Here is a 144179-nt window from a genome sequence, read left to right on the forward strand (position 1 = left end):
ATATATATATATATATATATATATGTATATAGGCCTTGCCACTGAAATCCTTGGAAATTAGATGGTGGAGCCTGGCAGAGTACTTAAGTAATCTCTGGGTGCCTCATCTGCCTCCTCGTGGCAAAGTGCGGGCAACGGTTGGGCGCAACGGCTAAATGGTCAGAGAAACAACAGAACATAACACTACAAAACAAACCACTCCCTACACACTTTTTAAATCTCTGGGCTCCACAGAGTTCTGTGTCATTTACGAAGAATACAACGCTGAGATGGGGGAAACCCCTGGTGCCGTCAGACAACTAACTTTACTTAAGTATTAACTAACATTTATTTATATTGTATTTATTTGTAGAAGAATAAGAGAAATTTACCTCGATATAATACGTAGAACACTTCCGTATGATACTCTCCAGAAATTAAAACGAATAAACGATCTCCACTTTGTACTCTGTTATGGTGCAGCAACTCTGCATAATGGGCCTGAGAAAGTATAAATATTAATGTGTGTTGTTTTGTTTGAGTCAGGCTACTATGCCACCAGGGTGCAGCCAACACATGGGCAGCTGCTGCCTGGTACCCATCCCTAGCACCGAGCCTGGGTCAACAGTCATCTCGTACCGGTGTAATTACCACCGAAAATCTCACACCCGCCAGAGGTAGTGCAATACTGGCGAGCACAGAAATTCCCCCCTCAAACAAAAAGTTGAAATTAAATTACAAAAAAAAGAACGCAGGAGGCCATCTAAAAAAAAAACTCAAAAACCTGGTCGCCATTCCACCCTTACAATGATACCTGGATACGCCACTGGACTGGAGCGTGTTCAACTGGCACACGTTGGGACCTCTGGCACGTCTGAACGCATCTCTGCACGGTCAGGTTACGCGTACATTCTTGCAGGCCAACAGCTTCCCTTCATAGTCATCGTGCACCCACAGGGCAATGGACTTTTACAGCAGGATAGTGCGCCTCCCCATAGAGCCGTGGTGACTAGAACATGGTTCTAAAAGCGTTCCGCAGATTTTACCACCATGGAATAGCCTTCCCGTTCATCAGACATTGAACCCTGTGGAGTATCTTTGGGATGCTGTGGAAAGATCCGTTCGGGCTTATGATCCTCCACACAGGAATTCGACTGAATTAGGGACAGCGGTGCAGCAAGCATGGATGGAACGCTTTCGTGAACTAGTGGACTCATGCCTCGTCGTGTTGAAATTAAAAGTTGAAATTAACAAAAAGTTGAAATTAAATTACAAAAAAAAGAACGCAGGAGGCCATCTAAAAAAAAAACTCAAAAACCTGGTCGCCATTCCACCCTTACAATGATACCTGGATACGCCACTGGACTGGAGCGTGTTCAACTGGCACACGTTGGGACCTCTGGCACGTCTGAACGCATCTCTGCACGGTCAGGTTACGCGTACATTCTTGCAGGCCAACAGCTTCCCTTCATAGTCATCGTGCACCCACAGGGCAATGGACTTTTACAGCAGGATAGTGCGCCTCCCCATAGAGCCGTGGTGACTAGAACATGGTTCTAAAAGCGTTCCGCAGATTTTACCACCATGGAATAGCCTTCCCGTTCATCAGACATTGAACCCTGTGGAGTATCTTTGGGATGCTGTGGAAAGATCCGTTCGGGCTTATGATCCTCCACACAGGAATTCGACTGAATTAGGGACAGCGGTGCAGCAAGCATGGATGGAACGCTTTCGTGAACTAGTGGACTCATGCCTCGTCGTGTTGAAATTAAAAGTTGAAATTAACAAAAAGTTGAAATTAAATTACAAAAAAAAGAACGCAGGAGGCCATCTAAAAAAAAAACTCAAAAACCTGGTCGCCATTCCACCCTTACAATGATACCTGGATACGCCACTGGACTGGAGCGTGTTCAACTGGCACACGTTGGGACCTCTGGCACGTCTGAACGCATCTCTGCACGGTCAGGTTACGCGTACATTCTTGCAGGCCAACAGCTTCCCTTCATAGTCATCGTGCACCCACAGGGCAATGGACTTTTACAGCAGGATAGTGCGCCTCCCCATAGAGCCGTGGTGACTAGAACATGGTTCTAAAAGCGTTCCGCAGATTTTACCACCATGGAATAGCCTTCCCGTTCATCAGACATTGAACCCTGTGGAGTATCTTTGGGATGCTGTGGAAAGATCCGTTCGGGCTTATGATCCTCCACACAGGAATTCGACTGAATTAGGGACAGCGGTGCAGCAAGCATGGATGGAACGCTTTCGTGAACTAGTGGACTCATGCCTCGTCGTGTTACTGCCTTTCTCCGGGCGAAAGATGGGCCTACCCGTTACTGTGTAGGCATCCCGTGATTTCTGTCCGCTCAGTGTATTTCACTTAATATTTAAGAAAGTACTACGGATATAAGATATTTAACAAATATCTCAAACATCTCGTTGGTGACTCCAAAATAAATAATTACAGATTATTTTCCTTTCGCTTTTTTAGTTTTTAGTCAAATATTTATCAGCTAATTATACTGATTTTGCCGTGCATTTATTTCTAATGCCCTAGAATTTATCGTGTTCTGAGAAAACTAAATCAAAGCCAAATTGTTCGACCTACCATAGGTCGGACAGTTTGGCTTTGATTTAGTTTTCGAACTGAAGTCACGTGATTTCTCCATAAATGTAACTTCTAGTCGACGAAAGGATGTCATGTGCTGGTGTTTACAAAAATTTTCTTTGTAACTAATGTACTGCACTTGGCGAACTGTAGCCATATTTCCCTCCACAGGTAGCTGTTCGTAATTAGTGTTTCACTGAAATACTCTTTAATTGCAGCTCCAACTGAGGGAGAAACTGGGTGTTTACAGTAGTTATTCACTGACGAGTCCTGTGTTTACAAAAATTGCTAGGCAACTGAATATTGAATAGATCGAAGCGAAAATAAGCCAATTTTAACTATTTTCTCGTCTTAGTAATATGGATGTACAGTAGATATGAATCCCAGAAACGCTTTGTGTTGTGAGTTTGTGCTGGAGCGACGTGGTGGGTTTTCTGCGTAAACATTTTTAATTTTTATTTCACAACGTCCGATCAATCATGGATAAATTTTTAGTAAGAGAGAGAGATTCTATGGCAAGAACAGAAATCGTGAAAAAAAAAATGCAAAGACAAGTGGAGAGAGAACACCTCAATATGACTAACCAAATGGCGAGTCTGATCATGACCATTCACCAAGTCCGTCTACGAACAAACTTCCAGTTAAGATAAGAAGAAGAAAAGAAAAAAATAAACGAAGACATTATCAAAAAATGAGTATTTGACATGTGGTTTCTATTATTGTGGCAACGAGCAGAATCAAATCCATCTAGTGTTTAATATGTGAACAGAAACAACAACTGTATGAAACCGTCTGTTGATGAGACATTTTGAAGCAATCAATGAGACTTGAACGGTAAGTCCATTGCTTATTTCGAAGAGGAAAAGTATTACATAAAAAAAAAGACTTCGTTGGTGAAATCTATATTTGTGAGTCGTAAAAAAAGAATTATTAGAAGCCTCATTGAAAATGAGCTATCACATTTCTTGTCAAGAAGAAGCCTACACTACTGGTGAAAATTTGATAGTACCATGCACTATTGACCTGTGTGAGACAATATTCGGGCTCAACGAATCAGTAAAAATAAAACACGTGCCGCTCTCTAATGACACTGTAAAAAGAAGAGTTTTGCTTTGCCCAGCTGATCTTCTCAATGACCAGGTCCAGGAATCATCGTAATATGTGGGATTTACTTAAAGATATAACACCCATCAAGGGTAAAGGGAAGGGTTTTCGTAAAGATGACTACAGTGGTCTCAGACAGTTTTTAAATTCAATACAGTGGGATCAACTGATGATGTTACCAACGCTGAACTCTAAATGGGAAACCTTCAGGGACTTAATCTTGGAGGCTACTAGGCTTTTCATACCAACTAAGAAATACTGTTCAAGGTTCAGGCCTAAATGAATGTCGGATGAATTAATGAGGCTCGTGGCAGAAAATAAAAATGCATGGGATCCATATAAATTATCAGGCGACACAGAAGCCTACGGCAGATATAAGCTAGTCTGTAATCAAGTAACAAAGCAGGTTAGGCAGGCGAAGGCAGATTACGAGAAATCTTTGGCAAAGGATGCAAAGAAAAACTGCAAAGGGTTCTTCACTTACGTAAACTCTAGAAGGAAGGGGAGGAATCAGATTGGTCCACTTAACATAGATGGTTCGACTATTGATGATTCTGCACAAAGAGCTGATAAACTGAATGAGTATTTTGCATCTACATTCACACACGAGGAGTTATTCAAGGAGGGGAATGCCAGAAGTTTATCAAACTCTAACAGGGAGATAAGTGATTTGGTAATAACTGAGAGTAAAGTGGAGGAGAAATTGTTGAAGTTAAACATAAAAAGGCAGATGGAATCTATCCAGTTATATTGTAGTGCTGTATAAAGGTCCGGAGGCCTAATTTTAGGAAGGATGTAGAGTTACTAGGACGAGTACAGAGAAGGGCAACAAGATTGGTAAGAGAAAGAAAGGGGTGCGCTTACTAAGAAAGGCTTAATTCTGCAAGTGGCAGCAGCTGGAGAGTAGGTACCTGCGAGGTGATGTGATCGAGGTGTATAAGGCCTTGAATGGTTTGAACAGGCTCAATGCCGACGGGATACTTCCGCTTGCTCAGATTAAGAACCTGAGGGGGATAGATTCAAATTGAGGAAAGACAGTTGTGGAATAGATGTACTGAAGTTTCCCTTTAGCCAGCGGCTGGTTGATTGCTGGAACAGACTTCCATCTGTTGTTGAGGAAGTTGATAGCTTAAATAAATTTAAGGCCGAACTAGCAAACATTTAGATTGACCAGATAGGTGAAATGGGAAGATTTTTTTTTTTTTTTTTTTTGGCTGATGCTCTATAAGCTTGCTTTCTTGCATCATATGCCCCAACTAATGCTAAAGGGGGGCAAGGCAACCAGGCGTTTGAGTTTTTTTTAGAACGGCTCCTGCGTTCTTTAATTTAAAATTTTTGGTTAAGGAGGGGTATATGCCCCCTCTGCCCACCCCTGAATACGCCCATACCTGTATATGTAATTGTTAGCTGTGCGATGACATTGTTATCTCTGACGATTTGAAAACTACCACAACACACAGGAGCTGATATTTTTTGAAAAATTGACAGCTTTTTGTGCTCATAAACTCAACTATAAGTGTATGTACTGACGGTACCAAGGCTATGCAGGGTCCCATTTCAGGTGTTTTTACAAGAATCAAAGCAGTAGCACACTCTGTGTTCAAGTAATCACTGTGTACTCCATAGGGAAAATTTAGCTGTGAAAACTTTCCAGCAAAACTGAAATATTTTTTTAGACCCTAATAGAAATCGTCAATTATGCGAAATCTAGTGGCTTAAATACAAGGCTTTTCCGGTAGATTTGCGACGAAATGGGCAGCGACTACGACTACTTACCGAATACGCACTACTTACACCGAAACACACTGGCTGAATCGAGGTAAAGTGCTGATGAGAGTCTCTGAATTACGCCCTAAAATTGTGATGTCTCTTACTTATCGTAAAGCTGAAGCCAGAAGAAAAACAACTCGAGATAAACTGCAAAGATTCATCGACTTTGTCTAGTGATTATAATTCACAAGCGGTTGCATAACTTTCCGATACATTCGACAAACTGAACTACTGAATCTATTACTACAAGGTAAAACCGACACTTTTCACGACTAATGATAGAATCTATGCATTCAAAGATAAGATTATTCTTTGGAGAAAGAGAGCTGAAGTAGGACAATATGATACCCTCGATACTTTTTCTACATGTCTTGTTGAAAAAATATCTCCGCCGAGATATTTAATTTCTGACCTGCAGAAAGCAGTAATTGACCACCTTACACAGCTGTTAATCTGTGAAGAATATTTTCCTGTTAATACAGACATTAAAATTACAGGTGGACAGCTAAGTGTCTGAAATTGTGATATAACCCTTTCCTCTGTCTTATCCACAAAGGAAGAACTGATATCTCTTGTGACACGCCATCCCCCTCTCCCCATACTTCTCCTTCAACCCATGCATGGTACTAAGTACTATGGGTTTTGATACCTTTCGTGTTTGGGGTTTTCATAAAAAAAAAAAAAAAAAAACTCTAAGAAAAGTTTTTTTAGTGGTCCGCTGTCTTCGTTCTGGGCTAGTTTGTTGGATTCTTTCTCTAATGTAGCAGACAAAGCGGTTCGTAAACTTTTACCATTTTGTGAACATGGGTTTGCTAGATATTTTAACAAAATCGAGAGAAACAGTCGACGCTTTAGCAGATATTCGTTGTCAATTATCAGTTGATCAATTCGATATCAATTATCAGATGATCCAACTGATCATCGACCTTCAGATATAAGAGTAAATTCATTAGTAATAAAGAGAAATATTAAATGTTGTGATACTCGATGATCGTCTATCTTCCATACCACATATAAAGTACATTGCAGACGGCCAAGAAATATATCGCAGTGATTTCCAGGGTCACAACGTGATTGGGGTCTGGAGGGAGATATCCTGCAATTACTTTATAAGGCTTTTTCATACTGATCGTCTCATGGTTCCACCTGGTAATATCGTCACACACGACGCGTTTAGAGGAAATGCAGCACCTTGTCTTATTGTAGATGCCTCATGCCTGCAGAACCACTTCTGTTTGCAGTCCTTCAAGTTTACTTGGCAAACTTCGTTCGGATGTCCATGTTGCATACCTGGCCTCCCATGCAATAAAGAAAAATATCTCCGCTGAATGCCTTTGGAGTGGCTCCAAACCTAGACATATCACAAAAGAAAAGAATTTGGGATGAATTGGGATGCAAATGGCAAAACAGGTGGGAGGAAAGTGAAACTGGAAAAGTTAGGAGAGGGTTCACTCCTCAAAAACTCGAGGGAATTGGTTCTCCTCTAATTTATACATAACATTCCTAATTATCGTTTACGGTTCTGTTAAAAAAAGTTAGCAAACATAAGCTTTTCTTATTTTTTATTTTTTATTTTTTGTACTTGCGGTGTAGAAGACGAACCACATTCTTTATCAATCTCTATTTTACAAGGATCTGCGAAGCCAATTACTTCTGCAGCTTGGTGCATCAATAGTTTCACCAGAACAAGAACATGCCAATAGCAAGGAAACGTTAGAAACCATTACAATTTACTCAAACGTTGTTTTTTTCAAAGAAAATATAACATATTAAGAAACTACAAACTAACAGGTTGAGTACAATAGGGTGTTAGGTATATCAGCAACTTAGGCCATATTGTGCCGTATATAATATGTCTGAGACCGGTTAACTCAGCCATGTTGTGAAAAGACCCATGAAAATTTTTCGTATCATTAACGGAATTCGAATTCAAGTCTTTTCTACCCAGTGTAGGATAGGACTATCAACTGTGCTACTGCGAGGGTCAACATAACAGAGTTTTTACCCCCCCACCCATTTCAGGAGCCATTAAACTCGGCCAGTCTTACTTTTACTGGTGTAAACTGACCGCTACAACCAGTTCTTGCACTATAGGAACAATGGCAATATACCCTCATCAAGCCTTGCAACAACTGCAGCTAGTTCTACTTAATGCTCCTCTCAAGGACGGCAGTTCTCAGCCCCCTAGGCCGACTCATGTTCATGCACTCTTCGATGACCCATCTACACCCATACTGAAATGGGACATACTGATACAAGGCGACCATCTGCAGTGAATCTGCTGAAGTGGAAGACCTCGATTTCCATGAGTCCATTTTTCTTATATTGATTCCTCTTTGGTGTGAAATTCGACGGCACGCTCCACGATGAATATAGAGACTTTCCTGTTTTCATATGTCTCCCTGTCGTTTGCCCTGGATCTGATGGAGTGGAATACCTCGGTTTCCATGAGTCCATTTTCCTGACGTCGGTTCCTATTAGGGGTGAGATTCGACGGCATGCTTCACGACTAATATAGAGGCTTTCCTGTTTTCAGATGTCTCCCTGTCGTTTGCCCTCGTAGGTAGTACAGTTGGTATATTCACAATCCTCCCCACTGAGTAGCAAATGCTCACCTCAGTCTAGGAGGCATCTGCTGACAGTAGTGTTTCTTGCCAACCCACTGTGGAATCTTGCAGATACAGCATACCCTTGACCTGCATAAGATTTGCAGAATCTCCATCTAGAGGGTGGGACTTTGTGGTCGTCCGTATTATCAATAACTTCGTGACTACACCAACAAAGCGGAAACTGTGTTTCCCACTGTGGAACCCTGGGGATGCCTCCTTCTTCCATCTACAGTGTTCCAATCCCTTTGTGAGATAATTACATTGAAGGAATAAATGATTTTAAATTGTTATTCACCACCTAAAAAAATATTTTTCGTCTTTTCCTGTAAATGAATATAGTGCAGATTATTATTATTATTATTATTATTATTATTAATATTAGCCATATGGTACAAGGAAGCCTGAGGCTTATGCTGCACCAGCCAAAAAAAAAATAATAAAATTCCCGAGTTACCCCCTGTGTGTGTGTGTGTGTGTGTGTGTGAGAGAGAGAGAGAGAGAGAGAGAGAGAGAGAGAGAGAGAGTTTCATAGCTTGAGTTCGTTGATATGAGCGTGCCAGACCTTCAGTTGGTTGGATGATTGTTATAGGCCTTTAGGCGCATAAGCAACCTAGTCCATATTGCACCGTATATAATATGTCTGTAAAGTGCGCGTGTTCTGTGGTCGATTTGCTGTTTGATGGATGAAAACCCGAGTCTCCGGGAAAAAAAAAAAAAAAAAAACCGCGCTACACTCGCCTAAGACAGAGAGATATTCAAACATTAACAATCATTTGTACTCAAATGTACAACGTTCGTCTTAATTACACACTTAATGTGAAAGGCATTAAGTGGAAACTAATAACTGAAATTCTAAAGGTAAAAAAAAACAGATTTTGCGTGTATTTGCAAGCTTTAATTACAGCTCTTTTCAGAAGAGTTCAGTCGCATCTTCATTTCTGTTTTAAGAATTGAATCCCAGAACGGATGCGAAAAGTGGATGCCAGTTGCAATTTTATTTATTTAATTGAATGCATGTTTGTGTAGGCCATCTGCTTTCCCCTCTGGATAACAATCAAGAAACCATTTAATTTACAAATATAAGCGAAGTCTGCGTTTTTACTTTTTTAAAATAATTGCTAAAACCAATACTACAAACGTTATAAGTCAGTAATTGTCATTGTGTTTTTGAGTAATACGCTCCTAGGATTGGAACTTTTGTTTCCGCGTTTAATTTGGCCTCATGATAGTGCTGCCATCTAGCGTGTAAAGTTTTCACTTAATGTAATTTGTCGTCTGCGCGAGTAGTAAAATATTTATTAAACAACATTAGAACAGTCCCGAAATCCAATTCAACTCTTTTTTTTTTTTTTTCTAAATAATCCCTCCTGAAAAATCTCTTTTTCTGCCTTCAAGTGTTTCCTATGATAAACGAAAAATGAGTTACGAATTTTTTCCAAACTATGACACGATGTCTTAAAGTAAGTAAATAAATAAATATTGGCGTGAAACAAGTTTTAGTGAAAATAAATTCATAGGAGTATACACTAGATTGCACGAATAAAATTGCGAAGCATCATGAAGTAAAGAATAATGTAACTGTACCAGGTACGTAATGACTAATGTCATCTCTGGCCAACACTTCTGAAGAAAAGTACACAAGGAACTTTTACACAAGGAACTAATACACAAGGAACCTGATATGGGTGCTATTCACAAATTGCACAACACAGTTTATAAAAAAAAAAAAAAATTTGAACATTTCTCTTCCCTTAACACAATACAGTACATAACTTCCTGTAACTTGTCCAACAACTTTGAACCTCCTTTTCCATTATTTATTATGAAAATCATTTTGTGTAACATTGTGTGACTCCACCCCCCTGCCATAAAGTTTCATAACATTTTATTGACTCCTTTCCTCGTCTCTTCCTTGGTAATTTGTAAACACTGAAGGGTACAGCAATTATATTTTATTAGTACAATCCAGGTATTTTTTTGTCGCAATAACATCAGTACAAATTTGCGTATAGGGAAGGGGAAAATGATTTATCCCTCAGACAGCTTATAGTGAAAGAAAGTAATAGTGTTCTTATTACTTTCGTTAGTTATAATTTATTTCAGCAGCCTTTTAAACGAGTAGGCAGGTCCTTGTCAAGACTTAGGAACGATGTAGATTTACTTGAGCGTGTACAGAGAAGGGCAACAAGATTGGTGAGGGGAATGAAGGGATCCTCTTACCAAGAGAGGCTTAAGTTCTGCAAATTGCAGTGGCTGGAGACTAGGCACCTGCGCGGTGATCTGATTGAGGTGTATAAGGCCTTGAATGGGTTGAGCACGCTGAATTTTGATGGCATCCTTCCACTTGTTCAGATTACGAACCTAAGGGGGCATAAATTCAAATTAAGAAAAGACAGATGTAGATTAGATGTGCGGAAATTTGCCTTTAGCCAGCGGGTGGTTAATTGCTGGAACAAATTTCCATCTGTCGTTATGGAAGTTGATAAGTTGAATAAATTTAAGGAGGAACTGGACAGGCATTTGGAGGGAATGGTGTGATTTTTTTTTTTTTTTTTTTTTTTGCTGATGCTGCATAAGCTCATACACTTGCTTTCTTGCATCAAATGCCACTGCTACTACTACTACTACTACTTTTAGTCTCGATAGGAACAAAAGAAAAGTCCTTTTTCACTACACGAAAATATCAGGTGTTTATTCGATAGCACAGCGCTATGAAAGTGGGCGCTTGGTTGCGGTCACTTCCAACTTCCATCTTAATACGGCTCTCTCTCTCTCTGAGTGATGGGACCAGTTCGATTCCTGATTCAGAAAGAGTAGTTTTTTTTTTCATAATTGTTCACCTTTCGAGTTACGAGTTTATAATCAAGGAAGAATGAAATATTAGAAAATAATATGACTCATGTAAACTATACTGAAATGTTGAATACTTACACAAAACTATATTTTGTTACAAAAAATCTACCTCACCATTGTGTTTAAAATTTTGTTTTATATTTCTTTTTACGATATGTCAAAAATGTATACGTTGTCCAGTCAAAACACGACCACCTACCTAGGGTACGGCCTCCTCGTGCCGCCAGTTTCGCCGTTCACGATCTCTATACGGTCTCTGAATATTGCAGTAGGTATGTTGTACCATGTCGCCAGGATTGCATCCCTTAGTTCTGCGATACTCCATATTGGAGGATCCAAACGTCGGATCTGCCGATCTTCTTAATTCCTGGGATGTCCTATGTGATTTATATTCGGCGACCAAATAGTACTACCTAAAAGTTACTTTCGTGTTTGGCGAATCACTTTCGAACAATACTAGCAACGTGGCAGGGCGTATTATCCTACTGGAACACATCTGTGCTATTCAGGAGGACAGTCACCACGAGGAATGTACATGATAAGCCACAATGGATAGGTAGTTTTTAGCATTCAGGGTACTGTCTAGGGGTATGAGGGCTCTAAGTGATTCATAAGAAAACATCTCCTATACCAAAACACTGCCGCCATCTGCCTGTTTCTGTTGGACAGGGACATTAGAGTGATTCCTCCCCACAGTTTCGCCGTACACCCTCCATCTACCGTTCATAAGGCATAGTAGGAAATGTGATTCATCGGAAAAGGCAACGTTTTTCCCGAGTAGTAAATGGTCCAAAAATACCGTTCAGATGCAAACTGAAGGCATCGTTGGCGATGGGTGGCTGTAAGCATGGGTGCCTTGACCGAGCGCCTACTGCAGTGGCCCATACGGTTGGATCGTAGTCTTGGAAACATTGCTGGTTGTCTCATAGTTAAAGTCCGTGGTTAAAAAAAACAAACAAACAAACACAAAGGCCACACGAGAGCCAACTCATCTGCCCATGTGTAATATGGCCATAAAGTGCATGTGATTTTTGGTCGATTGCCTGTTTTACTGGATGAAAAACATGATTTTCCGAGGGGAAAATCTTTCTGTCCACGCCTGATATCGACTAACTCATCCAGGAAGCGAAAAAAAGCCCACAAAAGTAAGTTCCTTGCGTCATTGACGGGGATTTGAACCGCGCCTTTTCCGCCCGGTGTGGAAAGGATGGTGATTATAAACACTGTGCTACCGCCTAGAATGCCCATGGTCATTTTTTCATTTTTTTTTTTATTTACACACCCAAATATTATGTACAATTTCAAGAAACAAACAATAATCTATATACAATTTTATGTACATTTTCATTCTCATATATATAATTACCCTAGCATATATATATATATATTTTGTTCACAATACAGTTGAGGAAACAGTACAAAACACGTGTGTGTGTGTCCTGGTATCAAGGGTGGCCCCTAGGCATAGCCCATCTCCACCTAGTGGATCCGTATTGAATGTAGGACCTCTGCAAAGGAGCAGCCAACACCTGTGCAGCTGCTGTCTGGTGCCTGTCCCCAGGCGCGAGTAGCCAGGCCTGGTTTTTTTTTTTTTTTTTAAACCTTTTACATGCCAAAGTGCACGAAATCCCGCACCCACTGGAGGTAGTGCAATACCAGTGGGTGCCCGCTATCCCGCTCACAGGCTGCCCAGGCCTGGGAGCCCGCAAAAAAAAAAAAAAAAAAACAAGGCTGGAGCTTCAAAAACCCATTGAAGTCACACAGCCAAGACAATCATTTTTAAAGAGACCTGCAGTTATCAGTAGCATTGTGTATCAGTTATCCTATTAAGTTTAGCATTAACAAGGAAATAAACTGTTAACATTGATTACACTATTTACATTACAGTGAGATTTACCACTCTCTCTCTCTGATCAGTACTAGCAACAGGATTTGAAAATTATTTACAGTCGTTTTTACAGCAACATTAGTTGTTACTTACCAATAGTTACATGTATTTCTGTTTTATACAATTGTAAAGACTGTCCAGTAGTCTAACTGTTCGGGAAATATAGTCTAACTGTTCAGGAAATATATAATCTGATTTAATTTCTTCCCCGGTAGAATCTGAGCTTGTAGAGTATTGGGCAATAGAAGTTCCTCAAGGCGATTTCCATGTAGATAGTTCACATAGTACTCCTGAGCTTTAGGCAGGAGAGGAAGTTCCCAGCATGCTTAAAGCACTTGCAGTAACACTAGCGTTCTTGCAGAAGGTTTTTCTATACGTGTAGCTATAAATTTTCTATACGTGTAGCTATAAATTTTCTATACGTGTAGCATTACATCAGTCAGAGAGCAGAAATTGGAGTTTTTTGTGTTCAATTGGCTTGATGGCATTTCCGATTATTGCAGGATTCATCCTATGGGGAGAAGATCTTATTTTATTTATTTATTTATTTATTCTTTTTAAATAAGATTTCATGAGAGAGAAGCGTGTTGGGGTGCGCAGGAGTATGGGTATTCTTAACTGTACGTTAAGCAATTATTTACAATTCTTCGAGGTTAGCTTCCTAATAATTTATGCCCGTTTATACACAAAGCTTCTCAGTGAGCCGTCCAGCATCACTTAGAGGAGAAAGGGATCTACCTGTCATTTCCTGTTGCGTTGATGGCTATCTTCCTATATGTTCTTCCCAAAAGTGAGTTAATCTGGATCATTATGACACCACAGTAGAGTTTCTAGCCGCAAGTCTTTTCTTGAAAACTGCCGCAGAGAACTGTTGAAATGTAGTGAAGACATCAGAATTTTCGATGAGCAAATGTGCATTATTTTCTGAGAGATTATTTATTTTACTCAGCAGTACCTGTCTTTCATTCGAATAATCATTACATTCAAAGAGAACGTGCTGCCATGTCTCAGATGCTCCGCAGTGACAGAAAGGATCAGGCTCAAGGCTCCTTTCGAAGAGTTTAGCCCTGAGCGATCCGTGGCCAGTCATTAAATATGATGTAGTCATGCTAGGCACAAACCATTTTGAGACTGTGGGTAATGATGCGAATTCAACATTTGAACTGTATCTTCGTGTAACCCCACCGTGTTCACTTTCAGCCCATCTTTGCTGCCAAACAGCGGTGAGTTCCTTCCAGAGTCTTCGTTTTTCCTCTTTTATTCTGTTCGTAGGGTCTGTTACAATGTTAAAAATATTTACAGAAATTCCTTTTTTCAGATTGTAGATCATACCCCTGTAGGAGATATAAAGGTCCAGAGGCCGGGTTCCTGCTAGAACTTGTAGGGCATTATTCGACACCGTCCGAGGAGCTTGTAGAAGTGTGAGCAACACCGAACGCTGTAATGAAAGAAGTTTAGTCCTGGTCTTAGTTTTTGAGACCCTCCAGAACCAAACACCTACTGCGTACGCAGCAATTGGTAGGAAGATAGTCTTATATAGTATAAAGACAACGTCTTTTTGCTGAGGCCCCATTCTTTTCTGGAAATCCTTGCAATTCCAGCCGTGAAGTTTTTAATTTTCTCAGAAATTTTGGATACGTGAGTATGAAAGTTTAGTTTGTCATCGATTGTAAGTCCCAAGTACTTGGTGCTGGATACGTAGGGGATTTGTGAGCCATTTAGGATAACTCTGGGAGGTCTGCCATAATTGAATTGCTTTCGAAAAACCATGAAATTAGTTTTTGTAGGGGAAATTTTGAGCTTGTTTAGATTGGCCCAGTTGGATAAATCATCCAATATTGTTTGGATCTTTTGTTCTAAGATTGTTCTCGACATTCCAGTAACGCCAACCGCCAAGTCGTCTGCATATGCAATTTTTTTGCAATCTCCATTTTTCTTTGTCAGCCATTGGTCTAAGACTGCATTCCAGAGGAGAGGCCCCAGTACTGAACCCTGCGGGCACCCTCTAGAAGCAGTTGTGCTGTAAGTCAGGTGTTGGGCACAAACCTTGATTTGTCTGTCTTGAAAGTATGATCTCATAATTTGGTAGATATGATTATCACACATGGCTGAACGTAGCGACCCGAGGGCGCTCTCCCACCAGAGGGAGTCGAATGCGCCCTCGAAGTCCACGAACACCACCAAGACATACTTGCTGTGAGAATCCTGGATGTATTTCAGAAGAGAAATTATAGCATCTTCGGTCGAGTGACCCTTTTTGAATCCGTGTTGATGATCTGAGCACAATTGCTGGTCCGATAACATGCTTGCAATTCTGGGAGAAATTAATCTCTCAAAAAGTTTCCCTAAGTTAGCCAGGAGGGATATTGGTCTGTACGCCCTTGGGTTTGTTTTGACTTTTCCAGGTTTGCCCATGGTCAACCGTTCCACCATTTTCCGTCTATTGGCTCGCACAAGACGGGACAGCATACGTTCACTATGACCATCAGTGAGGTGTGCATGACCGCCATTGACTCGACGATTGCTGCTCTGTCCACTGTCCTTCCACTCTTGGAACACCTTAACTACAGCACTCCGCGAACAGCCCACAAGATTCTCAGTTTCTGTAATACTACCACACCTTCAACAGGCAGTCGATAATCATTTCTTTATCGAAGTCCGTCTGATCACATCCTTTGCCCATGTCGATCAAATACTTCGTATGGAATGCATGCGACGAATCGGCAATATCAAATTTACCGGTTCTCACCGCGACATGTGTGCCACCAGATGGAGAGGAACAAGGCCGGTTGCTAAAACACGGGGGTGGTTATAATGATATATTATGTCCACTCCTGTGATGAACACCTTATAATGGTGTGTGTATATCAGAAATTCTTTGCATAACGATCTCAACAGGAAAGCTAATTTCTGTCCTATTAAGTCTGTTGAATAAAAAAAAATTAAAACTTGTTCTTCTCAGCATAATTATTGCTCAAAAATAACTTTGAATATTATTAATTAATAAATAAAATGAAAATAAAAACTGAGTTCTGAAGTTGGCATTCCTCATATTTAAAGTACGCTTGAGTACAAATAACAGTAGCGGAACTAATAATGGATTTAAATTGTTATTATTCGTGTCAGTAAAATTTTTCAACGTTATGGGTCAGTGATTTTCGCTTGTTTGGGGAAAAACATACTTCAGTTCAGCAGAAATGAAGGTTATAATTTTCGAATAATATATTAAATTAATTTAGATATTAATTTCTGGTTAATTAAAATCTTTAAATATTAAACATAAATTAAAAATCATAAATAATAAGTCATAATTGTTGTTCTTTATTTGTAGATATTTCCTGCCGATTTTCGATCTGTTAGGTAAAAGATAACGATTCCAATTTATTCGTATTTTTTTTTTATCTCGTTATTAGCCCAATTTACGCTCATTTCAATAAATATAATTTTTATATTTCTCCATTCCCCCCTTTTTTATGTATCTCTAGGTGTCGTTGTTGTTGTTGGGCGTCTCATAATAAAGTCGTTTGTACCAGTAAGATATAGTGGATATTCTTATTAATAGCTTAATTTAAGTTTTCTAGAAATTGCTGATAAATTCTTTAAAGTCGGTACTTAAAAATGCATTTCGGTAATCTTTGAATGTATTTATTGCTTTTTAAGCCACCCAGTGCCATTTAGAAGTGTTATCAGGTATTTAAAATTGTTTCAGAGAGGAAGTTAAAACTGTTTAATAATTAAGTTTATTGCTGACATTATTGGTTGCGTTATATAATTTTCGAGTTATATAATTTTGATAATGTGAAGTGGTATCGCTTTAAAACAATTTAAAACATATTTATTAGATAATTCTTTGATTTTATTACAATTTGTAAATCAGTAGTTAACATTTCATTTCAGTACTTTCCGATCATATTTATTTCTTTATTTTCTCTATACAGCCATTTGGGAGCGTTAGTAAGTATTTATTAACAAGAGTGTTTCAGTGGGGAAGTAAAAACTATCCAATAATAATAATGTGCTATTTATTGGTTTGATATGAACGAGTAATTTCCATTCATATCTAATCAAATTATTTTAATGGCACCTTGGTTAATATCAAAGTTAATTTAAAATATCTCGATTACTCACAATTCTCCATTTATGCTGTTCTACTGCTTTGCCTAAAAAATTAAAACCTTTAATACAATAAAAGTTGGTGTTTCCATGAGTTAATTCCATTTTTGCATTGGTTACATTCATTATTGCCAGAGACTTAAGTGGTATGCCATTGTGGGTAGCACAGTTGGTATAATTCCCCCCCCCCCCCCCCCCCACACACACACGCACCAGCTAGAGAGATGTGAGCTCGAATCCTGTCAATGATAGGAGGAATTTTTCTAGGTTTTTTCAAAACGTGGCTGTATTAATCGATCTCAGGGAAGAGTGGCAGGACCCCCGGAAACATGGATTTTCGGAAAAACAATTTTTTTTTTTTTTTTTAATTTGTTTCATAAGCGTAAATTACAAAAGTGCAGTAGTTTGTAAAATAATTGATATAAGTCGAAGAAATTTGGTATGTTTGTTTTTTGGGGATTCTTCAGCACATCGATAACCTTTGATCGTGGTATGGCGCTTCATATAGTATGCTTGTTCATATCGCATTTACTGTGTGTATTATACATGTGCAAGTGTGTGTGTTCACGGGCCCTGCGTGTAAGCTTAGTAGGCACGATACCATAGCCCTCCTTGGAAGGTCTGGGTTCGCTCCCCGCTGATGACTGGAGAAATTTCTAAAATCCTACTCATTTCGCGTTGTGGTTATTTGATCTTAAGCGGAGGGAGTAGGGTTTTTCCTGCCGATTTTTAATTTTGGACAACATGCAAATCAGCCGTGAACACACTTCTACAGACAAACACGTGATATGGGTATGAGTGGGAAGCTTCGGTGTTGTTAAAATAATAATTTGAATTTTTTTGTATGTTCAAGAGGAAGATTACGGGTTATTCAGGTTGAAAAATCCCAAATAAATTCAGAGGGAGAACTTTACTCCCTCCATCTGAGATCGGTTAAATCTTTGATTGATTAAAGAGGCCTTTATGAATTTGAATCCAGTGGAAGAGTGGATTCGAACCAGGGGTCTGTGAAAGTGGCGAATCCTCTATGCTATTAGAAGACTGAAACCCAGTATGTAAACATATCTTATGATGCAACATTACTAAGTGTGACTCTATGGATAAAATACATTATTTCCAAAATATGAAGATTAATTCATGCTTACTCAAAAATCCAGAAGAGGAGGGTGTACATTACCCCTGACAACCAGGCAATACTCATAAAAGGATTTCTTGTGTTTTTGGTTGAAGAGACCTAGTTGTACTGAAGTCCACTCGTCCAGGAGAGAAGTTCGTGACTCATGTAAGGCTGTAAGGGGGAGGACTGCAACTCGAAATTTGTCTCCCCCAGAGAGTTCAAATGCATACTCATTGAGATTCAACGTCTGGAGATCCTTATGGCTATTTCATTCGGGAAATATCGGAGCTCTGAAGAAATTTTTCTATCTGTTGTGAACTGGGGGAAGAACATTATCATTCATTAGAAACTCTGGAGAACCTTTTGCGCTCTGAAAAGTGATATTTCATCCTTGTACCTCATAGCAGTTAGTTTCCTCCCTCAAAGGTGGACATTTCCTTCATGCATCGCACATCGTGGCTGCATAGACCATCAGTTACCTTCTTCATAGTGTTCCCCCCCCCCCCGACTACAGACTGAATCCAGATTTTCATGAACATCACGTTGGATCATTGTTCTTGGGTTAAATTGATATGTTCGCGATACCAATTGAAGCTGGCTCATCTTTCCAATGTAGTGAGAGGGACATAATAATGTGGCGTGATACGCCACATTATTATGTCCCACATTATTATCGCGTTTTTGCAAAGGAGTTCTTTTCGGGAGCTTAGGTACAATTCGGCAAGAGATATTCTATCACTAGGCGGCTGAAAACTTGGAAAAGAGTTGCTGTGCGGCCATCTCCATAGTCGTCTCGCAGTTAGGACCAGATATCGGTCATCTGCTGTTGTTGTACCGCTTAGTAGACTTTGTACAGACCTTGAAATTGCCAATCTTATGTTTTGGAACTTTCTTTACAGTCGGGACACCACATTCTGGTGAACATGCAGATCCTTGGTTCCACCACAAGGATCCTGATGGATGCCCACGTCGTTCTGCCGACTGCTCTCCACCGCAGTGAATCAGTCATGTTGTTTCTGTGCCGCTGGTCCATTCAACGTTACTCAGATGAGCTTGTATCTATGCACAATCGAAGTGAGCGATGCACGCTAAGACCAGTCTATTTAAAAACGCCTATATTTGCATACAAGAACGATGGCTACTTTGCTAATTTGCATCAATTACTTGATACACTTATATGTGTGTGCAAGTGGATAAAGTAATTGACATTCAATTAGAAAGGACAGGTATGCACATTTGAGTATGCACTTTGTCGTTTAGATTAAGAGCCAAGGCCGCTAAGGTAAAGCCGCGAAGCGTCATATACAGTATATAAATTTGTAAATTACATATATTCCGTGGTTGGCTTGCTTGTTTATTGGATGAAAATCTCGAGTTTCCGGAAGGAAAAGCCATGCGACACTCGTCCGAACCCAATAACTCCCGGTGCGAAAAAAATCCCATCATTTCCTGTGTCGACGGGAATTAAACTCAGACCTTTTCCACACAGCGTGGAAGAACGGCTATGCTATTTTCGAGAGTCCTGAAATTAGAACAGGCCTGAAAATCTGAGTTTTTCATAGCGTATTATGCTATTTACAGAGGTGATATACAGTGGGCCTCGACTTACGATGACATCGATATCCGATATACCTTCCATACGATCGTTTATTTTAAGGATCGATGATATTTTCAGGTACCGATAGCTTTTCGATATAGCTGGAACGATACATAGGTGAACATTTTCAGACGCATGGCGCACGGAACATCACTTGTACTCAACCAATTAGCATCTTTTTTTATTGTTCAACAACGTTATTGTTGAACGTGTGACAAGCGGAGCATCACTCGTTCGATTATTTCAGATCTATGACGATCTGAATCTTAAATTTCCATCATCTGATTTGAGCGCTTCAAGAAAAGGGCAATGTCAAAAGTATTGAAAGGCATGGGGAGCATCCAGTACTAATAAAAAAGCAGCTGAGGCCTGCTTTTTTTTTTTAGCTGAGAATTGAATTCCAAGAGTTTGATCAGGGGGATTATCTTACCCACCAGGTTTTTAACATTGACGAAACCGGCCTCTTCTGGAAGTGAATGCCTAGGAGAACGTGCATCACTGAGGATGAGGCCAGTTTACTTGGGAATAAGCCTATGAAAGCTAGACTCACTCTCCTGTTGGGTGCCAGTGCTTATTGGATTTTATGCTGAACCCTTTGCTTGTGTATCATTCTAATACTCCCAGAGTATTTAAACAACAAAAGGTCGACAAAGGCATGTTGGGAGTATTTTGGTGCAGTAACAAGAGAGCCTGGGTTACGGGATATGTCTTCGAACATCTTTCCAAACTCAAGAATACTGTTCTGCTGATAGAAAAAAAGGAACCAGATGCAAACGAGTCTCTACGCCAAAACAGGACCGCGTTTTGAAGCGCTTATGCTTTAAAAACCGTAAAGCTTCTTCGTCGGGGCTGAAAAGAGAATGGGAAGAACATACAGGAGTGGTAGCAGGTGCAGTAACAGTCAGAAAACGCCTCTTCAAAAATGGATTTATAGCCCGTCATCTTAAGAAGAAGCTCCTCCTCACAAAAAATGAAAAAGGCCCAATTAATTTTGTCTAAGGAGCATGTAAAATATGTATGTATGTATTTAACTGTCAAAGGGTGGCACCCGGACATGTATCCATCTCCACCAATTTAGCATATAATACCATGTTCTCATAATGGCCTGTTAGTGTAAGTGTGTGTGTAATGTGTTGTAAAGTGAAACAGGCTACTCTGCCACCAGGTGATAGTCCATTGGGCAATTACCACCTGGTGCCCATCCCTGGCACGGGGAGTTAAGCCTGGGTATACTAACTCTGGCGGTGCATATTGCACCTAGATCCTGCACCCACCAGTAAGTGTGCAAGACTGGTGGGTGCCAGCAGTCCTGCTCCTGGGGTGCCCACATCCAAGAGCCGGCAAAAAAAAAAAGAAAAAAAAAGGGTACAGGTCTTTAGTCAGTAAAGTAACCACAGGTATACTCCTCCTTTTCCGTTGAAATTCTACAAAATTCCTTTCATTAGACAGCCAAATTAATTCAGAACCCCTAATAAAATTAGGTACCAAATTAAATAAGTCTAATCTATATTCATCATACAAATTACATTCATATAAGATATGATCCCATGTTTTCAACCTTCCACAAACACAGTAAGGATCTTCAACTAAACCAAATTGATACAACTTACTTTTTAAGGAACCGTGCCCCGTAATCAAATATGAGCATTCCATACTTGGATAAAACCAGCAATGCAATTTATTATTAAAATTAAATTCGACACTAGGTATAAATAAATAAGTTACCCTACCAGTACTACTGGAATCCCAATGGTCCTGCCATAATTTAATTAATTTCACCAAAATTTCTTTCTTCTGTTTGCTAATTGCAGAAGCAACTTCATTAGTAATCCCCATAAATATAATTTGTTTTCCCTTACGTATAAAATAACAAAAAGCTCTATACATGACTGCTAAATCCAAAGGCAATACCCCCACAATCACCTGTAGAGCATTAGTCGAAATGGTCTTACAAACACGCAAAATAGTTAACAACATTATTCTTTGTACAGTATTGATAATAGTTTTTGTTTAAATTTTACATTGATAGTACGAACATACCAGATTGAAAATGCGTTTACCTAATCCCCAATCTTTTCTGGTAACCCTAACTATAGAAGCAGTGTAATTTTTTATTTTCCTATTTAAATAATTCAAATGTTGTAAAAACAATAACTTATCATCTAAGATAACCCCTAAATATTTTACTTGGGAAACAAGAGGAATTTGTTTACTATTTACTAATAATCGAGGTGGTCTGTTGTAGTCTAATTTTCCTTTTAATAACATTATGACAGTTTTAGTAGATGAAATTTTTAGCTTGTTTAATGTAGCCCAATCAGTCAAATCCTGAACAATAACCTCCATTCTACTTTCTAAGACTGCTTTAGATCATCCTGTCACGCACAAAACCAAATCATCAGCATAAGCCACCTTATAACAATTAGGGATTGTTCTACTTAACCACTGGTTTAAGATCAGATTCCATAAAATAGATCCCAACACAGATTCCTGTGGACAACCGCGATCAATAACTCTATTAAATGTTAGATGTTGGGATCTTATAATAATCTACCTATCCATTAAATAACTTTTAATAATTTGGTATAACAAATCGGGACAATTTAATTCTCTTAATGAAAAAATAACACTTTGATACCATACAGTATCAAATGCTCCTTCGAAATATATGAATAATGCTAGCACATATTTCTCACCAGAATTTACAATAAAATTAATCAAATCGCGTAGGGCATCCTCTGTTGAGCTATTTCTCTTAAAACCATACTGATATTTAAAATGAAGATTTTCTTCATTCAACAATTTCTCTAGCCTTAACAACAACAATCTTTCCAATATTTTGCCCAAATTTGCTAACAAAGAAATGGGTCTATAACCCCTACGATCAGCAGCAATTTTCCAGGTTTTTGTAATAATTTTAACAGAGCAATTTTCCAGGTTTTTGTAATAATTTTAACAGAGCAATTTTCCAAAATCCTGGAAAAACTCCTTTCAATAAACACTTTTATACATTTATCCATTATTTCTAGACACAACCCAACAAACGTTTTAACACAATTATTTTCAATCAAGTCTAAACCTGGTGTTTTATTATCCCCAACCTTGGAACATACAAATTTCACTTCATCAATATTAAACAATTCCATCTCAGATGATCCAGTATATTGTTCATTCCCCTGTCTAATTTGTTTGCTGCTGTACACTATCTTCCCCACAATTGTCATTCAGAAATAAAGTACTAGTAATAGGAGAAATTGTAGAGTACCAATCAATAGACTCAGTATCATTTGAATACACAGTATTAATTAAATTATAAACATTCAACTTGTTTCTGGTTAGCTTAAACAACAATCCCCATGGCTCACTATTTCCAGTAGTACAAACCAATTCTTTCCATGCATTAAATTTGTGTTGAGAGGTTGCTTTATGATATGATATTCTCTCCTCTTAATTTTATACATTTCTTTATACCTTAATGTTTCATTATTACTTCTACCCCTAACCCTCTGAATAAGCTTCCTCATTCTAAACACTTCCGTCCATAATACTGATAGCTCCAAAGACCACCAAGGTACTTTATAACCTCTCTGTTTCCTTCTCTTAGCAGCCAAATTTAAAGCGCATTAAAAATAGAAGATTGAACAAAAAATGCATATTCAGAAGCAGTTAATGAATTTAAATTGTCCCTAGTATAAATTGAAAAACTATGTAACACAGCACATTTAAATTTATCCCACTTAATATTCTTATAATTAAGTCTCAAAGTATCATCTGCTGACATATCTGTATTGCTAATTTCTGATAAATTTATAATTATTACAATAGCTCTGTGATCACTGTTAGTCATATTTGTAACAACATCCCAAGAACTGACTCTTCTATTTAATTGATTATTTACTAAGGTGATATCAATATTGGAAACACCATGAATGTTATCAAAAGTATATGGTTTAAAAGGTTCATTCAAAACACTTAAATTATGACATTCTTCTAATTGAACACCCATAATCAACCATATCACTATACCACAAATATGATTTTGCATTAGCATCCATTGCTAAAATAAGATTACTAGAAGCTACAAAATTCATTACATTTTCTAAGTATTGCACTGAAATATCAATATTAAATGAAGGTGGACAGTATAGAGATACTAATGGTATCACATTAGTTGAAACATGTATACAAGTAGCATGTTCAGAGCAAAGACTAGATATAACAGTGATATTAAAACTCCTATTAAAAACTACAATAGCAGTTTTAGGTTTAACTACAGTAGTGTGTATAACATGAGCAGTTATTGGAAATCCAGTGACCTTAAAAGAGTTTGCAAATGTGCCTACATAAGGTTCTTGGAGACACAGAATATCATAACCTCCTTCAATCATACCAACTTTAATTTCATCCATGACATTTCTTGATTTTTGACCATTCAATTGAACAATTCTTAAATAATTTACTCTATGATCATACGTACTAGCATTATTCATCATAATTAATTTGCATCCTTGCAATTTCCAATGCCCAGATATATTCAGGGCAGTTAACATCTCTTATAGAATGATCATGAATCCTTCCCTTCCTTTTACAATTAACACATTTTGGGGTACCATCCTTATCTTGACAATCACTATATTTATTCCCCCCCTGGGCACAATGCCCACAAGACACAGTCCTATGTGTACAGTTACCAGCTGAATGTCCATATCCTAAACATTTAAAGCATTTGGATATTATTACAAACTTTTTGAATTTAAAAGAGGCAAACCCAATGTATAACTTATCACAAGCTAAGATACACCTGTATAATTTTGGATTCATACTTATAACCCATTTATAATACCTGGCTTTAGATCCAGTACAGAATCTAAATAATACACCCTCTTTAACTTCCAATTCAGTAAAACCAAAATCCTTAAAGTTCTTATAAAACTCCTCCTTTTCCACATCATATACTAAAATTGAAGGGTCTGAAAGTTTAATGTTGTCAAGTTTTAAACCGTCATTTACTAAATGTTCAGAATTGATAATTTTATTCAAATCCTCCCTTTAACTGTTTCAATTAACACCCCTTATTTCTTTTATCATTTTTAAATTTCTAATTTTAATGTCTTTAAAGCCTTCTTTCAGGGATTGAGCCACAACATCCTTCAGCTCTTGACTAGAAGTAAATTGAGTATTGTCTTCTGCTTGCAATATAAGAGTATTGCCCTGTTTTTGCTGAATGTTTTTAGTTTGATGCCAATTACTTCCATCTGACACACCTTCATGATCCTCTAAATCAACTTGAGCACTCAATTGCCCCTTTAAAACACCTGATTTCAATTTATCTGCATAAGAAACTGTCTGTTGTTCTCCAATTGTTGACAGCTCTGGCTGATCTTTAATGAGATCACTGAATAGATTGGCTTTTAATTGTAGCTCATTAACCCTAGCCTTCAAATGCTCATTATCAATGAGCAAAGCTGTAGTGATTATCTCCATGTCAGCCCATTTATCTAGTATAAAATTTGATGCTGTCTTTATAACCTTATTGGCTTTGTTCGTGGTGTAATCAACCACAATATTCTTTAACTTTGTAAGTTAAAGAAGATTGTGGTTGATTACACCTCTTGTACAAATGGACCCACTAACCTTCTACTAACCAGACATAACACAACCACCATGTGTACTTGGTAACAGTATCTGTCACAGTGGGATCCCCCAATTAAGGAGAAAGAATATAAGGGCAACAATAATAATAATAATAAATTAAAATGGCCCAGTGGTTATGACGCCGGACCACCAAATTCATGGACCCAGTTTCAAAACCTGCTGCGAAGGGGAGAAAATCATGTCAAATAGACCCCCAAGCAGTGGAAGTCAGTTATTTTCTAGGATGAGAAGAAATTCAACCTGCATGGCTCTGATGGGAGACAAACGATTTGCCATAGACGTGGTGAAGAATACCATCCAGACTGTATGGTGTCTACAGTGAAATTCTCTACCAGCCAAATGATATGGGAGTGCATTTTGTATCGCGGAGTAGGTCACCCGCAGTTTATAAAAGGTTCCGTAAATGCCAATGGATACCTGGCTGTATTGGAAAGCAAATTATTGCCAACCATTAGAGACCATTTCAACCTGCCAAGTAACTGCATCTTTCAGGACAACTCTGCTCCTTGTCATCGGGGGGCAAAAAGTGTAAGTAGGCATTTCTGTAGTTACTTTAGCTTCATTTCTGCATTAGAGGTTCGACAGTAATGTGTTTAAATTTGTTACAGGTGAAAAAATGGTTGGAAGAACGATCCATTACAACTCTTAGCTGGCCAGGAAACAGCCCGGACTTGAATCCTATAGAGAACTGTTGGCATCGTGTGAAATCTGCAGTTGCCAGAAAGAAACCAAAGACCCTTTGTGAACTTCAGGAAGCCATAATTTGTGTTTGGAATCACGAACTATCAGTTGATTATATTCAGAAATTGACCTTGTCAATGCCTCGAAGGTGTGCTGCTGTCATCAGGGCCAGAGGCGGTTCAACTAAATATTAGTTTGCACTTGGTGAACTTTTCATTTTGTTTTCCATTTAAAATGATAAACTGAAGCAAATTGAGCTCTTCTGATAACATTCAGTCATAATTGTTATGTTTACCAAAACCGTTGTATAAAGGTTGCAAATGCTCATTTTGGAATATTTTGCGAGCACCTGTTAAATATTACTTAGCTTTGCCTTAACTATTAATAAATATCTTTTGTTTATATTTCTATTTGTGATGTTAGTCATTAATGTAACATACCATAGGTCTCCGTAGTCGAGTGGTCAGGAGCGGGTGTACAGTAGCACACGCTCTTTGAATAGACCGGGGTTTAAGCCCCTGATTGCTAAATACGGTCGATCTACCAACCCGCACTGGACCAGTGTGGCAGATTATGGTCCATTACCCTCAACTTGAATTGTTGAGGAGGCTTCCATCCTGCAGTGGATTGATAATGGCTGCAGTTTACCTTATTTTATTATTTTTTTTATCATCGCGAAAAAGGGTTAGAATTGTGAAATTCGTAGGTGATGCACTTTCTTTGAACACCAGTGTATTTAAAGTGTGGCTGAAAGGATAAGTTACTGGATAAGTTCTATGAGAATACCTAAATATTTGAGCTGTATTGCAAGTTTTATCCTGGTTCCATCAATTTTAATTTGGGGTTGTCTACTCAGATCGAGAGAGTCTTTAAGGTGAATGGATGAGATTTTCGCCGATGATATCGTGAGGAAATTCTTTGCTGCCCAAGCTTGAAGCAGTTGAAGGGCGTGGTTGGCCAAGGTCTCAAGCTCGGCTCCGGAGTTTGCTTCCACTGTAAGGATGAGGTCGTCAGCAAAAGCCTGAGATTTGACTTCCCCCAGGTCCATTCTTAAGAACTCATCGAAGACGACTTTCCAGAGCAATGGGCCCAGCACGGTTCCTGCGGACAGCCTCTGTAGATCTGTTTTACTAGATTCTTGTACGGGGAAATCGATCTCGACCTTTCTCTGTGATAAGTAATGGCGCTGAATAGATTTATTGGCACCCTGGCCAACCTCAGCCTGCCGAAGACGCTAGGCCACCAAATTGAGTCGAATGCCCCGGCGAAGTCGATGGAGATCACGAGGAAGTATTTCCTGCTGCATGCCCTCGCTGCAATGAGCAGGTTTTTCAATGCATTTATCCTGGAGGAACCTGGTTTGAACCCGTATTGGGTCGCCGCTGGTAGTCCTGCTGCTTCGTAGTGCTGAGAAATTCTTTTATGTAGTAATCTTTCGTACAGTTTGCTCACCACTGACAGAAGAGCAATGGGTCTATACGAGTCTGGATTCTCTTGCTTGGCTGTTTGGTCGGGTTCTTCAAAATTAACTTAATATTTGCTGTCTTCCATGCAGTAGGGTATTTTCCTGCTTCCATACAGCGGTTAAACAGATTCAGCAGAAGGTTCAGTGCATACTCAGCTACCTTTTTGACAATTTTCGGCTCGATCAGATCTAAGTCTGGACATTTCTTGATTTTAATCTGTGCGACGGCTACCAGGAGCTCCTAGCTTGAGAAAGGCGGCTCCTTCTGCAATGTGTCATAGTTCTGATTTTTTTGGCACAATTGGTGCTGTTCTTGTTGGGTCGGTATAGCTGGGTCCTTGAAAATAACTCCGAGAATATTTTACATGGATTGTTCCCAAGTTGTGGTGAGTGCACCTTGAGGTGTCCGGGTGGATGTTAAAACTTCGCCCCTGGGACAAGCCCTCCCAAGATCTTTTTTCACTTTTCCTGATAGTTTCTGTATAACGATTCCTGGCATCTCTGTAGTGTTGCCTAAGCACCTCGGCTTCTTCAGCCGGCCAGGTCCTCCGTGCTCTTTGGAAGTCTTTCCTTCTTTTTATTACTTCTCTCCTTTGTTGTTGAATCTCAGGTGTTCACCAGGGAACGGCACGAGGCAGAGGAACTTTTTCTTTTTTTATAGCTGTTGCACTGGCACTTGTAATAATTTCTGTTACCCTGCGTTGTTATGAGTCAGGATCACTCCTTTGGTCCAGCATCTGTTGGTTATTTTCTACCGTTGCAGTCAAGGAGTTCCTGAAAAGCTCCCAGTTTGCTTTAGTTATTGCAAATCTGTTATGGAGTTGCTTGATTGGCAGTGTTCTTGTTAGAATTCTGGTAATTTGAAAGGTTATAGCACGGTGATCTGATGTTGCCGATGAGTCTTGGACCCACGAGGGCTGTCCACAACATATTCCAACACAACTGGTTAGAGATGGAGGGAAAAAAATCAAAGAATTTAAATAGTTCCTTAAAGTACAGCGCCGAAATAGGTAGCTTAATCAGAAATGTTTTCTTTAAAAGAAGAGAACTCTATAAAAAAAATGTCTTAGATGTAAGCGACTGTATAGTGAATATTGAATTGCACGTAATCATCATAGTATTAGGTATAAGCTCAAATAAAAATATAAAACTACATAAAAGTTACAAAAATATTAAATTTCACTCTCGTTCTTTTTTTTTTTGTGAAAGATAGGTGGCGTTACTACCGACTAAAACCAGCCTTTAACGTTTATTGGCCAATAAACGCCCATCATAAAACATTCTACTAGGTTATCTTCCCTTACATCTAAATCTTTGCCATTCAACTGGTCTTTTGTGATATTCTATGATCTTCAATTCACACTAAAATATCCTCTGCACATTTTTCCTCATTAAAATTAGATTGGGTAGCAGGATTATTGGACTGGTTTGTTTATTGTTTGCACTGAAAAAACTAAGGACATGAGACGTTAGCATATCGTATCTGTAGATTGAGTGATTCTATGGTCGTGACTATTGCGTTGTAGGAAATACCCGAGTTTTTACAATAAAGCCATGCGCTCTCACCCAGGATCGTCTTACTTGATCACGATGCGATAAAAGTTGATAAAAGTTACTCGATTCCCTACAGGAAGTACTTCCGTAATTTGACGGCGTGAGGAAGCAGTAACGCTGTTTGCTGCTTTACCACGATTACCAAAAAATGGGAGAGGAGTGGGAGGTCTTTGCATATAGGGATGTCCGACCCTATTTTGGTAGTGTAATTTTGATACGGGCTATAGGGGAATTCTTACGTACCGTCTAAACAGAGTACACTGTAATTTTGTTAGAGTAGTGTACGAAGCAAACTTGAAAATTTCACTTGTCTTTTGGAGTTAATAATAAACTTATGCTAATCAGAATGTTCTTTATTTGGAGAAAAAGTGCGTCCTTCAAGTGTCTTAGCCACTTCTGTTAACTTAATAGAAAATTTCTTCTCCCTAGACACATTATGCACTATTATACAATATGACATCTATAGAATAGCCTTGAAGCCTTATGTTAGAGTTCAAAGCCATTCTTTTTTAGAGCTCCTTCCGTTTATCGCTTTCAGTCTTATTAAGAGACTGCGAATTTATCTGTCGCTGATCCAATTAGTTTAATAGAATATTTCTTCTGTTGTGCAATGGGCAAGTGAATTGTACGTGTTAATTTTTGTTTAGGAGGTTACTCAAAGAGAAAGTGAAAATTCATTTCCTTAAATTAAAAGAAATCTCATCAATATAAAAGTTAATCATTTAATATATTATATAGCTGATTATTATAAGAAATAAATGCAATTTAAGAAGTTTGATTGTAGAACTAGGCATTATTGTTTTACCGGAATTGCATAATTAGCAGTTAAAATTAATACTGAAATTACGAAAAAAAAAAAAAAAAAAAGAAAGAAAGAAAGAAAAAAAGTAAACTTTTTATAACGAAGGAAAGGAAGCCTTTAATGCAAATATAACGTAGTTTAGTTTTGAGGCTGTATTAGAATACCAAATACTAGGAAGTCAATGAATCGATAAGTAAAATTTTTTCTTGACATTCCTGTTAGGAATGGATGAATATAAATTTCTTTCTCTCTTTTTCCTGTTGAATTAAATATCAGAATCACTATTTCGTGAGACATCGAAATGCAAAACTGGTATAATTTCCCAAACAACCAATATTTATGAAGTTAATAAATATATGGTTATTGTTCCATATTTTAAAGAAATTTATGATTAATCAACTATAAACTGAATATACCCAGTTTATTTATTTTTCTTTCTTTCTTTTTTTTTTTTTTTTTTGCCTTAGCTCTTTAATATTGTTACCTAATTGTCTAGACTGTTTATTATTGCATCGAGTTCAAGTTATCTGAATAATCCATGGAGTGAGCAATAGTTGATATCTACGATGCTCTGACGTCACGTGCTAGTTCTGCGTGGTTGCTTACCCACAGTGCTTACCGGCATTGTTCTGGTAGGGTATAATACCACAAAACTATGAGTCGTATTGTTCCAATCATTTTAAAAAAATATGAAGGTCATTTCCGGTTCTGTTAGAGTAATTAGTATCACTAGCCTTTTCTCCTTTACACTCTACTTGTGACATGTGAGGCAGATCATTAAATGGATACAATCCCGGCGTCTGTCACATGTTCGGCCACTTAGCCTTAAAACTGCCCTCTGTACTGTATCCAAGGGACAATCTTTACATAGATTATTATTTTATTTTTTTATTATTATTTGGTAGGATTATTATGAAAGTCTATATCACTATAAAAAGCTGAAGTATGCCTTTAATTTGTTAATTGAGAGTTACATAATTTGCTTTACAAATCGACAAGGATAATTAGCTATTCTCATTTCTTTTTAGAAATGTAATGGTTGGCAATCATAGTAGTTATTTTATTTGATTGTTTCAAAGGTGACTGTAAATTAGACGAAGGGTCAGTTTTTGCAAAACTTCAGAACCATTTTTTGAAGTTTTTCAAACACTGGCAAATATTTGAGCAGTTTTCAAAAACTTCCTGCCAAGTGATAATAATTTTGCCAGCATGCCGAATGCTGTAGGTTTTCTTTTGAACAACTTAGGGCGAAGGTGCTGATACACGGATTACCCATTAAGGCAATGAGGCACGTGCCTAGGGGCCCCAGGCTTTGGGGGGCCCGAAGCCAAGACATTTTCCTATAGTGTTCTAAAATAGATTAATGTTTTCAGTAAACATCATAAAAATCTTGATTATTTTAAGCGAAAATTTAAGCAAAAAATGCAAAAGTACAAAATTTCATTTATTTGCCACCTAACTTTTATTTATTTTTTATTCTTTTTTTTATTATTATTTTTTGGGGGGACCCCCAAATATAATTTGCCTAGGTGCCCCAACTATCCTTAATCCGCCGCTGGATACACGAACAAACATAAACAGTTGTTGTAGGGTTTTAGAAGCATCGGCGACTAAGGCCATATTGGTCCGTGTATACTGTCTATAAATTGCTTGTGTTCTGTGGTTGATTTTCTCTTTGCTGGACGAAAAATTCGAGTTTCAGGGAGAAAAAACCGCACTATACTCGTCTGAGACTGACTAATTCAGCCACTTAATGAAAAAAGCCCATAAATTCCTCACGTTATCGACGGTACTCGAATTCAGGTCTTTTCCGCCCGGTGTGGGGAAGACAGCGATTCTACCAATTGTGCTATCCACGAGGGCAACATGAACAGGTGGTAAGTCAGCATATAAGTATGGAGGCAGGTGTGTGTGTGCCCGAGTCGTGGAAGATTGTAGTCTGATCAATGAGAAGTCCATCGCTTGATTTTTCACTGGCTAACTGCAAACTTACTTTGCAAGCATGAATGTGTATGGTCATGTGAAGACCACATGACCATATTAGCATCTTCCGACATTAGCACGTCGTCAATAAGATTGCAAGCTTAATTTTTGTGAGTATTTCTACTGATTAGATTATTCATTGTTTCGTTCAGAAATGAAGATACAGTACATTCTTCTCAGGGAAAACCCTTTTACGCACCACTAATAAATGCTGAACTTTTCCTTAGATACCGCTTGTGTAATAATGAAACTACCCAGTGTTCCAATCCGTGTCCTCTGCACTTTCTAAAAATATTCCAATCCATTTCCGATGATAACGTGTGCGCTGTTGCCATAGTTACTTCAGTATACCTCTTTGCTGCGCAATAAATGGATAGCTTTGTATTAGGTATATGAGAAGTGTTGTAACCTTGTGATATGGTTGTAACCTCCGTTATTCCTACCTCAACCTCACCCTGTAAACTCTTCACATAATTCCCGTTCTCACCACATAATCCTGCTCCTCCATCATTCAATTTTTTTCATTCAGTTTTTGAATTTTTTGTTTTTAACTCTTTATTCTTACCGCCGCAGCCTCCATCCCGTTTCCTCATCCCCATAATCTTTTACGTCCATTATTTGATTTTTCTAATTTATTTTCACTCTCCATGTCACTGCTTCAATTCCATCGTCTCATACTGTGTATTGTAGGTTATTGACGCCTTCGATTTCGTACTGAAAATTGTATCGGCTGTAATAATAATAATAACTATTATTATTATTATTATCCATGTAGTGCAAGGAAGCCTGAGGCGTATGCTGCACCAGCTAAAAAAAAATTCCAAGTTACCCTGAGAGACAGAGAGAGAGAGAGAGAGAGAGAGAGAGAGAGAGAGAGAGAGAGAGAGAGAGAGAGAGAGAGAGAGAGAGAGTCGGAAGTAGAAGGGAATCACCAAGTAAGAGAAGAATGATGATATCCAGCTCAGGACCCTGAGTGTGCCAAGCTCATACTCACCAGATATGAGCCCCTGGGGTTGTTTAACCATTACCTCAATTGCTGTTTGAGGGAACGCAACGTAAATACAGTACATACGCATTAACCACGGCTTTGGAGTTTGTGGAGCCAATTGAAAAATATTTGTGCGGGGCCAGAGATAAATTTCCAAACATTTTCAAAACATAAACCAACACGAAATTTTTCATGGCAAGTCTCTTGTGTTTTACGTTTAAGTCTAAAAACCTAATTGAACTCTATGCGTTCATTGAAGCGTGGGCCCGAACCAAGTATGGGGTTGGGCGCAGTGCAATGACATTTACCTGTCCCGTCGTGTTTTTTGTAACAAAGATGGAAGGAGGTTTTCAATCTTATTTCTAGAATTACCATTAAATGCCTTAATTTCATCCCAACGATTTAAAATCTCTTTTATCTTCGTTATTTTTCAGCTTTGATTTTCTACAGCTTCATAGAACCTCTCAACCTTTCTTTAGAATACATTTCTCTTTCTATTGGTATTAACAAAAGGGTTATTTCAGTTAAAAAAAAAAAAAAGATCAAAGGAAGAAAGTGTCCATTTAAATACATTATTCTGTATTAAAATTTGTACAGACTGTCTCAACTATTTTGTGAGTCTAACCCTATCGTAGATCATATTCTTGGATTTATATATCTGAATCACGCTTCTCATTTCCTTATGACTGCAGTGAGGCTCAGGAAATCTGAGTTTGTCATTCAGACATTCGTTCAAGAACAGTGCAGGAAAGTGTTTAGCACTTGACATCAACTTAAGAAAGAGGTCAACAAAGAGCATTGCTAATGGGCATAATTGCCAACGGTTTACATACACTTCTATTGCTTCTGTATTGTTCCACTGTCTCTTTAAACTTCTGCATAAAATATATTTTTATTTTTCTTATATGTCGATGTACGGCGTCACGTTCTATTTCCCAGTACTTTGCAAGGAACGAAATGAATGCTCATGTCACTGTCTTTTGTTTTTATATCCCACCTATAGTAGACGTAATTTTGTTGTGACATGTGTGGACTATATTCGGTGTTTTTGAGGTCACACCAGGTGGGCACAGAACTGCCTGCTCCAGATAATACTTTCTACTCTGTCAGTAAGCTGGTCGTTAGTCTAACGGTAATTAGTTTTCAAAACTTTTAGAATTTTAAATGAAACAGATTGTTAATTGATATTAATGAGATACAATGCCTGATATAGAGATAGTTTCGGGTCACTTGTAACTGTGAAATAAAATTATGGTGCAGCTGTTTTGTTGAGCAATAGTAAAGTATAAGTAAAAATATTTCGAATTACCAGCGTGTTTTGACGTAATAGTTTGTGTTTCTCCCCAGTTGGATTCTTGTATTATTGCCTCTCCTAAACATTGATGTTGCTTTCGTAATATAATGATTTTTTTTTATAAAAATAATTGCATTTAATTTAACTCTGTTTAATGAAATCTAAGTTTAGCCTACTTGCTTAATTTTAATAGTTTATAAAAGGCAAAGAGTGCTGTAATTAATTTAATCCCGTTAGTGTTTGTCTTCTTTCTAAATTAACAAGAAAAGCATTTTAATAAAGAATCTGATTTTTAAAATATTTTAGAAAACTCTTTCAAAATAATGTTTTTTTTTTTTTTTTTTTTTTAAGTAAACCCCAAACACGAGAGGTATTAGAACCTATAGTACTTAGTACCGTGCTTGGGTTGGAGGTTGAGAAGACGAAAGAAGATATTTGTTGACATTGGACTTGAACTTCTGTAGACTGTAATTTTCAGGAAGTACGTATGAAGGAAGGCTGTTCCAGAAAACGGCAGTTTAATGAATAAACGAGGAAGATGAAAAGTTGGTTCTGTGAGTTTGAAGTTGGGCAGTAAATGGATGTTGACTGGTGGCGGCATGTGTTCGGACTGTTTTGAAAGAGAGAGCGGGAATTATAGAAGCCAATTCAGAAGAACATTGCCCATGGAAGTATCTGTAGAAGAGGCACGCAGCAGAAACAGTACGTCTATGAAACAGAGAGTGGAGAGATTCTGTTAGAGATGAATCATTAATTAACCTAACTGTCCTCTTCTGAATGGAATCAAGAAGCCTGGGAAAGGTTTTGGGAGCACCACCCCAGATGTGGGAACAATATTCCATGGCAGGGCGGATTTGCAATTTATACAGAGTGAGCAGCTGTTTGAAATAAAAGTAACGCCGAGAGCGAAAGAGAAAACAAAGTTTTTTTAGATGTAGAGGAAGCAATATTTGTAATGTGCTTGTGCCAAGAGAGATTAGAAGTCAGGGTAATCCCCAAAAGAGATATATCATTTTGCCTAGAAATTGGAGTGTCACTAAAGATAAGCATCGGAGCAGAAGAATCCTTTTTGCGAGATGTAACACAAGACTGAGTTTTAGAAGGATTGAAATCAACTAAGTTGTCTTTGCCCCACTGGAGAATTACCTGTAAATCGGCATTTAAGGAATTGGTAGCAGATTTTCGAGAAATTGAAGCTGATTGAGCAGGACAAGGTTTCTCAAAATGGAAAGTGGAATGCAATGTGCTATCATCGGGAAAACTCTGGATAGGATTTCCAGTCAATGGAAGAAGGTCATTAATATACAAGAGGAAAAGAGTGGGGGAAAGAACTGAACCTTGGGGGACACCGGCATTAGTGGAGAAGTTAGAAGACAGAGAGCCATTTACCATCACCCTCAGTGAGCGATCAGAGAGAAAACTGGATAGCCAATTACTAAAAACAGTTGGCAAACCATAAGATGGAAACTTGTTTAGAAGACCTTTATGCCAAACACGATCGAAAGCCTTTGAGATGTCAAGAGCAACTACTTGTGTTTCACCGCACCTTTCCATTGAATTAGTCCATAAATGGGTAACATAAGCCAGAATATCACCAGTGGATCGACACTGACGGAATCCATACTGACGATCGTTGATCAGACGGAAGGTTTCTAGGTACTTTAAGAGTTGGCGGTTAATTGATTTCTCCATTACTTTAGAAAGAGTAGAAGTAATTGCAATGGGACGATAATTGGATGGGAGGGATTTGTCACCCTTTTTAGTTACTGGCTGGATATGAGGAAATTTCCAAGCAGAAGGAAAAACACCTTTGGAATAAGAAAGTGAAAAAAGGCGGCAAAGAATAGGAGTAAGTTCAGGAGCACAAGTTTTGAGAACAAGTGGAGAAATACCATCGGGACCTGGAGCTTTCTTAGCATCAAGATTCTTCAAAATCCTTCTAACATCCTTTTGACGGAAGACCACAGGAGGCATTGAATGGAGTGTGTTGGGAATGGTGCGAGGTGTTTTACCAAGATCATTAATACATGAGTTGGAAGAAAAATGGGATGCTAGCAGGTCAGCTTTTTCCTTGGCTAAAGTGACAACAGAACCATCTGGTTTGGACAGAGGTTGGAGCAGAGATGGGTAAAAGTTGCGACCAATAGCTTTGGCAAGAGAACAGAATGCTCGGCTACCATTAGGGCAAGAAGCAAGTTTTCTACTCTTAGCCTGTTCAATCTCTAGTTTGGACGGATTAATAACTGCTTTACAATTGTTGCAAGCTTTGGTGTAGGCAGAAAACGTAACTGGAGAATTAGAAACAAGCCAATTACGATATGCAACATTCTTCTCTTGAACAGCCTTAGCACACCTTTTACCATGATAATTTTCTTGTTATGAAGTAATTTTACTTCTTTGTATATGATGTGAGTGTAATGTTATGAGAAATATTCTATTTCCAAGTTCATCAACATGAAACTTTAGAATTTGTTGATTTTTCTGACCTAACTTTATTTCTCACCCAGTCAAGAAGCATTCTTGCTGCCATTTTGTTTCAAGAATATTTCCAGTGATAGATGCCTTGTGAAATGTCGGGTCTACTTCTACCAGTGTCTTCTGGAACCTTTTTCCAATTTTATTAGTGTCTTTTTAATTAAACAGATAAATAATGCGCGTTAGAAATGTTCCACGTACAAAAATGCGCAGCGTTTTGTTAACTGAATGCTGTGTGTAGTTGCCATAACAGGCAAAGTCGTTAACAAAAGAAACTTAGTATTTTTTTTCTTAATGCCTTGTCCTTTTGTTAATAAAGGTGTTTCATTAATTTTGTTGGGAGCGTGTTTAATGGACATGGATATTTTTGTTTTGATTTTATCCAAATTACAAACTGTTTCGTACAAATGTTAAGCCATTGCGAATCTGTCCATTCTCCTAAACTGAAAAGTTTAGTAGGATTTCTCGTTTCTTTGGAAGGGGATCTCAGTCTGAATAACATAAACTTTCCATTTTGTTCATTCTTAATGATTGTAATTTTTTTTACTTTCTCCTCTATTTTTGAGCCAGTGTCGTATTTTATTGCAAGCTTGAAACCCATGCCGATATACAGATTTCCTCTAGCACTTTTAAGTCGACCGCTATTACGTTTCTTTTGTAGGTCAGTTCTCTATAGTGATATCACGCCATTTCATTTTTGGCTTCAGGAAATTTGTGAAATGCGATCCTGCATTCATAGTTCGTTAATGAAGTATAAAACATCCATTAATTGTATAACATATCTTTAAAAAACTTCTTTTTCGATAAGGTTTGTAAAAAATATTAGTACGAATATGCCCACCATTATTAATATTAGTAACTCCGAATGATACAAGGAAGCGAACTTTTTCTGTATCAATCAATCAATAATAATAATTGCTAACGGTTTACATACACTTCTGCTAACCAGACATAACACAATCACCATGTCTACTTGGTAGCAGTACCTGTCACAGAGCGGGATCCCCCAATTAAGGAGAAAGAATATAAGGGCAACAATAATAATAATAATAAATTAAAATGGCCCGGTGGTTATGACGGCGGACCACCAAACGCATGGACCCAGTTTCAAAACCCGCTGCGAAGAGGGGAAAATCACGGGGAAGAAAAATCGCGTAAGTTGCTTACACTGGCGCCATCTGGCGACGTCCCCAATAACTACTAAGTACTACTGGATTCAAAAGCCAAACCAAACAGGTCCACCTCCATAGCTGGATGAAGATAAGAAGCCGAAATATTGGAGATACTACATCGAGTACGGCACAGGATAAAGTCACTCGCATTCAGGCCTTAGGCAGACGGGCCGGTTTGAAAAGTGGGAGACAGCGGAACGTGGCGCTGTCTCCCATATGGCTACCACAACTGAAGGGCAAGATCACCCAACCAGCGGGAAGCTCACAGCATTCTCAACAAATTGAGCCTTATCTAAACTTCCTTGAGACAGCTTTAATTAGGTTATCAGGCAAAAAGATAGTTATAATGACCGACGCAAATGCTTCTTCCGCCATGTGGAACAGCCCCATAACGAATAATAAAGGTGAATTACTGGAGGAATTCATAATAACTAACGGATTGATTGTCTGGAACACCCCTGGGCATTTGCCCACTTATTCATCCCCTTCTGGTCAGTCTTACATAGATGTCACTCTGTCGAATGCAACATTCGGGAGATGCATAGAAAACTGGACTGTTCACTCCTCTTGGTCGGTAAGCGACCACAATGTAATAACCTTTGACATAATATCTAATGAAAACGCAGCAGCTTTGAGAGGAACTCATGACTTCCCCAGTACAAAACTCGACAAATCAATTGGAATCCTTTTGAAAAACTACTTAAGGAAAAATTTACGGAGGAAAAACTGACAAATCTGACAGACCTTACTTTGGACCAGCATCTAAAAGAATTGATGGCAATCATCACCGAAATATGCGACGAGACGATTAAGAAGAAACAGAGAAGGCAAAATTCGGTTCCTTGGTGGTCCCAGAACCTTTCTACTCTAAGGAATCATACAAAGAGCGCAAGACGAGATGTTCAGAGAGCTAGGAGAGATGGTAGACCTGAAGACGAGATAAACCGCTTGAATGAAATATACAAAAACGCAAGAAGGACATATTTCAACAATATTTACAAAGAAAAACGCTCCGCTTGGGAACGCTTAGTTAAACAAACTATGGACCAGGAGCCCTGGGGCTTGATCTACAAGCTGACTCTAGACAAAATTCATCCGGGGGAAATATTCTCCTCAGTACTTAGACCCGATAACTCCGAAACTCTGACATGGGCCGAGACTATGGAAACAATTTTGGATGAATTTTGAAACAATTTTGGATGAAACTGTATCAGAAAGTCCGGTACAAACAGGCATTCGTTTAGAACATCTTTCCTACGTAGGCCAAAGCCACGAAGATGATTTTGACAGACACGAAGTAGGTCTTGCTGTTGCGACTTTGCGTGATGGCAAATGCCCTGGACTGGACCTGTTAGACGTTACCATAATTAAAAGAATCTGGAGCACCTGTCCCCAACTGATGATGAACCTCTTTAATGCCTGCCTACAATGGGGATCCTTCCCCTCTCCTTGGAAAAAAGCAAATCTTAAATTATTCATTAAGAATCCCAACAAAACAGCAAATCAGGCAAATTCATACCGCCCAATCGCTCTACTTCCGGTCTTCGGAAAAATATTAGAGAAGTTGATTGTAGCGAGATTCCAAAAGCACTATAGAGAAAGAAACCTAAATTACAAATATCAGTTTGGCTTCACTGCTGGGATGTCTACAGTGGATGCCATTAACCTAGTTATTAATAACGTCTCAGCCTCCAATGAAAAGTATGTCCTCGGCCTCCTTGTGGACTTCAAAGGGGCCTTTGACACTGTTTGGTGGAAAAGTGTCCTGGAGAGGTTCCGAAAGGCCGGGGTTTCCGTGGCTATTTATCGTCTCATCACGGATTATTTCCAAAATCGCTCACTTGTGGTCTCCAGTGGATCCTGCTCTGTTACGAGACCTGTGACTCGCGGTTGCCCTCAAGGATCAGTTCTCGGACCAGTATGCTGGAACGTGGTCCTTGATGGGTGGCTGGCTACCGAACATAATTGCACTACTAAGATAGCTTACGCAGACGATTTAATTATCCTTGTTTCTGGAAACTCCAGACTACAACTTGAAATCCGTGCTAATGAAGTCCTATCAGACCTAGATGAGTGGTGTAGTACACATAAATTAACTATTTCTGTTCCCAAAACAAAACAAATTCTTCTCAAAGGAAAATTAGACCCAAATAGACCTCCATGTATTAAGATTAAAGAACAATCAATAAAATTAGTTAACTCGTACAAATACCTAGGAATTATGTTAGATAACAAACTTCAATTCATTACCCATGCTAAATACGTACTAAGCAAAATCAAGACTTTGACAGGCAAAATAATCAGAATTACCAAAGGTTCTTGGGGTCTGAAACCCTCCACTCTCAAGTTGTACTACAAATGTATATTTATTCCTATTGTCTGTTATGCTGCGGGCGCTTGGGGCCCCAGTATACGCAGAGTCATGGTGGAAAAAATCTTGACTCAAGCCCAGCGCTTCTTCCTGATTGCAACTTCAAGAGCTTGTCGCACAATTTCAACGTCGGCACTACAGGTAATCAACGGCAAACTACCAATTAAATACGAAGTGCTGTACAATTACTTTCAGTATTGTAGAAGGAAGGGTATTGTGGCACAGTTCAACCAGTTTTCTGCCAGTGAAAGAAGACAACACTAGATTAAGAAACCAGTTCCTCCAGGAATGGCAAAACGAATGGACTAATGCCAACACTGGAAGAATTACTACCCTTTTTATACCTCAAGTTTCCGAATTTGACAAAAAACATTGGCCCTAGTTTAACCCAGGTCTTCACCTAACTTTCCTTCTATCCGGGCATGGCAGCCTAAACTCCAAGTTATTTTCTTTGGGTTTGGCTGCGTCTCCTCTTTGTAAATGTTGCTCAGAGGAGACAGTCCAACATACAAAGGGTACTAGGAACGTTTTGCAATACAGCTTTGTTTATTTAATTTTTTCAAAGTAATTTCCTCTACATTCAATACACCTCTCCATCCTCCGAAAGCAATCTTTAAACCAGTTCTGCCATGTTTCACTAGGGAGTAAAGCACACTCGGTGTCCCAAGCCCGTAGAAGGTCCTCATCACTGGAAAACCGCCTCCCTTTTAGCTTCATTTTCACATGCGGGAACAGTGCAAAGTTGCAGGGAGCAAGGTCTGGTCTGTAGGGAGGGTGCTCCAGAAGTTTCAGTCCTGTCGTGGTCAAATATTCGGTGCAGGCTTTGGCGCGGTGACTGGTGCATTATCGTGATGGAGGTACCAGGTGTCCATTCTTGACTTTGGCCGCAGGTTCTTCATAGATCCAATGACTTTAGGCAGGCATTGTTCAGTATACCACTTAGCTGTGACTGTCTTCTGCGTGTCCAAAACGACACGTTCCACAATTCCACTCAATTTGAAAAATACAGCTATCATTTTCTTCTTTACAGATCGGGATTTTCTGACAATTATGGGTGTGTCGTCATCATCAAAGACCCAAACTTTGTTTTGAGCCTTGGTAGGCAGATCGTAATAGTACAGCCAAGTCTCGTCACCTGTCACGATATTGTTCACATACCGAGATTATCCCTTATCAAACTTTTTTAACATCTCCCGGCACCAAGTCACACGTCGTGTCATCTGCTCTTCAGTCAGTTGATGCGGCACCCAGAGAGAACAAAGTTTCTTCACGTGCAAATGATCTTGCAGAATCGAACGAATTGCTGGTGCATTTAGGCCCAAAGTATCCTCTATCTGTTGGTAGGTCACTCGCCTGTTTTCGTCAAGCATTTTCCTCACAGCAGTAACGTTTTCCTCCGTAACTGACGTTCGTGGCCTTCCTGGCCTCTCAGAATCCTCCAGAGTGAAATTTCCCCTTTGGAATTCTCTATACCACTTGAATATCGTTGTACGATGTGGACAATCATCATCTTGTGCAAGAGTCATTTCTTCTAAGCACTGGTCTATGGTTAAACCACGCACGAAATTATACCGCAAAACTGTCCTTATCTCATTTCGTGACCACGATGCCATCGCAAGCACTTTACACTCTCACTACTAATGAATAACTGAGCCCATCGACTTGGCGCGGCGGCTACTATGCACGTATGACCATGTCTCAACAAGCAGCAACAAGCAGCTTCCTGTGATTCATTGTTGTGTCATATTGCAAAACATTCCTAGTACCCTTTGTATAATCTTAGAATGTCGATATTATGTAGACATTCGATTTGAACTTCAGGCATTGACCGAAGTTTACGATGTAAATAACTTCACCAAGTTTTTAGAATGTAAAGAAAATTATCAGGCACTGGCTAATTTTGCAGACAAGGCTTTCCGCAGAAGGAAAGGACTTGCCGGCTGAGAATAATTATGTAATAAGTGTACTACCACTGTATATAGTTGCCTCCTTGGTATTAATCGTATTGATACAAAACCTCTGATGAGGAAATGTATTTGTATTTATTGCCGGAAGGCAATATTAGCGTTCAGAATATATTAGTCGATGTGCCAGGATCACTGTTGGGTGGACGGTGTCCTGGGACTTCGGCTTGTAAAAAGGTACATAAATTGTAATTGTACATAAATCTTACATTGTATAAATTGTAAATCATAAATTGTATAAATTGTAAGATATATATCGGACCTCATTGTAACCGAACTGGTAGGTCCTAACTATCTGTATAGTTGTATAAGTTGTGAAGGTTAATATAGAAATTGGTGCCTTCAACAAATTGTAATAACTTAGTTGCAAGTGTTAAGGTTATACAGTATGCTTGTAATCATTCCTGTGAAGATGCTGGATCAAGATGTTTTGTAAAACCACAAATTGTAAATCATGTACAGTTACTCTTCAGCGGCGGATAGGGGAAACCCTGGAGCCCGCAGAAAATAATAAAATACTTTGAATACTTTGTGCAGTTGCGCTATTTACCACCTAGGAAGGAAGAAGAAGAAGCCAACGCATGAAGTGGAGGATCGAAATGAATATGTTAATCATGTGAGCATACTACGAAGTAACGAAGCTAGAGACCAACGTAACAAAGGGCTACCCACCGAGTGGTTGGAACAGTTTCTGAATGTTAAGGTTCCTGAACAGGGAATAGCAGACTAGAGACGGACCATCGTCACGAAGAACCTATAGCTCCTGCAGTCTTGGAAAATATCAAGCAGGATGTGAGCGACTAACTACAAAGAACAAAGAATACAAACACAACCGGACCAGAACTAGAGGAGGAACACCACGTACAAGAACTCAGAGCAGCCAAAGTGGAAACAGACGAGATCGTAATATGCAGAATAGAAGAGTGGAAAAAGGCCTTAGCAGAATTCGAGGGCATGGACCCACAAAGACCCACACCATACCGAAGCAGAGAGACAGCAGAATCCTGTGGAAAGTCACAGACCACCTCAATCAGCTGATAATACCGGGTTACCTAAACAACAACGAAGTAACAATAAACGCTATCCGCACGACCATTCACTGTGCCGCTGTAACAGTCACCAGGGTAACGGAAGAGAAATCAGCGGTTTTCTCTTCCGTTACACTGACCAACAGAACACAAAACGGAAAGACAAGGAGCCACATGCCTGAGAAAGAAGGTTATAGTAGCAGTTAGAAGAGATAAGAATGAAGATAGACCAACTGACCTAGTACCATCGTGGTAACAGAAGTAAGAAACTGATCAGAAAAGTAAAAACCGTTCTCAAGAAAGACAACACCCGCAGCGAACACGAGACCTATAATCAGAGGATCGAAGAATATCTTAACGCCCTAAGTAGAAACTCCTGGCACTCAGCAAGAGACTTCGCCGTTACAGGGAGAATGGCCAGAGGAAAACAAACAACAACATATTTTATGAAAACCAGAGAGCCTCCTACAGGAAAATTGGACAAGAGGAGAAAGAAGACAAAGAAAACCAGAAAGAGCTCGAGGAGTTCTGGGGCAACTTGTGATGCAGCAAAGTTAGCCATAATGGCCATGCCCCTGGATAGAGTTAGAACGGAAAAAACCAAGGACAAACCAAGGAGATAACAGAATGGGCGATCCGAGAGGAAGCAGTACAACGGTCGATCAGTAAGTGGCAAACCAGGCATTATCTATGCCTGGGACCCCACTTGTTATTCTGGTCCACCCTAAAGACAGACCATTTGTGACAACCCTCCGTCTCCTGTCTTTTAGCGAGCCTGCAGTCGTACTTAGGATTTTACCAGTAACACTTCTTCCAGTTTATAGTAGCAACTTTCCATGAGGGATCACATCAAAAGTTTTACTAACGTCTAGATTTATATTGTCAAAATTGTTACCTGCATCCAAATGTTTAATGATTGCATCATAGTAATTTACCAGATTGACGAGATTTGAATTCCCCTTAACGAACCCATACTACAATCTACTCAAGATACCGAGGTGGCTCTGAATAGCGTATTAATTATTGACTCCGTGATCTTCCCTACCACAGAAGTCAAACTGACTGACCTATGGTTACCTATCTCCTCTTTAGTACCACCTTTGTGGATTGGAAAGATATTAGCACTTCTCCAATACAACTAAATCTTCCCGAAATTCAGTGACGCACTCATTGACGTTCCCAACGGTTTGACACACTCATAAGCGACCTTTTTAATTACAACTGAATGCTTATCATTCTTTCTTGAAGCCTTTCCCCTCTTTAATCTCGGTGGCTTTTCTAAGAAACGCATGTCTGAGATCATCATATCGCTTATTTTACAGCAGTGTGATTCCTTAACATTCCTTAGAAGTAAAAAAGTTTCTTCCTGTAAAGATATTGTTTTTACTTGGGAAGGGCTTACATCCTTTCAGCAATTCAAGACCACTGGAACCAAGAGCTGTGCTGCCTGTGCTGCCATTTGGACAGCAGAACAGCCCATGGCAACAGGATGCATAACTCCCTTTGCACTTGGCACATATATATAATGTGATCTTCTGCACCTAAAACTTACATCCAAACAATGTTTGGATTACAGTGTTCGATCCTAAGAGTTGACTCAACATCATCTCCAGCAACCATGGAAACACATTATTATGAAAAAAATAATATGCAAGTTTTAGCTGAATTACTAACTCGACAAATGAATGCACCTCAAGTGCAAACGCTTGAAATGCAAGAGACCAGCGAGAAAACAAGAACCTAATGGACAAAGCCACCTCATACAAATAATGGACAAAGCCACCTCATACAAATAATGGACAAAGCCACCTCATACACCCTAGACCGTCTAACCAGCTGTTTCGCATATATCAGTGAAATATTCAATAAAATAAACATTGATTCTGAACTGTTCTGTGTTCTGGAACCTGTTACAGGAATCGGACTATCAGTAAATGGAACTTGGGTTAGTTCCCAGTTGAAAATAACATCATTTTCCAACTCATTTTTGGAAATAATTTTTAAAAAATCATTTTGGAAAAAAGATTAATTCTGACGCCATATTTTTTCTTGTACAAATGTATAATTTATTCGCTAGGCTTCCTTGTTCGAATGAACTTCCTTTGGCTGGGACTGTAGATTGTACTAACCTTCTTGGCGTACGGCTTTATTGGTATCTACCTTTGCGGTTTCAGACCGAACTAGCTTTGTATATTAGCAGATAAAAAAAATATTGGCAAAAAAGTCTCATAAATCGTTGAATAAGAATGAAATTTCTCCCTTCCCCCAATTCTTAGGCCATTTCCTTCTTAAGCTAGTATCTTTTGATATGGCCGCATTCCATATCACTTATTTTGCAAATTATTTTTTTTTGCACGAGTACCCGCCCCCTGTCTTTAAAGCAGCGTTTCTTATTAAAAAACTTACTAGCTGTTTCTTTGTAGCCGTGTAGTCCTTAGCAAAAATAAAGAATGAACTTGGTCACATGCAACGTGCATAATCCTTTCTGATCAACAAAATCAAAGATCATAAGCTTATTTCGAGTAGATATGGCATTACAATTTATCGAAACAAGAATCAGAATTCCGATAGTATTATTTACTTCTTTTGTTCCTGTGTTATTCATTTAAGTCATCCATTCATGCTATGGCATTCATATTTCCTATTCCATGATTTCTATTTCTTTGCCAATTTCCTCTGCCTGTTCACCATTTTTATTTGTTTAGAATAAACCAGCCACATCACGAAAAAAATATGCCATTGTCTGTAATCGACAACCATGAGAGAAATTTTTCTCATATTCAATCAGGAAAACATGTTGTTTTTAACGGACAAAGGAACTTATTATTGACATTTTTAACCCACTTCCTTTTCCGAGTTATTTACAAGGAAACAGAGGGCATTTCCTACCGCATTTGAATAAAAAATCTCTTTGCCTGCAGAAACAAAATTATATCTGCAGTGTGTTTACAGAAGTTCCGCAAACACCGAGAGCTAGTGGACCTGGTTTCTATACGTGATTTCTGCTCCGCTGAAGATCTCTTTGAAATGAATTTTTCCTGAAGTATAGAAAACTATGGAAACTGAAGAAAACGATAGCTAATTCAAGATATTTTAACCGTCATAAAATTACATAAAAACTTTTAATTTTAGTACATAATATATCTGAAAACGTTAATAATGTAGTAATTGATACGTAATACCCGAACTGCGAATGAAATAGTATTAGTTATCAAATTATTAAATATTAACTTATATTAAATATTTTAAAGATTACATAAAAACAGTCTTAAAACGAAATGGATTACATCCGATGAAATGTGAAGGTAGAACAACATGAAGATTCAGATTATTAATTGAGATCCTAGGAAATGGCGAGGGGGGGGGGGGGCGTTCACTCAGTAGATGTTCACACTGTCTCTTATTATCCGAGTCTTGTAGAACTGTTCCTTTTACGCGGCATAAAAAGTTCAAATTGTGTGGTCCCAAAAAATGTCTCATAAGCCTAATATATTTTGTCCTTTTTTATAATGTCCCCCATTTAAAAGGATCTCCTGCCCAAGAACTTAATTTCGTTCTCTTTACATTAATGATGTGTTACCTGCCGAACACCTTTCCACCATTCTGTTCATCGATCACTGCTTTGTGCTCCCTTAGTCACTCCGTATCACACAGTGCTCCAGGTGCACTGCATCACTCTGGTCTATGAATGATAGTTGGACAACGTTTTTATTTTTCAGTTCTTACAAATCAGGGTTTGCGTTTAGAAAGAACTGTAATGGACTAGATCTCTCACACAGAGCACGCCCGGTAAGCAAAACGAGTTGCCTCGGTATTGCACTACTTCAAATGGCACCTCTCTATTGAGACAGGAAGACGCAGTCGGAGGAGCACAATATCTCGGAAACTTGTGAGGATTGCCAGTTCTGGATATGAGAGCTCTATACACTTTATAGCAAAAATACTTCATTTCTTTCTTTTTTTCTTTTTTTTCCCTTTCTCTCTCTTTCTCTCTGTCTTCTAATACAAGCCTCGATTCATTCATTTTGATGTACACTACTCTGTCAGTTTATTAGGACCATGGAGGTTTAGGCTATAAGCAACTATTTATGCAAATATCTGTAAATCAAAGAGATCACATGGTGTGTGATGTGTACAAAAAAGCGCTATAAAACTGTGTGACCCGGCTAGTGCCCTAATCAGTCAATGAGGAATGAAGGGAACGGAAGGCATCACGAATTTTCGAACAATACACATCAGTACTCACACTATGTGCAGAACTCCGCAGAGTATACACTACGGGAGTAGACCCTCACTGCAGCATCTGATCTCAGACATCCCGGCAACTCAGCCGTACTTTCCAACCGGATTATACTGCTGCGTTGTCCGAGATCTCCACACCATCCCACTCTGTTGTTTGGTGTGGGTTTTGCACACCTAGAAACCTCCATAGAAAATGTGCAGTTTACAGACATCATATGCGGACGCTTGTTCTTTTGTTGCTCTCGGAGAAAACTGAAGTTCTGAACAACCCAACCCTCTCTCACAATCTTGCTTCATTGACTGTCAAACTGACATTCATTTTCTGCTGCAAGCATTTTCTACCGCTATTTCCATGGACACTATTTTGAATTATTATGTATACTCTCTTTTTTTTTTTTTTTTTTTTTTTCAAACTAGTTAGAACATGAGTCATCGAACCAATATCAGTACACTTTTTAATTGCACACTCGCCAATCTAACGTCCCTATTTCTCCTTTAAGCTTCTTTTCTGTGGAAGCCTTTATCCTCATATATATTTCTTGAAAATTGCAACCTATGGAATTAAAATTCAGTGTAAGCAAGTTTCTTAAGGCTTCTCAACCCTCTGCCTATCCGTTGTACGAGAATACTATATTGCAACAATTTTTCATGTTTAGTCTCCCATAAAAAAAAAAAACGAAATTCTTGGTTGTTTGATTTTTTGCTAAGGCAATTAAGGCCATGATGCTTTATCACTATATTGTGTATTATATTATATGGTCGGTTTGTATGCTTACTGAATGAAAATCCGGGGTTCCATATGCTGTAGACATCTTCGTACATAATTTTTATTTCTTAATTTTACGAAATGTGTGAGCTACTTGATCCGTAACCCGAACTTGAAAATGTTTAGTTTTTTGTATTTACGGAATGAAAATCTGAGCTTTCTGGGATCTCGAACAGTTATAGCTATAACCACTCTTCTAGTCGCGAAACCTCTTGACTGATATGCAAAATGTGTCTATGATTTTAGGTATTAGTGGAATAAATTTTAGCTTTTAAATCTGTGATAGACGTACATCTCAATGGAAGAATTAGAGGGTCGTGCATTTACGAGTATACCAGATCACATTACCTTTTGGTGTCGCTACGTAGATCATGTGTTTGTAGTTATTCCCAGAGATTCGGGCGACCGACTCTTAGACTACCTTAACTCTCTATCACCTTTCATAAAATTCACGATCGAACTAGTCGGGCAATACCCTACTATACCTGGACACCCTAGTCCGACGTGAGGGCACACGCCTGAGAACAGTCTATCGTAAGCCAATGTGTGCTGGCCAATTTACCAACTAACAGTCAGCACACACGCGCAGCCATCTTCTCGGAACTGCGAGGTCCTTGTTGACTCGCGCCTGGACCCACTCTAGTTCTGCAGATGAGAGATGCACCGAGATTGTTAGGGTCAAGACAGATCTTACCAGATGTGGCTATCCCACCAGTACCCTAGATAGGTGCGACCTATCTAGTGCCGCGAGCACCTTTATTCCAAACTTTTCACATCAGATTTATAGGATCCTGAAATCTCATGGGATAAAGTGCGTACTAACTCCCAGGCAGGAAACTACGATCCCTCGTCTCCAGAGTGAAACACCAATTCCCACCTTGCTACAGAGTGGCCTAATCTACCGCATTTCTTGCCGTGACTGCCTAGCTGCTACGTCGGGGAAACTGGCAGAAGACTCGGAAAACGTATTTCAGAACACGAAAGAGATATATTCGCTTAGCGAACATAGAACACTCGGCCATTGCTGAGCACTTTTGGTCAACCCGACACGACATTGACCCACGCTGCGATGTCATGGTTGTCGATCGGTCCCGCCATTACCGTCGCCAAGCCTGGTTGGAGTCACTGCACATCACGTGCTCTTATACTTCCGTCAACAGAAACAGAGGATGTCTGTTCATCCTATTATTGAAGCAACCATTCTCATGATTGACAAACGGTGACAACGTTACCATATGTCACAACCGCAGACTTCAACTTCCAACAGTTAGTTGTTGCATCACGCAGTTCACTGTGCATGACTGCCATCGCACGCTCTTAATTCTACGTTCCGAAAACTTTCAATCCAACGGTTAACTGATGAAAGACAACATAAAGCCCGAAAGCTTTTGTATTACTGGTTACATTATGTATCTACATATTCTGTTTATCGTATGTATTTAACATTAAACCTAGTTTAACTACAACTCGTTATTTTACTCTCCGTTCTGCTCTGTGCTACGTAATGAACATAGTATAGATGTACAATATATAGTGACCGGACATCTGTATGCGTACTCCAATGAATTTTTCTTGTTGTAATATTTAATAGCATATTGGCCAACCTTTGGCCTCGTGTGTAGCACAGTTGGTAGAATCGCCGTCCTCCCCACATCGGATGGAAAAACCTGAGGTCGAGTCCCGTCGATGACGTGAAGAATTTTTTGGGTATTTTTCACAGCGTGGCTAAATTAGTGGGTCTCAGGCGAGGGTAGCATGGTTTGCTCTCCCGGCAACTCGGGTTTTTCGTTCAGCATACAGAAAATCGACCACAGAACATGCAATTTACAGACAGTAATATGGAACAATATGGCCTTAGTCGTTGATGCTCCTAAAACCCTACTGCTACAACAGCCAACTTTTTGGCGTTAGCTACACACTCGTTGGTAGACTTCGAACCAATTTCTGTTTTGCCAACAGAAAGGCGGTATTTTGGTCCCTCTTTCAACACAGCGGTCAATTCAGCTACTGATTGCTGACTTGTTGGTCTGGCTCGAAGCTAACGTTCCGGTTCATCTCAAAGGTGTCCAGTGGAATTAAGATCTGGGCTCTGGTCAATAAAACTTTTTTTACGCCCATGCCCTCGAACCAGGTCACTGTAGGCTATGCAGTAATATGACGTGGTACATTATTTTGATGAAACAGAAAAGGGCTATACTGCTGCCCCAGTTTAGCAATAGTCGAATTTCCCAAAATGTCAATGTATCTCAGAAAATTCCTTTGCGAGGAACCATCATCAATAGTTCCAATAGTCGCAAACCACGAGACACTGCCCCAGACGCCGACCGGGCCAGCCGGGTGGATAAAGTGCCTGCCTAGCAACCCAAAGGTCGCGGGTTCGAATCCCGCCTCGGGCTTGGATCAAAGTACTGCAAAAACCTTGGGAGGTGCATTATGGCCACAGAAGCCGATGCGTCAACAACTACCAAAAAAAAAAAAAAAATAATAAAAAAAACTGCCCCAGACTGTGACGTCACATCACAGCTTTTCAAGGTTCCAGGGACCAATGAATGATTTTTTGTGAAAGACAAGCCAAAACGTCTGCAGTGCAGTTTTGTACATATGATTTTCTGTGGTCTGTAGTGTTCCGACCATCTGATTGAGAGTGTTCGATAACTGAGGATATCTGTTCTTCTGAGCGCCTTCTGGTCTTTTTCCGTTAGTTTCTGCGGTCTACCAGAGCATTTCTCTGTTGTAGTAGCAGTGCGATATTTTTGGGTGTTACAATTTTGCGACACTGGCACGAACAGATTAATTGCTAATAGGGCATCCCTTGACTCCATTTTGGAAGTTGCTAAGTTCACTGCCTCGACCTATGTGCTGTTTATTTTGATATGCTTTAACACAAACGAGTAACTTAAAACTTATTCTGACACGTGGATGGCGGGTATGTTAATGTTTTCCCAGGGAGACAACAAAGAATGCGGTACCATCCCTCCAACATCAGAGAAAGAGACACTTACGGTGAAGGCTGTGTTCTCTTGTGAAGTAGAATAATGATCAACGGCAGCATCCCTCTTCATGTTTTTGATAGGGGTATTGTAACTACGCAGAGGTACCGATAACAGATCCTCAAACCCTATGTGCTACTTTTTAGCGGTACGGTTGGCCCAGATTTTCTTTTCTTGCACAACAACACCACTGCACATAGATCCCAATGTGGAGGAATATCTTGAAACTGAAGATGTAGACATGTATAGTATCTTATGTAGGACGGCACCTGAACGAAAGTTCAACCCCGTCTTTGTACACTGTGATGGTTACAGAGCACTGTAACAGGCCAGAAATGTGTGTAACGTTATGTTCGTGTAGTGTGTGTGTGTGTGTTGTTGTTGTGTTGTTTCTGGCCGTTTTGTCACCAGGCAGGCGATCACCTGGAAAGTCTGCCCAGTGTCCGTCTACACCACGGGGAGGTAGGCCACAACTGCGCAGGAACCATGGCCAACCTCAACAGTCACGTACTGAATGTCCAAAGAGGGTCTGGAGCCATTCAAAAGAACCCCGTGCCAGCAAGCCGGCAACAGCGCATGCGCGCGCGCGCACGCACACACACGCACACGCGCACACACACCCATTCCCAGGAGACAGGACAGCAGAAGACGAAGAAATAAAGATGAGTATAGCATAAAGTAAAAATAATAATAAAAAAAATTATATATATATATATATATATATATATATTATGTGAGGTAAAAATTAGGCAAAAGTAATAAAAATAAATAGATATGGCTATGTAGCTATCATTAGAGGCAGCAAATGCACATCCTCCACATGATGCCTAATTATATCTGATAATTAAAATAAATATGATATTTAAAATAAAAACATCAGCCAGTAGTACGGCAATAATGCAGAGCGAAACAAAACGCAAAATAATATAAAATAAACAAACAGGGAAGGGAAAGTAGAAATAATAAGACTTATTATTTCTACTTTCCCTTCCCTGTTTGTTTATTTTATATTATTTTGCGTTTTGTTTCGCTCTGCATTATTGCCGTACTACTGGCTGATGTTTTTATTTTAAATATCATATTTATTTTAATTATCAGATATATATATATATATATATATATATATATATATATATATATATATATAAGAAAAAAAATTTTAAAAAATGAAAAAAAAAATGAAAAAAAAAAAAAAAAAAATATATATATATATATAAAATAAAAATAAAAAAATAATAAAAATAAATTAAATCTTTATCCATTTCTTGCCCACGTCTTTATGCAGTGCTGCCCAAAGTGGTCCACTAAGAGAAAAAGATGTATTGTCAAACAGAAGTAGTAATGTCATTCAATCATGATCGGCAGGAGCAAATTCTAGATATAATTCTGTTAATCTGGAGTGGTGTCAGAAGTCTGTGGTCGATTTATGGTATCACTGAGCAGAGGTTTAGTTGAAGAGAGTCTTGATAAAGGATGAGTCAGAGAAGTGCAGCATTTGTTAAAATCTTTGCGTGTTCTTGAAAACCACAACAATTTTGTATATGACGTCATCAGGACGAGGAGGCAGCGCACAGTTGTTTTATGATGTTTTCAGTTTAATTTCTTGAATTAACATTGAGGTTGAGAGCCTTCCTGCGATTAAAAGCAGCATTGCAGAAGGTTTGAAGGGCCTGAAAATTGTTGACAGAAATGAGTATCTTCTCACCTCCGGGACACAGGTTGGGTACTATTGCCTTAAGAGCCGATCTTAGATCCTCGTAAATGGAACATTCAAAAAGTACGTGAGGAGAATCTTCCGGTAGCCCATATCGACAGGAGACTGTATTGGAAAGTCTGAATTGGTAGAGTTTTGCGTTAAGCGAACCATGCCCAGTTAGTATGTAGGAGGTAAACAGTGAGGGTGAAAACCATTTTCTGGCGGATGATGAGAGTAGTGCAGTTACGTCGGGAACGAAGTTTTGAAACTGAAGATATCCAAAGACTGCCGTTGCCAGCATGATCATCAGATTTAAATCTGATCGAACATGTGTGGTACACCCTTGGGTGTCACATTGCACGCCGACAGCCAACTTGGTGAGCGAAAGTCTGCGCTGGTGGAAGAATGGGATTTATTGCCACAGAATCTTATAGGTACTCTGAAATCGAGCATGGTTCATCGCTTTCAGGCGTGTTTAGCCGTTGGAGGGGGATTATACGCCTTACTGATGTCATGTGACCATAATTTCGAATTCTTGTATCGACTTCTGTAATGTGACCTTTTTGGGGTAATTCTTGTGCAATCCCTATAAATGCCCCTTATACCGGTCCGAAGTTTCTCTCTACCTCCTCATTTCATCGTTATTCTATGATACACCACCATACCAAATTTTGTCCTGCTTCATTCCAAGCTGTACAAGTCACACCACGTTTTTTACGTGCTCTGTTAATTTTGACGAGCAGTGTATTAGATCAGTTGTAAAAATAAGAAAACTATGAAAGTGCCGAATGAATGCCTTCGAGTCGTCATGAATAGATTTGTAGTAATTAAACATATATTCAAGAAAATTTTAATAGAGTTTATAAATAAAATCGAAAAAGAATGAAAATGTCTAATTAATGATTTGGTTTGAAATTTTAGCAAATAACTAAATAATAATTTAACAATTTCTGATCTGAAAGTTGGGCTTTCAGCGTTTTTGCAATCCGGCCGTAGATAGTCGTTTCTTCTCCAAAATGCTCGTCTTATACCGAATTGTTAATGTTTTCATACATCCTTTTTTATAAGTGATGCAACGAGAAATGTAATTTGAATATTGGAAGGCTATGAGTTATGTTGCCATCAGAATCTCAGAATTCTTGAGAAATGGCGCATTCGTCATCATTCAAGATCTTTGAGAGACACTAATTTCAAGGAAGTAAATTTCTTTGGAAAAACCCTTTCAGTCTTAAGATGCTTTGTTGCCTTCTTTTTTTGTCTATCGATGTGTGGACACCTATCCTGAATGTATTTAGAAACATTATCTTGACTATAACAAATGCTTTAGAGACAGGTTACGACTTACTGTGTTTACTATAGACGTCCCGCTATGGGTGATATTTCGTTTCCTGGGATCTGCTTATCACAGTTCTCGGTAAGGCAATCCTGAATTTTTTTATGGTATTCTGCCAATTGACTACCTTTAGTTCAGTACCGGAATGAACAAAAAACGAGAAAATGTGATTTTCCTTTTATGAAGAATGTCATTCAGATGTACTTTAGAATGTGGCAGGCTTATACTGTATTCGCTTGTATGGGACCGAATTGTTTATGTTTTCATACTTTCTGTTTTATAAGTGATTTCTTATGTAAATAGAAAAAAAACCATATATTTTGATGAAAAGATGAAATATTATGGGAAGGATATGCAATCCCCACTTTTTTTTAAAGGAATATTTCTTAGATCGTATTAATCCACATTTGAAGGTATCTTTACATGCAAAATGTGTACATTATGAATCGTGTTGAAGCGATTTCTGAATAAAAGGTTTAGGTGGCGTTTATTTAGTGATATATCAGATTGTTCTTTGTTAATTTTCCTATAAATACGAAGTAATACATGCCTGCAATAATTAAAACAATAAGAATCAATTAAATTTTGGTTCTATAAGCCAGTTTCAGAGTATTAATAAGGCTAAGAGTTGCGCTTAAAGGATATGCTCACCACTCAGATCGTGAGCTCTTTTGTCAAAATCAGAGCTAATTGCATTGCAGGAATATTAGTGCAGATACTCATTACATCAAAGACTATTTTCTGCCAATGTGATTAGACATAGTGTTGTTAAATAATGTTTACAGATGTTTAGTTGTGCTGTGCCATCTCGTAATCTGTAGATAACATTATTCCTTCAATGTTTTTGGCAGTAGAGGAGAAATTAATACAATGAAAAATGGGCATGGAAGCAGCAGTGCGCGAAGTGTTGCGAAGAAATTGGATGTACCAAGAGAGATGGTTCGTTGAGTGTTGCGACAGATGCTTTGGTACCAACATACACTTATCACCTGTTCTATTGACAGTAAACGAATAATTGGGGATGTCAAGGATGGTGCTCTAGATACATTTACGGATTTAATAGCCAGCATTTCCTGTCACGTTGAGAATATCAATTCAGAATTGCCGTACTCAACTTATCAGCATGCTATTAGTAAGCTTCAGATTTATAATAGCCGTTATTTCATTGAACAACAGAACGTTTAACCATTTTTTTCTCCTGTTATACGAGTCGCATTCCACTGAAACTAATAAACGCCACCTTGTGACAAAAAATGAACTCTTTGTTTCGAGAATCTTTTCCACATTCCATTGTCAAAATCATAAGCTGATTTTTTTCTTAACATGCTTGTTTAGACTAAATTTAACTTTGGTGACTATATTTGTTTATATATAGAAATCATGCATTTTACGTCGCTATTTCGTCATCGAAAAATTTACCAATTTTTAACAGTGTTTGGGAATATCTGAGACTAATTAATAACTAATTTTCTATTAACAAAGTATTCGGTTATTCAAGATATTACTGATTTTGATAATAAAATACTTCAAGTAAATTTTAAGCAAAAAAATGTGTTTTATAACATTACAACACATGTCAGCTTTAGCAATAATATTATCGCCAGTGGAAATGTTGAGATATTGCAGAGAAATTATCTGAGTAGTAACACCCTCCACAAAGAAACAGTTGGCGATGTCGAATCAACATAAGCTGCTTTGCTTAGTAATTCACGAAGTTGAACCTCTCTAGAAAATGACTAGCTATTTTAAGCAGACCCCGTTTCCATACCCAAGTAGACTCCCACCACATTTTCTAAATGAGGCAAGAAACTAGAGTGACATGTCACAGAACAATTGCGATACTCTTACACATTTGCCAGATCAAATATCTTTCTGTTAATGGTAAACTAGTCGACCTGTTTCAGATCAATTTGGGAGCATCATCGCATCTTATTGTCCTTGTGACACTTACTGAGCTCTCTTGACAGTAAAAATCACTGCTGCAACTGCAGATATATTGATTTTTTGTTCATTCTCTCATTTCAACTGCTTATATCCGTGCAGAAGGACGTTAAATATTAAAAAAAAAAATAGGTTTGCCACACAAACTACAGGATTTTAGCTCTAGTTATTGTGATGACCTATATTTTCTGTAAGGCCTTCATCTTTAAGGAATACAATGGTCATTCAAATTTTTGAGATCATATATATATCCTTGCTAATTGTTGATTGGATATATTGAATGGTGCTAGCCCTCGTATCCTTTTATCAGTAATTAGCCTCATAATCATTATTTTATTTTATTTTATATTTTTGTTATTTTATTGCTAATTATATGTTTATTTATAGGGTATAAAGAAGTAAAACTTAACAGGCTGTCTTAGTCTTTATAGGTTCTTTTTGCCTAATGGCTCGCTTTGTACTCTTATACTTTTAAGCTGCAGTTTTATCATACATCTGCACTTTTGATCTGTAGATTCACTTTGAGCACTTATATTATACTGTACATATACACTCCTACAGTAGTAATTATATATATAGCAGAACCGGGATAAGAACTTCTCGCATAAGAAGTTTTTCCCTGTACTAGGTTTGGTTTCTTAATTCCCCATTTCAACTATATATATTGTAATGTATTATTTTCTTGCATAAAAAGGACGGGATAAAGAAAATAAGGTGTATTATTATAATGACGTTTTCCCACTTATGTTTTTTAAATATAGGAATTCTTTATTTTTATATTAAAAATATATAAAACCATATAAACATTTTGGTAATCGAACAAGTTAGTGCATACCATCATTTTAGTTCGTAGTAAACCACAAGTAAGTGAAATGGCATCGTTTTTTACATCTCATATCGTGAATGTCTTCACTTGTTGCCCTCATATGCACTATCTCCACTGGAGAAGATATAATGTTACTTATTCACGGTGGATACCACAACCCCTGGGTGGTGGTATCCACCCAGGGCCACAGCTTTGCCACCTTTTACCACAACAACCTCTGGATGGACACCACTACCCAGGGATTGGGTTGGTAAAAGGTGGCAAAGTTCTGATGGTTGTGAACAGTTCCGAATTACTTAGTGGATTGTTGCTCTGTCTTATTGTGATTATGAGCTTTTAATAGTAATAGAGGCATATGATGCAAGAAAGCAAGCGTATGAGCTTATGTAGCATCAGCCACAAAAAAAAAAAAAAAAAAAAAATCACACCATTCCCTCCAAATGCCTATCCAGTTCTCCTTAAATTTATTCAACCTATCAACTTCCACAACGACGGATGGAAGTTTGTTCCAGAAATTAACCACCCACTGGCTAAAGGCAAATTTCCGCACATCTATTCTACAGCTGTCCTTCTTCAATTTGAATGTATGGCCCCTCAGGTGCGGGATCTGAGCAATCTGAAGAATCCCATCAGAATTCAGCGTGCTCAACCCATTCAAGACCTTATACACCTAAGTAATCAGATCACCTCGCAAGTGCCTAGACTCCAGCCGCTGCAGTTTGCAGAACTTAAGCCTCTCTTCGTAAGAGGATCCCTTCATTCCCCTCACCAATCTTGTTGCCCTTCTCTGTACACGCTCAAGCAAATCTACATCCTTCCTAAAATAAGGCCTCCAGACCTGTACGCAGTACTCAAGGTGTGGCCTGACCATTGCCTTATACAAAGGGATAATCACCTCCTTTTCCCTGCTAGAAAATTTCCTGTATATCATTGACAAAACCCCATGACCTGCTCATGCAGCCTGTCTGCATTGTTCAGAAAACTTCACATCGGACTGCACAATTACTCCCAGGTCTTTCATTTTCTACTACCCTAAGTGTAGTTCCACACAGTTGGTACGTTCCACTGTGGTTACTTCTATCCATATGCAGTACTTTGCATTTGTCAATGTTAAACTTCAGTTGCCACTTCTCAGCCCATCTTCCCAAAATTTCTGGATCCTATTGCAGTAGCACACTACCATTACTGTCATTAACAACCCTGCCAACCTTTGTATCATCTGCAAACTTCGACACTAAGCCTGATATACTTTCATCAATATCATTGATAGATATACAAAACAACAGTAAGCTCAATACCGAACCCTGTGGTACTCCACTAATAATGTTATTAGTCCACGAAGAGCAGTGTCCATTGATTACCACCCTCTGTCTTCTCCCACTCAACCATCCTTTTATCCATTGTAGCAACTTACCCTTAATACCATTCTGCTCCAATTTGTACTGCTCCAATTTGTACAATAGTCTTCCATGCGCAACAGTGTCAAAAGCTTTCCTGAAATCCAAGTATATGATATCAAAATTATATTTTGCATCCAGTTCCTTTGTAACCACATAGTATCCAGTCAAATTTGTCAGACAAGACTTTCCCTTAACAAACTCGTGCTGTGCCTGAATTATTGCTGTAGTGTTGTCTAGATTATCCTGCAATGCATCTTTAACCAGTGACTCCATTATTTTACCCGTAACAGAAGTTAAACTAACTGGTCTGTAATTATTCGTGTCACCCTTCGATCTCCCTTTGTGAATTGAGGATACATTTGCACATCTCCAGTCCGTGGGGACTTCTCCTGAGTCCAAAGATGCTCTCATAATTATGGCTAAGGGTTTGCTTAGTTCCTTTGTCGCCTCCTTTAATATAACTGGATAGATCCCATCCACCCCAGGTGCTTTTCTTATGTTTAACTTCAACAATTTTTCAACTTAAACAGTTTAAGTTTAAATTGTTTAAGGTATGTTGAAACTCCAGCGCAGATCATTCTTCCAACTTGGTAATGAGTTTAATGAACAGAATATTAAGCAATTAGAAATACTCAGTTTAAACATGTTTCCCATAGGCAGAGTAAAATATTTATAAATTCTGATATACTACTTAAAAGCGATCTTTAACTTATGTATGTGTATCTTTTCATTTTGGTTGGGTAGTTAATGTTTCATACCCTTAAGGTCATTTTCTCTTCTAAGAAGTTTTTCCTCGTGTAAACCTCCACTTCCATGGAAAACTTCTTATCCGGGTTCTGTGTTTCGGGTTATGATTCTTCATATCCCCAAAAATGGTGCATAAATGTTCTCCCAGTTGTTTTGAAATGATGGCCTTATATTTATATGATTTCAAACGATAATGGTATGTTTTCGTATACACTGAGTGACCACTTTAGTAGGTATATCTACCCTTTTCATGAAATTGAGTGCTCCTTCAGTAACAGCATTACGTGTTCAAACCATGCGATGTAGAGCAGGTGGGCAGATTCCCACCATCCAAGGTACCATCCTAACCACAGCTATCATAAATGCTTAATTGCATAACATATATAATTAACCCTAGCAAGATATATTTTCTAACACTTGCAAATTCAAACGATAATGAAACTGTTGTGCGATGAGTTGTCAGAAAATGTACGGACCTGTTTTTTTTTTTTCTTTGGAGAAGATACCATCATAAGCGTCATGTATCTTTATTAACAAAAAACAACAAGCGGCCACTAGCCAGAAACTTGCAAATCCCCTATGTACATTCATAGATATATCATTATATATACAATGATATATATAATAATACAATATATAATGATACATACAATGATATATACATATAATCGTGTTAATTACAATGTTATAAGTGCAATGAACATGTAACATATTCACACAGCAAATCACATCACGCAACTGATCAGAAGTATTAATTGTGGCACAGGAACCACAAGACAGCAGTCTTTTTCTGTCCTAGGAAGAACGAAAACCGCACCCACTGGAGGTAGTGCTATGCCAATGGGTGTTAGCTAATCCTGTATCCACAGCTGCCCAAACTGGGGTACCAGCTTAAAAAAAAAAAAAAAAAGTAGATGGCAGGCGATATCAGTTTTAAGAAATATCGATAGACATTGCAGGTGTTGGGTTGGTTCCTTGTTGTTGATATGTTGATTAACTTGAGAAGAGTTGCTTTCTTTTGGTGAAAACAGCAGAGCAGAATTGTTGTAGAGCTGAGAACGATTGAGAATTTTCATCAGCGCCACTTCATTTCCTTCAGAGAAGTTGCTGACAGCAGCTTGTAGTGTAGATCTGTCATCGTGGTACAGGCTGCAGCGATACAGAATGTGCATTCAGGTTTCCTCAGCACCACACAAGCAGACATTGGTGTCAGACAAGCCAAATTGAAATAGTTTGGAGTTGATGGAGGCCTGTATCGGGACATGTTACAAAATTTCCTTATGACACAACTGCCGAGTGTGACAATGATGACAATGTGATTTGCCAAGAAGACGGAGCTCCGCCATATTACCGAAAAGAACTTTGTGCATACCTGAACACTGTTTTTCGGGAAGTGGATTGAAGAGGAGGACCGAATTAACAAAATCACTTTTAGATTTAACTGTCTGGAGATCCGTCAGAGACGAAGTGTATGTTCCACCTATGCCAGTAATCATTACGGAACTCAAACAACTATTTATGAAGCAGTCGGCCGCTTTGACAGGGATGTGTTTTTTCCGAATATGGGAGGGGCATATGCAAAGTAACTAAAGATGCCCATATAGAACTCTTATAATTAAAACTTGGAGATATCCTCTATCACTGGACGTGGTTTCAGGTTGTATCGTGTACCCTATTCACACAGTAACGTTTTATCTTTGTAAAGGAGTTTGAGGACACCCTGTAAGTGTGTAAATAGTTTGGTCGTATAATTAACCTTTTGTTAATTTTGTTTTATGTGTAGGCCTCAAATGCTCATAGATATACATATTTGTAATGAAAATAACTTTCAGTTCTTGGATCTTTTGATAATTTGGAGAATTAACATAGCATTGTGGGTCTTAGTGCTTTGAAGGGAGCTATTGGCACAAACTTTGACAATAACTATCTGAGAGTAATACTAATAACTAAGGTAAAGGGTGTAATAGAGAGAGAGATACAAAGTAAAAGGGTGTAGAACAGTGGATCTGGGAAGTTAAAATCCCTCATTGTAAGACAATCTGATTTACTGGCCCACTCTTATTTCTATGTACAGTTGTTCATTGTATTCATCAGAGTCATTAGGCCTATAACACTCTTACTCTCAACTTTGCTTTCTCACTGCTTAAGTCACACCAAACTGACTCAACACTGCACTGTCCACCCATGTCAACTGGATGCATTTCCTTAGATTTTATGTGTTTATTAATTAACAGCATCACCCCTCCCCCATCTATCCTTTTTGTACATATTGTACTCCCCAAATTCCAATTCTGAATTCCTTATGTCTGTGTGAGACCACGTCTCTGATATCCCAACAATATCCGCCTTTGATGTCTTCCCCAGCACTTCAAATTCATCAAATTTATTTACTATACTCCTAACATTGATGTACGTGCAAGTATACATGCACCTGTTCTTACTCTTAGTTACCCTTATACTTACCCTCGTATAACCCATGTATTTACTTGTTCCATGATGACTCCCAGCAGTCCTTGGAATCCCCAACCTCTCTCTCTTCATAGGCTGCTGCCCATTCCAGTTAAGATCATTGCATGTTCTATGAAGTTTAAATCCTGCTAGCCTCAAAAACAGATTGAACAATAAGATAGTCACACAAGCATCGTACAGAAAAAGAAATGTCACTCTTTCTTGCATGGATTATAAAGACAAACGCAGCCGTTGAAATGAGTGCCTGATTACTTTATTAATATTTTGTGATTGTAAAATGTCGATATTTTGTGAAATGTGTCGGATTTAAAGTATTCCGGATTCTAAAATGCTTTAGAATTTTATAGAGTTTACTAAATATCTTCCAATGAACGTTTCATTATCAGCGTTAGTACACAAATACCCCATGAATAAAATAAGGAAAACCAAAACTTTTGCATTAGACTATGTGCATTAGATTTTCAAGTCCAGAAAATGTTTTTGAATTCGGGAAATTACTTTGTGGTAACTCTGATCGTTCCTCCCCTGTGCTCGTCATTTGTACACTTATGATTTTTTGTTGTACTAAAAATATGAGTTTACAAACTACTACATCTTTGAATGACAGTCGTAAGTTTTGGTTGTGTGGATCTTGAAAGAGAAGGATCTCCCAGAGGCATATAAATTAGGTTATTAATATTAATTATTATCTTATAATAATCATTTAATTTTATAATTTATAATAATTTAATAATTAATGCATATTATAAAGAATATGAAGAGAAACAGATTGAACAGTTAATCATTTTTAATAACCTAAAAATTAGTGTGATTCGAAAACTTGTTTCCGGTAACTAATCGACTATATGGTCTAAAACGATGAAGTATGAACAATTCATGAATTTATTTCCCAACATCCGGTAAGAGTTAAAATTACTTTCCTGCACTTCATTTTCTTTCAAAATCAATGCCCTAAATGTTTTAATGGTGATTCTCATATAATGATTTGTAGCTACTTTCACTGCAAGTAACCTCAAATGCAATAATTATATAATTATCACGTACTAAGGTGGTTCCAACTTCTGAATGACCTAGTAGCTTCCTTTCCTCTTTGAATGTCCCATAACTTGTTTCCTCTTTTGCGCAGCTTCAGGCCAATCAGACTGCTCATAACAGCCAGTGCGTAACTATGACAACATATGTGTGTGTGTGCACGTGCTGAAAGAAACCTGTCTATTCACCGGCGAAAGATTTGTCGAACGAAAAGAAACTGCGTTCATTGGGATTGTCATAAGTCATTTGTACCTAAGGGCAGCGAGGAAATTGGATAACTTTTGCCGAGTAATATAGAGAATTTGTTTATATGTTGAATAAATTTAAACTAAACCGTAATAGATAATGTTTGCAAGTTAATATACGAGAGATAATTATGTCAAGTTTGATTGCCGTTCTGTAGTGCCATGATGTAAAAATTTTGGATTGCAAGTAATTGTTTCAGCATCACGGCTTTGCCGCGCTCATTAAAGGGATTAGTTGCTTAGCGACATGAGCGTGCCAAAGTTTACAAGAACAAATGAACAACGGCAAGTCAACTTTACTGGATAAAATTTGTCCTCCTATTTATTTTGGTAAATAAAACTATGGTAAGTTTTATTGTTAATTTTATTCTTAATTCATTATTTTATATCAATAGTGATTTCAATTAATTTTTCTCTTCTTTTATGCGATAAATAAATTTGTTTAGTTCTTTAGTTTTGTTTAGTTCTTATTGCTGACGACTTCGGGTAATTACAAAACAAGTAGCTTTGCTTTCTCAGTGGTCCAAATTGCGTTCAGAATTAATACAATAATGACTATTTTCTTTCTTCTAACAAAATTTATGTCTAATATAATCTTTACGTTTATCTCACAAGCCTGTTTCACAAGCGTCACTAAACGTCGTTACGATGTATGAACAGCCTTGTTCTATACTTGTATAAACAGTTACAGCAACAAGGATAGTAATTATGAGCATCACGTCTTCTCATATATAGGTAGCCTAAATACATTTCTATGTTATGTAAGCGGTATGAGAGGAATTCTAATATCCTTCCTTTCTCTTACATAAGATCAGCTGCCACGGGTGTTTTGTAGGTAATATCCGAAGAATGCGTGAGTGTGGGCGTTGGGTAAGTCACCCACTGTGATAAGTGTTTGGCTTTCCGCCCAGGATGCGTGAAATTACTGAAAATTTCCTACTGCTAATTGAAAATGTTTAGGAAGACCAAATTGTTGAATCATGGCAACGTTATTTCTTCGTGGCTGTCAGAAATATAGTAAATTCTCAGCTGAGTGCCACACAACCAATGCTCGTTTAGCATCTGACAACTCTAAGATAAATGGGATTTGAAAGTAAGTGGACGTTTTATAGTGTCCAGCTTTTAACAGCGTCATTGAAAAACGCTGCGTGGTGATTTATGGATCTTATGGTCCATAAAATCTCAAATGACAAAGAGAATTTTTTACAAAGGTAACTCACCTCTACAGTTGAATTATCTTTGTAAAGAGGTCTTATTTGTAATTGTTATTTGGGTAAAAATATATAACAGGAAGCCTCATTTGTGATTGTTATTTGGATAACCAGAAGCTTTTAAGCGATAATTTTCTAAAGGTCCATTAACTTTCTGTATAACCTTCTCTTTTTTTTTTCAATATCCACTTCTTTTTGCAAATCATGAGTTATTTATGAAAAACTGAAGTTATCATTTTTTTGCTATAAAGCACTGATGGGAAACTTTTTTATTTTTAAAAAGGCCACAACATTAAATTGTCCTTTATGTATTAAGAAAAGCTAAAATACGTCAATGAAGAATGAATGATTATTCATGATTGCATTTTTATAGTAATAGCGTAACAGCTTTTAAAATTGATTTTTAATCATTTTTGAAAGCTCCTAAATAAACGTTTGAATACAAAGATTCAAAAGATCCGGGAAATGTTTTGAACATGCTCGCTCTCTCTCTATATATATATATATATAAGTCCAGAAATCGCCCTAGTAATTGACTGCTGTGCTCTGCATCTTGTATTGTTAGAATATTTTCTGAACAGTCGGTAAAGCAAGTGGAAATACCGATATAAAACTGCTGGTTACCACTAAGTATTCGTGTGATGGATTTCTCTGCAGTTTAAGATTTAGTTAAATTAAAAATGGGCAGAAATATCTGTTCAGATACCATGTTCATTTCGGATCTTAAGTGATTTACTCATTGGTCCTTAATCCCTTCAAAATCCCTCATGGGTAGCACAGTTGGTAGAACCGCCGTCGCCTCCACACCGGGTGGGAAAGACCTGTGTGCGAGTCCCGTCGATGACGCGAGGGATTTATATAGGCCTTTTTCGCAACGTGGTTGAGATATTCGGTCTCAGGCGAGGGTAGTATATGGTTTATTCTCCCGGAAACTCGCGCTTTTTGTCCATCAAACAGAAAATCGGCCACAGAACACGCAATTTACAGACAGTGAATACGGATCAATCTGGCGTTAGTTACCGATGCTTCTAAAACCCTGCTACAAGAACAATTTAAGAAAAGCTTTCATATCTCTTAGAATATTGATAAGAAAAAGTCGCAAAATCTTGCCTCTGCTAATCTAACGAACTTCAGAGTTCCTTAAATTAGTAGAATGGCATATTCCTACAAAAAACACTTCAAAGTTGCAAGGAGATAATTTGGTATAATTTAACTATAAGAGATGCATGATGCATTGCGAAACTGTACTGTTGACAACATAACAGTAACTGACTTGAACATTAACAACGCGGTGGATAGGAAGTCTGATTATTCAATTGTTAAAAAAAAAAATATATATATAATAAATAACACACAGAAAATTGTTCATTATAAAGTTGCATAGTCATCTCTAGCGCATCTTAAATAGACATATTGGATTTGTTATCCGGTATGTCTATTTGTAGCGCTTAATTTTAATGAGGCAAGATTGTGGGTCAGACTTAGAACACGCCAGACTCTTGCTCAGACTACGCTCATTTCTCAGCCCGTTAGCGCTTAACTTTTCTAGATTCTGTTGCAGTAACATGCTATCATTAACCACCATGCCAACTTTTGTATCATCTGCAGTATGGTCCCATGTTAGGAGCCTGGCGTTATCCCGCCACAAATCATGAAGTGTGGCGGGTTATGTTCGGGTTATCTTGATAATAATGAGTTTTGATTTAGCCGAACAGTAAACATACCGTGACTGAAAATCGCAATTTGTCACTGAAAATAACTTTAACCCTTCTGGTATGGTATTAAACAACATCCATCGTATTTCACAAGTGATCTTCCATCTAACTAGCAGGTGTTATCTGAAGGTTTTTTGAGTGTGGTTTAAACAATATAGATGATATAAGTATTAATGCTTTCGGATCTCTTAGCATTTCTGATCTTGAATTCGCTTCCGTGATCTCAAAAGTCATTTCGTAATTGAATCCTCGATTAATGCAGTTCTGCTTTTACTACTGGATAATCTCCTATTTTTTTAGTGATACGGTTTGAGATAATTTCCCTTCAGAAATGTTCTTTTGTTTTGCTCTTTTTTCCTAGATCATGTTAGAATGTATTAGATCTGGTATTTTTTATTTATTTTTTTTAATATGAATTCGCCCGTATACTCACAGAGATATCAGGCACTCTTCTATTGAAAAGTTAGTTGTATTAGTCATTTTCAGTTTTATTAACTTGAAACAAAAATATCCCATTACAGAACATAACAAACAAAATTATTTATTTTTATTTATAATAGAAAACGGGATATCAGACTTCCTTAGTACCCTGTTTTTGTATACTGCTAGACGACATGTTCTATTTGTGGGGGCGCCTCCGTAGCCAGGTGGGAAGGAGTAGCAGTGCATAGCACACGCTTCTTGATTAGACCGGGGTTCGAGCCCGTCACCACCAAATACGGAGGATGCAGAAAGGTCAGGGAATGACCACCGCATATCCCGGAGCAATATGGCCTTAGTTGCTAATGCTCCTAAAAACCAAATAACAAACAAACAAACATGTTCTATTTGTGAAGTACGATGCTTATGTCGCATGTGTTGTTATATTAAGAAGGGAACAATAGGCTTCCCAAGGTCAATTACTAAACTTCCCACTCCTCACTCTGTGGTGTGAGTATGGAATGGGTGGGCTTAGTGAATTACCTTGCTGCCTATTTTTTTTTCTTTACTGTAGTCATACGAATATAACTTTAATCCATAATGCACTGTAATCAGTCTGTTTATAATAGAATACTATTAATATTTATAAAAGAATACTAGTAATGGTTATAATAGAATATAGTAATGTATATTTTATATAAAAGTCACACTAACCTTCATGTATTTAAAACCGAACGGATTGCGTAAGTTGGCCGCTGTTTGCGCGCCACTGTGGGAATTTTATATTTTCGATCAAAATAATGAGGAATAGTGTACTCTAGTGCTAAAGTAAAATTCTTTGTTAAAAGTAATATCAAAATTTCTCATTAAAATATTTCAGTATTTCATCGTTTTTCGTAAAAATGGACTGCCTCCAAGGCTGTGTCACGACTTTTAAGCACCTGGATGCAAACGAGAAAAGATGCCGATCAGTTTCAAACGGAACGCCTTCGATGTTTATTTTGTTGCCCCCTTTCCTCCCAAACGTGAAAAGGTCCATATTCGTTTTGCCGCTTCCTGGTGGCAAAACCGTGTTTTTTGAATCGAATAAGACATCAAATATGAAAATGATATGGTTCCTAGTAGGCACGCAAGTTTGTAACAAAAGCAGGAAAATACGGCGTTAATTTTCTTTTGATTTAGCCCACAATTGCTATACAATATCGTGCAAAATCAAAGGGGATTTTGATTCTGGCTGTGGACAGTTTTTAACGTTGGCACAATTACGATACGCTTACCTGAAGGAGCATTTCTGATATTCTCAATGAACTGTTTCGCGGGCTTGTCTTCTTCTGGCGTCTCACTATTTTTAAATGTATACTGTACTTTGATTTGGTTTCGCACTAGTAAACACGGACAGAAAATAAATTACAAACTACAAACATATGTCATTTTTGGGACTTTTTTTTTTTAATCTGAGATAAGTTAGTCAATAACTAATAGTGGTTATACGTTTCTTTTCGGTTCTTTTTTTTTCACCAAGGAAACTCCAGTTTTCCTGCTTGCAGGTAATCAAACGACCTGAGAACCCAGTTATAAAATTATAACAATTTCATATCTGCAGTAATTTTTACTGCGTACTGCGTTTTGCAGCAATTTTTATTTAGAATTGACTGTAAAAATCTTTTGTAGTCTTCACTTTCTTTCTGGAACTAGGTACTGTGTGTTGGTTTATCAAATGATTTGATACGGACTTTTCAGGAGGGATATATGCGCGTGCCCCTGAAAAATTGCATGAATATAGTTTCTTCAATTTTATAATGGCCCAGTAAATGCCGTACCTGCCGGTGATGCGGTTATTTTAGTTTCAAAATAATATAATAATTAATAAAAATAAAAAGCGCATAAAATTTGCTCTTTTTTAAAAATGCAGTGGTGTCAGCATTAAGCACGTGGTATCATGGCACGTAGGCTGTTATGAATTTTTGTTTACTTCTCAGTACTGTCACTTGCGAGCAAAAATAGAGCTGTGTTAATCTATTTTCGCTATAAAACATCTTAGTTAAAACGAAGCAACAAAACGTTTTTTTTTTTTTTTTTTTTAGAGATGCCTGTTAATTGGATGTTTCTTCAGTGAGCAGTTCTTAATTTTTAAGGAACCGAGTAGTGGAAAAAAGGATACCATAATTGCCTTGGCGAAGCCGTGCGTCTTACGTTCACTTCATTAATGAGTTCAAGCATGCGATGAAAGATAAAAAATAGAGTGCAATACAACCTTTAAAAGAAGTTTTGAAATACGGAAGTTAATATTGAAATTATGTACTTTCAAACTGTTGTCGCTCTAGACATTTAAAATGCGCTGCTGCAATGCAAAATACAGCCCAGTATACGAGAATGTTAATGATTAATTGAAATATATTTTTTAATAAACTAAATTTAACAAATTATTTAATTAATATAGATAAATAGTGACATTAACAGTGATAGCGCTAAACATAATTAAGGGATTATCCATTTATTGTGCAACCCATTGGTCAACGGCGTGTATCGAGGTAACTATGGCAGCACAGTAAATGTTATCATTACATATTAGCATTAGTAGTGGTATATGATTCAAGAAAGAAAGCTTATACGGCATCAGCCAAAAAAAAAAAAAAACCCAACCTTTTCCATTTCACCTATCAATTCCCTCCAAAAGTAAGTCTAGTTCTTCCTTGAATTTATTTAAGCTATCAACTTCCACAACAACAGATGGAAGTTCCATCTGTTGTTGTGGAAGTTGATAGCTTGTTCATTGATGGAACAGTTTGTTCCATCAATTAACCACTCGCTGGCTAAAGACATTTTTGCACATCTACTCTGCAAGCGTCTTTCCTCAATTTGAATTTATGCCCCTCAAGTGTGTAAACTGAGCAAGAGGAAGAATCCAATCAGCATTGAACTTGCTCAAACCATTAAAAAGCCTTAAACACCTCAGTCAGATCACCTCACATGTGCCTAGTCTCCAGACGGTGCAGTTTGCAGAACTGAAGCCTTTCTTGATAAAAGCACCCCTTTGTTCCCCTCACCAATCTCCTTGCCCTTTTCTGTACCCGTTCCAGCAGCTCTACATTGTTCATAAAATGAGGCCTCCAGACCTGTATACAGAACTCAAAGTGTGGCTTGACCATTACCTTATAAAAAGGGATAATCATCTCCTTATCCTGCTAACAAAATTCCTGTATATCATTGACAAACCCCCATGAGCTGTCCTGGCAGCCTCTCTGCTCAGTGAACATATCCGACTGCATAATTACCTCCAGGTCTTTTTCATTCTCCACTACAATGAGTGTTGTACTGCACAGTTGGTACGTTACTCTGGAGTTAGTGCTAACAATATGCAGTACTTGCGCATTTGTCAGTGTTAAACCCCAGTTGCCACTTCTCAGCCCATCTTCCTAACTTTTCTAGATCCAGTTGCAGTAACATCTGTCACTACTATCATTAACAACCCTGCCAAACTTTGTATCATCTGCAAACTTGGGCATTAAGCCTGATATACCTTCAGCAATATCATTGATAAATATAGAAAACAACAATGGGCCCAACACTGAACCCTGGAGGACTCCACTAATAACGTTAGTCTACGAAGAGCAGTGTCTATTGATTACCACTCTCTGTCTTCTCCCACCCAACCATCCCTTTATCCACAACAGCAACTTACCCTTAATGATACACTGCTCCAATTTGTACAGCAGTCTTTTATGTGCTACAGTATACCTTTTCTTGAAATCCAAGTATATAATATCAAATTTATGTTTTGCATCCAGTTCCATTATGACCACATCGTAGTACAGTATCTATTAAAATTAGTCAGACGAGATTTCGCAATAACAACAAACCCATGCTCTTTCTGAACTAAAACTGCAGTCTTGTCTAAATGATCCTGCATAATTTCTTTAACGAGTGACTCCATTATTTTCCCAGAAACAGAAGTTAAACTAATAGGTCTGTAATCACTGCTGTCAGCTTTTTATCCCTCCTTGTGAATTGGAGATACATTCACACTTCTCCAGTCTTTGGAGACTTCTCCTGAATCGAAGGAGGCTCTCACAATTATGGCTATGGATTTGCGGCGTGTGATGTTTTTGGACGAGTGGCAAAAGGTAGTTTCGATGTGCCAGCAGTGGATTTGAGGAGTAGTACAGTTACTAGTGCAGTGCGTAATATGAGTTGCTTTCCGCCCCCCCCTCGCAAGATGGACGAAAATGTGTTTATTTTGAGTATCTTATTACCTTGCATCCAAATCATTTTTACAGCGCAAAGAGACATTCAGCAATAAATATACAAGCAACTTATACAAATAAGACTGAACCAAAACATTTAGAAAATGCTTTCGCGCCATTGAATAACACATTCCTCGTAGAACTGCATCAAGAACCAAGGCCTTTGTGTCGCCAGTAAGCAAAATCAAATTTGCCGCCTCAAAATATTTGGATTAAAATATAAAATAAGATAAGGCATAAATAATTATTATTCATTTATTGAAAAAGAAAAGAATTACAATATATCTCACATATAATATAATGAAACAACAAACAAATATAACAAAATCATTCTGAAATTCTGGAAATAAACTTTAAATTCCAAATCACAGTAATCGTACCCACAATAATAAAATAAAAGGAAAATTATACAAATTTGTTTCCTTGCTTTAAGGGATGCGAATTTATTAATTATTTAATTTATGTTTATTGCTCCAAAAGACCATTTTCGATTGTAAATGATTTTTGATTAAGTTTGAAAACTCCGTTACCTGAGGAAACTGAAACTGGTAAAGTTAGAAAAATTCTTAATGCAACTGCTACATTTAGAAAAGTATCTGTAAAATCGTTTTTAAAAATATATTGTAAACTTCAAATGGAGCAATATTCTCTTTAATATAAATTTGAAGTAATGTAAGTTCTCCATAATGCTAAACCATCAATATAACCATCAATTTCGGAGTGATTACGATCAATGTCACTTAACGTAATATGTAAATATTTTCAATATTTAATAGCAAATAAATCATCTGACCATTTTTAAATTCAGAAATGTTATAAAACATTTTAAATATTTCTACATGTTCTTTCATATTTGTAAACCTTTCAGTTAACGAGAAAATTGTTGTGTCCGTAATTTGTAAGAAAAAAATTAATTTTGAAATTTTGTTGCGGATCTCGAATAGATTCAGCTCTACATTTTCAGAATCGAAATGACGTTTTTTCAATCTTTTCCTTACAGTGCTTGCTTCTGGAAACGAAGCTTCAATGATGATAGCAGCCATATTAGCCGAATCGAGAATTTTTTGTACTGTTTCTCCTCTGCTCTATTTTCTTTAAAATATTCCGTGATATTTTGTAGACGTTCAAGAGCTTGGTATATATCAGAATCTCCCCCCCCCCTTTTTGGAGCATTTCGAATTAATTTTATTTAAAATATCATGCCAAATTATAATTGAACAAAGAAACTTATACCTTATAAGATGTTATATTTAAGTTATAATCGTGATTTAGCACGATTCCTTGTATCCATATTTTTATTTTCATCTTCAGTGGTTATAGCAAAATACTGGAAATTACTAGCTTCTATAGTCATTTCTAGTATTTTATCTATAATATCTTGTGAAATAATTTCAATGATTTCATTTTGTATTTGATCATCCAAATAATGCCGATATTTTTCGATTCAAATTTCTGAATACGGCGAGTATGTTCTCCCATAACTGAATCAAATTTAGAAATTGTTTTAAAAAGTTACCATTGTCATTTTCATATAAATCTTTTGAAGATCCTCTGAACGCTACACATTCCCTTGCTAAAAATACTATCGTATATACTATTCTGGATGAACTCCAGAACATGGGTATCTCTGTTGCGGGCGTGGCCAAAAAACGGAGTGATTGTCCGGTAGAGTTCTGTGATTGGCTGATTATTGGACATGCGTAATTTACCTCAATATTGCGTCTCTGATTATTTGATTGGATGCAAATTCTCTTCTGATTATAGCGGGAAATGCGAAATTATCGTGCGCTTGTTTAGTCGTCGTTGTGCTGCTCTACTGCCCTCGGTTATTGTGTGTTGTTGCTATTCCGTTTGCAAAAGGATGGATATAACTGTAACGGAATTTTGTATGAGTGTGAATTTGATATCTTCCGAATAGATGTTTTTAGTGTGGATGTTTGAAGTCTACTAGCATGTGAGGACTGATGAGTATGTATGAGGGTTCTCCTTATATTAGCGAGGGTGTGGGGGCAGAGCCCACAGAACAAAAAAAAAAAAAAAAAAAAAACATTTTTGTTGACGTGCGGAGTCTAGTAATGTGCGGAGGAGAAGAATAAGTACAGTATGTCGTTGTTATTTGGAGCATTAGCAACTAAAGCCATATTTCTCCGGGGATATGCGGTGGTCATTCCCTGACCTTCATTTCAGCTCCGACATATTGTGATGTCACGTGACATCCCCCAGTAACATGCGGGCGAGGAGGAGAGGGAGATAGCAATGAGTGAGAGTTGCCTTCACCTCCTATTTCTGCTTTCTGCCGCTCTTTCTCGCCGAAATATGGGATTTTAGCCATGTTCTGGAGTGCGAAATATAAATACAAAACCGACAGCGCCGGACCAAGGTATTTCCGCGCCCTCGACAGAAAGATTTTTTGGTGCCCCTTACTCAGGATATACTGTATATATTTTTGCCTCATTGTTCTGTTTTTAGCGCCCCGGGTAAGAGCCTTGCTAGCCCGTACCTTAATCCGGCACTGAACACAGAGCCAGATAATAAGAAAATTAACTCTTCAATTTCATGTACTGAATTTATTTCAAAGGAATTATTTGCCTGCCATGTTGAATACTGGTAAATGTTAACCAATCAGATGACCAGCGCGACTTCTGGGTATGTGGAACAGGGGGTTGGATAGGCTTTACGAGTACCACTGAGTTACCGAATGGTAATCCTTTTAACACTTAATTCGTGCTTAGTAGCAGCACTAATTGTCTCAATTGCCTGAAGTCCAGAGGTGCGAACTGTTAATCGTTCCCAGTTAAGTCTCTCATAATCCGTTCGTTATATGGAAATTTTATTTTCTACGGAAACTATTTTAAATGTAATTACCAAGAGGAATTAAAAAAAATATCTTTAAATAGAAAATTTCGTTTTAAAGACGTTCGGTCCGACTTGTATTTGTATATGTCAAAAAATGGCGCCCTCCTGAACTGCCGTTCGTAAGCGATGCTTACCTCGCTTAGCCACTTGCGGTGGCCTTATCAAGAACTCTAAACAACAGTGAATGTACGTTTACTTAAACAAGGGGAACACTTCTAGTGTAGCATATTTTGTAACAATTTTAATTAAAATCTACATTCGTACTGAGAAAAAAGTGCCTACATATGGATATAGCGTAGAGAGCTGGAAATCAGCGGTGACTAGACGTCACAACTTTGCCAACTATGATATTAATTTTAATCTTATAAATCACGCATTACCATTGACAGTGGTCTCAGATAGTTGTTAAATTGTGTAAGGTGGGATCCTCTGATTATGTTACAAACAGCATATTCTAAATGGGAAGCATTCAGGGAAATAATCAAAGCTACTAGGCTTTTCACAACCATATGATTACCAACGAGACCCCATTTCTAGTCCAGATGATGAGCTGTTTTCCATTCAAATCGATTGACAGCAGCTCCGTCAAGCCATCAACTCGCTGCGTCCGTCATGCACCGCTGGCGTCGATAAAGTCCCACATTTCATCGTAAAGTGCCTCAGTCCATATATCCTTGATCCTCTGCTCTAGTTGTTCAACTCCATCCTCTCTCATAGAGTGTTTCCTGCATCCTGGAGCAAATACGCTCTCGCCCCACTACCTAAAGTTCAACTACCAAGCCAGCCGAAGCACTATAGACCGATATCCACTGCATCCACGCTCCTAAAGCCACTGGAAAAAGTCCTTCTTCCGCCATCTTCTTCTTCCACAATCATCAAAACAGCTCCATTATGTTCTCCCTAATAGATTAACTGTCTCCAACCTTCTGGCAATTTTAAATGCATTTGAGGCCAGATCAGAAATGGCGGTTGTTTATGCCGATATCGAAGCTTCTTTTGATAGCCTCAACATCTCAGCCCTTCTGAATCCCCTAACCAATTTCTTTCGGATCAAAGGTGACGTTTTCGCTTTTCTGCACTCGCTCCTCTGGAATAGAACAGTGTACCTCACTCATCGCAACCTCTGCTATACCCGATCCATCAATGCTGGTGTGCCGCAAGGTGGTGTTTTATCGGGGTTACTTTTTACCGCCCTCCTTATTCCGTTTGTGTGTAACAGAGATGATGTTATTACCTACGCCGACGATATAAAGTTCCTAACGGAAATACCACCATCAGCCGACAGGGGAGTGATCACATCGGAAATCTGTAATAAGATCACAGCTTTCTCTAACCATCTCAACCATTTCGGTCTTAAACTGAACCCCCAAAAATCTGTTATTATGGTTTTTTTCTCTGAAGAAGTGTCCCACATCCATACAACCCTCACTGCAGGGTGCAGTTATTCCAAGTGTAACTAAACACAAAGATCTCGGTGTAACCTTCGACCCAAACCTTAGGTTCAACTGTCACATCGAATGTGTTCTACGCAAGATCAGCCGAATGCGCTGGATTGCCCGTCAACATCTTCTTCATAACACAGACGCAAGAACCACAATCAGATATCTGGAAACCGTTCTGTATCCTACCTTTCTGTATGCCTCCGAAATATGGGCATCCACAGCACCTTCTCTCATGAAGCCCATCTTCGCCAGTGAATACTGGATATTGACATGGGCAACCCACAAACATCGACTCCCCCCTTCAGCAGAGGACCACCAGCATGGTCGACCAACTCCAAATCCCGCGGCTGCCTCAAATAATCAGCGTGTTGTTGTTGTTGTTGTTTGGTTTTTAGGAGCATTAGCAACTAAGGCCATATTGCTCCGGGAATATGCGGTGGTCATTCCCTGACCTTTCCGCATCGTCCGTATTTGGTGGTGACGGGCTCGAACCCCGGTCTAATCAAGAAGCGTGTGCTACACACTGCTGCTCCTTCCCACCTGGCTACGGAGGAATCAGCGTGAGGAGAATTGTGACCACAGTCAAAATTCTGGTTGGCAAAATCAACTCCCCTGACTTCTGGGATATATGCCAGTGGCATGTTCCACTTCCTTCCTTACGAGCCACCCCTCTTCTTCAGCTACAACGGAACAGGCTGAAGATCAGTGACAGATTCCTACCTGGACAAGTACTTCCTACAGTACAAGCCCTGCTAATGATCGGAGTTGACCCTCCGAAATTCGCTTCTGATCGCAATTACAGGCGCTCGTTGGCCGAATTTGTTCCCATTTTGTTTTGCCCCTGATGTCGACTCATACCGATACCTCCCCCTGCTATCTGCTATGAGGCGCAGAACGGCACGTCGCAGGCAAATCGACGAACTGTTTCACAAGAAAATGCAATACCGAACATTAATTTGGTACTGTGAAATATTGACTTGTGTGAATATGCTTAAATATGTGCTTTGTACATATGAACGTGTACATACCTTGGTGTACTGTCTGCTCACATCTATGTACATACTCATATCTATTGAATGGCTAATGCTACGTTTTTAATTGTTATGTTATCTTTTATACTGTACATATTTTTATACTGTACATATTTTTATACTGTACATATTTTTATATTACCCCATATCATTGTCAAGCTCCTGGCTGTGGCGGGCACATTATTGTATCTGTATCTTTACTGTACAATAAAGATTTTCTTCTTCTTCTTTTCATACCATGCCTTAACTGTATGACAACCTAAATGGATGTCAGATGAACTAATGAGACTTGTGGCAGCGAAGAAAAATGCATGGAATGCATATAACTTATCAGGGGATAATTTATATGCATCTCATTTTTTGTACAGAAGCCATAGGCTTCTGTACAAATCTGCAAGCAAGCCACGAAAGTAAACTAAGGCAGATTTTGAAAAGTGTTTGGAAAGGGATGCAAATAAAAACAGCAAAGACTCGTTTACTTATGTAAACAGTAGATGAATGGGAAAGAATGACACTGCTGTAGTTGATTTAGATGGTTGGTTTAACTATTGATGATTCTGCTCAGTCGCTGACAAACTGCATACTGGTATTCACTCATTCAAAGTGTGTGTGTGTGTGTGTGTGTGTGTGTGTGTGTGTGTGTGTGTGTGTGTGTGTGTGTGTGAGAGTGAGTGAGTGAGAATGTGAGAGAGAGAGTAAAACTAAAGTTAACGCAAAAAAGAAAATGTAGTTAACGTTGTTTGACACTAAACCCGTGCTAAAGTTGTGGTGTCTGATATATGAATTTCTCTGAGTAGTGCAAACAGGCTGCCAGGACAGCAGCTCATTGGGTTTTGTTAATGATATACGGGAATTTTTCTAGTAGGGATAAGTAGGTGATTATCCCGTTATATAAGGCAATGGTCAGGCTGCATCTTCAGTACTGCATACAGGTCATTTTATGAATGAAGGAGCTGCTGGAAGTTGTGCGGAGAAGACAACGAGATTGGTGTCTTGTTGTTACCACCATTTGTTATAATTCTTCCACTGAACAATAAGGGCGTATTGGCTGTACTATATACATGTGAACCTAATGAACAGCAATGGACACAGTATGGTATTTACAGTGGTAGTGCATCTAAGCTCGGACTATGTAGTATTATTCAGTTTCTTAAAACGGAGAGCCTCTCTCTCTACGGTAGAAAATCATTGGTATTGTGGGGGGATAAAAATTTTTTGTTTTCATTTTTCTCCAGACCTCCGCCCTACTGACGTCTTTAACAGCCCCACATTCACAGAAAATTCTGGATTCTAGGATGTGTAAAGCGGGTTTTAGCAGAACATTAAAGACACATTTATTTACAACCTTTAATGAACATTATATACAGCATTTACATAAAAGAAACAAATAATTACATACAAGCATACAAATTTCCATATATTTGAACCATACTACAGTACACTACACTATCTCTCTCTCTCTCTCTCTCTCTCTCTCTCTCTCTCTCTCTCTCTCTCTCTCTCTCTCTCTCTCATCAACTATTCTCAATTAACAAATTATTAACACCAGTTTGTATCAATTGTATTTTACTTAATACGAATCCTCGATGATTACTCAATCATTCTCTGCCATTACCAATTTTTATCACTATCATCAGTAAAAATCATTTCAACTCATTACTTTGTTCGATCTCTTAGCTTTTAACCCATGAAATTTATTACAACTGGTATCCTCTTACATCAATAATATTTATTACAAATCACTCATTCTACCTTAATTACTCTATTTATGATCTTAGTCATCCCTCTTTACTCTTGAGGTTTCTCTATAAATAAAATTTCTTTCTCTTTACACTTCATCTGATATGTTATCTTGTGTTGGCACCTGGCCTAAATTAAATTAATGATATAGGTTAATATATCCTTACAGTACTTATAGGTTAACATATCCTATAAATATAATTTCTCTACTATTTCCTTTATATTATCACTTTCTTTTTATTACCCCTGTACCAACCACCCTTACATTATTTCATAATCATTAACATTCATAACAAATTATCTCAACCTTAGTAACTAACTTGTCTAATACAACAGGAATGTTCCTTTTTTAAAAGGACTATCACTCAATTCCTTACAGAACTAGGTTATGAGTCCTTGAGTTCAGGATTCAAGAAAAAAACAGGAACAGACTTACGTTCCAGAATGGCCGCTACTTCCAATTTCCTTGCGTTCAGGCTTCCTTCCATTTCTTGGGCATTCTGCTTTCCTTAGTGGCGGACAGCCTTTCTTCCATTTCTTGGGCACACTGCCTTCCTATGCCGTACCAGGCTTTCTCTATCTTCTTGGCTTACTTGTTTGCACAACTGGCCATTATCACTGCCTTCCGATGCCGGACCAGGCTTTCTTTCTCTTCTTGGCTCTCTTATCTGCACAACTGGCTATTATGACTGCATTCCGATGCCGGACCAGGCTTTCTTTCTCTTCTTGGCTCACTTATCTTTAAACTTACTCACCGCCTTCACTGCCTTCCGATGCCGGACAGGCTTTCTTTCTTTCACGTTTTTTCTTTTTCTTCTTCATCTTACTACCACGAGATGTGAACTCTGACCACCAAAAGAAATCTACTTTACTTCAACCCGAAGACTCACGACCCTTTCGACCACGGAGAAGTCAGATACAGAATTGACACTTGCTCAAAATTTCTCCCCCCGAACTTTACTCTTTCCCTCAAGTTTGAAACGCCTCCTCCAAGGACTCCAACCAATCCCCATACTGTTTAATTTTTTCATTCCTTCCTATTTGCTAAAACAACTCACCCCAGCTGTCTTCCTAGCGCACAAACCAACCCTTCTCTAGAATTTTCTTTTTTTTTTTATGGCCCTTTCATGTTGCCGGTCACCTCCAAAACATTCATTTTCGTGTTCACACCTCTGCTAAATATACCGAGCTTACCCAAATTTATCAGTCATCCTGACGCCGTTTCTTTTTGATGCGAACACTGGACGTCTACTAATTTCCTGTTTACTTCCTAAAGGTGGCTTAGATCAAAAGAGACGCTTCGTAATCCCATTTTACGGTCCTATTGTTCTTGCTCTCAGCAACCCTTTCACGCCTGTTCTCAAATGGCACCCCTTCCCTAGTCCTGCGCTGTTTCAGTTTGTTCTCTTGTATTATTTAAATTACATTATTACCTTTAGCCGCTATTTTAATTCGCACGTCTAAAACTGGCCGTTCCTAAATCCAGTGTTTATTCAAAATTTAATCTTTTTTACATAAAACCTAAATATTCTATCTTAATACTTACTATCTTTAAATTAATACTCGGGCATTAATGCTAATTTTCACTTTCCATTGCCCTTCCTGGATTTATTTTTGCGAAAACAGTATTTCTGTTTTAATTTGTAAGATCTTACAGTATGATGACAGTATTTTCTTACAGTAAAGGTAAAGTGCAGCCATTATCAACCCACTGCAGGATGGAAGCCTCCTCAACAATTCATGTTGAGGAAATGGACCATAATCTGCCACGCTGGTCCAGTGCGGGTTGGCAAATCGACCGTATTCAGCAGTCAGGGGCTTGAACCCCGGTCTACTTAAAGAGCGTGTGCTACTGCACTCCCGCTCCTGACCATTCGGCTACGGAGGCAAAACCTTACAGTATGATGACAATTGCATGTCATCTCCCACAAGCATAAGATTGGGCAAATTGTTACCTTAAAAAAAAGAAAACCTCTGAAAATAAAACCGCTGCTGAGGGCTCGCTCAGTTGTCACAGAAGAAAACGACAGATGATAGATTTCTGTACAAGAATATAAGCACGAAGTAGAGTCCCAAGTGTCTCAACGATAAACAGCAAAATTTGCGAATGAGATTGCGCTTACATCGCCAAGTATTATGTGAAGAGGGAGGAAATGACTTATATGCATGGTGACTGTGGATGACACATGCTACTCATATCTTGCTCTTTTCGATTCTGCACGGACTTTGAAAACGGTGGAGCGAACAAAAACCAAAATACTTTAATGAGCAAATAATGAAAAATCTGGTTTACACATGGAATAAGCGCCTGAACTGCGGTAGAAGTTTTTTTTTTCTTTTTTCTTTTTGTGAAATAAACTATCAGTTAGTAAAAAAGCAATTCTCATTTCAGTGGCGCACTTTTGAAATTTTGTTTGTTTTTTTGGGGGGGGGGGTCTGTGTTTCACATCGGTAACTTTTATAAGCATCACCGCTCGACAATACAATTATAAAATATAAAACGTTCTGTGGGGGAAGTTATCCTAAAAAAAAGCAGCACATACCTAGTAAAATGATTATTCATCTATGTACATGTTTGCTTATTCTTATTTAAGTTTTTATTTATTTTTTATTTTTTTTTAATTGAAAACATCATAGTCATCTTTTTTTGAAATTCAAACAGCGAAAGGACCTTTTTTTGGATCGGAATAGGACGCATGTTTATATAAACTTTTTTCGTTGTTTTCGAGTTCTGAATCGATCTTGAAAGTACAGCGCACATGTTATGAACCACCCTGTATACGTAAAATACTCATATTCGTAGAACGATTTATTTGTATGCAGATATTAAATATTTAGGTTTAATTGTAACAATAAACGCAAATATTCATTCACACGCTTTTTATTTTATAAAATTGACTCAGTTTTACAGTTATTTATGACATCTTCGAAAACAAAACTGAGTATGTTTTACAAGTGGAATTATGGTATCCCAAAAATGTATCCGAAAAGTTTACATGCATACAACTGAGATCTAAAATTGATCTTTCAGTGTAAATGGTAGTTATTTTGGGAGAGAAAAAGTTGTATTAGTGACGAAATCTTTTGGGCAGAAATAACTGAATCAGGGTTGGCAGAGAGAATCCTGAATAAACCGATATATAACCCACAATAAGGGCGTTTCGGCGAACTGTTTCAAACAGGAAAATTAGAAATGAAGATTCAATCGACATTCAGGAAGATTCTTGACATATACGTTGCATACTTCGTTTAATTTATTACTTATATCAGCACGTTGATCAAACGTGTCAATAACTTGTGCGAAACTACTCGAAATTTGAAGTATTTTTAAGGAAATAATTATCCTTGCCGATGACAAAATAAGTAGACCGATAAGTGAAATTTGTGTAATCTTAACAAAAGGAGGAAAAGTAACAATAATTGAGATAAGTTTCTAATTTGTCTTTCACAAGCGAAATCATCTTAGATGCGCTTCTGCAACCCCAGTCGGTGAATCAGCAACATTTCTCAAAAACGCAAAAGAAATACAAAGATAAACAAGGATATGCTGCGTCTATTAGGTGAGTGTCGTCGTATAATGGTAATGATGACCCCTAAAGAGAGAAAAGGAACTACAATAATACGGAAGTACGAAAAAGGATGAAAAGATAAGGAGCATAAAAACGATTTCCATATCAGTATAACGTGCAGTTCAGTGAGGAAATTCGCCTTTTGAACCACCGCTGGAAACTTAAAAAGAAACGTGATTTATTCAGTTGTGCGAAGCACGAAACAGGAAAAAGGACCACATTATTTATGTGAAGTTACCAGAGTAATAACTGTATATTTGCGTTAATGTCAAGTCTCATCTGGAGGTATCTTTTAGTGTAGGTCTATACGGAAGTTAACCCCTTTAATCGTTATATCACGAAACTGGTGAGGCTAGTTTTTGTTCTCGCAAGTTTGCCTAATTTTAGAGCGAAAATATGGATGCTTTTGTTCTATGATAATTTTTCTTGTTTAGAGATACTATTATCTAAGATTTTAAGAGGTAATTAATTCCTATGATTTATAAATTCATTTGTGGGAGGGTATGAACATTGAATAATAGAAAAATTGCATACTCCATCTGCAATTTACATTAAGGAACACTTGTGTACCATTAATATGTTGTTTGTTTTGCGTAAAAGGCTATGGGGGAGTAAGTTTTTTTTTTTTTTTTTTTTTGTTTTCAAATTGCTTGGATTCTCTGGTCGTTAGTTGGTTTGACTTCCGCTAATATATAGTAATTTATTTTAAACTGTTGTTGTTTCAAGTCACATATTCCTGTGTAAATCACGGAATTGATTCTCTTGTTTCGGTAAATGATCTGAAAGCTTTTTCTTGTAACCTTTCAAGTAACTACACGTTCCCTTTTGCTTTCCATCCTATCCTGTGTAAGCCAATGAGACATTGAATTGTGCAAGAAATCAAGAGTCGTTTGGCAGCCCGATAAACCTTTGCTGATAGTTGCTCGATTACGAGACATTTTAAAAGAGTTTATTGCCCCTTGTGGCCATTACAAGGAAGTGAACAGAATGTAGTTCCGTTAAGAACCTACTGAGCCAGGGGACAAGTGAAACCATTAAAACCAGTTTCTACCTTGCCTATTGGGCTATGTATTGGTGACCTAGTAGTGACAGAAATAACACTGACTTTAGCTGTTTATAAAAGAAAAGGGAGAGTACTGTTTTTGTAACTCTCATGGGCGGTGCTACAACCAAAAATCTTTTTTTAAGATTATTTTGTATAGCGCCATTCATTATACCGAATAACTAGTATATATTGTGAATTAATACTAAAGTCAAGAGAAGAATAAATTTTGGATGGATAGCATTCAGGAAATATAGTCACATACTGAAGAGCAATATCCCAGTTTGTCTGAAACGTAAAATAATGAACCAGTGTATACTCCCCACCATGACTTATGGAAGTGAAACTTGGGCACTCACCAAAAGAATGGAAGAGAAGCTGAGAACTACACAGCGAAGAATTGAACGAATTATATTGGGAATCAGACTGTTAGATAAGAAGAGAAACACATGGATTAGGCAACAAACTCAAGTAAAGGACATTCTTATCAAAACTAAAGAACTAAAATGGTCTTGGGCAGGACACATAGCTCGAAGACATGATGACAGATGGACTAAGAAAATAACAGAATGGTATCCAAGAGGAGCTAGAAGAAAACCTGGAAGACAAAGGCGGAGATGGATAGATGAAATTCATGAGTTTGTGGGTAGTAAATGGATGTCCAGTGCTCAAAACAGAAGGAACTGGAAAGTTGCTGGAGAGGCCTTCATCCTGCAGTGGATTGAAAATGGCTGATGATGATGATGATGATGAATACTAAAGTCTCGTAATTACTCGCTGTACATGCAGTTAAATGCCAAGTATTGAATGCAGAATTCTCGTAAACTGAAATGAGGAGTCGACAATCTCTTTGCTCTCAGAAGGTGTTTATCTGTGGATTACTTGCCAGTGCGACTAGAATCAGTAGCGAAACAACCATACCGTCAGATCCGCCACGGTGAGGGAATCCCGAAGGGTCGAGGGAGCCAGGACGGTTAGTTTGGATCGCTCTTAAAGAGCTCAGGAGGCCCAGTCGTGAATCTCGCGGGGGGTTCAGAATTTGTAGTTTCTTTACTGACTACGATCCTACGGTTCAAATGAATCTGAAGAATATTTTATTTCTAAGTACTGCAAGAATTCAATTAAGCAAAATTCTAATGAATATTTACGGTATAATTACATTAATAGAATTGTCTGAATTGAAATACAGTGAGAGGTAACAAATTCGAAATTATATACAATTATGTTTTTTAACTAATGAACATTTATTAACGATAATACTACGCACTGGAAAAAAAAATACGAACCTTTATTCCGTATCGAATCAGACCGTATTTGTTTTGAATAACAAAACCAAACTATTATATTAGGGTCACCCGGTAAGTTAATAGATATACCCATGTGTATTGTGTCTGTAAATTGCGTATGTTCTCTGGTCGATTTGCCTGTTTTGCTGGGAAAACCTTGCTATCTACGCTTGAGACCGACTAACTCAGCCACGGTGTGAAAAAAGCCCATAAAATTTCTCGCGTCATCGACAGGATTCGAAACAGGCCTTCCTTTTCCACCTAGTGTGGGGAGGACGGTGACGATACCATTGTGCTACCCGCTCAGACTGTTTCGAATAACAGGATGTGTGCGGCGCGGCATGGATTCTGTAAGGTGTTTTATTGCGTTTTGGTCTGATTGTAACCATTCTTCCAGCAAAATATCGCGCAGCTGCGTCAAAGTTGAAAGAAGAGGACTTCGTTGCCGAATAGTTTTGTCCAGCATATCCCACACATTTTCAATAGGACTGAGATCAGATGAATGTGGGGGTCAGGGAAGATGGTCGAAATCCACTTCATGTTCGCCGAACCACCTTGCACGATGCGCTGTTACATTGTCATCCATAAAGTGGCCATCACCTTCAGAATGAAAACGTTACACTTCAGGGTGCAATAGATCTGATACAAATTGCAGTAGGCTGATACTCCCTTGATGACATTTGACTCAAATCAAATACTATCAAAAAAAAAATCAAATACTATGATACAATGATTGGGTTGCCTTAACAAGGCAAGCAGGGCTCATGACTTCGTAAGGTTCTCGCCGCACTTTCTGCTTACCATCAGTGCAAAATAAATTGTATCGTGATTCGTCTTACCACATGGCTTTCACAACGTTCCACTATCCAATCATGACGTGCTCGGCACCACTGAAAGCAGATTTTTCTCTTTTCCTCTGAAACAAGTGGCTTCCGACTGCCAATATACCCAATTTCTTCGCATGGTACGGGTTGAAATAGACACTCCTGGGTTTGGTTGAATTCAGATGTTATTTGCTGCACACTGGATATCTTATTTTTCCCGTATAGCCCTTAGAGTATAAAGGCTTCGCTCTTGAAGTATTGTTTTTCTGCCACACATCTCAAAGGCGTAAGATATGTGTGGCAGAAAAAACATTTAGAGTGATTTCACATCTCAAAGGCGCCTTTTGAGATGTGAAAGAACCGCTTGCTTTCCAGTCATTAAAAACCTTTGAGATGGATGCTTTTGAGAAACCAGTTATGTCTCGTTTCTTGAATTGTGGCTACTGCTAAATGTGCACCCATGATAAGACCTTTTTCAAAGTCTGATATATAACGCGTTTTTCCCATTCTAGCTTGAGATTACTGCAGTTGAACAGCCTGTGCAGTCTTTATGCTCAAAGAGAAACACATCACCTGCGTCACAGATTTCTTTGCATTTCTTTGCATTTACAGTATTCCAATTTATTTGCATTTTTTTTTTCTGTCTGTGACTGTCTTAATACAAAAGTTCGGTTTTTTTTTTTTTTTTTTTGGCCAGTGTGTGCATTTTTAATATTAAAATAAAATAGGAGCGGAATGGCGCGGCATAAATAGGGCACATTTCATTTATCTACCACTTAATAGGTTCACTGGTTATTAATCGCCCACTTCCAGAACGACAGATGGAAGTTTGCTGGAACAAACTTCCATCTGTCGTTGTGGAAGTTGATGGGTTGAATAAATTTAAGGAGGAACAGGACAGGCATTTGGAGGGATTGGTGTGATTTTTTTTTTTTTTGGCTGATGCTGCATAAGCTCATACATTTGCTTTCTTGCATCACACGCCACTACTACTACTACTACTACTTGAAGTCAATTTTCTGAAGACTAAACCAATCTTATAAACGCATTGTAATAAAAATTTCGCCGCAAGGTGCTCAAAATTTCGGTTATCTTGATCAAGGACTTCAACTGAGCGAGATAGTTGTGTGATGAATTTCATTTCCAGAAAAATCATATGTAGGACAATAAGTCAGCTTTCTAAGAAAGGACAGGACTTGTCCAGTTCACAAACAATATGAATTCTTAAATGACAGATCAATTTTGGAATTATTTACGGAACTGTGACAATAAATTAAAAATGGGAAGGAAGAAAATTGTGTTTTTGTTAGACAATTGTAGAATTCATCGAAGCATAAATTTTCAATTCTCATAGAATTGATTATTTTTTTTTCATCTCTGAATACTATATCAGTGATTCATCCTCCCAATTAGGGAATTATAAAATTCCGTCAAGACATTTTATAGATGCCGTATAAGGTGAAAAATAAATGTCTGAACCAATGACTGAAAATTGCATTAAATATTGTTTCAGAAATTTTAGAGTGACCTGAATAGATGAGGAGATGGGAGTTTACAGAATTGAGACATCTACTGGGATAACGCCATCGCGACTAAACGAGAATTCCTGCTTGTTTAAAGAAGCAGCAAGAAGGAGATTAAAAACCCGAACGAGTTTCGAAGCGGGGGAACACAAAATAATGTTTGCAATATGAAAAAAGTATGTAGTATGGTTTATTTGCTTGTTTTGTTGTTTTATATTATGTACTGATACTTGTATGTATTTGAATACAAAAATATGCTTGAATTGGAGTATTCGGTTCTCTCAAGAAAATCAAAAGTTCGTCTTTCTCACCTGTTCTAATAGGACTCTCGTCAAAGAAGTATAGATAATGAGAGCTGCGCCTTCCTGTGGAGTTTTGTAAACTAGCTAATATTAAGTTACCATTTTCGTTTTTGATGGTTAATCGTTGAAAGCATGCAAAGAATGCAATTTTTTTTAATTAAAAAATGGTGGACCACCATAGCCGAGTGGTCATGCGCGAAGATGCACGTGATTTGAGTGACCGTGATTCAAGCTCACGTGACTACTAAATACGGTGCTGTTTATTGTATTCTTTCTACCTTGTGAACTTATCTGTTAATAATCATTTAATAAAGGTTTTTGAGATCCTTCTGTGTCAGCCTCGGTTGTGTAGTATCTGGTGTATGACTCTGTGCGCCGGAAAGCTGAAAACAGGTCTGCAATAAACAGACTTATAGTTAATAAGTTTGAAACGATTGGATTTGTGATTGACAACGATAAGGATATTGTTGGTAAAAAGAAAACAGTCAGAACGGCAAAAAAATTTGTACGTATTGAGCAGGCACTGCTTTGAAGTCTTCGAAAATATGTAAAACAACTTTCTCATCAACTTAATCAATGTTCAAGCATTATTTGGAAAGATTTCAGACGGTTTCCATACAAAAATCAAGCTCAGCAACCTACTGACGACGGTAACAAAGACAGGAAATTAAAATGAACTTCTTTTTCATTTTTATATTCAAAATAACGTAATCCAAACGTCTTCAGCTTGGATTTGAACACTAATCTCCCCCCCCCGCCCCGCGTAGTCATGTTTCGAGTTACTGGTTTAGTAATAATGACATACAGTAGCTAGTAAGCCTGGATTTTATTGAATTGTTAAGTAAGGACTAAGCCCTAAAATACTCTATAGTAAGGACTAAGATTAAGTCCATGAATTTTATTAAGGATCGCCAATACCATAATCCCTCAAAATCTGTTCATTCAGAACTATACTTTTATATGCATACAAGTGCACAAAACATGGTGAAGCTAATAAGCGCTTGAGCAGCGATAAGCCCCTCAATCAGTCGATGGCTGATGTTACTCAGCTGCGACTTATAAAGTGCACAGCAGCAGATCGACCTGTAGCTCCACTGTAAGACCTTGAAATACAGCAGGGATAGATTCCCTCAGCTTGTCGGGGGTTTACCTGCTTTCTAAGAAAGAAGTAAAAGATGCAAATTCCCGGAAAGCCGCTCAGCCAATCCAATACGTTCAAACCAGTTCACCGTTGCAGGAAAATTTCATTAACAGAAGATTTCATTTATTTGGCACAGTGAAGTAAAGTCTTATATGGAGAACAAATTCTCATGACCCGTTTAAGATACATGCATCATGACCGGAACTGTGACATCTTTTAATATTCACACCGTCTCTTGACCTCGGATTGAACCATAGTCACTCAAAATCTATATTAATCATCAACCGGTTTCCATGATGTAGGAGGGGTGGGGTGAGATCAGGCCAGAAAGGACATTTCGTTTAGTAATTCCGTCTCCACTAGATGATATACCGACATTACAAGATAAACAAGTTGCACAATTACTTACCTGAAGTAGTTATGCATTGTAAAAAAAAAAAAAAAAAAAAAAACCATTTAAAAACTAACCTTGACATTTGATATTGATGATACTGCTGAAGAATTCTATCCTTATACAGTACTGACATTATGAGTGCTGTCAAGCTGACCTTGACGTTTGATATTGACGATACTGCTGAAGAATTCTGTTCCTTAAACAGCATATTTATAACAATCTTGGCATTTAATACTGATGATACTTCTGAACACTGTTGGAAGACCGCTATAACAATACATAGAGAAAGTTGCTGAACAGTAGTTAAATGAGTGTTTTCAATAAAATAAGATGCAGTTATTGACTGATGTGCTCATTTAGCTATTGAATGGACCAAATAAAGTGCGAACCGCCAAAGAAAGTTCTTTGGTATGGCTGGATTGGTTTACGAGATTCCCAGAAAAGCCAATCCTCTGGAATGTTTCTTGAAAACTGAGCAGGTATCGTCCTGCTCAATTTGACTCCGGTCTGGGGATTTCAGAAGTTTATCGTGATGTTCCAACTTTTTATTGTCTTGCAAAATAGAAGAAAGGTTTGAGAATGTCTCTCTCTCTCTCTCTCTCTCTCTCTCTCTCTCTCTCTCTCTCTCTCTCTCTCTCTCTCTCTCTCTCTCTCTCTCACACACACACACACACACACACACACACACACACACACAATTTACTTATGAGAATTGAATACTCAAATTGATTGGCTATACGGTTATTGTAACTGGCAATGTGGTAGCAGACAAGTACTGTATAAGAAACTGTAGAAGGCAGAATGATCGTTTACGATCGTGTCACATTGAATTTAAACATGGAAAGAAAGTGGGATGCCATAGGACAGGACTTGGCGTACGACGAATTCGGGGTTTCTTAGCAGTTCGAAAACAATATGGAATATCAAACGCAAATAGAAGACAGTTGCCATACCAAAGTTGAACATTGACCAACTTTTGTATGGCTAATCGAGATTTCCAGACGGCTGTCACGTTGTCAACAACAAAAAATAATAAAATAAAGCAAGGTTTCAAAGAATCATTTGGTGTGCATACTGTACGCAGAGCGCCACTTCAACAGAGTTTTCACTGTCAATCTTCTGCCCACAAACATCTTATTACGTACAGCGGTACAGTGGTGTCATTTTTGGAGGAACTTGCCTCCAGAAGAATGGAAAGAGATTCTCTGGAGCGAAGCGGCAAATTTCGATGTACGCGAGCTCATCACATGGAAGAACTTTCTTTCAGAAATCGAGGTTTTTCATTCCTTAAAATAAACAACCGACCATGGACTACATGCAGTTAACAAACGCGTTATAACAACACCTCTTGGCCTTAGCTCTGTGTTTTTTCTTGCATGTTATGAAAGCTGTCTCGTTAGTAATCAAAATAAAATCACTGCAGTAATATGCAACATAACATATACTAATAAATTAGCAAAGGTTTCATTATTGTGCTATTGTTAAATTGTAATATAAAATTACAACTTTAAATGCTAATTTATAACTGTAGCCACTAGCGTGAGTCTGCTATATTCTTGTTAGTTTTCCCTGAAAAGAGAATACTTAAAAGTAACGTGTTAAAGGTTTTGTTTAGTAATGGTCTTTCAAAGTCTATTATGTTACCAAATGATATCATTTCAAATCAGCTCAGAGCGCAGGTAGCTCTCTCTTACTTGTAGTGAATGGTACTGTTATGCGAATTTCGTAACTTCGCCTTAATTACTTGGAATTTTTTTTCCTGGCAGATTTCCCATAATTAAAGAGGATCAGATAAATTGGTAGGGAACTAGAGTGTGGAAGGTTTAGTTTCGTAACATAAAAAAATAAGGCTTTTATATACGTATAGGTTAAGTGCATTGTATGAGTTGTTGTTGTTGCTATTAGGTTTAACGACACAAGGACTGCTGTGGGCAAATATTGTATAAGCATAATTACTATAGGTATAAAACACGTGCAAGGTAGAAAGTAGATTGGGTAAATAGTTAAGTGATATATATATATATATATATATATATATATATATATATATATGGGCAAATGATTTTTGTCCAATTATTTAAAAGCCATCGAAATATGTAGGCCAATCAATATTTCGTAAGTTTGAGGGGAAACAGCCGTCATGCTGGATATTTCTTCTGGTCTCGTGGCCCGATGGCCTTGTGTCAAAACTGTACGGTCAATACCGAAGTTACACAAGAGAAACGCAAATCCGAATTTAACCTGCTTCTTTCAGAACCACCTCTCTACTTACTGCCCTAATTCACACGTAAGGTACCATTATAGGTCATGCGTAGCTTTCAAACTTGATCCATATTATGAATATTTATTTTTATATACGAATTGTCTCTTTGGTAGTTTCTTTTTTAAGTTTCTTTAGAGCATAGCGAAAAGAAGCGACTCATTCTAAAATGGAATCTAACCATGGAACAAAATAATTATTATTGGAAAATTCACGAGTTGTAAATGAGTTTCAGTCGACAACGATATCCGCTTACATCAAAACATTAAACGGTAAAGTAATTAAAATTTTTATTGTTTTTATTGTTAGAGTTCAACGATGAATAAGGTACTCAATAAATTGAAATTATTGCTAATTCGTTGTATATACTGTATATAAAAATTCGAAGATAAATACTGAAAATCAAGTTTTACTTTCATCAATGTAAGCATCACATGTAAAGTAATATACGAGTATCTCACAAACAATATAATTGCTAATTATTTCAGAATGTTACAAAAAGTAAAATATTCTCCTTTTTTTATATACATTGGTGTAAAATTATAAAATGATATCAAAAGACGTTCATACAACGTTATATCATACAACTTTACTTTTTTTTACTGTTTTCTGTTAATGGTTAAAATACGAGTGTGTATCTACTGTTACCTTCTGTTGCTGGAAGAAATGGGAATCGTTTGGGATAGGGGAAACAAATTGAATTCTTCGTTGGAAAATCTGGCAGTGGTAAAAATGTACCTGAAGTTGACAAGATAGGAGAATTTTGAGTATCCATAGCAGTGGATGTTAATGAATTTTTATTAGAACGCGATGGTGATTCTGATGAAACCATAGCAATTGACAATGCATTTATAAAGTTCGCACAGGACGATCCTGTCTCCTAAATTTTTGATTGCATGGTAGATGTGCGACATATACCATGCAGCCCAACCTTTCCGTAAAAGGTATCCCACTGGCATTGTAACTTTGTAACTTTTGTAACTTTCGTACTTTTGTAACACATATTGTAACTTTCTTAACTTTATGTTTTCGCATTTGCTTCCTGATTAAAATAAACTTTTAAAAGTGGAAAAACATCATTCCGGCGGTTGACATGCACGTGTGATAAGGCTTGGGAAACAAAGTAGGCGCTGTAGCTATCTAAAACCAGTAAATTTTTTCCAGGACTTCATTTACATTTAAATTCATAACATTCATTTCATTAATGAAACAATTCGTATGCGGAATTTCTCCTAAGACTGTGGAAAACAGGCACCATATCACCACATGAAATGGGGCCTGGCTCCTACATCCTAAAGCATATCGTATAAATTTAAATATCCTTATTCACTTATTATGAACATCTAATAATAGATACAACTAAACAATTTATGTAAACCATACAACTTGAAACGCTAAAAATTTCAACAGTAAAACTTGACTACTTATCGAGTAGAGCAGCACCGCTACTTGAAAAGAGCAATACTACACTTTTCAAGTGTCTAATTTAAATAATGAAACAACTGATATTCTGTACTACCTTAACTCGGAGGCATGATTGCTGTGACATTTCTCTCACATTCACCCTATAGAGTAAGACAATTATATTCCAAAGTTAGTAATGAATTGAATTTCAAAATTTAAAAAGCATTTCAAAATTACAGTCCCCACATGTAAAGCTGTAAATACCGTTGATGTAGATGGGAGTATTGCACTGTCATACAACAAAAGCGCCACGCCTCAAAGGAGTCCAGGACTCTTTATTCGAATAGTCACCTGTAATTTGGCACAGTTCACAATTACTGATGAATTTCTGTGGGCTAAGTTTTATTGGCATGCGTAAATCAGAACTGTACGCACTTCTTATTTTAGGTATGACAAACATTTTTGTTCAGGTATCAATAAAATTATGCAGCATGTTGCAACAAGATGGAAAGAAACGTTCTTTTATTTATACGATGTTTCTCAATTAGGAAAGGCATTGTTTCTCACCCAAAACATCTATCTTATTTTTCAAACAGTATTTTAGTTTAAAAAATAAATAATAAAAACAATAAAAATATTTCTTTTATTGTGAACAATCGTAATTAACCAAGTCTCGGTTGTCCGCCGATCTTTATTAACCTGGCAAAACTCTGGCTATGATCAGAAAAAATAAAACAATCATAAGATTTTACCAAAAAAAAAAAAAAAAAAACGGCACTAAATGTTGCATTTATTCAATATTAGCTATCCTAACAATTTAACGATTTTTACGTTTCTTTTTATTATAAAAAATTGCTAATTTTCAAATTAAAGCAGGATAAATGTTAGAAAAAATGCTAACAATATTAACTGCGTATCCAGTTATTAGCGTAGTCTTTTAATTCCACAACGTTTTAATTGAGTCTGTACTTCTTAAAATTATCAAATTTGCTATCAGCTGAATATACTATTTGCTTTAAATCTCAGAGAAATAGGTGGGATTTGTAAAAAAAATTTAATTCTTAAGATTGATTATTAACCCTGTGACATATTGTAACAGGGGGTACAAGAAACATTACTTTCGCCTGCAGCACACTTCAAAAATATCAACGATTTCTAGTAGGTTTACAGTTTGATCTGAATAACTGAACATGTTTTTATTCTTAAATTTTCTTTGAACAGCGTACACTGTACTTATTTTTAGCCCTTATAAAAATAAACAACAGATCGAAGAGTTTGCAATATATGAAAGCCCTTGACTGACAGCTATACAAAGTATCTTTTACTGTTGAAAAATCGCGATGTCGTAAAGGAGGAAATTTTAATTTTCCAGCACTGGGGAAGGATTGGGGTTGAGGAATTATCGGAACATTTAATTTCCTAGAGCTATGATTTCTTTTGTACCAAAAACTATGTCACCAGATCACTAGAGAAGAAAACAAATTATGCTTATAATATTTATTCCATTATGTTTTCAGGTCGTCTTAGTGCTTCCGTGTTTATATTAATATCCGTTATGTTTTTATGTAGAAATTGATGATAAAATCGAATCTACACTTTTCTGACTGCCCCTTGTTTACTGCTATTTTCTCCTGTTCCACTTTCTTATATTAAGTCGCCCTAATGGACGCCTTTAAAATTAGTTGTGCTCAACCATTATAATAAAGCGCTCTTCTTTAAGAAATATTGCCATTCGTGATCATGGCTATGAAAATAATGGGAATACAGTGTGACCTCGATTATCTGAAGTGAACTAAGACAAGAGAAACATACTTTATATGGATTTAGGTTTAATTTGAAACTGTACAGTGTACTGATAGAACAGATTTCTGGGGGCTTCGCTGAAATGTTCCCATATATGTTCAATATCTATTCTTAGTTCAATAGCAAGGTGATTATTTTGCATAAAGCATGAGACTACGTGTAAGATTCACTAGTGAACGGGTTAGTGCCATTGCACCATGTTTTGCTCGTAGTGTACTGGCGAAGTATGTAATTGGCATCGTTTTAATTGTATCTCATATTGTGAATACCTTCACAACAAGTTGCCATGGCATTGCACCACCTCGAATAAGTAACGCTTTACCAATGGAGAAGACTAATGTTACTTATTCTCGGCGGATAAGTAACAGATCCTTGAAACGGTTCAGTCTGGGTGGTGGTATCCGCCGGGAATATGTAACATAAGTCTTCTCCATTGGTGCAGCGTTACTTATTCGAAGTAGTGCAATACGATGGAAACTCGTTTTGAAAGTATTCACAATATGAGATACAATTAAAACGATGCCAATTACCTACTTCGGCAGTTCACTACGATCAAAACATGGTGCAATGGCACTAACCCCTTCACTAGTGAATTAGTTCAGTAGTGTAAATTACTCAACAGTAATTTACAGAAAAATAAGTCCTACGTAGCGATAAATTTTCGATAGTTTTTATTAATACAAAGACGGTATAGTAGTATATGTACACTGGTGTGCAAAACTTAAGGACCAACACTATTTCTAAAGGTTACAACCACAAAATCTTTACTTAAGGCACTCTTTACTGATGAGAGTAGATTCAGTCTCAGCAGCGATTCTGGACGTCAGCTAATCTGGCGAGAGGTTGGCACACGGTATCACCCTGCAAACATCACCGAAAGGGATCGATATGGCGGTCGAGGTGTTCTCGTCTGGGGAAGCGTTATCTTGGATGGACGTTCACAACTCCAGGTACTGGAAGGCGGTACTGTAGCCGGTGCACGCTACTGTACTGAGGTAATCCTTCCACATGTGCGTCTGTTCCGAGGTGCTATTGGCCCCGAGTTCGTGTTTATGGATGATAACGCCAGACCCCATCGCATTGCAGCTGTTGATATGCTTTTGGAAAGTGAGGACATTGTTCGTATGGATTGGCCTTCCCATTTCCTCGACCGATCTAAATCCCATCGAACACATATTGGACGCATTGGGGAGACGCCTAGCGGCACGCCCACACCCACCAGAAAATGTTCACCAGCTGAAGATGGCGCTGACAGAGGAATGGACGATGTTACCGCAAGCACTTATCAACAACATTGTTCTAAGTATGGACAGGCGGTGCAAAGCCTGCATCGACATTAGGGGTGGCCATATCTCCTACTGAGGACCATCTCTCCCCTTTGTTCCATCTTTGGCAGTGATGCATCTGTATCATGGCAGCCAGTGCTATGTTGCCATTTTTGAATAAAGTCCCTCTGTACCGTTTTGTTTCCGATGTTGTGTCGGTGTTGTTTCCTTCATCATTTCCGTATCTCAGGAGGTTCCTTTGGTATGTTTTTCTCATATCCAGGCCACTCCTATGAGAAGCTACAGGTGAAAACCTGACTGGTCCTTAAATTTTGCACACCAGTATAATATGCACTAAATTAATAAAGTTGTAATTTTATTCTTTCTTTAGACTTTTAATAAACTTTAAAATTCTAAACGTACTTATCTATTTCATGTTCTAATAAGTTTACTTTATTTATTATTATTGCTTAAAGGGAAAACTATTCCGGATTTTCCGTTTCTCAAATGTTTTTTTCCAAAATTGGTTAAGGTGGTAATTGCTAATTATAAGTTCAACGAAATTTTCTTGGGCTCGAAGCGGCACGACAAACCTGGGAAAATCATGGTGGCTGATGCCACAAGGTATCATGGGAAACGAAATCGGTCTGCATTTCAGTCACGTGACTGTAATTGGGCAATAGTATAATCCAATTTATAGTTCACCGTGCTTGCGTAGTGCTGCACAGTACCCAAGCACGGTGAACTATAAATGGACTACGTGGCAGTAGATAGGGTGGACATAGACTTTAATGGACTTTCCAAAGACTGCTGACAGAAGAGATTTCTGTTCTGTCAGCAGTCTTCGGGTGGCCCTAATGTAATACTTTTTATCTCCATAAATCTGTGATGCTATTCATGAATCATATGAATAGCATCACATTTGTCTTTTTAGAGGTTTGCGTCAATAGCATCAATCAGTATATCATTTGGAAGTTCTGTTGAACGTGTGTTGCAAATTTTGATTCACTGAATTAGGAATTGCGATGGACAACTTGCGAACGAGTGACTGCTAAGTGATTGTGATATTTCGTTCATTCTCTACTTCTTACCTATTACGGGATTTTTTTCATTCCTTACAGGTAAATCAGCCCCTGTACAGAAAGATAGCATATTTATACCAAGTGAGAGAGACCCGCTAATCATCATAGGAACACCACTTAAACCGAGCGAAAAAAACTTGACCACCATATGAAAATGAGTGCCACTTTTCATACGGCCTTTTGGTAATTTTTATCACTTCATCAGTGAAGAGCTAGAGGTAATAGAAAGTAAGGTGAAAAAAGCGCCTAAACGGCTGTATAAAGAGTGACATTCGTTTTCTTATGGTAATCAGTAGACGTCCTGTCATATCCCGGTTTAACTGGTGGTCCTATGTTGATTAGCGGTCCCGCATTTGGTATCTCAATAAGTTATCTGTCTATGCAAGTTTCGAAACAATGACGCTTACGTGCTTTTCATTTGAGGTCGTTCCCGTGGACTCAATTGTACAGTTATAATTCATACAGCAAATTTGATCTCAATATGCTGATGCGATAGCACTAATAGCGATAACTTATTATAAAGATAAACAGATTGTCTCCAAGACTATTATATAGTCTTGGAGACAATCAGAATCAGATAGCAGAATCGCATCTTGGCAAGATGCGATTCTGCTATCTGAGTAGAGCGTAGAGTGTGTTTAGTGTCAAACGGCACCAGGGGTTTCCCCCATCTCCGCATGCTATACATTGTGGGTGTGAAACAGAACACTGTCAGTGCCAGAGGTTTAAAAGTGTATGGATTTTGAACATGTGTAGTGTCGTGTACCGTTGTTCCTCTGGTCATTTAGCCGCTGGGCCCCTAATGGGACCCAATGTTGTCCACACTCTGCCTCGTGGAGGCAGACCAGGTACACCACTATTATAGTTATTTACTCTGGCAGGTCCTGCCACCTAATTTCCTTAGATTTCAGTGGCTAGGACCTTAAAAAAAAAAAAACCGTTATAGTTATGGGTCAGCCAAAAAGAAGTACTATTTATGCAAATAAATGTTAAGTTTTTGGGTGTAGAGCTCAAGCAATTTAACAATGGTTCAGACACTAGTAATTATAATTAAAAGAGAGAGAGAGAGGGATGGGGAGACTGAAGGCTGGGGGGAAAAGACAGAAATAAGGGGTCCATAGAGAAGATGACCCCCAAATCAGTGGAGCAGGCCCATGCCCCACCAGAGGGAAGAGAGGGGCAGCGAGGGGAGGAGGAGCCCAGAAGTCACCTCCCCCTCCCGCCCGGGGAGTGGAGACAAAGGGCCACGCAAGGGAGCGTGGCTTAAAAAAAATAATAAATAAAAATAATAATAATAAAAAAATAATAAATAAATAAAATAAAAAATTAAAAAAATAAATAAAATAAAAAAAATTCTATAGAATCCCAAAGGAAGGTCGTGTATCTGGGTGAGAGCCAGTTTCGTTAAGTCCAAGGATGGTTAGTTTAGTCGTGGTGCCTGTTCTTGATCCCTGTAGATAGCAATAAGTGTCCTCCTTTCCTTCGGGTGAACAGTCCCTGGGCGAATTTTATCAACTCCTTATACTCCTCTTGCGAGTCCAGCAGGTTTGATTCCCTATCGCGAGGGAAGTAAGTCAGCTTTGTCATCAGAAGGCAGCGGAGATCCTCATAGTTTTCACAGTTGTACATTATGTGAGACCATGTCTCCAATTCCTCACAGACACAGCGGGGATCGTTTACTAATTTAAAACTGTTTAGTTTGGCATTCAGGGCCCAAGACATCTTAATATTCAAAATACACTGCTCGACAAAATTTTAAAAATGTTTTAAAATGAACATTTTATTGTGAACAGTGTCGCCGAAAGCGAATATTTGATATAATAGGCATCCTGTCATGCAAATTCCGAGTATCCAATAGAAATCGATCTGCCACCTTACAGAGCCGCACATTATGCAAATTATTTATGACTATAAAAAACATGGGTGGTGACCACATAATTTTATTCCCGTTTTTTGGCTTGCTCAGTGGGATAACCACATCTCCAGTACTCATAATGGCAAGTCATCGTCGTTTAGATGACTCTTTGGGATGGTGGGCCGTTGGATGACTTAAAGCAGGGCAGTCGCAGGCGGAGGTGACACATTGGCTTAATGCAGTTGTTTTCAACCGGGGTGCCACAGTTGAAATAACTATCGTATAACATATTTTTTTTATATTAGATATGTATATACAAAGAGAGAATCAGATCTAATAGGCAGAAAATTGGGGGGGGGGGCACAAAATAAAATAAATTACTTAAGGATGCCATTAAGGCGCCTCCGTAGCCAGGTGGGCAGGAGCAGTAGTGCATTGCACACGCTTCTTGATTAGACCTGGGTTCGAGCCCGTACCCACCAAATACGGAGGATGCGGCAGGTCACTGAATGACCACCTCATATTCCCAGCCCGGATAAAGGGTGAGGGTTGGCATCAGGAAGGGCATCCGGCCGTAAAAATTGCATGCCAAAACAATAAAAAAAAGGTGACCCCATATAAATAATGGGAAACAGCGAGGATAAAAAAAAAAAAAAAAAACTTAAGGATGCCATTACTAAAAAAGGTCGAAAACCACTGGCTTAATGTGTTACACGGCGTCGTCTCGGTACTATGGAAGAGTTGACCACGGTCGCCCGAGGGCTACGTCAACCAGAACAGACCGATATCTAGCTCTAACAGCAAGGCGGAACCCTACGATGTCCTGTCATCAACTGATTCATCACGTTGCTGCGGCTACAGATGAAAACATTTCCAACCGGACTGTGTTAAGAAGGTTCGATTCAAATAGACTCTACGAACGGAACCCAGTCGTTTGTATCCCATTAACCGCAAACCACCACAGAGCTCGTCGAAACTGGTGCCACGAACATGTCACTTGGAGCTCTGACAAACTAGGTACTGTTCCATTCTCTGATGAGTCCCGTTTTAGCCTACAAACATATTCTAGACGTTATTTCATCTGGAGACAACGAAGAATGCAGTACCATCCCTCCAACATCGGAGAAAGGGACACTTACGGTGGAGGCGGTGTTCTCGTGTGGGGCGGAATGATCAACGATCGTACCCCTCTTCATGTTTTTGATAGGGGTACCGGAATTGTGCAGAGGTACCGAGAACAGACTCTCGAACCCTATGTGCGACTTTTTAGGGGTGCGGTTGGCCCAGATTTTCTTTTCATTCACGACGAGGGTCTGCACATAAGAGTTCAAGTGGTGGAGGAATACAAAGTATCTTGAAACAAGATATCCGACGACTGCCGCGGCCAGCACGATGATCAGAACATGTGTGGGACGCACTTGGGCATTGCACGCCAACAGCCAACTCCTCGGTCGCTTGGTGAGCTAAGGTCTGTGCTGGTGGAAGAATGGGATTCGTTGCCACAGGATCTTATAGACACCCTTATATCAAGCATGGTTCACCGCTGTCAGGCCTGTTGAAGGGAATCATACGTTGTACTGATGTCATGTGACCATCTTATATCGACTTCTGTAATGTGACTCTGGATAAATGTTCCTTATACCTAACCGAAGGTTCTCTCTGCCTCCTCAATTTATGATTATTCTATTGTACACCACCATACCAAATGTTGTCTCGCTTCATTGCGCGATTTCTACGTGTTCTGTTAATTTTGTCGACCAGTGTAAAATAAAATCATCAACAAAAAAACATAGAAAAAAACAAAACAACACATTTTCACAAGTGCAAACGCATGACTATCCAAAGGACGGACACACACACACACACACACACACACAAAGTGCTATCAATTCATAAAATCACCGTCCTCCCCACATCGGGTGGAAAATATCTGAGTCCGAATTCCGTCAATGACGCGAGGAATTTTTATGGGTATTTTTCACAACGTGGTCGAGTTAGTCGGTCTGAGGCTAGACAGCATGGTTTTTTCTCCCGGAAACTCGGGTTTTTCGTCCAGTAGACAGAAAATCGACCTCAGGACACATACAATTTGCAGACAATATACACGGAGCAATATTCCCTTAGTCATTGATGCTCCTAAAAATCCTTCTACAACAAGAACGATATAAGTGCCATTCTTCTGTCCCATTATTTCTTCTTTAGTCTGAATGTTCATGACCACTTCTTGGTTGCTTCATTATGTTTATTTTGTCATTTGGTTTGCTTTAATTGTTTGATTATAATTAATTTATTTATTTATGTAAATTCTGTTTATCATGATTTAGTTTAATGTTTATTTGCATATTAGCATTTAGTTCAGAACTGCCGATTGGCTGGATCGACGTTCAAATTTAAAATTTCGTTTGTTTGTTATATTTGCTTATTTAACCTGTAGAGGGCAGATTGTTTGCTTATTTAAGATACACACACGTTTGCTTAATTAACCTGAAGAGGAACCATGGTATACTTCATTATTTTTAGTTTGTGTATTCGGATTTTATAGGGACATCCGTTGACATTTGGCTAGATAGTTGTCAACGGCCGAAGTACGATTTTTTTCAGATTTCACAAACATTGATATCCCTTGAAGAGAAGGTGCTTGCGAGTTCTCTTCCTTTATTTGATTCCATTTTTATTATGAATGTGTCACCCACACTTCGGTGTATGTGGGGGATCATCTTCTTTGAGTGGGGATGCGTGCTCACTGCCGACGGTGAGTCTTGCTTTTTCTTTCTTAATTTAATTTAATTTTATTTTGAATATTAGGATGTCTTGGCATTCAGGTAGTAGAATTGCACCTTGTCAAGGATAAACCTAATTTTGTTATTAATTTGCTGCATTTGTTTCCCGATAATTAATTTTCTTTTCCAACAGCAACAGTCTCACGGATTGGTGAGGTGTGGGTTCAAATCCGTGAGACACTGAAAGATTTCTTAAAGATCTCTTTAGTTCAGGCTGTAGTTAGTCGATCTCAGATAGAGGGAGTAAGATTTTGTCCATGAGTTATTCTTGGTTTTTAAGTTCGCATAACATCAGTAGCGAATCTAAGAAATGGGGCTCAATCAGTGCAAAAAATAAAAAAATAGAGGCCCACAGTTTATGTTGTTATAGACTATAAAGTATAGTAGTGGATGAAATTAAAACACTTTGTATGTCAATACATTTAAATTGACTATCAATTTATATTTCAAAGAAGCATTTTTACATTTATTAAATTAAAATAACCAGTAACATTTATTCAGAGGCGAAACTATATAAGTTCCGGACCTTCTCCATCAAGAGGTTTCCGAACGGCCTCACGCAGTGTCGGACCTGGCGGTATGGTAGTTTCGCCACTGCGAATTCAATTTATTAGACCCCCATCTTTGAACTTTTGTTCAGGCTAATTGTTCAGTAAGTTCGCCAAATTCTAAAGTTTCAACTAAATATCTTTCAATAACATTGCTCTATATTAAAGGAAGATCATTCAGATGGTCTTCCTTTAATATAGAGCTGCGAAGTTCCTTGATTCGTTTCAAAGCACTCATTGTTATTTTTACAATAGCAGCTTATGAGCAAGGGTAGGAAAATCTTGCACAGTAACATTATCTCCGGTAAGGAGCCTTTTACTCTGATTTGAACTATAAATGTTAGATAATCCAACCCATTCTTCTGTTACAGATCATATTGGTCTTCGGTAAGAGAGCAGTCTATAAAAGTTAGTATTTCCAGTTTCACGTCATATGAGAAACACTTCCATTAAAGAAGTAACTTTGTTCTAAATACCATCCAGTGACATATCCTTAAGTTTTATGATAATAAGAAGTCGAAAATGCTGTTCACTTTCTTAAATGAATTAGTTTGTAACGCATAACTTGGCGGGGCCCAGTGCCTTGAGGAGCCCAGTCCGCATTTGCCCACTGTTATATACACCACTTTTGAACAATTGGAAAGTGAGACTGATGTTATGAGACGAGTGCTGGTGCTGCCATCTACTAGAAATAAACATGAAATAAAAGAGTGTTCCTTGTTACACCCAGAAATTTTATTGGGGGGGGGGGTGTTAGTACTTTCCACATTGGTAGCTTTTACAAGTGTCAGCACGTGAGATTACAGTTGGATAATATAAACAAAATGTTCTCAGAAGCAAGAACAGTTTGCTTATAAAACCCATATTATGATCAGCATAGTCGATGGACAAAAAAAAAAAAAAATTTTTTTTTTTCTAATTTTTTTTCTAATTTTTAAAGTTGTATACAGATGAATCATGGATACTCATTGCATCATATATTTTCAGTATATTGTGATGCATTACTATTTGTATTTATATTACACTGGTATCGAAATACTACTGTATTATAGGCGCCTCCGTAGCCAGGTGGGCAGGAGCAGCAGTGCGTAACATCCGCTTCTTGATTAACCGGGGTTCGAGCCCATGAGCCACCAAATATGGAGAATGCGGAAAGGTCAGGGAATTGACCACCGCATATCCCCGGAGCAATATGGCCTTAGTTGCTAATGCTCCTAAAAACCGAACAACAACAGAGCTGCATTATATTAAAAGCGTTGCAATGTAAGCATTTTCAGTCTTGAGAGAGTTCATATTATTCATTTGCTTCTTTTGTTAACAATTCAGATACAAATGTATTTTACTGAAATGTTTTTGTAGCGTTTCTTTCTTGTATTGCTCCAAATCAGTATACCGATATAAATATACAAAGGGTACTAGGAAAGTTTTGCAATATGACGAAACAATGAATCACAGGAAGCTGCTTGTTGCTGCATGTTGAGACATGTTCATACGTGCATAGTAGCCGCCGCGCCAAGTCGATGGGCTCAGTTATTCATTAGTAGTGAGAGTGTAAAGTGCTTGCGATGGCATCGTGGTCACGAAATGAGATAAGGACAGTTTTGCGGTATAATTTCGTGCGTGGTTTAACCATAGACCAGTGCTTAGAAGAAATGACTCTTGCACTAGATGATGATTGTCCACATCGTACAACGATATTCAGGTGGTATAGAGAATTCCAAAGGGGAAATTTCACTCTGGAGGATTCTGAGAGGCCGGGAAGGCCACGAACGTCAGTTACGGAGGAAAACGTTACTGCTGTGAGGAAAATGCTTGACGAAAACAGGCGAGTGACCTACTAACAGATAGAGGATACTTTGGGCCTAAATGCACCAGTAATTCGTTCGATTCTGCAAGATCATTTGCACGTGAAGAAACTTTGTTCTCTCTGGGTGCCGCATCAACTGACTGAAGAGCAGATGACACGACGTGTGACTTGGTGCCGGGAGATGTTAAAAAAATTTGATAAGGGACAATCTCGGTGTGTGAACAACATCGTGACAGGTGACGAGACTTGGCTGTACTATTACGATCTGCCGACCAAGGCTCAAAACAAAGTTTGGGTCTTTGATGATGACGACACACCCGTAATTGTCAGAAAATCCCGATCTGTAAAGAAGAAAATGATAGCTATATTTTTCAAATCGAGTGGAATTGTGGAACGTGTCGTTTTGGACAAGCAGAAGACAGTCACAGCTAAGTGGTATACTGAACAATGCCTGGCTAAAATCAATGGATCTATGAAGAACCTGCGGCCAAAGTCAAAAATGGACACCTGGTACCTCCATCACGAAAATGCTCCAGCTCACCGCGCCAAAGCCTGCACCGAATATTTGACCACGACAGGACTGAAACTTCTGGAGCACCCTCCCTACAGACCAGACCTTGCTCCCTGCGACTTTGCACTGTTCCCGCATGTGAAAATGAAGCTAAAAGGGAGGCGGTTTTCCAGTGATGAGGACCTTCTACGGGCTTGGGACAACGAGTGTGCTTTACTCCCTAGTGAAACTTGGCAGAACTGGTTTAAAGATTGGTTTCGGAGGATGGAGAGGTGTATTGAATGTAGAGGAAATTACTTTGAAAAAATTAAATAAACAAAGCTGTATTGCAAAACTTTCCTAGTACCCTTTGTATATGTATCTCTAATGGATATGAACAATAGCGGCATTGTGACTGTGATTACGCATTCTGTGCTTTAAGGGGTCATCTGTTTGAAAAGCATGACAGCTAACATTAGTTGCGTCTACAATGATTTCTTTAGTGAAGGTCTTGAGGCTCCTCTAAGAACAAGGTCGGGTTATCATTTCTTAGAGGTTAGTAGGCAAGAAACAAATGGTTCAGCGATGAAATGTAAACTGCAGTAAACTCCTAACGCTAAAGTTCGCTGTGCGATTGCCATTCTAACCTTAGCCTACTCTAGATTTTACCGATATATAAACATAATCCCTCCTTTAACTCATAAAAAGAAGAATCTCTTAAAATTAAGAAAGCTATCGTTGCTTTTGGACCTACGCTTTGCCTCCGCATTGTAACGTACAATAACCTTTGGAGATTCCATTATCGCAAAATAAAGGAGACTGAAGATACTTCAGACAACGCCAGTAATACATTACGCCATTTTTAGTCTCAGATATTCTTGAATTTATTAAGATTAGTATATTTCATAGTCAAATAGGGACATAATCCAGTTAAAACACTATGCATAGTAAGTAGCCATACTCGGCAATTAGAAAAATGGTGTGGCTTATGTTTATATATCTTAAATAAACCTACATTTACGCTTGGGAAATTTAAAACCAATGGCCGAAATATTGCAATATGTGTATTTGTGCGCATCTTCATGTTTGCACGTGCCGGAACATGTGTGATATGCGTAATCAAAAGATTGGTTCGGGCATGTGAACTCAATTAGTTTGCGAAGACCGGGAAAATTAGACAAATGAGTGCGTTCTTCGTTGGAGAGAATTATTTTAAATGGCTATCTTACCATTTGTCAGGGTGTGGCAGTTTGAACAAAGGACAAATATCACTTTGTGCATTTGTGAGAATATTGAGAGAATGTTTAAGTAAAAAGTGCTTCCCACACAAATTTTGATGTTTGTTCGTTGTTTAAATTGTATTACAAAAACAACCACTCCGACGAAACACACACACATACACGTGTCTACTTTCCTTAGTCTCAGCAAATTAACCGACCGCTCATCTCCGAAACAATCATTCATTATGTCAGAGGTTCCCAAATTTTTTCGGTTCACGGCGCCCTTAGTGTCTCAGTAATTTTTTCCCGGCTGCCCTAGGCCAAAAGAAATACTTAACAGTTCCGCTTATTAAGTAATTAGGTCCAAACAATTTAATAAGTAATGTTTAAACTGTGATAATGTTGAAACTGTGAACTACCTCGAGCTAGTAGTTCGCGGGTTGTCCGACAGATGTTGAGTATCGCTGTATTTCCCTCGAAATTTTAAAATATACCGCAGCACCTTGAGGTGCGCGGTGCAGTGTTTGGGAACCGCTGAATTATGTACTACTGTATATCCATGCATGTTTCTTCCGCCTCCATGGGCCTTTGATCACGGCCGAATTGCAGTCATTTTCTAGCGTCATCGATAATCTGTAGCTCCTTACAATTTATGAAATATTGCAAATTTCAGAAATTAAGAGCAGCAAAAACCATCTTTACATGGATTTGAGAACTGAGGCCTAGTTTTCGCGCATTCGCCTTGAGTCATCATCCCAAGAATTCAGGCCTGGCGTAGCCGAGTGATCAGGAGCGAGAGTGCAGTAACACATATCTTTGAGTGGACTGACTGCTAAATACGATTAATGATCGTATTCATGATTAATTAACTCCTCTGACTTAGTGGTCGTGCTGGAGTATAAATAAGGATACGCGAAATTACCTATTATATGCATCTGCCAAAATGATTCCAATTTTTAAAAGGACTAGGGCATGGTGAGCTTCCTCTTTTTCACATTATTTCACAATCAAACAAACCTTCGTGGCCGACCGAAGATTTAAGGTGTCATCCAAGGAAGAATACAATACAAGGAAGCATATGCTAGAGCAGTCTTTCACCTCCGCGTCAGTATAGTTGTGTAATCACTTACTATTAGAAATGTCTGAGTTCGAGTCACGTCCACGAGTGGAGGAATTTTCACCTGCGTTTCAGTTATCCAGTCTTAAGCCGAGGTACATGTATGTTTTTATGTAGGGAGGCACCTGGAAATTTAGTTAAACTCCCCCACATTTCATTGTGATGATACAAAACTCTGTAAAAGCGGAAGTACAGCTTTTATTTATTTATTATTATTTTTTGTAATCCTGTGTTATTCAGGGTGTTTTTCTTCCGCAAACAGGCAAACCAGCCTTGAACACGGCGGCTGCAGACTCGTACACACGTGCGCAGATGGAAATGGAAAGCCACGGCATACAGCCTATATAAAGTTCCTAGGGTTACGATATGTCTTCGGGTGAAACAATTATCATCATCAGAGCAGTCTTTAATCGACATAGAGCGGCTGCAATTAATATATTCGCTCTTCAGACCATTTACCCTGACATCCCCACCTTCAATAATTTATCCAATTGTCGCCCAGGTCCTGCCCAGGATCTTTAATTGAACCAGATAATCAGTAAGCGAATAGTGGTTGTTACAAATATGTTCAGCTAGTTGCTACTACCCTCAGCCACTACTGTAAATTCGACTTTATCAAATCTTTACCTACATGTCCTGCGTGACAGTATAGTGGTTTCGATCCTTGTCAACCGTTTGGAGAAGTATGAGTTTGAGTCTCATCATAGATTGGGGAGATTTCTAAAAATACTTCTTAACCAGGATTGTAGCTAAGCGATCTCAGGCGGAGGGAACGTGGTTTCTATCTGTTAGTTATTCCAGGTTTTTCAGCTCACGCAAAACGACCTATGAACACAAGTTTTGCACAATACCTGCGTTTCGGCAGAACACTTAATTAGAATGGGTTGTCTCATTTGCAATAAGTAAGAAGGCCCACCAATACACTAAATATGCTGCTGAGCATATTTGCCTTCTACCAGAACTTTGAAGGACGGAATGGATACCTTGTGGGGTTTCTACAAAAAAAAAAAAAAAAAAAAAAAGCAACTGTCATCTCAGATAAAGGTTTCAGATCAATTGCCATCGCATCCATCCTTCTTAAGATTCTGGAAAAGGTGTTCCTTCCAGTCTTATCCAAACACCTTTTCCCCCACAGCTTCAAACAGTTTCGCTTTACAATATATATAAAAAAAAAACTGATAGAGGTTGATTAAAAACTTTTATTTGCTCAAATCGCAGTTCCAGATGCCTTCAAAATCAAATCCAAGATAATAACAATGATATATGCTGACATAGAAGCCGCCTTTTCACAGCCTGGACATCTCAGCCCTCTTTTATCTTCCACAGTCTTTTATGAATAAATAGAGGCTGATATTCTACGAGGGTCCTTTTCAGCACCTTGCACACATCGGCTTTTCTCAACTTCGAATTCCGCCTAATATTCGGCGGAATTCGAAGTTGAGGAAACTTAGAATATTCCGCCGAAGAAACAACCTATTGTTTTTACAACCTTTAATTGGAGGGTTTGCTAATATGTCATTTCAAATCTACGTAACTGCTAAATGCAGTTAACAATTGTATTATTCCTTGTCGAAATTATTAACCTTAAATTTCATTCACAGATATTTGGGTAAACAGTTTCCTGACAAGTGGTATGAGATAATTAAACCCATTCTATGCACTCCACGCTCATCCGATGCAACACACCCGTGCTCTTTTTTTTTAGAGATTAAAAACTGTCATATTAGGGCCACCCGAGAATAATCTCATCTACCCACGTGTAATATGTCCATAAACTGCGCGTGTTTTCTGGTAGATTTGCCTGCTTTGCTGGACGAAAAACCTGAGCTTCCGGTAGAAAAAACTTTCTATCCACTCCTGAGACCGACTAACTCAGTCAAATAGTGAAAAATGCCATTAAAAGTTCCTCACGTCATTGACAGGATTTGAACCCGGGCCTTTTCCAACTGGGATGATGAGAGGACGGTGATTATAACCATTGTGATGCCGCACGGACTTTTTCTTTTTAAAGACAACAGAGAATGTGCAGAATTAGTCTGTTATATTTTAAGAACTACAAGTCACTATACTGTATATCATATCAACAATTCTTCTTCTGCAGTTCCTTCGCCATTGTCAAATATTTTTATCCAGTAGTAACAAATAAATTGAAATCATGTGATATTTTATGAAGGAACGGTGATCTTTCGTGCTTGGATAATTATAATAAGAGGATATTGTTAATAAGAATAAAGAAACTTAAGTGAAAATATTAATGTACTGTACTCTATTCATGGTTGCAATCTATGAAAAAAAAAAACTCATTATACCTAGTTTCTCCTTTTTTTACAACACAGCCTGGTAGTGGCTTTGTATTCGTAAAGAAGTAATTTATAAAAATAATTTCGTTGCTTCTTTAAATGTAATGAAATAAACTGATTGATACAAGTATTTCAATTCAAGGACCACTAACATCGACTCCCAGTGGGTAACACAGCCAGTGTAATCACCGTCTTCCCCACACTGCGCGGGAAAGACCTGAGTTCGAATCCTGTCGATGATTCGAGGAATTTTTATGGTCTTGTTCACAACTTGGTTTAGTTAATCGATCTCAGGCGAAGGTAGCATGGTTTTTCTCCCGGAAACTCGGTTTTTTCTTTCAGCAAACAGCAAATCGACTACAGAATACGCACAATTTACATACATATTATATACGGCGCAATATTGCCGAGTGATGCGCCTAAACCCTACAAAACCAACCTATTTATATTTTTACATTATCAAGTCAATTCGCTCCATCGAAAACGACTGTGCCATACCTACTTTAATATCCATTACACATTTCATTTAATGTGTCATGGTTGATTTTTATTATCATTTCTACTGGTATTTAAACTTTAATCTCTTCCCTTATCATAAACAGTATAATCACAGGAATTAAGTTCCTGTATTTTGTGTATTGCTAAATATATTTAATAAACCATTAGGGGACTTTTCTCGCCCACCTTTTCTACGTAAAAGACACACCTATTGAAACGCACTAGTCGATATCTAATCAGGAAATGACCTATGTAATTATTTATCTCTACATTTGAAGTGTGCGGCATTCTCAAGGTCGAATAAATATCACGGTAAAATTACAGAACGGTGTACACCCTCCAACATGGCAGCAAGCAAAACAGTGGGAAATCAGTGATTGACAAGTTGTGATTCCCATATTTCGACAAATGGACAGGAACAAACCAGTGATTGGCAGATGCCATTGCTTTCCCCGCCCACTGTCCTCCTAGGGTGTTTTTTCCCCACATTTGCCGCTGTTTTTAATCGGGAACTCTTTTTCTCATTTTAAAAAGCGGGATGGAGGGATAAACACCCTACCTAAGCTAAGTCCCTCCTCCTCGACGACACAAAACATTTAGAAAAGGGAGGTGCCTTCACCTGTCAGTTATTGCCGTCTTCCTTGCTTTCATCGAAGCACCTGCTGGGATATACTATAATGGACTTCAGCCAATATCACTAAGTAATTATTTACCTGTGTTTACATAGGACACTTAGGAAAAGGCCTTTTGCTTCGGGTTCCATAATACATAAGGAATATTGTTGCATCCGAAATAGCAGGACTAAACTACAGTATTTACAAAGTATACAAATATTTACAAAATACTAAACCACAGTATTTACAAATGCAGTATAGAATATTCATTAATATCCAAAAAACGTTACAATGGAACATCAAACGTTAGACAGCGAATCACGTGCACGAGGTTAGTGAACGTTATGGAGGCATTTGTCAAAATTAATTGAATTTGTAGTGACGTAATTGCTTCGCCCTCTTCTCCCATTGGCTCGAATAAATATCGCTAGGAAGAAAACTTTTTTAATGTATAGATAGATATTTATATATTTAAACAAACCTAAAGAAAATAAACCTAAGCCTTGCCAAATGAATTACGCATTGATATGAAATCCATTGCACATTCCACTAATATTCGGCATTGTCTTGTTAGAAACCGATTTCAAATGTCAAATTTCAATTTCATGTTTTAAAATTAATGCCCGCATTACTCGCGCACTTTCCTGTTTTCCGCTAGGTGTATCGAAGCGTTTAGCGGTGTGTGTCACTGGGTGTTGATAGCTAATTAAACTGTTTCCTCTTTCGTCTGCCCAGTTTATTTAAAGTTTAATCGTCTGTAGCAAACGAGTAACGCTGTCAAGTGTACCGAGACTCGATTCATTAAGTCCGTTAAGAAACAAAATGGTTGTCCAAACTGTTTAACGTACTCCTCTAAATCGAAAAATTCCTGCTCATCTTGGACGATGACTTGTACTTAAAGCGGTTTTATACTTGATGCGAGTGTTGATTGACTTGGAGCGTGTTCGTTTAAAATTATTGTTCATTGATGCAGAATATTCCATACAGTTTTTATCCAAGTGACATAAATATCTAATACGCTTTTATCTTAGACATAAATATCTAATACGCTTTATTATGAATGATATATTAGATGAGGATTTATTTCGTCTAATCTACAACAGAGGAGTCCCATTCGATGAATGATCCCTCAAAAGTAATTGTAATATTTGCTAGTTGTAACGTTGCAAGTGCTCGAATACTAAGAATTTCACTATGCAAATAGCAAACTTGGGGATAACGGGAAGTGAATACAGTGGCATCTGTTCGATTAATGGAAATAGAAAATTGACTACCTATGAGAAAGATAAATAATAATCGTTTTGTGGAATTTAAATACCCCTATTCGCAGCTCAATAAAGGCGTGCATAATGTAGATTTTGCCAACCATGGATGCTTTAGCTAATCCAGAAAACGAAAGCCAGTAGTCGTTATGAGCAAAGTACGTCTCTTTTATGAAAATCCGAAGAAACCAGAAATCTGTGTCAGATGCAGTTCACAACATAAGGATCTATAGCTATAAAGGCGGGTCATGTATAGTGGTTGCAACGAGGGTTATTTTTTATTTATTTATTATTATTATTTTTTTTTTTTGTTAGTTGTTGGCGCATCGGCTTCTGTAACTATAATGCACCTCCCAAGGTTCTTGCACTACTCTGATCCAAGCCCGAGGCGGGATTCGAACCCGCGACCTTTGGGTTGCGCAGGCAGGCACTTTACCCACCCTGCTAGAACGAGGGATTGCACGGTTTGTGACGCCAGGGAGAATGTATATTCTATCAAATAAACGCCTTAAATTTAACAGAGTTAATATGGGAAGCAGAATGCAAGTCGCAGCTGAAATATATCCTCACATCTTCAAATAGGTGTACGTGTTCTAAGGTAATAAATAAAAAAAAAAAGATTTATTTATTTAGCAATACAGGAACTTAACCTTAATTATATATTGTTTATAATAAGGGATAAGATTAAAAAAGTTTAAATGCTAAGAAAATAATAAAAAATAAATCACAAAATTATGAAATATTAAATAAAATTTGTACTGGCTAAGATATTAAAGTAAGTATCATACAGTCGTAATCCAATGAAGCAAACTGATTAGATAGGTGTAAAAAATAAATAGGTTATCCATGTTAGTGTCGCTTGGATGTGATACATGTTTTAATTAGTGCGATACATAGAAGCAACAAAATTATTTTTCATTTTATTCAAGAGAAATATATATTTTAAAATATTGATATCATTCAAACACTTTCAATGAAGCGGAGCTATGATAGTAATAGTAATAGAGGCATGTGATGCAAGAAAGCAAGCGTATGAGCTTATGTAGCATCAGCCAAAAAAAAATTTCACACAACCATTCCCTCTAAAAGTTTGTCCAGTTCCTCCTTGAATTTATTTAAGCTATCAACTTCCACAACGACAGATGGAAGTTTGTTCCAGCAATTAATCACCCCTTGGCTAAAGGCAAATTTCCGCACATCTATCCTACAACTGTCTTTCCTCAATTTGAATGTATGCTCCCTTAGGTTCGTAATTTGAGCAAGTGGAAGAATCCCGACAGAATTCAGCGTACTCAACTCATTCAAGGTCTCATACACCTCAGTCAGATCACCTCGCAGGTGCCTAGTCTCCAGCCGCTGAAATTTGCAGAACTTAAGCCTCTCGTAGTAAGAGGATCCCTCCATTCCCCTCACCAATCTTGTTGCCCTTCTTTGTACACGCTCAAGCAAATCTACATCCTTCCTAAAATGATGAATCAGCTGTTTGTAGGGCTTAAATCTTAACATTAATTAGAAGCACTATTTGATTGCAGAGTTTTCCGTAGCTGCAGGTATCCTCTGACTATATGTGTGTTCTAGGACCGATTTTTATATTGTGCAAGCAGGAACAACTTCGGGATTCCTCATGGGAAACCCTATTCTCTCTGCCTAAGGTTGGCTAACTTAGCCTCTGCCGCGGAGCACAATAAGGACGATAATAAGTACTTTTTTGTTGTGTTGATATTCGTGAAACTATTCCTTAAGCCAACTTAAAATATGGAGATATAAGAGTCACTAACAGTAAGTTATTGAACATTCATTTTATAAATTTGAAATCGTTGGAACAAAAAGCTGTTGACGAATTCGATGCTTGGTAAGTTAGGTGCTTTGGTGATTAATAAACATTATAAATGATAAATTGTAATATGTTTAAAAAATTACAAATATTAATATATATTTAGGTTTTCTTTGCCCAACCCTTTGACACGAAAGCCTCAACCCTCTGAGGCTTTCGCGTGACGTAAAATCTATGTGACGCGCGAGGTCCGAAACATTGATGGCGGCCAACAGCTGTTACTTCTATTTCCCCCCCCCTCCCCCACACACTTCCATCTCTTCTTTTAACCTGCAGTCTAGATGCGAAACCCTAGTTTATACTATGAAAGGTCAATGGACTTGTTGGCATCATTCTAAATATATTACAAGCTGCAATAAAGATTATTATCTTTTATTTCCATGGTTATTGTTCATCAGAATTGCAGCCATAGTCTCGCCAGTTAATTTTAAACCCGTTAGAATGCTTGCAGGGTTCAAACCCTCATTCATTATCCGATCAACTCTAGACTCACCAAACTAACTTTCTTTTTGTTTCATTCTTTCTGCTCTCTGAAACGTTGCGATATCTCCATTCACTGTAACTGGATAATATATTCAAATAGAACTGTTTTACCACCAGGGTGTATCTCTCTAATTCGTTCATAGTTCACCTATGAATAGCATTAATGAACATTTTTAAAATAAATTTATTCGTGGCACGGTTTTTAGGTTATTAATTCATAATTTCATAATTTGATTCATAAAATTTGTAAATAAATTCATTAATAATGAATTATGAAGGAAATGCCATTATACTACTTTATTATCAAATAATATTATCGAAACACCTAAATTGTATAACCATCATAATACAAGTACTGTACTTAACTAAATGGGAACGTTTTAAATTCAAGAAAATGAGTTGTCAGAACTTCTAACTTGATCTGGCAGTAGTACAACATTATGGTCCCGCCCATACTTCACACACACACACAGTTCTAACAACCAACGGAGCAATCCCGCGAGCCCCTCGCACAGCTGAACTTTCTCTTTCCCCGGTAGTTGAAATATGAAGTACATAAAAAGGTCTTAAATTCAGGCAAATCCTCACCACAATATTAGTTTTCAACTTCCTGGTATATCTATATGACAGTATCAGCAAGATCTCCCATTTAAGTGCCAATGAAAATATTAACGGCCATTAAAAGTTAGTTGAAGAACTTTGACTACAAAAAGAATGTGCTTAAAAGAAACGACATCTCCAAAGAGGAGGTCTCATCCATAAAAGATCTCAAAAAGATTCCTTTTTTCACTTCTCAAAATCCAATAAAAGCTACATCACTGTTGTTTTAAAAGTCCATGATCATTTGAAAGATATCCACACATACAAACCAGTTGACCAGGACTCAAGCATGCCTTAGAGAAGAACTTTAAGAAGAAAATTAATCTTTTGCTCGAAAAACAAGACAGATGATGTCCCTCTAAAATTTCTCAACTCTAACGGTTCCGAAGTTCCTAACCTGTTTGCTAACATCAAGTGGCATAAACCAAGGTTGCCTAGGAACACCAGTAGTAAATGGTGTTGCTGGGAAACCTTGTCAAGAACATATCCTCTTTGCTCATCAAATATGTTACCAACACGTTTCCCAGAAATACCCAGTCAGCCAAGAATTCATCAGAATTTGGGTTTTTTGAAAAGAAAATTCAAACTCAACTTTATTCTTATTTTTACATAAATATATAATAATAACTATTTATCATCAATTTGCTATACATAGAACGAGTAATTTGACCAGTTCAAGAGGGTCGTTTGGCGGACCCACTGGAACTTGTCTACGGACCCCCAGGGGTCCGCGGATCCCAGTTTGGGAACAGCTGCTCTATAAGAAACCAGAATTAACTTACGCTAAAATATGTTCACCACGTATACATTGATTTTAGTATACTATTACTTCTAATTTTTTGAGATCTTATGCATTTGGTTGATCTGTCTCTAGGGGAATATTATTTTCCCTTCAACTGTTTCTTTACTAATAGAGAACGGGCCTCGGCATGGGAAACTCTCGTTTCTGTCCTTGCTAATACTAGATGGCTACTTTTCATTAGCAATCCAGCATTAGCTTCATTTCCCCCCCTCGTATTAAATGCGCTGTTCTTCTCTTTCACTTCCCCATTTTTCGGTCGTCGTACTTTTAGTTGGAAATAAGGTAAATAAACGACACTGTCTAATTAATTCATTGTCATAAGATGAATAATCACGTAACGTCCCTTGTATAATAATGATAATAGACAATTTAAAAACAAAATCGTAACCCTGTTATGACGAGATGTTCCAGTGTGGACTAAAGAACTAGCTACTCTTTTCTCTAGCTAAAAACACTTTCCGTAGTTGTTTCTTGAGGCGCTTTTTAAATAAATTATTGGTGCCTCCTACGCATGCTTATGTAGACCGAAAACACGAGACCGCTGATCGAGATATCCCCAGGCTTTAGTTATATGCATGATTTTTGTGTGTTTGATATTCACTTAAAGAAATCGGTGAACAAATCTGTTTACTGTATTTATTTATTATTACAGTTACAGCGGCAGATTATGGTTACTACCATTGCTTTCTTCTTTTAAAATTTAGGTTACCCTTTGGCTATTATTTTTTTTTTCTATAACAATCGTGAAGTCATGCGTTACCAAAAAGCATTAGCCTACATTTGGTGACGCATCTTGACAGGATAAAGTGTTACCCCTTTCGTTACTGCTTGTATTCTAAACTTTTGATATGTTCCATTTCTGGACTGAGTGACTTGCAAGTAAGTTATTGAAGTGCTGTCTGTGTTAATACTAACCGGTTTTGAATGCAAAATGTTTTAAGGATCTGTATGTGATACTAAAATAAAAAAAAATAAATAATACATGTATGAAATCATGTTAAAGTACACATTCGTATTATTTGTTCGATTAATGTACTGAAAAATTCCCCTCATATGAAAGTGGCCTGTGTTCATCTACACTCTATAACATAGAACAAAGAAAAAAAAATTACCCCAATTACCCCCGTGATAAGAATGCTAGTGAAAGAACATGTATGCAAAATCGACAGACTAAACAAATTCATTCCATTTGTAAAGCATTTTTAAAAATATTCATTGTATTTTTTCATATATGTTTTATTACTTCTTGGATTCTTATAGACACAAGAACTAGTTCATCTCATTCTGGTCAAAAAAAAAGGTTGTAATTTCCTGGCGAAGTTACATATTTTAAAAAATTTCAGGGAGAAACTTTATCCACATTAAATAAAATTTTCGTTTATTGATAGCTGCTTGCTAAGTATCAATAAACGAAAATGGTGCATGAACACTGTGCTACCTAGTACTCTTAACCACTAAAACTTTTTTAAGTTACGCTTCGAGTTTCAGTTACTCTTCTTGGGGCCAGCTCTCACCAGAAGCAGGAGAGTTCTGATCGAGGTTTCCGGTGGGGGTATTATATTTTTTTTTCCAGCAGTATTTTACCTCTCAAGTACTCTTTGTTTTTGCTCACCATAGGCATTATCCGTGATTATAATATTAGAATAATAATTAAAACACTTGTATTTCATAAATATAACACGCTGGGCATGTTTCGTAGGTAACGCACCCAAATTCATGTTTTAAAAAAAATATTTATATGTTAATGCGGGTTAATAGGCATAATCCTGATTTTTCCCTCAACCGGTTTATTTTATTTTGCCTTACCTTTCGTCTTCTGTTAGAGGCAAGCTTCTGTGTCCATCATTTTAGCCTCATAACCCCCCCCCCCCCCGCACTGTACGCTCATTCAACGTTTTTCTTTGCACCGTTTCCTGTGTCCACAGTGTCACGACACTGTTAATAACTGATACTTTTCGATCGGTTAATTAAGCACGCAACTGCTAAATAGCGAGATTTGCTCCAAATAAATCGTTTAACCGATGATTTTGAAACGATTAGGAGAGGATGGGACATGAGAATAACGATTTCTGTTTAAGTATTACGCCTTTGGCAGTTGAGGAGAGTGTTTTCTTTTTAAGGCATTCTTTTCATAACACAGGAAGGCGTTCTGAATAATGAAGGCTTTCTTCTAATAAAGAAGCGCGTTTTTATTGTGATTATTCAAGCTTTTCTGTTGTTTTAGTAGTCCAGATGCCTGGAATGCCAGCCAAAATGATATTGGTGTTTAGTGGGAATGAAGCAACCCTTTCCTTTATGGTTAGGGAAGGGCGCTACGGCCCATAAAAATTCCTAGAATTACAAATACCTATAATTGTCAGATATGAATACGGTCACCTCTGTATTTATCCACAAATCCCCCTAAATTATCGACGTATTATTGATTGGGGCAGTTTTACCCAATTTTGTATTTCTCTCACCTGACCTTAATCCGTGCATCTTCTGGTTATGGGGAGTATCTTAAGGAGAGAGAGAATTTAGGGAAATTTTCATATTGTAGCCGAATTGTAGGAAAGTTACAAGGCATAGGTGTGAATTTTACATAGGAAAAGCTGTGAGCAGCAGCTGACATCACAGTTTGTGCTTCAACATACCGTTGCCATCACTGGTTATATTTAACAGTACGACCAACATAACGTGTACTATTTCACAGTGATTTTAATGATTTGTTTTTCATGATTAGCATTGTGTTTCTGCTTTTATTGTGCATATGTGTATTGGGACTGTCAAATATAAAAATCGTAAATCGCTTTCTTTCCAGTTTTTAAGGTTGATCCAGTTTTTTAAGGTTGAACAAAGGCAGATAAAGTTACGAAGCGTTTATACTGTGTCCAAATTGCGTTATTCTTTGGTTAGTTTGCCCTGATTCTCCAGATGAAAAAAATAGTTTCCGGCAGAGAAAACTCTGCAACCCTCTATTTTACGGTGTGAAAAGTGCCCATAAAAGATCCCTGTCTAGACGGGACTATAATCCATGCCTTTTTACATAACATGGAAAGCTAACGATTACAACAGCTGTGCTAGCCAAGAAAGCGTCTTATCTAGGGACTAGATAGTGTTATTTTAATGCTTTCCTATCGTGACCAGTGATTTATTCATATCATGGAAAAGGACCAAGCTGAAACGAACGACGCTTTCGAAATGCACCAAGGTACGAATACCAAATAAGTGCAATTAAAATGATCTTCTGTAATACTGTTGCTGTTAAATCTTATTTAAGCATTAGAATGTTGAATTAAATGGGAATTAAGATAAATTAATACATCATTATATTTAATATTTACTAATTCCTTGCAGTAGCTTAGACGGTTTATAATTTTTATATTATATTTTGCAGAATTACACCTTAACTCTCTTGGTGTTGTGCTTTATCCTGGGACATCCCCTGGCGACAAGTTCAGGATCTGCGCTTTCAGAAAGTCCTGACTCCACGACTGAACTTCCTCAAGAAAATATCCAGAAAGATCAAGAAGGATCTACATCAATCAAGTCGGAATCACCTTCTCCTCAAGCAACAGGTTATTACGGAAACTTCCAACCAGTGATCGGTCGAAGACCTCAGTCGGCTTTCAGTTCACTTTTCGAAAGCTTTCCTACTTTTCCGGAGTTTCCGGATTTCAGCGAACTCTTTCGTTTCCATCCCACAACATCGCCGCCTCAGCCTTACCGATATCGAGACACCGTCCCTCCAAATCCTACTACTCTTCCGTCTTTAGATCTATCCGAAAATCCCCACAGACAACCTTCTGGCGATGTAAGGCACAAGGGGCCTAAAGGCGCCGTTGAAAATGTTTTTGTTCCTAAACAAAGACCTAGCAGGCATAAACTCGGAGGCATCCCATCAAAAGCAAGCGACTATCCCAAAATCTTCCGCTTTACTAGCGACAGAATTAACATTGCAGACTTCGACCTGAAAAAGAAACTCGATAAGGACTTTACTGATTTGACGAAAGGAGATTCTTTGGATCCAGAGCGAGTGCCAAGAAACAGGTTTCTTATTCTTCACGGTGGTATTTACGACAGCGAACCATCAGTAGCCTTTGGCCGCGTTTACGATGGTGATGATTCAAGAACTTCCCCTAATGTTTATGAAATTATACCTAATCAGGAAGATAAATCAAATATTGAAGGTTATCCCTACTACTACAAAACGTAATATGTTACCATTGGGCTGTGTGATAATAGAAAGCAAGGGCTTCAATAGGAGAAAAAAGTAAGGGCTTCAACAGGAGAAGACAGATTGCTTCTAAAGCAGCAGTCGAGTCCATATGTTGCTACTACAAAGGAATTCTAGACGAGAAGAGAAATTCTAGAACTGAAACACCAAAGCGCTTAAAAATGCGACGATTTCTGTTAAGTTTGAATTCTCAAATTATGTGTTGCCATTTTCGATAAGCTCTTTGTTGGCCATTATTAGATTTTTAGGATACGTCATTTGTAATTTGTAGCTGTGTTCGTTTTCTTTATTATTTTTTTTTTATTAATAATCACGTACTCATAATTATGTAGATAATTTTCTACTGGAATAATAAAGTCCATTACTGCGCTGTGTAAAATTATTTGATTCATCTGTTAATAGGTTGACTCCTTATATTGTTCCAATTGTGGTAGTAGACCACAACTGGAACAATATTTATAAATATAAAACAAGAAGAGGAAAGAAGTGACCATGGCAAATCCCAGAAATAAGACAGTTCATCTTGAATAGGTCTTGTCGGCTGCAGACATGTGGTACTTCGTTCCGGCAATTGGTCGCTTTCTAGTGCTTGTTGCTGCGTTAGAATTGAATTATGGAGATGGTATCAAGATTTGTGTTTTGTAGTTGTTTTCATAATATATTTTACTAAGTCGATTTCTAGGGTGTAATTGATGGTGTTGAAGGGAAACATGTTCGGCCCCAAAACCAATCCCAGTGAGATGCATTCCATTTGCTACATTGCTACAGCCTGAAGAATGTCAGTTTGTTACTACGCTTTGTCTCTTATCTTTTAGCTAGCCTCTGATTCAATAAAAGATTCGGGACTGGCTAAAAGCGAGTTTTATTTATTCTTAACATGTTTCCTCAATCGATATCTGCCCAAATCCATGCTTATGATATGAAGATTGTAGGAAGAAAAACGGTAGTGTCGGAAAAATGTATGAAATTTGCGTCTAAAGTGGATATCGCGGCTACACTAGATATTAAAAAAAAAAAACAAAAAAAACTAGAAATAAATCAGTTAACTTTACTTAATTCCTGTACCTTTTTATACCGTTGAGTACACAAAAATAGCAGTAGTTTTCAGCCGAGCCCTCTTTTCCCTCTTGTGTCTTCGCGGCTAGCATACGGCTGCGATAATTATTTTTCCACATCGCGTGGGATCTTACGTTCGATATCTGTAGAGACGAAAGGACTTTTTTTTTTTGGACTTCAGCTGCCGGCACTCAAGCTCGCTCCCCTACTCTGTCTAACTCGCAGTGTACACCCCACACAATTTATCAATTAATAACGTCCAAATTTAAACCGCGCTTACATAAACCTCTCTCTCTCTCTCTCGGCCTTTTATATTCCAAAGTAACCCCTCCCCCTTTTTTTTTTTTTCACATAATAAAATTCTATATTCATAGAAATGTAGGATACGATCCCCGCTACAGGCAACCAGAGGAATCTCACAATTAACTAGACACATTACATTCAGTACATAAAAAACTACGTGGGTACACAGCAAATACATAGACAGTGCAATAGATTATACACAGCTAATATTGCATTAAATAGATTTTATAGTTATTATAATAGATTATACAGAGCATATATCGCATTATATAGATTTTATAGATATTATATACAAGCTGCAACACGTTGAGGCAGTCTGGAAACTTTCACTGGGAGTTATTCCCCTGACAATTGCAGGAATTCTGACTGCACTTGACTATGGGTTTGCGCTTTTCTTCTCTGTAGGCAGAATCTCTGGACCACACATCCAGATAAATGTTTGCGGAGTTCAGTGCGCCGATGATGCTGTTCAGAAAGTGCCCCTTAAAGGTCGAGAGCTTCTGCAGGTCAGAATAGAGCACTGGACGGTTTCTGAGGGTTCTACCAGGGATTTTCCAGCCTACGATTTCCCAGATATTAATGAAGTCGAGAGCAGCGGAACACAGATTAAGCGTCATTGTGAGCTTCCTCGCACATGCCAGGTGCTGCACTGGGGTGTATCTGAGATTTATGCAGAGCTGTGATTTTGACGTTGTATAGGGTAGGTGAGCCCAATTGTTGGCCCACTTTAGGACCCAGAATTCCAGACCAGCAGCCGACCAAACTTCAATACCATTTTTTATTTTATTTTATTTTATTTTATTAATAAAAAGATACACAACAGGTAACCATTAACAGTGTATCTGAGATCAGATCAATAAACATAATAACAATAATGTGAAATCCTACAGGACGATAAACATTGATACAAATTCAAACAATAAAGCATATGTACAAAAGAGGATTGTATTAAGTTAAGTTACCGGTAAAACAAGTAATAATTAATCCGTTAGAGAATAGAAAAATAATATAACAAATAATAAGCTACAATAATTAGATGTGAGCTAGTCACTTTGCAGTTTAAGTGAAGAGGCAAACTTGTGGATGGAGTTCATCAGTGATTGGGAGTTGTCAAAGAAGTCAATGCGAGAGTCATTTGCTGATTTTGTTCAGTGGACTGAACTTCATTAAGTCCGTGTTGGCAGAGTCAAGGCGAAACGGTGTAAGGTTCCTGACTTGTCTACAGGGAGCATTGAAGTTTATTTTACTCAGGATATCAGATGCTTCATAAATTCCAGTGATTACTTTGGCTAGGAGGGCGATGTCAGCAGTAACTCTTCTAGTGCACAGAGGCCTCAGATGAAAGTAATCACACAGCGATTCATAATACACTGAGTGATAGAATAGAGGATTGCGGTACGTAAGGTAACGGATAAAGTTTTTTTGGACTGCTTCAATTTTGTTAGTTAAAGTCTTTGTGTGAGGATTCCAGATGGGTGAACTGAATTCAAGGATTGGCAGTACAATAGTTTTATAAAGGATAACCGCATATCTGTAGTTTTTGAACTTGTATGTGTTCCGTTTGATGAATCCCAGTGTTTTGAATGCTTTGCTGGTGATTTTAAGGACATGGGCATCGAATTTAGCACTGCTGGAAAAGAGAATCCCTAAGTCGTTAACTTGGTCACACCTTTCGATGATCACAGAGTTAATACTATACTCCGTATTCATTAGTTGTGGAGATCTGCAAGATGAGAAAGAGATAACTTTGCACTTCGAGGGGTTAGCAGACAAGCCATTCAGAGATAGCCACAGAGAGAATTTATTGAGAGCACATTGAAGTTGTTGAGAATCGGTAGTCTCCTTCACTGCTGAGTAGATCTTAAGATCATCTGCATAGAGAACAACTTGAACATTGGAGGTGTAGATGAAAGAAGGAAGATCATTTACGAAAACAATGAAGAGAAGAGGACCTAAGGGAGAGCCTTGTGGTACTCCGCTTAGTGGTATAAAACAGTCTGAGTTCACTTGATCGATGATAACGCTCAAGGAACGATGCGTAATATAGCTGCGTAGCCATGAGAGCAAAGGGTCACGGATGCCATACAGCTTAAGTTTTTCCAGAAGTTGTTCGTGCGGGACTTTTATCAAATGCCTTAGATATGTCTGTGTAGACTGCATCAACTTGTAGGTGGTTATCAAGAGCTTCAGAGGTGTATTGCCAGAAAGGAAGTAAATTTGTGACTACTGACTTGCCACTGCAGAAACCATGTTGATTCTGATCGATAAAAGGCTTGAAGAATTCGAAGAGATGTTTGTGCACTGCTGTGTCGAAGAGTTTAGCCAGGCTGTTTTGCAAGGTTATGGGTCTGTAATCGCATACGTCATTTTTATCACCATAACTGATGATAAAACTAAAATAGTAGAGGAGAAATTTTCTGACTGTTTCCTTGTTGTGCGCTCTACAGAGATCAAGTTTCATACCTGTTCCACAGGGATTCTTCTGCTGGACATCATTCATTAAATGGGAATTAACGCAATCAACTCTTACTATTATTCAATGTATACAATAAGGTTTCCGGGCAAGTTCATTCGGGTATTGATGTTCCAGAAAACGCCTGTGTTTTATATGATCGACTAATGGTTTATATTTTAGGACAACAATCTCGTGTTCTCAAGATCTATTCTGAATCGTGGAGAATAGACTCGCAACATCAAAATCGGCGTTGGTTTATTCATTCTGAAATCTTCCTATTAGTTCGACCTCAAAATGCTGCATATTGTGGTTCTTTTAATATAAAACTCCTGCTGTGGACAACGTGTAGCAAGAGAATGGCTAGAGGCAAGGAAGATCAAACAAAACATGGTTTATTAATCATAGCATACAGATAGATATAAGAATCAAATTGTTGCATCTTTCGTATAGTAAAATAAAAACTCTTTACCTCTTATTAATGAATAAACAATAGATTAATCGGATAATGATGCATATGTACAAGCTTGTATGCGTTCTTCATGTAATCTTTAATTAGCATAGCTGCTCGTACTCTATGGAGCCAACAATCATCTCGCTATTCGAGTGTCTGGATACAAGTGTAAGGGTGCCATATCAGTTTAACAATCATAAGTGATGACGTTCCATTAATACAAATGGATCTTGTTAATCTTAAACTCTAATTTCTAAGTGTGGTATAATAGATGCTACCATAATGTGTTCCTAGGAGGAGGGTTGTTTGTCAGTGGACTTTAGTAAACAAGGAGTTAAGTCATAACGCTCGATACTTTCATTCTGTTAGATATCGTGTTGCAAACATAGGGTGAAACTTACCAGAATAAGTTTTGGTATGTTCAGGGCTTGATGATTAAGAGCAGGAGCCAAAGGCACAAGACTCTCAAGACGTCCTTTCGGTGAGATAGCATCAAGAAAAGAAAAGCTTACTCAGGGTTCGGCTCTCTTCGTCTCTTTTTGTCTCTCTCTAGATTTCTCCTCGTTTTCCGTCCTGTCTCTCTCTGCGTCCACGCTCTAACCCCCACTCTCTGTCTCCCATCTGCATATATATATATGTCCCCCCTTTTGAATTCCTAATGCTTCTATTGATCAAAAGGCTCATTTCGTGGGGAAAAGAAAATCCCAGGGACTGTTATTTTGGAGACCTGACACAGTAAAAGATGGAATTTATGAGGAGAAAGAGGAACTTCACATCTGCATTGGGTGGCATTTTCAGTTTGCTCAGCGGTAGTCACTAGATCTAAAGTCCGTTCATTCCTACACAAGGAATTTCCAGACAACAATCACCCCGTAGTTATCTGGTTCAGATTTCACCCTAAAGTATGTTCCTTAATTGACATTACTCACTTTTCTCCGACGAAAGTCGTATACTTTCTCACCGTTTTATAAACACTACATCCATGATGTTCGTCCGATCCGATCGAGTGACGATCTCTTACTGTGAACCAGCCGGACTCATAACGATGGAACAGTGTTTCAACTGCTGTTTTCCCTAGCGCGGCGTCAACGAGCGTACGCTAAAAAAAATGGAAACAGCCTTCTATACAAAGTAAATATTACCCTAAAAGTACAGTAGGGGCAAGAATATAGGGTGACTTGGTGCGGTGACAGCCCTCAAAGGCAAATGAAAACATTTTTACATACCCCAGAAAGCCGGCAATGCTCTTGAACGCAGTTGCTGAATTTGTACCTTATACGTTAAGCTTTCGTCCATTATCACTCCTAAGAATTTTACGGAATGAGTGGCGACGAGAATTTTACAAAGCAAATTTTTTTTTCTGTTTATACTCCGGCACGACAACCAAGTCAGTAGAGTTTACAATAAATCATCAATACAAATATTTATCGTATTTAGTAGTCACGGGCTTGAACCCCGGTCCACTCAAGTAACGCGTGCTATGCACTCTCGCTCCTGACCACTGGGCTACGTCAGAACATGCCCCGCAATGGAGGGCTGGATTGAGGTCTGCTTGTGCTCTGGGTGAGAAGATGATATATTTGGATTTTTCAGGGTTAATTTTAAGCCCAAAATAGGTAGCGTATTCACAGAAAGAGGACAGATATTTGTTCAGGATGACAGACTTCGATAATTCCTCTGCCTAGTCTGGTGAGGTAAAAGTGTAAAGTGTTCATTGTCTAACGTCCCCAGGGGTTTCCCCCATCTCCGTGTTGTGTACTCTGTCTGTGAAATGCAGAACACTGTGAAGGCCAGCGATTTTAAAGTGTAAGGTATATAAGTTTATGCTGTGTAGTGTCATGTTGTGTTGTTCCTCTGACCGTTTAGCCTTTGGGTTTCTAGTGGGACCCCCGTTGCCCACACTTAGTCCCGAGGAGGCAGGTCAGGGATGGAGGGGATCGCATTAGAAGTAAGTACTCTGGCAGGCTCTGCCACCTAATTTCCTAAGATTTCAGTGGCAAGGGCCTATAAAAAGCTCAAATCCCAAGCAGGTCTGAGACACGCCCTTTGAAAAATGATACAACATTCCAGTTCTCACCACCTCCGGGTGGAGGGGGAGGGGCCCCCACCAGTACCTGGAGGGCGTGAGTACTCACAATGCAGCAGGCACGAAAGATGGAGAGTAGGACCGTGCATTGAGTGTAATCCAGGATTCGTCTGTTTACTGCAGTCGTAGCCTTGCTAAACCAAACTCCAGCTGCATACGTAATCACAGGAATGAAGCTAGCCTTGTAATACAGCGAGAGAGTTTGCTTGTTAAGATCCCAGTCACGACCGGAGATTCTAGCAACCATGGCAGTATAGTTCCTTACTTTGGTTCTGATGTATTTGAGATGAGCTTGGAAAGAGAGGTTTCTGTCTAGTACTATGCCAAGATATTTGAGTTGCTCCGACAACTTTACGGTCTTGTTTCCAATTTTAATCTGTGGCGGTCTTGTAATACAGAGAATTCCTTTAAGAAGCAAAGAGTTTGTTTTTGATGATGATATGGTCAGGCAGTGTGTTTTTGTCCAGTCCTGGAGGATTTGGAGTGCGTGGTTTGCCAAGGTCTCAAGCTGGGCCCTGGAATTTGCAGCCACCGTCAGGATCAGGTCATCAGCGAAGGCTTGTGAACGAACCTCCCCGAGGTCAAGGCGTAGAAATTCGTCCATCACCAAGTTCCATAAGGTCGGGCCCAGAACTGAGCCCTAGGGGCAGCTACGGTGTATCCGTCTTGTTAGTTTCTGATAAGGAGCATTTACTGTGATCATCCTATTTGAGAGGTAGCTTTTCATGATATTGAACAGATTGTCTCTCCTTGTATGTAAGCCAAGATGTCACCAGTGAATCAGAATCATTAGTCTGTGTATGTTGGCAATCGTTAATGAGATGGAGAGTTTCAACACAATATAAGAGTGCAGCGCATGCTACACTCCTTAATGTAGCATGGTTTTGGCAGGCTTCCATATACACACAATGTAGATTCCTTCCAGGCACTGCTGGATTACAGATTAGAGTCAGCACAATTATTTACTGGCTGACCTGGATGTCTTCTAGAGCGTTATCAATACGTTCGGTTCGTCTATCTGGCGTCCAGCCTGCGAAAACCATTTTAAAGCTCTGCCTTCGAAATGTAAAAACTGTTAGGGCTTGCTGTAATGCCCATCATGGCTTCAAAAGATGTGATTCATATTGCATGGTAGAAGAGATGGAGGTCAGGTTGGAACTGAACTTTGAAGGAGAAATATTGTTTTGACAAGGTTATACTTCCCATAAGCAAGGGGATGGGAATGTGAGATCACATTCTGTTAATGTTTGTTCATACTTGGGTAATAACCTCTAGTATATTATTAATTCGCACTGCTTTTGTGATTTCAACGTAGGACTGTAGACCCAGAGTTGCTAATGGTACTGTTAGTGTCATGGTGCATGTAGAGGATTTCGTTGCCGCCGAGCGGTCGGGCTGTGACGAAATTCGCCGCACTCGACTTATAAATGCTACTCGAGGATCAAGGCTATCAGCTTTTAAGACTCCCAGTATGAGTCTTAGTTCCAGGGCAACAAACTTCTTTGACCTATACCCTTGAGTACGGATATTCCCTTTAGGTTTTGAATTTTGTTCGGAGCAGCTAAGGCCACGAGGCGTCACTGTATGTGTCTGTAAATTGTATATACTCTGGTTCATTTTTCTGTGTTTATGGTGAAACTACCATACCCCGAGGTCTGCTGTAACTGGAGGACCAAACCAAGGCCCAGTATGGCTGGTGGTTTGGTATGGTTTTTAAAGATCACGTGGGGGCCTTGTGAAATTTGGCGGTGGGCTGGAATTCATAGTTTCGTTTCTGATGGAAACAAAAGTTTCTCAGAGGGTAAAAAAAAAAAAAACACCGGGGTTTTTTTTTTTAACCTCTTCGCCTGCAGTATACATAGCAACGTAACTTACATTGCTGTGTTTACCGGATGCGAGTTGAGGATTATAAACCCAACCGTTCTTACCTGATAGCCCGGAACACAGAACAGTTTTAGGCGTTTACTTATTGCTGTTAAAATGTAAGTACCACGTGCCAATCTTACATGGTACTCTGGTAGCGTAAGAGAATTTTCTTTTACAATACTATTTGTTTTATTTATACAGCAATGCCATTCTTTATTTTTCTTTTTATATATGAGCTTGTGCCGATTGGCTTAGCGCAATGGTCAAGAGATGGTTTTCTGGTTGGAGGATCTCAGTCGCAGCTTCAGTGCTTATTACAGTATTCATGAGTGATACAATAATTTTAGGTTTGAAGTGACACAATATAGATGACCACAGGTCGGACCACCCTTTCTGGTGATAGGGTGGCCCGACTCGTGATTATCTCTCTTTTCACAGAAAATTTGTAAGCTTTTCAATTTTGTCCATGTTTTTATCATTGCTGCCAAAACATCTCGTATCTGTAATAACGTCTCATGCATGCTCTTGAACTCGTTCGGTGTTTCCTGCTGGATGTTAAGTATACTGTTTCTTTTCTAATGTGTAAGCAATTCAATTGTGCGCATCCATTTCTACTCTTGTCTATACCTCATTTTTGCACCATTCATGTATTATACTCGTACGTACTGTAAGTACCTATTTGTTATGACGCATGCAATTATGGCTTTTTTGTGTTTTTTAAGCTAATTTCCCAATAAAATGGATTTTTATTTTTTGAATCTGCCTATTTAAGAAATAGAAATTTATATGTTCAGTTTGTGATGAAACAGATTGCTTACTATGAGCTTAATGTCTGATTTACTATCTAAAGTTCACAATAACTGTACAATCCTACACCAACCGTTATTAAAAAAATTAAGTCTGGTAGCCCTTGTTGCATAATAAAATTTCAGGTAGACTATGCCAAGGTGACACATGGCAGAACAGAAGACTCAGTGGAATTGATGCTAGAATCGCATGAAGAGAGGAAAAACATACGTCATCAGAGGAAAAACATCATCGCGTGCGCTTGCGCGAGTTGATGTATGTCGTGTTCGGTTATGCTCTTCATAGATAGCAAGTTTTAGTTACTTATCCTTGACCGTACAGCATGATTCAAGTACCAATAGATTCCTCTTCTTCCGCCCAACACGGATGAGCCATCATCACCATCATCAAACAAACAGGTACTTCATGTTTTATACTTTTTTATGCTATTGCTTCCATTATATTAGTTCTAACCCGTATACAGCCAGCAAACAATAGTGCCCTAAAGGCATATGACGACATCGTGGTCAACCTTGAGAAGTCACAAAGTCCTGCGCTGCTGAACCCGCAGGGTACGTTAAACTCTCCTATCCTTTCAGCTTTAAAACCTCCCCTCTCAGCAGAAATACAGTGGTTGTAAGAATACTAATCCTTATTCCGACCCCCACAGGCAAACCATCGTCAAGAGAACGCCTAAAATACAAACGGTTTTAATTCTTCGCAGAAAAGTAATTAGTCGGACAAATTTCAACCTAAAGGCAAAGAATGGCAGAATCAGAAATTTCGACAAGCCCCCCCACGTGCTTCCGTTGTAAAGTGGATCATCAGGAAGCAGTAATCCAATGTACGTCATGTCGGCAATTTTACTGCGCAGCCTGTACCAAATGCGATATCAAGCGGTTCAACAAGCAGCGACGTCAAAAGTACATTTGCCCATTCTGCAAAGAAAGTAAAGAACAAATAACAAATGCAACGGAATATGTGGATATCCAGAATGATACGGAGGTCGAAAATAACCAAACAAACGTCCAAACATCAAGCTTTAGTCAGACTCACGCTGCAAGTCAAACTGACTCAGTAGCGGTTAACCCGCAGTGTGAAATGGACCCAGAGGTCTGCAGTCAACAACCAATCATCGCGACACATGAAAATCCTGTGGAATGCAGGAAAGAAAGCCAAGGGGAAAGTGCCCTCCTTAATGATGAGCAAAACAGGTTCCTGAAATACATTGATGGCATCTGTACAGAACACATGAAATTGTTCCACATGCAAACTGCAGAATTTCTGGAAAACATAATGTGGAAATTCACATCAATCTCTGACAGTCTGCAGAATTTATCTGAAGAGAACCGGCAGCTTCGTGTACAGAACAATGACATGAAACAAGAAATAGGTCTCCTAACCAATCAAGTGCGTGAACTAACAACCTTATTTTTTCCCAATGAAAATAGTATATCCAACAACGTGGCTCTGGGAACCTCGGAAAACAAGCCACAAGAAGTAGAATTGATACATGATTCCAACGCTAAAAGGAATTATACTCCCCAATTTTTGTATAATGCAATGCCTCATATGCCTGTCACCCTTAGCCCAATGGTAGCTATAACACAAGGAGATAATAATCAGCTTAATAGCAGAGACACAGGGCTGAATGACAGTAACTCACCCAAACCTGCATCTAACAACACTGGGGGAAGCCACGCAAAGACCTCTCAGGTGGCCCTCTCCACAATACCGACCCAAAATACTACTAAATCTAAAAGGTTAAAGGAGACAATCCATACTGGAAAGGGTACAACAAGACCCACATTTGCAGAAGTAGTCACCGGCAAAAAATATGCTGAGAATAACCAAAAGATCCTACCAGCAGGCCACATAGGCAGCCTCTATTCCCTGGCATCTCTCACCGACCAACATGTTCACTCAAAAGAAACCCGGATGACATATTCAACATATCAGAACATGGAACATGGAAGACGACACGGCAATAGAGATGCCACAGAACTTTCCTCTAAGGGTATTCGTGCTAATTCGTACAATATCACAGCAGTTCAGACTCGTGGTCGAATCTTTATATCTCGACTGGAACCGACTACTAAACCAGACAGCATTAAGGCCATGTTTACAGAAGTACATGGGATGAATATTGATGTGAGACAGAGAAGAACCAGGTATCCAACTTATGCCTCTTTCATCCTTACCTGCCACCCAGAGAAGATGAGCTTCGTACTGGATCCAAGGCTATGGCCCCCTGGAACCCTCATCAAACCCTTCCTAGATCAGAAGCCAAGAACCGCAATAAACCATCAACATCAAACGCAATAGCAATTAAAGCTACCAAGCTCCCAAGCCAACAAAACGCATGAGAAATCAAATAACTTCACTGAGAACAAACTTACCATAGGAAACAAACTGTCCACATATCATTCAATCCAACTCTCAGCAGATTATAATGATAATCCCCAGAGCTTCAGACCTGTAAAGAATATCCCTGTACACATGGCAATGCACAGTAGACCAGTGCGAACCTTAAAAAGAGACCAGCCACCTGTACTAACTCCAGTTACTATGGCTACCACCATTCGAATTGTCTATCAAAATGCAAGGAGTATTTGTAACAAGCTAGACACTGTCGAACAGCTTCTCCTCTCTAAAACCTTTGATATTCTCTGCATTGCTGAAACGTGGCTTGGGAACGGGCGGGACTCCCTTGCCTGTGCTCCTCAGGCTGGGTACCAGATGCTCAGTTCCTCCAGAGAGGATCGTAGAGGTGGGGGAGTCGCAATATTCTATAATACCACTATCTTCTCATTGGCACATTCTGTAGTAACCCAATCCCTTGCATTTGAAGCCGCTATGGTATCCCTCAAGCTCAATGCCAACCTGATAGACATAGCAACAGTATACATTCCACCAGGCCCAAACAGTGACATCATTGAAGATGTGATCCACTGGCTGGTAAATCACCTCCATGCCTCTGCTAAGCACATTATTTGTGGAGATTTCAATCTTCCACCTACTCTCACACATCTTAGTAGGAAACTCATTAGAAGAATGGATTCACTGGGTATCGGCCTACTTAATTGCCACCCCACGAGAGGATCTAATCTCTTGGATCTAATGTTCTCTTCAGCACCATGCGACCTCGAAGACAGTCCTCAAAACCTATTTCAATCCGATCACGAACCCATTGCCATACTCCTGCACTTAGCCGCACCTAACTTTGATATCCAAGGCCCAAAAAAGAAAAAAGACATCACAGCACCCAAATTCATTGATCCACCACGATGTCTAGAAGCTGCATCCTCGATACCTTGGGAGGCTCTCAATAATTGTGATCTCGAGCTAGCTGTGGACCTCATGACCAGATGGATTCGAACCATTGCAAGTTATGGTGCTACAAAGACTGTCTGCATCACTCCCCGTTCGAGAGCTTGGTGGACACCAGCACTGAACAACAGCTTTCAACAAAAACAAAATCTGCATAAGAGATGGAAAGAATCAGGCGCTATACAAGATCGTATTGCCTTCTCCAGAGCCCGGGCAGTTTTCAACCGTCAGAAAATATTTGCAATTAAAAAGCATTTAAATTCAACCCTACGAAAAGGCAAATCGTTTTATGACTCTCAGCACACAGGAATCCCTAAAGCACTGGACCTTGAACTGTGGATGGACCACATTGCACGGTTCTCAAACAATGTGGCCCCGATGCACCTAGGCAACTTACCCATCAACGACGTCCCTACTGATATGCTCGCCACCGTTCGCATCACCAGGAAGCAGCTTATAACTGCTATAAATGGATTGCCACCCACTGCAACTGCAGGCCCCGATCTTGTGCCACAATTCATGATTAAATGTCTTAGCTCGTTTATAATCGGTCCTCTACTATCAATTTTTAACCGTGTATTAACGCAGCAATACTTTCCCCCTCTCTGGAACAGATATACTGTGAGGCCACACCCTAAATGCCAATCTGCAACCCTCATTAAACAGTTCAGGCCAATCTCTCATTCTTCCAGCCTCTTGAAGCTCATGGAGAAGACATTACTTTCCACCATCATCAATCAAATCATGCCTCACAAACCCCCCCAGATTCACTATGGAATTCCAGGTAGATCCACAGTCACCAATTTAACATCGTTAACCAACACCATTCTCAGTGCACTAGAAGCGAAAGCAGAGCTTTCTGTCACCTACATCGACCTGGAAGCTGCCTTCGACTCCATCAGTATCCCCTCACTTGTTCACCTCCTAGAAAACTACTTCTACATAAAAGGTGACATGTTGTGGTTTATCACAGCCCTGCTCTCTGACAGAACCATTCTTCTCAAAGTGGATCAACACACAATCTGGAGAAAGATCACTGCGGGAGTTCCCCAAGGTGGAGTTCTCTCCGGAGCATTATTCACCGCAATTATTATTCCGTTTGTGCAACAGAGAGAAGACATACTCTGCTATGCCGATGATATTAAAATATATACTCAGATTAACCCCGGCGAACATCTCTCAAACATCAATAAAAAGATCTGTGAAAAGTTACATAACCTAGGATCCTATCTCCATCAATTTGGCCTCCTCATTAACCCCGCCAAATCAGCCCAAATGGTCTTTTCTCTGAAGCGCCAACCCACTGAAATCCAAGCTTCACTAGACGGCATTCCCTTCCCAGCGGTCAAGATGCATACAGACTTGGGCGTCGTGTTCGACTATAAACTGAGCTTCAACCCCCACATTGACAAGCTCATAGCAAAATTTTGTCAAATGCGCTGGACCACAAAACAACAACTGCTCCACGTTAGGGATCTGGATGTGACTCGTCGGTACGTATACACCTCAGTATACTCCGTCGTACTGTATGCCTCGGAAATTTGGGGGTCCGCGGCCCCTACCAACATCAAGCGCGTGTACTCCGCCGAATACTGGCTCCTTCGTTGGATCACGCAAAAACATCGTCGTCCACCCCAGCAAAGGACAACTGCGATGGCGACGTCACTTCACTTTGCCCGACTTCCAGATCTTGTATTAGAAAAACGCCTCGTTTTCACTGTTAAGATGACAACCGGAATGGTCTCGGAGCCAAGCATCTGGGAACTGTGTGGCTGGAGGATCCCTCTACCCGGACTGAGGTCAGCTCCCATGCTCACAGCTCACTATAACAGACTATCGCTCAGTGACCGCTTTCTCCCCAAGGAGATGCTTCCCACAATCGTTTCAATTGACGGCGACCTCTGTAGGTTTGTGAAGGATCGGAGGTACCGAAGACAGATCCTTAAGAGCCTGACCTTGGCCAGGCAAAGTGCACATTAATAAGGGCAGCATAATAATGCCCAATGTGTTGTACATAATGTTCAAAGCACGATGTCTTTATGAATATAAATATTAATATAACATAATGTAAATACGAATATCTTTATTATTTCATTGTAAATACTGTCAAAAGCATATATCCTGTAAACAATCTGACACTGATTCTATTTTATTGTTGGCTCTGGGGGATGAGCCCGAACTTCGATGTGGGCCCCGTCTCCCCAAGGCTATTATTGTCCACCAGCCAATGTAAAACCCCTGGCATTACTGCTGTGAAGGGTCTATTGTATATACCATGTTTGTATACAATAAAGATTATATATATATATATATACAGTCAGCGATGGTAGGTGAAATCACAATTCAGTTATAAGGCAGATATCCTGATAGTAGGGAATCCGGTTAGTTAGTAGTAGTAGTAGTAGTGGCACTTGATGCAAGAAAGCAAGTGTAGGAGCTTATGCAGCATCAGCCAAAAAAAAAAAAAAAAAAAATCACACCATACCCTCCAATTGCCTGTCCAGTTCCTCCTTAAATTTATTTAACCTATCAACTTCCACAACGACAGATGGAAGTTTGTTCCAGCAATTAACCACCCGCTGGCTAAAGGCAAATTTCCGCACAACTATTCTACATCTATCCTTTCTTAATTTGAACTTATGTCCCCGTAGGTTCGTATTCTGAACAAGTGGGAGGATCCCATCAGAATTCAGCGTGCTCAACCCATTCAAGGCCTTATAGACCTCAATCAGATCACCGCGCAGGTGCCTAGTCTCCAGCCACTGCAATTTGCAGAACTTAAGCCTCTCTTGGTAAGAGGATCCCTTCATTCCCCTCACCAATCGTGTTGCTCTTCTCTGTACACGCTCAAGCAAATCTACATCCTTCCTAAAATGAGGCCTCCAGACCTGTACGCAGTACTCAAGGCGTAGCCTGACCATTGCCTTATACAGAGGGACAATCACCTCCTTTTCCCTGCTAGCAAAATTCCTATATATCATTGACAAAACCCCATGACCTGCCCTAGCAGCCTGTCTACATTGCTCAGAAAACTTCATATCTGACTGCACAATTACTCCCAGGTCTTTTTCATTTTCTACCACCTTAAGTGTAGTACCACACAGTTGGTACGTTTCTCTGGGGTTACTTCTACCCATATGCAGTACTTTGCATTTGTCAAGGTTAAACTTCAGTTGCCATTTCTTAGCCCATCTGCCCAAATTATCTAGATCCTGTTGCAGTAGCACACTGCCATTACTGTCATTAACAACCCTGCCAACCTTCGTGTCATCTGCAAACTTCGACATTAAGCCTGATATACCTTCATCAATATCATTGATAAATATACAAAACAACAAAATTCTTGGAAAATATCGAAAGTTTCTTTATTCAATAAATAAAATTAGAGTATATTTAAATGTAGATTCATCTATGAGCTTTTTCATTTGAAACAGTGCATCTTCATAGCCCGACCTGGTGTAAAGCCATATTGAAGGGATGAATTTAAGTTGGCCTCCGCAAGCAGTGAATTAATTCTGAGACTGATTAAACGTTCAAGTAGATTTCCTAAGTGGGAAAGCAGGGCAATTGTCCTATAAGATTTTGGGTCGTGCTGAGGTTTTCCTGGTTTTGGTAAAATTTTCAATAAAGCTGACTTCCAGATAACAGCAAAGGTACTAAATTCTAAGCATTTATTAAAGAGCAAAAGCATGTGATTTGGTCCTAGCTCTTAGAAGCGTTTAAGAAAAATACATTCCAGTAGATCTAGTCCAGGACATTTGTCCTTTTTCATTGAATTAACTGCAGATTTTAATTCATCCAATGAGAAAGGCAACGTTGAAGTGGGGGTGAAATACGATTCATTAAATTTCTGATTTTAGCCTGGACCGGGGAGTCAAGAGTTGGATCGTCCTGCGGGAAGAGTCTGTCCAGTTTTTTATTGACAGTATTGTTCCAGTTTAAAGAGTCTTCAGTATTTGTTATAACTGTATTAAGGATATCTACTGGATTTTGCCAGGATTCCAACTTATTTTATTTATTTATTATTTTTTTTTTTTTTTGATGGTTTTGACGTATTCTTAGTATTTTTAAATTCTTGGTGTAGTCTTGACAGTTCTGATAGTAGATATTGTTTTTTCGGGCTTTTTGAAAGGTTTTTCTAGCTCTATGAGCTTTACGTGTTAGTATCCTGAGTTCCTGTAACCACCAAGGTGTGGTTTTGGTGGTCAAGAACTTCTTCCTTGTTGATCCGGAAATGGCTTTCTGAACCGTCTTTAGAATGAAAAGTGGTAATTCTTCAAGATTATAATCAGAAATAGCTTTAATATCATCTGAAGGAAAATCCTGGATTATTGATTTTTCAAAGTCGCTCCAATGAATATTACGAAGCGAATATCTCACAAGGTTCCTTGGAGGTTGCCTCGAAACTTTAGCTGTTTTTTTCTAATAGGAAAGAGATCCTATTAGGAAAAAACTATGATCAGATATAGTCAGATCAGTGTTTACCTCCCAGTTATGAATAAATGAGAGTAGGTTGTTAGTTACCAACGTAATGTCTATATTTGATTGTTCTAAAGAGTTGGAAAAGGTATAAGGCTGGACTGGAAGGTTAATGACATTCAGCTGATGAGATAAAATGCGGTCCTCTAAAAGGCGTAATTTTGTATCTGTGGATTTGCCGTGCCACAGAGAAGATTTAGAATTTGCATCCATTAAAACTAGCAGAGGCTCTCGGTTAATAGCGTGAAGCACCGAGTCTAAGTAATGAAGATGAGGAGTAATGTCTGTAGATGGTCAGAACATGATCTAGCCAAGGAGGATGTCTTTGTGTGTGCCAGGTGCACAGCGTGTCTAGAAATTAAGCATCAATTCAGAATTCTACTGGGCGTCTATGAGAGCTTGAGGTGTAGGGTAGATGCCCTCGAATAAATTAATATGAGGGGTCCGTCAAGCTCTCAGCTCCCCAACGCAACGCCAGAAATCACTCCTGGGCATCAGGCAACACAGCGGCAATCTCCAAGGCAGAATGCGCTGGTCCCAAAGGAACTAGTTATTGTTGGTGACTCTATTGTCAGGGAGACGGGAAATATATTGTGTAAAAAGGATAGATGAAACAGGACCAGGGTATGTCTGCCAGGGGCAAAATTTGATGACGCTGTAAAGCATATATCATCCTTTACGGGCACAAAAGGTAATATTGTTGTACACGTTGGCACCAATGACATTAAGAGTAGGAGATCTGCAGATTTACTTAACAAGTACAGGTCAATGTTGCAAAAAAGTCGTGAGTTAGGGTTAAATTTTAAAGTGTCTGCAATTCTGCCCAGACACAATAGGAGGGAGTACATGATGAGAGCCTTGTCAATTAATTCGGCCCTGGAGGGAATGTGCAAGGCTCAAGGGGTAGAATTTTTTTCAGCGTGTTCTGTGCTTGTTAACAGGAGAGACTGCTTCTACAGGGATGGGATACACTTAAAAAGAAAGGGTGCAAGATTATTTGCTAATGCTATCGAGGCAGTGTTAGGTGGGTTGCAAAACTTCTAGCTTGGAGGATTCACAGACTAAAAGGTTAAAAGTAGCCGCAGGCAGAGGTGAAGGTGATTCTTGCACAACTTCTATTAGAATAAGTAGCGACCTGGATCGAGGGGTACTGGGGGTTTCAGGGACTGATGGCAGTCATCGTGAAGCAGGTAGGTATATGGGATGTGTTAGGATAACTAGGAATAGGTGCATGTATGCTTGCATATATACCAATGCTAGAAGTATAGTAAATAAATTTGATGAATTTGACACTGTTGCGCATGGAAGACAATTGTACAAATTGAAGCAGAATGGTATTAAGGATAAGTTGATACAATGGATAAAAGGATGGTTGAGTGAGGGAAGACAGAGGGTGATAATCAATGGGTGCTGCTCTTCGTGGACTAATGTTATTAGTGGAGTCCCACAGGGTTCGGTGTTGGATCCACTGTTGTTTTGTATATTTATAAATGATATTGATGAAGGTATATCAGGCTTAGTGTCGAAGTTTGCAGATGATACAAAGTTTGGCATGGTTGTTAATGACAGTAATGGCAGTGTGCTACTGCAACAGGATCTAGAAAATTTGGGCAGATGGGCTGAGAAATGGGAACTGAAGTTTAACATTGACAAATGCAAAGTACTGCGTATGGGTAGAAGTAACCCCAAAGAAACGTACCAACTGTGTGGTACTACACTTAAGGTGGTAGAAAATGAAAAAGACCTGGGAGTAATTGTGCAGTCAGATATGAAGTTTTCTGAGCAATTCAGGCAGGCTGCCAGGTCATGGGGTTTTGTCAATGATATATAGGAATTTTGCTAGCAGGGAAAAGGAGGTGATTGTCCCTCTGTATAAGGCAATGGTCAGGCCACGCCTTGAGTACAGGTCTGGAGGCTTCATTTTAGGAAGGATGTAGATTTGCTTGAGCGTGTACAGAGAAGGGTAACAAGATTGGTGAGGGGAATAAAGGGATCCTATTACCAAGAGAGGCTTAAGCTCTGCAAATTGCTGTGGCTGGAGACTAGGCATCTGCACGGTGATCTGATTGAGATGTATAAGGCTTTGTATGGGTTGAGTACGCTGAATTATGATGGGATCCTTCCACTTGTTCAGATTACGAACCTGAGGGAGCATAAATTCAAATTAAGAAAATACAGATGTAGAATAGATGTGCGGAAATTTGCCTTTAGCCAGCGGGTGGTTAATTGATGGAACAAATTTCCATCTGTCGTTGTGGAAGTTGATAGGTTAAATAAATTTAAGGAGGAACTGGACAGACATTTGGAGGGAATGGTGTGATTTTTTTTTTTTTTTTGGCTGATGCTGCATATGCTCCTACACTTGCTTTCTTGCATCACATGCCACTACTACTACATTAAAGTTACATCAATGTTTGATCTTTTCAAAGGTAAACAGTTCTCCACGTACATTAGTTACTTAAGCGAGCAAATCATGCATAAAATAAATTCTTCAAGGCCCATACCTCTAGTATCTGTGGAATTTGAATGCCACAAGTGTGATCTGCCATTAGCATCCATTGCAGTGATAATATTTTCTCCACATACAAATGTCATTAAAGAATCTAGATATTGCAATGCTACCTCTATGTTGTCATAGGTGGAACAATAAACTGACAATATAAAATGAAACACTGTGTGGTGATATGCACACATGTAGCAATTTGTATACAAAAACCTGACACTACAGTGACATTTCAACAGTTATTCAGAACTATTATTGCAGTTTTTTGGTTTGCTACTTTAATCATAAACAGCCCAGCTGCCTACAGGAAAGCTAATTACCTATGCTGACCTGCATGTAGTATAGAATATGGCTCCTGCAGGTATCAAAGAAGATATCAAACTTCTCTTGTAAGGAGACAATCCTTATTTGATCCCGTACGGAGCAAGACCTTTGACAATTCAGTTGCAACACCTTCAAACAGAATTCATTATTTACTTCATTATTAACTCTAACGCCTTGATGCATATTAAAACAATTCATCATTTTCTCGCGCCCTTGATCATTATAATGCCCTTCTATATTCAGGGCAACTGACGTCTCTCACTGAGTTGTCAAAGGCTCGCCCCTTCCTTTTACAATTTACACAAAAGAACGGCGTGTCCTTATTCTTGCAATCTGAAAAGACATGGCCACCCTCAGCACAGTGACCACAAGAAACTGTCTTCTGTGAACACGTGTGAGGAATGACCATACCCAAGACATTTAAAGCACTTTACCACAACAGTAAATCTCCTGCATTTATGTGAATTATATCCTAAAAATATTCTGTCACAATTCATCAAAATGTGCAACAACTTAGGTGTTACACCTACAGCCAATTAGATAACGGTGACTGCTTAGCTATACTAAAACGAACAATAACACCTTGCTGAACCTCGGCTTCATCAGTACCATGTTCTTTAAAGTGTGTATTATACATGTCCTTAATAAAATCTTCCCTTATCAATGTCATATATCAGAATTGAGGGGTTATTTAACTTTGGCTTATCATGCTTAATCCCTTGTTAACTAAAGATGCAGAAGTTATATTTTTTTCTAAATCTTCTTCAGACCTTTCAGTCTCTACCATTATCTACTGTACAATCTAATATACTCCCTTATTTCTAATTGTTCTTAAATTCCTAATTTTAATATCGGTAAAGTCCTGTCTCAACATATCAACAACCATGTATGTATGTATGTATGTATGATGTTTAGGTAAAGGGTGTTGATGTCTAGCGGCACCAGGGGTTTCCTCTATTTAGGTAGGGGGTAGACGTCGGACTGCCCGGCACATGATGACTGGACCCAGGGTATCCCAGCAGAACATCGCCCAAAGCATGGCAACCCCTTGTTTTCGTCCCACGATGCATCCAGGCGTTATCACATCCCCAGGTAAACAACGCACACGTACCCGGCCGTCCACATGGTGCAATAGGAAACGTGATTCATCGGACCAGACGACCTTCTTCCAATCACTCAAGGTCCAGTTTCGATGCTCGCGTGCCCGTTGTAGGTGCTGTCGCCGGTGAACCGCGGTTAGCATGGGCACTCGGAGCGGCCTGTGGCTACGCAACCCTATTTTCAGCAGGGTTCGAAGTATTGTATGTTGTGACACATTATTCCTGTCACTAGCATTCCAATTACCGGCGAGTTGCGCCACAGTCGCCCTTCTGTTGCCACGTACCATCCGGGAGAGTCTTCGCTCACCTCTACCATCGATGAGCCGTGGTCATCCAACACCTCGCCGGCGGTTCGTGGGTTTCCCCTCCTTGGACCACTTTCGGTAGGTACTAACCACGGCTGACCGTGAGCATCCCACCAGCCGTGCCGTTTCGGATATGCTCTGACTCAGTCGTCTGGCCATTACAATTTGGCCTTTCCCATCTCAGTAACCCTGATTAACGGAGCTCAGTAGCAGGTGTTTTTTTGTATACCGTGTCCCGACCCGCGCCGTAGTTCACCTGCAGTTGCTTCGATTTGCATAACGACTCGCTGGTCATAATATTTTGGCTCATCAATGTACATTTAAATGTTATAAAAACAAAATCTTCAATTGCCGCCAAAATATTACCACTAGGGAAAAACCAATGACACTATTGGGCACAACACAAATGCATATAAGAAAATGGACAAAGGTGTGATTAGCGTAATAACTGATTGCCGGCTGATAATCGATAAAATTTATCAGTGGCATTACAACCTTATCTGTTGTTTCATTTTCAGCATACAGTAAGTGCAAGAACACATTTTGTTGTCTCAGGATAATTATTTTATATTTTCATTTGGAAGATATGCAGTATAATGATATTACTATTTGTGAAGAAGAACTCTACAAAATAGCTATTGTTGGGGATAAAGCAGTAGGTAAAACATGTCTAACAGCTCGCTTTTGTGGCGAAGACTTTCCCACAGAGACAGAAACTACATTTGCATTTGATTGTAGAGAAACGGCAGTTCCGCTCCAAAGTCAGGAAATCAAGGTAACTTTTCATATTCTATTACAAACTTTAAATGGTTACTGAAATAAAATGTCATTTAATATATGTGAAATTAATTTGTACGAATCTGTTTATTGTTATTATTATTACATAAAAAAAAGTTGGTAGGTTTGGTAAATTTACGAGACAGTAAATTTAGTCCGATTAATGTCCATCCTTTTTTCATAGATTATTACGAATTAGACCGGTTTACATCTTACCCAAACTATATTTTATTATAATAAACAACTGAAGGATTTGGATATTTGTCTTAGTGTTGTAGCATTCTCTTGCGCTACAACACTAAGACAAATGTTTGAGGAATGCAAAATTTATATTGTGAACACCCCAGGGGAATTAAAACTCTCTAAAGTAGTTTTAGATTTTTTATTATGAAGTGCTTAAAATATTTCTTATCGAAAAATTGCTTCTGTTTCATTGCTAAAATTTAGAATATTAATTTAATAATAAAATAATAATTGTCAATACGTAAGTGTTTTTTTTTTTTAAGAATTAAAAATAAATACATTATGGAAAAAATATTTATTTTGCAAATTTATATTATATATAAACTGTAATCTGTATATAATGAAGTTACAATAATTGTGAAGAATGCATAATAGGTTTAATATTATGTTAATACATTTTATTTTGTTACGTTAATATTTTTTATTGTGTTTTTAACTATTAACATATTTAATATCCAAACAAATAATTAAACTTAATGCCTCTTCTGGGCTTGTATAATTGAACGAAGTATTGTAATACTGTATTTAGTTCAACAGAAGATAAACAAAGTCGTAAATCTTGTTCTGCATCAAGTTTGTTGCTGTTTTTAGATTTTAAGGAGGTATAAGTTGAAAACGCTCTCTCGCACATGTGCAGTGGAAAATGGCAAGGGGGTTTTCAAGCTTTGTCTTTAAGTGATTAGCATTAGTAGAGGCATATGATGCAAAAAAACAAGCTTATGTAGCATCAGCCAAAAGAAAAAAGAATTCCATTTCACACATCCATTCGCTCTAAAAGTTTGTCCAGTTCTTCCTAGAATTTATTTAAGCTATCAACTTCCACAACGACAGATGGAAATTTCCTCCAGCAATCAACAACCCACTGGCTAAAGGCAAATTTCCCCACATCTATTCAACAACTGTCCTTCCTCAATTTGAATTTATGTTCCCTCAGGTTCGTAATCAGTATTCAGCTTGTTCAACCCATTCAAGGAATTATACACCTCAATCAGATCACTTCACAGGTGCCTACTCTCCGGACACTGCAATTTTCAGAACTTAAGCCTAAGTAGGAGCACTTGATTCATTCCCTTTACCAATCTTGTTGTCCTTCTCTGTACTCATTCTAGCAACTCTACATCCTTCCTAAAATGAAGCCTCCAGACCTGCACGCAGTACTCAAGGCGTGGCCTGACCATTGCCTTATACAAAGGGATGATCACCTCCTTTTTCCTACTAGCAAAATTCCTGTATATCATTGACAAGACAACATGATCTGCTCTGACAGCCTGTCTGCACTGCTCAGAAAACTTCATACCTGACTGCACAATTACCCCAGGTCTTTTTCATCCTCTACCCCTCCGAGCGTAGTACCACACAGTTGGTACGTTTCTCTGGGATTTCTTCAATCCATATATATGCAGTACTTTGCATTTGTCAATGTTAAACTTCAGTTGCCACTTCTCAGCCCAAATTTTCTAGATCCTGTTGCAGTAGCACACTGCCATTACTGTCATGAACAACCCTGCCAACCTTTGTATCATCTGCAAACTTCGATACTAAGCCTGATATACCTTCATCAATATCATTAATAAATATACAAAACATTATTGGACTCTACCAATAACATTAGTCTATGAAGAGCAGCGTCCATTGATTACCACTCTGTCTTTTTTTTTTTTTTTTTTTTCTGTTTATACTCCGGGACGACCAAACAGTCAGAAGAGTTCACAAGATAGACAGAATACAAGAAACAGCACCGTATTCAGCAGTCACGGGCTTGAACCCCGGTCACTCAAGGCACGTGTACTATGCACCCGCGCGCCTGACCACTAGGCTACTGTCTTCTCCCACTCAACCACCCTTTTATCCATTGTAGCAACTTACCCTTAATACCATTCTGCTCCAATTTGTACAGTTGAGTATGGGCTCTGGATATCATTATTCTTCTCTTCTTGGTGATTCCCTTCTACTTTTGACTCTCTCTCTGGGATTTTTTTTTTTTTTTTTTTGATGGTGAAGCATAAGCTTCAGGCTTCCTTGCAACATATAGCTAATTTACGTCCGATTTCATACTAAACTGTTTACTATTGACATACGTCATTTTAAAATGCGGTGAGGGGGTGAACCTGTATTATCGATAAAGTAAGCATTATATAATTTTGAAGGGTTATGTAAGTGGGGTTTCTGCATACAGTGGCATCTATACCTAAATTTACGTAAAATGTTGATATGTCCGATTCAAAATTCACCGACATGCATTACGTTAGTCTTTAATAACACTAACTGGTCATTTGGGTTGGGCGGAGGATGAACCCAGATGACCAGTTACTTTTTCAATTATTTAAAAAAAAAATCGTTTTTATAAAAATTGAAGTTGACACACGGATTTTTTATCCACTAAACCACCAAATGAGAATCGTTGATGTAGATCAACTTTGCTTTAATTAATTGTATAAATGAATTATTCATAAAAAGAAATCTTTATTTGTAAACTTGCTTAATTTTAAATTGTCAAATGTAAACATTCGATATGTACTTAGGGTTCAAATTTTCCAGAGTATAATTTTTAAAATTTTTATTATTACATTTTAATTCCTATCACTATAATGATAATGTATATTATATATTCTATTGCACATTGTAAGTGGGTTCTCTGCCCGTAATGTGCTTTTTAAATAAAAATATAACTAGATATTAATCCTGACTAGTGTTAATTTTTATATGAATTATTTTACTTTTAGGTATTCAATGGCACATAATTATCGAGTAGAAAATAATAACAAATTTTTGAAATTTCATCTTCCACCTCTACAAAAAATGTCATTTGTTGCGTAATTAATAAATATGTCTTTTTAATATTAGTATTAGTCGTATGGTGCAAGGAATCCCCGAGGGTTTTTTTTTTTTTTTTTGAACCAGTCAAAAAAAAAAAAAAAAAAATTAATGATAAATATAAATTACCTGTTTGACTTCCTCTTCATGCAGGCACCTTCGAATCTTCCCAAGCTGTCAGCCTCAGCTTGGGAACTTATTATTATTATTATTATTCCGGTAATCAGCAACTCGCTAGCTGAAGGAAAACTTCCTGCAATCCACTGTAAACCTCTTTTCCTGTAGTTTGAATTTCTGGCACCCAGTTCTAGATTCATTAATAACAGCAAATTTCATTTTCATTCATTTTTATTTCTCATTTTAGAGCCTTATATAACTCAATAAAGTCTCCTCAAAGGTGACTTTATTGAGGCGGATAACATGCCATTTCACCAGGCGTGTTATCCACCATTGGATCTTTTCAAGAAGCTTGATGTCTTTAATTTTTTAGGTCGGTCTTGACGTGTGAACTCAATATTCTTTGTCTTACAATTGCCTTATACAGAGGGATGAAGAGCCCCCCCCCCAATCTTTAATAGAAATATTCGATATATCATCGGTAGGATACCTGGCCCTTTCTTCTGCCTGTCTACTGCTTGGAGAGATTCATGTTCTTCTAACCTTTTGTAATTCAACCCCACCAAACGTATATGTTATTTTGGAGTTGTTTTTTCCGAAGTGTGTAATCCTATGCATTTCGCTGCATTAAAACCATAACTGCCACTTTTATAACCATCCCCGAAGTTTATCTAAGTTGTCCTGAAGAAGCGCTGATCATTAAATACTCTACTGATCTTGACTTCACCTGCAAATTTTGACATTACGCCTGTATCCCTTCGTTATTTAAGAAATTGTGTACATTGGCAAAGTAGACACCTGTGTTTCAAAGAACCTCTCTTTGGTACAATATATTTAATAATTTGTCTTTTCACTTTTGACATTAGCTCACAAGTTCCCAGAATTAAATGTTCAGCCTTTGTGTATGTATATATACAGTGGCGGACAAAAAAACTGCATCACCTTAAAAAAAGTAATATTTGTAGTGAAACATATAAGATATTGTTTAATTACAGTCATTTTATATTGCGTCATATAACGCTTCTATTGCATCAGACAGTAATTGCAAGGTATTGCATCAGCCATTTCTATAAATACGGCGTTGGAAGGGTATACACGCTCATTAGTATCCTGTTTTGTGGAGGTGAAAGCATGGATCCATATGTTCAGTTGACACCAAGAAAAAAAAGTGTACCCTTTGGGGGAAGAGATTTATGGAAATTAGGTATATCAGGTGGAGTCTTTTTATTGGATTTCATTCACAGAGATATATACCCAATCTAACATGCATTTCGAATATTTTTGCAACTCACAATGCAGCGCAAAACACATTATTTTCAAAATTCACAAGTGATGCCGTTTTTGTCCGTCACAGTGTATATACACATATACGTATATGATCAAATTAATCCAAAAATTAAATAGAGAAATAAAAATTACTGAAATATATTAAAACAAATAAGAAAAA

At 38.4% G+C, this 144179-nt stretch overlaps 1 protein-coding gene across 1 annotated transcript; it reads left to right on the top strand.

The window, feature by feature from the left end:
* Positions 1-38884: 38884 nt before the first annotated feature.
* LOC150082097 (uncharacterized) lies at positions 38885-117937 on the top strand. The gene is made up of 3 exons (XM_090380429.1): positions 38885-39057; positions 114271-114400; positions 116898-117937. The coding sequence occupies exons 1-3, from the start codon at positions 38885-38887 to the stop codon at positions 117714-117716; spliced, it is 1122 nt and encodes a 373-aa protein (XP_090236555.1). The 3' UTR covers positions 117717-117937.
* The last annotated feature ends 26242 nt before the right edge of the window (positions 117938-144179 follow it).

This window comes from Mastigoproctus giganteus, chromosome 8, assembly GCF_048544385.1.
Source record: "Mastigoproctus giganteus isolate SK-2022 chromosome 8, ASM4854438v1, whole genome shotgun sequence".
Lineage (NCBI taxonomy): Eukaryota > Metazoa > Arthropoda > Arachnida > Uropygi > Thelyphonidae > Mastigoproctus > Mastigoproctus giganteus.

Bases quoted from the DNA above. Each gene is read 5' to 3' on its own strand.
- LOC150082097 (XM_090380429.1), top strand. From the start codon at position 38,885: ATGAATTTTGAAACAATTTTGGATGAAACTGTATCAGAAAGTCCGGTA. The intron at 39,058-114,270 runs GTTAGACGTTAC...ACAATCGTGAAG, and splicing joins AAATGCCCTGGACTGGACCT to TCATGCGTTACCAAAAAGCA. The intron at 114,401-116,897 runs GTAAGTTATTGA...TATATTTTGCAG, and splicing joins CTGGACTGAGTGACTTGCAA to AATTACACCTTAACTCTCTT.